At 46.8% G+C, this 144179-nt stretch overlaps 2 protein-coding genes across 2 annotated transcripts; one reads left to right on the forward strand and one right to left on the reverse strand.

Annotated features, from left to right (window-relative positions):
• Positions 1 to 47035: 47035 nt before the first annotated feature.
• Positions 47036 to 80219, reverse strand: TRAPPC11 (trafficking protein particle complex subunit 11; the record flags this gene model as incomplete). Its single annotated transcript, XM_084231851.1, has 29 exons — positions 47036 to 47080; positions 48859 to 49026; positions 50428 to 50561; positions 52199 to 52290; positions 55147 to 55258; positions 57617 to 57773; positions 57880 to 57945; positions 59004 to 59123; positions 59623 to 59744; positions 59889 to 60037; positions 60143 to 60330; positions 61747 to 61902; positions 64545 to 64675; positions 65476 to 65608; positions 65731 to 65792; positions 66200 to 66345; positions 66676 to 66730; positions 66812 to 66890; positions 66983 to 67062; positions 67760 to 67853; positions 69606 to 69753; positions 70406 to 70539; positions 72029 to 72125; positions 73853 to 73926; positions 74570 to 74669; positions 76165 to 76279; positions 77017 to 77087; positions 77760 to 77929; positions 80016 to 80219. The coding sequence occupies 29 exons, from the start codon at positions 80217 to 80219 to the stop codon at positions 47036 to 47038; spliced, it is 3402 nt and encodes a 1133-aa protein (XP_084087977.1).
• A 3184-nt stretch (positions 80220 to 83403) lies between these two features.
• RWDD4 (RWD domain containing 4) lies at positions 83404 to 94724 on the forward strand (the record flags this gene model as incomplete). The annotated part of the gene is made up of 7 exons (XM_084232441.1): positions 83404 to 83427; positions 86135 to 86215; positions 88770 to 88879; positions 88960 to 89107; positions 90111 to 90228; positions 92078 to 92127; positions 94692 to 94724. The coding sequence occupies 7 exons, from the start codon at positions 83404 to 83406 to the stop codon at positions 94722 to 94724; spliced, it is 564 nt and encodes a 187-aa protein (XP_084088567.1).
• Between the last annotated feature and the right edge of the window lie 49455 nt (positions 94725 to 144179).

Here is a 144179-nt window from a genome sequence, read left to right on the forward strand (position 1 = left end):
AAAGGACTAAATATTTTAACATAAGGGGGATGGAAAACAGGCCTCTCCCACTTTTTCTTTTTCTCTTCGCTACTTCAGCAACTCTCAATCTCATGGTTGTCTTAAACCATGCTGAATATAGAGATTAATATTTTTAATATTTCAAAGATGAAAATCTGTAGGCCTGAAGTTTAAGTTCAAAGCACAGCAGATTAACTAGATGTTTCACCAAAAAAAATCCAGCACTTTTCTGATACAATTTTGAAAATAACTTTTAATGAGTATAAAAAATTAGTCAGGGCCTCCCCTGGTGGCACAGCGGTTGAGCGCTGGGCTGTGAAGCTGCCCGCAGCCTCTGCAGCGCCGGCTCAATCCCCGGCCACCGGCGAGGGTCCCACATGGCGCGCAGACCTCTCCTGCCGCCCGCTGCTCCCCTCAGCAGTGTCCTTCGGTCCTTCTGCCTGCTCTGCTCCCCGCTCTGGCTCTGGTGAATTCTCTCACCCTCCCGCGCTTCTGACTGTACCCAGTGCATGTATAAATAAATAAATAAATCTTTAAAAAAAAAAAAGGGGAAGAAAAATTAGTCATACATAAATCAAACAGGATTTCTCTAACCGAAGAAAATTAAGGATTAAAAAATAAACTGATTACCACCCCAACTCTCTGAAAAGGAAAAGAGTGAAAGTTTATTTCTAAAATCTCATTTCTTAATGCTAGTTGGCAAACTGACTGTGGAGGACATTAGTCAACTTTATAAATGCTGCTCTGAAACAGCTGAAATAAGCAAATTGCTGTTCTAATCTCCTGGTTGGCACCAAAGTCAAATTGCTTTCTTCCTTCTGCCTGTTACAACTTAAATCTGCTTGATGAAACACCTATGTCTGCAGCAGCAGTTCTCAGCAGTAGATTTTTACTATTTTCCATCTAGTTTTAAAGTGTGGTCTTAGGTAAATATAGAAAAAATTCCAGGCAACTCAAGGTAAATCACAACCATCTTCCTTTGAAGTTAACAAGATCCCCAAAACAAAGAGGTGGATCATTTCAAAGCAGACAGAATTCACAGAATTTCATTTTTCCAGTCCTCTGAATGCTTGCTTGTAGACAAGATATTTCCCAGGGCACGAGAGCCAGGCTGAGTAATAAAAGCTTATGTGAAAACTGAAATCTGTCACCATAGGGATAATGTCACTGAAAGGCATGGATTTACCCCAATACTTTACTCAAAGACCCTGTCATCATGAAGCACACCCCACCCCAATTTATCTCAGTGTTCTAAAGGGCAACACAAAGACTTTGCAGTTGCTACTGAAGGAGAATTGAGTCAAAGGGGAGAGATGAAGGAGGGAATATACACGGAGACAGGATGTGATTTCAGCTTTAGATTCCAAACCACCCTCCTGTCTCTGTCAAGGGTTCTCAACTCATCACTCACCCAACTCATAACCTCAGAGGTGACGTGACCCAGTGCCCTCCGCCATTTTCTCAATCCATGGGCCACTGACAGCTTCTTGGAAAAAACTCATCTTCCTCAGGCTGTGCCTTGCAAAACACAGACACACTATAAATATTTGCCGGATTAAGCTCAATAACTACACATGTTCAGATACTCTGCTGAAAAATCATTATGAAAAATGGGCTGTCTTTTATTTGTTTGGCTTCTGATCTGAACCAATGAACTGTAAAAATCATTTATGTAACCATCAGAGAAATTAAAACACAAAGTGGGTCATTAACATGGAGGAATGATGAGGAATATTTTTAAGTGTGATGGTGGCATTGTGATTCTGCTTTTTTTTAAAGACAAATCATCATTTGGAGGTATATACTTGAGTATATACTGTGGAATTATATGACAGCTGGGATTTGCTTTTATGATCCTAAGTGGAGTGAAGGAGTAGGGGATGGTTACACAGGAGACCAGATGGGCCACGTATCAGGCACCGCTGAAGCTGTGTAAAGGATCCATCCACCAGTCTCTCCGTTTCTGGATAGGATGACATTTCTCACGATAATAAAATGGGCCTTTTCTTACTTAAGTGCTGGAACAGCACAGAGGCGGAGGCCAGACTAGGAGCTCAAATACTGACTCTGCTCCGTAGCAGCAAGGGGACCTTGGCCGAGTTGCTTAGTCACTCCAAGCCTCAGTTTCCTCACTGTCTCTTCTGTCTCACACTAATTGTATTAAAGTTCCTTTCCATTGAAGCTCTTATGCTCTCGAGTATGTTTTGTCTTTCTGCGGTGGATGGCAGAACCCATTTAGTGCCTGCAAGCCTGGGGTCGCAAGATGCCCCTCACCTTGCCCGATAACAATTCTATGATGATCTTAATCACACATCATTTTCAGATTGGTGGCAGCTTATGGGATAAAGTTCAACACAACCATTAAATAAAACTGTCAAATTACTTTAACACTCCAAGCTTCTCAAGTTCGCCAGAACACAGCAAGATGTACCTCGTTAAAACCGCGTTCCCGGGTAAGTGTGGTAGCCAGTGTTATGGGTTGCATGGCCATACATGCCTGCATATCTGAGAAAACGATCAGGACCCAAGGCAGCATCTGAAGGACAAGGTTGTATTGTTGTTAAACCGTTTTTCATGTACGGTGTACACACCACCCTTTACAACAGTTAAGATGAATCAAAGAACAAAGTCTTTGCCCTTGAGTATTTACAGTCTAGAGGCACTGGAGAGGAGCCAAGGAAATCTCTGAGAAAGAGGAGACATCACTGGAACTGAAAGGCCCACTCATCAGAGAAGCTTCCAGACCTGATGAGTCTGTCCACCACTGGGGCTCACCGATACCTCAGGTATGATCCTCTCCTTGGTTCAAAAACCACAAACGCAGGCTTTGTTGCAAGCTCCTCTGGGTCAAAGGGCTGCAGACTCTTAGGAACCCCTCTGACTAGGAAGAAAGACCCGAGCAGCAAATCCCACACTTGCCCATTTTCCAGGCCTGCACTCGCCAGGTCATAGAGGGGGAGCAGTGACTGCCTCTGATTAGGAAACAGGGCAAAGGACAAAAAACTCCCAGGCCTTCACTGCTCCCAACTTAAAATAACCAGCATTTAAAATAATCAGCATCTTTTAAGAATTGGTAGCAGGGGCCTCCCTGGTGGCGCAAGGAGTTAAGCGTCAGCTCTGTGAAGAAGGCCACAGCTACTGCAGCACGAGCTCAATCCTCCAGCCAGGGAGCTACCCACATGGCACAGCAGCCCTCTGCTGTCTCCCCGCTGCTCCCCTCAGCAGTGTATTTCAGCCAATGTGCCTGTTCTGCTCCCCGTTCTGTCTCTGCTGAATCCTCTCACCCCCCACACCTCTGGTCTGTACCCCAGTTCTTGTATGCATAAATAAAAAAAGAATTGGCAGCAGATTCCCAAGGCTCCCAGGCTCCCAACCAACCTTCAGTTGTTACCAGGGTGACACTGGACCTGGCCTACTCTGGGCAGACTGAGAAAAGCCCATCTGACCATTTCAGGGAGACAAACCCCAAAACTACCAGCACATGAGCAGCAAAGATGCTACAGCCCAGGGGCTGACAGGCTGACAGGACAGTCTGAGGAGCTTCTTGCCCGGAGGGCAGAGCTGGAGTCCCAGCCCAGCTCACCCCGGGCTGCCAGACCCCACGCAAATCACATCACTTTTTACACCTCGGTGTCCGGTTGAGTCCTAATGCCCTGTCAGGAATCTCTTAAACCCCCAGTCTGGGTCCTAGGCCCCCGGGCTGCTCGCTCACAGACCCCCGAGGCAAGAGCAGAGTCAGGCCTAACAGAGACAGGAGGTGGTGTTAGGCCTGAGATGTAGCCACCCCCCCCACCCCCCCCAGATTTCCAGGGCCTGGCCAGGAGTCTGGAGTAGAGCAGGGGTCTTGCAGCTGTGAGCAGGAGGAGGCTCTGCCAAGCCCCACCTTTGGGAACCAGCTGCCAACCAAGAGGAGGCCGCAGGCCCCACACCTGTGACATCCAAGCACAGGAAGGTGAGAGCTATGACCCTGACCTTGACGGAGAGTCTGGCTCACCCTCCACTGTCTTCAGAGTCAGCAGTGAAAACACCCAGGAGGTGGCAGGGAGGGAATTACAACGTTCTAAACCGATTAACAGGCTGCTGTGCTCCGGCATGAGTAACGCTGGGGTAATGCTTTCGGGGCTCCTTTAGAGAAAGCGCCTCGACCTGCCGGCACAGGTCCCCACCTATGAGGGCGGAGAGGAAAACGAAGCTATTATCTGCATTCCATGGAGCGCCCCATGGTCACATGTGGGCACCCAGCCAAGGGAGGGTCCTGGCCCAGCCTCAGCACAATTCAAAAGCAAAATAAAGTGGTTCCGCTAGATGGGATCAGCCCAGGAAGGAGGGCCGGAAGTCACGGGGCGGAATAGAAAACTCCAGCTTCATTTTTTTTTTTTTTTTTTTTGTTAATCTTCAGCCTTCGGGGTTACTTGGAGCATCTCAAAAACCACAAGTGGAATCAGCCAAACTGCACTCTGCCAGCAGCCTGTACACAGTCAGCAGCTTCTGAAACCAGGGATGAGAAAGTCAGTCCCTTGCAAGAGACGTGACCTAGCGCCAGCTGTGATGCACACGGAGCAGGAGATCAGACAGAGAGATACGAGCAAGTGGAGACATTCGTGTTTTTGGCTCCCTGAGTCCGCCCGTCGAACCGCTGCTTGTCCAAACCCCCCCGAGCAGGAAACGTCAGAGCCGGTGAGAACCCACGTCCATCCAGAGTTCCGGGCACCACACCCACACTTGCCCTCTGACCAGGACTTAGTTCAACCCTTAGAGCAACGTTTATCAGCTCAGGGCAGAGGCAGAAAGTGGCGCCGTGATGGGGACGGTGACGTGCCCCTGCTAGATGACACCCTAAGAAGCAAAGTGAGAGACAGAAGCAAGTCACCAGCCTCAGGGCCACAGGACGACATTCAGCAACAAAATTGAAATCATCTACAGTTTTCTGATGGTACTGCCTGGGCAACTGGACTAGACCTCAATCAAAGTAATAGCGGAACAAGACAAAGTCACTTCAAACCGTTAACGTGATTGGGATTTTAGTTGAATTCTGATACTTCTGCCATAACATGCAATCTTTTATCCTTCCAGATCTCGTCTCACTGTGACACTGTTTGCGAGAACATTCGCCTGCCCTATTTAGGGACATGCCCCTGCCTTGCCACCGTCTCCTCCAGGGCAACTTGCATAGGGGCAAAAATGAACAACCCACAGCCCTAAAGCTGAGACATCACATGGAGGGAAAATTTTATTTTTCTACCCGTGATGGACACACAGGATTTATCAAATTTTCTCACACCCTGCCTCCTTTTGGTAAACATCAAAACCTCATGCTTTCCTATAATTTTACTTGAAGTCTCAAAAGTAAATACATCCAGGCCTCCCTAGTGGCACAGGAGTTAAAGTCTCAGCATTATCAAGCGATTGCCAGCTACTGTGGCCTGAGTTCGATCCCTGGCCAGGATGCTGACCCACATGGCACAGCAGACCACTCCTCTCTCCCCGCTGCTCCCCTCAGCAGTGTATTTCAGTAGATCTACCTGTTCTGCTCCCCACTCTGTTTCTGGTGAATCCTCTCACCCCAGCATCTCTGGCCTACCCCCCAGTTCTCATATGCATAAATAAATAAATCTTTTTTTAAAAAAAGTAAATGCATCCATGAAAAATATCTAAGTTCGATGATGCTTTGCTAGAAAAACACTGATAGTAACTTTGAAATAGACATTTTATCCTCGTCACACAATGTCTTCAGAGGCTGCTGGGGCGGCCTGCTCACCCTCACCCCACATGTCTGCTGTTGCGTTCAGGGGGTGAAGGGGGGAGCAGTCAGTCTCATCTGTGTAAATGAAAGAAACAATCCCCAGGAAAGCGTGCTTGCTTGTTTGGATGCAAACCCAAGATTACCATCTCCTGGCACCTGAATCTGGTCCCTTTTCCAAAAATCCTCTCCGAGTTCTCTCTTTCAGAGCATGGCTGAGAAAAGACCTTTCACCAACTTGCAAATGGGACTTCCCCCAATGTCAAGAACTGAGAGCCTGGTTCACCCAACAGACAGACTGGGTGGGCTGTAACTGCTCACAAATCACAGGAAGCCTTAAGAATGTCATCAAATTAAAAAATTGAGTGGTGGTCTTGATTTTTTTTTAATTAGCTATAACTTTGTAAACTACAGTACTAATCTTTATGCCATGATGTATGGATTTCCCTGTATTCAACTTCCCTGTTCCAATTTTTTTCAATTTTGTCTACCAATGATGAAACCTTCCAATTGGAAAGCTGTTGACACATGCAAAGCTGTTGCTCTTTTCCCTGGAGTTTCCAAAATAGGCCTCTGTGGTCTTTTTATTCATAAATCTGGCAAGCGAGTGTCCCTCTGATAACCCATCCAAAGGAGGCCACTCTAATCGGCCCTCAAAGGTCTACAAAGCAAGACCCACCTTTTGGAGTTCAGCAGACTCTTCTGGATGAAATGAACCGCCTCGTTAGGAAGGACTGAAGTTTTCTCCTCAATTACTAAGCAGTTTAGAAGCCAATGTTTACGAATTCGGCTCCAAAGTAGTGACAGGGTTTTTTCCCCTTTGATTCAGTTCACTAGCTCCCAAGAATGCGGATGCCATTCCTAACTCTCACGGTGGTCCCCTACCGTGAAGAAGGGTACACAGGCCTTTTTCTTGTACCAAGACTTCAATCTCTACAGCACCCAGACCAGGGACCCCAACAAGCACAGTTGTCAGCACAAGTGATGTTTCATCCGGGGCCACCCTACAAATTTAATGACAGCTTCATCTACGTCATCCATTCAGCCAATTCTTGCCTGTAGCTTTGGACATGGAAATCATCTAGAATTTCTCAGTTCATCTGCAAAGAAGATTGAACCAATACAAAAATGCTCATTATCATGAGAAACATTTTTTTTTAAAGATTTATTTATTTGTTTGTTTGTTTATTTATGCAAGCACTGGGTACAGTCAGAAGCGAGGGAGGGTGAGAGGATTCACCAGAGCCAGAGCGGGGAGCAGAGCAGGCAGAAGGACCGAAGTACACTGCTGAGGGGAGCAGCGGGCGGCAGGAGAGGTCTGCGAGCCATGTGGGACCTTCCACCGGTGGCCGGGGAGCAGCCGGGGATTGAACCAGCGCTGCAGAGGCTGCGGGCAGCTTCGCAACCCAGCGCTCAACCGCTGCGCCACCGGGGAGGCCCCATGAGAAACATTTTTAATGAAGGTATTTTTCCTTTCAAGAAAGGGATTATTTAATATGATAAAACTGCTACAGCTTCTATGACTTTCTGGCAAAATGTTCCATCTGATCTCACGTGTAAAAAGCAAAGAGAAAACAGTTTTCCAGAGGAGGGAAAATACACCATTTTTTAAACAAGGTTTTCATGAGCAAAGTTAAATGGCCTCCCCAGTCAGCTCTGGAAATTGCGCACAGCAGATACTTTATGCTTTACAATACACACTCACGAATTGTGGGTGACGTGACTTCTCTCTTGCGAATTCACCCAGGAATTCTAGATTGTCTGGCCAGTCCTGCAAAACGAGGACGATGCTGATGGTGGATGCTGGAGGCCAAAGCCACTCCAGGTACCAGTCGTGTGAGCAAACTTTTCGGGCATGTCACGCGTCTGAATACACACAAAACGAAGGTCTTGACCATTTTCTTTTTTGGAGATGTACGTGCAGCTCGTCGATGTCTTACTTGTGTTCTATTTTTATTGAGGCATACAGCACTGCATGGGACTTAGGGGCACAGGGTCACCCCTCTTCAGATCTATGTTACCTCACCACACCCCCCACCCAAGCACCCACTCCACAGTCTTCCACCTCAGCCCATTGGGCCCGTCCCCTTTCGCTCCCCACAACTTGTCTAATTTTTCTATCTTCCTCTGCCCTCCTCAAAAAGTGAAACTCCCCCAGCACCCCTATTATTTGATGCCAGCTTCCACACTGTCTCTGCTCCCTCGGGGTGACCTTGCCTAGCAACTTGAGGGACAACAGCCACTTGATCCAAAAGGCCTGGTGGCGACCCCCCACACACACCCTGGGGTCACGTGGCTGAAATGTAATAAAGCCCGCAATTTCCTGTAATTATGATCTCGCTTCACACCCTTTCCTCTCAACTACAAGGACAAGGAAAATTTTCCCCTTCTTTTTTGTTTAAAAAGATTTATTTTTATTTATTTATTCAGACAAGAACTGGGGTGTAGGCCAGAGGTGGGGGGTGAGAGGATTCACCAGAGACAGAGTGGGGAGCTGAACAGGCGGATCTTCTGAAATACACTGCTGAGGGGAGCAGTGCTCCATGTGGGTCAGCTCCCTGGCTCGAGATCGAACTCAGGCCACAGCGCCTGGCAATTGCTTGATGGTGCTGAGACTTTAACTCCTGCACCACCAGCAAGGCCCCACTTTCCCCATCCTTGACGATGAAAATATTCCGTGATCATAGCTCTCTCTCGCTCAGCAAGGAACTACAAGACCAGTCTGTCCATGCCTTTTCCTAAATAGCCAATTGGTTTTCTTTTTAATTGAAATATAATTAACATATCATCTTTTAAAAAAAAAATCAGAGCTCAAGTCTTACTTTCTAAGCAGTATTGTTCAGATACACTTACATATGCTCGTCGCGCTACTCATCATTACACTGGCATCTTTTGCAGTATTTTGCTAAGATTATCCCTCTTTTACATATAATCCCCTTCCCCCCATTGCCATACCCTCAGAACAGACCCATGGAAGAAGCCACATACATCAACTTCCCAAAATTCTTTAAAGAAAATATTTAACTTTAAAACTTTCTCTTTGTTATATTTTTATATTTAAATACCATTTCTCAACCAAAAAAAAAAAAATCTGAGAAATGGAGAGGGCAAAATTACTCTTAATCCTACATACCACCCAAACTTGACCGCTATTAATATCCACAGTGCTAATATTTGTACAACAAATGGAATTTTCAGAGGTTTCAAATGCTGATCACAGCCTGGTCACAGAACCCACTTGATGGGTTAAAAATACAGCCATGGCTGTCTCAGCTGTGATTCTGATTCCGGATGTCTGGGGTAAGGCATCCAGCATTTACACCTTTATGAATTCCTTTCCATATTTAAAGTTCTGATGCACAAACTCTGGATCCCACAGAGATGGGTCCAGACACAGTTTTCATCTGGATACCACGCTGAGCAAGGTATCCAGCTCTCCAAGCTCTCATAATGTGCACACCAGAGTCATTTACAAGAATTAAGTGAGAAACTATTTTTGGAATAGTCACCAAATCATAGCACTTACTCAGGACCTAGAATTGTAATTATTTTTTTCCATCTTTCCCTGTGCATCTGATAAGGCTTGTCTTCCTGATTTGTATTGCTATGAAGTATCACGAATGTTTTTTGGTAACATTATGGACCATAAGCATTTTTTCTATGTTGCTTCATAACCTTCATAGACATTTTAATGGCTACATAATAGTTCATCCAGTAAACAGAACATAATTGACCTAATTATGTTCTACTTGTGGTACTTAGCATACCTACAATCATTCTTTCTTTAAAGCATGATGCCTAGCTTCCTATCTATACACTTTAGATCTAGTCCTAAAGACAGAATTGCTACATCAAACTATGTGCTACATAGATGATGTTCTGATACATACTGTCAACCTCTTGTAAGCAATTTTTTTAAAGATTTATTTATTTATACAAGAACCCAGGTACAGGCCAGATGTGTGGGAGGATGAGAGGATTCACAGAGACAGAGTGGGGAACAGAACAGGCAGACTGATGAAATACACTGCTGAAGGGAGCAGCAGGCGAGACAGGAGAGGTCTGCTTCGCCATGTGGGATTCTCGCCAGCTGGCTGGGATCGAACCCGCGCTGCAGAGGCTGTGGACAGCCTCACAGTGTGGCGCAGCGGTTGAGCGCTGGGTTGCGAAACTGCGCGCGGCCTCTGCGGCGCCGGTTCAATCCCCGGCTGCTCCCCGGCCAACGGAGGAGGGTCCCACATGGCGCGCAGACCTCTCCTGCCGCCCGCTGCTCCCCTCAGCAGTGTACTTCGGTCCTTCTGCCTGCTCTGCTCCCCGCTCTGGCTCTGGTGAATTCTCTCACCCTCCCGCGCTTCTGACTGTACCCAGTGCATGTATAAACAAAACAAGCAAACAAACCAGCAAACAAATAAATAAAGCATGCCTCTATTTAAAAAAAAAAATTAAAATTATAAATAGATTGATGTGTTATTTATAAAGCCACATTACCTAGACAGCTGGACTAGACCATATGCACTGAAGTTCATAGAGAGTCATTTCTTCACCCTCTAAGAAATTATAATCTGATGGGAAAAACACACTCAGATAAGCAAGTGGAATATAAATGCCAATTACTTCCAAATAAAAGATGATATAAATGGTAGTCATTTTCAACATTAGTGACTTGGGAAGGCAGTTAGCGTCATTGAAATGCCTGGACAGTCATGCTGGCATGAGGACAGAGGCACAATGACCAACCTACTTGGAAAATGAAATATGTTCACAATATCACAAAAGGCTACATTCATTCATTCAAGTCCAAATGCTTCAGTCATCAGCACTGTTGCGCACATCCAAGCAAGGCCTCGAGAAAATCACTTACATTTTCTCTCTTTGCACAATTGCACATACTGTAAATCCCTCTCCTCTCAAGGAAAGCATGTTTTGAATGTCACCCTTTTGACCCTGAAACTGGCCCACCCAGACACCCTAACAGAGACCGCAGTCTCCAGCAGCCGCCGGCAGTGTGAGAACTCGCCAACTCACATCGACCTGCTTTTTAGAAATACTTCAGTTTCCATCTTGTCGGCATGTGACAGATCCCACCTCCTCTAATGAGTTTCCAGAAATTTGAATGGGAGAGGAGAAAAATAATCTTTTTAAAAAAGTGAAATACTTATTTCAGCACAGCATTTTTTCCCCCTGAATCTAAAGTCACTGAAATAGCGAACGCACATGAAAAGGCATTTGGCACCATGTGCCTTTATCAACTGATCATCAGTTTGAGCACATAAGTTCAAAGAAGGAGAACAGGGGACTGAGGTGATGGTGCACGGGTGCATTGGAGAAGGAAATTCTATGGGGACTACACCTGAGGGGGTAAGAGGAAAAAATATTGTTTAAAAGTGAACAATGATGTAAAAAAAAATTAAATTTTTAAAAATAAAAAATTAAATAAATTTTAAAAATAAATTCAAACTAGGGTTTACATTTAAATTTAAAGTCAGGGCCTCCCTGGTGGTGCAGGCGGTTGAGCGCAGTGCTGTGAAGCTCTCCGCAGCCTCCGCAGCTCAGGTTCGATCCCAGCCAGCCAGCAAGATACCCACATGGTGCAGCAGACCTCTCCTGCCTCACCCGCTGCTCCCCTTAGCAGTGTATTTCAGTCAGTCTGCCTGTTCTACGCCCCACTCTGTCTCTGGTGAATCCTCTCACCCTCCCGCACATCTGGCCTGTACCCCAGCTCTTGTATAAATAAAATAAATCTTTAAAAATAAATAAATTTAAAGTCAATTTACTGGCATTTTACATACATTTGCATGTTCACTCTGAAGACCACCCACACTGCTAGCCATGTCTCACTGCACTTGCAGGATCCCAGCTGTCTAACTGTTAGCCCTTTCATGAAAAGTAGACCTATATTTGGAAACAAAAGAAACTGCTATTATTTTAAGAAAACAAAGAAATATGGGGGTTTCTGAGCCTCGTTTCTTCCAGGGGACCAACAAGATATGTAAAGTGTTTTAAAAGGAGAAAGATCAGGGCCTCCCTGGTGGAGCAAAGGGTTGAGCACAGAACCATGAGGATGTCTACAGTTTCTGCAGCATAAGCTTGATCCCAGCCAGCCAGGGAGCTACCCACATGGCGGAGCAGACCTCTCCTGTCTCGCCCTCTGCTCCTCTCAGCAGTGTATTTTAGTTAGTCTGCTTGTTCTTCACACTTTGTCTCTGGTGAATCCTCTCACCCCCCTGCAGCACCTCTGGCCTGTACCCCAGTTCTTGTATACATAAAAGAATGGATCGTGAAAAAAAGGAGAAAAGTTCATCCAATTTTTGACAATTAGTCATTTCGCTGGGTTACGCCATCAGCAATTTTGTCTTCACGTACATTTTCCAACAGAGGCTCACCTCTGCCACAAGGAGCTTCTCTTCTCTCTCATCTTTATTCATTCCCTGGTTTGACCTACGTAGTTTCAAACATAAATCAATCTGCTCCACATGAAGAGGATGAAAGATTTAAGACAGGAGAGGACAGTGACCCCGAGGGAGCTGTACTCCAGCGGCAGGAGACACAGCGCCCTTTAGGCCTCAACCAAATGCCTGGTGTTATCAGATCTGAACATCTCTTTCTGGAATCGCCTGTGAGTACTGCCTGCCTGTGAGTCATTTAACTCAGGGATGAAGCCAACACCTCGCCTTGCTGCTTGGGAGCCCTGGATGGAAGAACGGAGCAGAAACTGACGAAAAGCAGGAGGGAACAGGAAGTCCAGGAAGATGATGATGACGACGCCGTCTCCTTGCAGTAAGTGCCCCTGCCCCAGTGCCCTCCACCACCCTCCTGTCTTTTGAGGCTGGGTCAGAGCATCCACAGAGGCCTCTAGTCCAAATCAACCTGTCCAGAGGATTTCTAGGCAAGGAAATGAAGACATTACCACCTCCCATGTGCTCCTCTCTCCACTTCACTTCCTTAGGGCAGAGGGTAGAGAATTCGGGGTTTACTTAGCTGTGGAATAGTCGGGTTTGCAACCCACTGCTCCAGTTTCAGGGTCAAAAGCAAAGCACCAAAGAGAATCCTTGATTCTTCATTTTATAAAAATGGCCATGACCTCCACTTGAGGCTTTTACTAGGTTGCTTTACTTCAGCTCAGCATAAATGATTTACAAAGAACTGATCATACTAGGATCTTCCAGACCAAAAAAAAAAAAATTATCTTTATGGAGAATAAAAGATGTACATAATTCAGTTCTTAAAAGTATTTCAGAAGGAAAGGTTAGCAGAAAATATTTCATCAAAACAGCTAATGCTACGTAAATATTCTACAGGAAAAAAATATCACCATCCTCCTTTTGTTTTCTAGAAAGTCAAACACATAAGCAAGCGACGGATCTCTGAATTTCTGCAAAAGTGGCTTACTTCAAATAAATAAAAATCACTTCTAAGCTGTATTGGCTTCCAACTCTAGTATCTGTGTTTGGGTTGATCAAAACTTAGATGTCAGAGTTGGTGCCAAGGAATCTGTGTTTTTCATAAACGCACCCTCCTGCGTGCAAAATTAAACAGCACCCCAATCTTTACCTTCTGGGGTGTTCAGCAACCTCTACAACCACAAGAAGGCCCCACACAACATGAAGTGCATTCCAAGCCATCAGTTCAAGGTGAGCCTGAATTTGAGTACGCAAGTGTCTAAGTGCTCAGTCTTCTGGTCACTTCTATGTAAATTCATTTTTTTTATATTTTGATTTTACAAGTAAAACTGACCACCTAAATACTCAAGACTAGGGAACTGGGACAGTATCCACTGTCCTACATGCATATGCAGGTCCAGGAAGCAGGTAAAAACAGAGATTAAAAAAAAAAGTCAAACAAGGGGAACTGTCCAGACAAAACTGTTCTTTTCCATGGTAGGGAATTAAACTCTCCTCAGTCAGTCGGGTCACTTGATTCTCCCCGGCCTTGGCCAGTTCAGCAGGGAGAATGCAGAGGACAGCTCTGACCACAGCGCCCTCAGATAAAGAGAAAACTTCCTAGCAGAAGATCTATTCACAGCAAGACGACTTCCAGCCCAGGCTGGGACTACCGGTGACGTGTCTCCTATGATGGGACTTCCAGAGCTCAGCCTTCCTGTGACGTGTCCCCGACACTGGTGCTTCCCGTGACCATGCTGATGCCGCAGCCAATCCGCTTAGAAACCACTCAGGTTACCCACCAGCTCAGGGCAACCGTCAACTACCTATAGCAATTTGGAGCCTTTAAAATTGCTTGTATATTTCTCTTTGGGTAACATGAACGTACAAATTCTGCTGGAATGACCAAAAAATAGGAACTTGCTAGAATATTTACAAATCAAATGCCACTGATAGCACATCTGAGATTTCAAAATGTTACAGCGGCCGGCCCAAGGGTACATTTGAAAAAAGATTGGCCACGTGCTGATAGATTTTGAAGTTGGATTTTTGGGTACCTGGGGCGCAATGCTAGATTTTGGTGTCATACTACTTTTGTAAATGGTTGCGATTTCCCCACAGTAAAAATGAGGAATAACTCGAAGTCGAATTGAAAAGGAAACTATTCAAATGCTGCAGAGCAGGCCACCCCGCCGTGCAGAAGGCCCTGTGCTTTTCCCTTCTGGTGAGTGGCGGCCCTGAGGACCCAGAGCAAGCCGAGTCTCAGGCACTCATCTTGGCCCCATGACCAAGCAGTTTAATTACAGGGACTCCACTGAGGTTTTTGCTGAAGTCAAAAAAATTAAGACACTTGTTGAAATTCGGCACGGGTTACAAAACACAAGTTACAAACCTGAATCGCTTTTGGTCTCCTCCATTGAAAGCAAGCTTTGTGAAGATTTGTGCTGCGCAAAAACAGACACAACACAACCAACCTAAAATCCCCACCCATGCACAACATGCCAGAAACTGCCAAACGCTCCCCACATGACTGGACGACACCATCAGCAGGTGAAACTAATCCCTTCAGCGGGAGCAGAGCAGCAAAGAGGAAAGAAAAAGGTGGCATTAAGTCTTTCACCGTTTGAACTTTTGACCTCCCCCCAAAATTCACCAAAGAATCCCTAAACCCGGGCCGAGGCAGCACAGAGCACCTTGCACAGAAGTCGTTGCACAGAACACGAGTGTTTGCTCGCACGCTGTTCGCCGCTGGACCCAAACGGCACAACTAAACATCACATTCTCAAGGAGCTGCAGACGGGTCTTAAAATAACAATAAAGCAGCGCAATAAACCCAGCAAGTCCAGGCAGCCCGGCCAGCGCGCGGCCAGCACCGCCCGGCGACCGCTCCCCCCCGCGCGCCCCGCCGGGGCTGGGGTCCCGCCCCGCGCGCCCCCCGCTGCTGTCCTGCCCGGGCGCTGACCCCGCGCGGAGCCCCGCAGCTCACCTGGGCGCGATCGCGCGCGCTCGGCGGTCCGGCGGCCCCGCCGCGGGCCGGGGGTCCCCCAAGCTCGGGAGGCGCGAGGCCACAGGGGCACCCCTGGCCCTCGCCCGCGCCGGGACAGGGTCGCGCGCACCTGGGGAGCCCTGGAGCCCGCGCCGCTGCCCGCGTCCTGCCCGGCTCCTCCCGCGGGCCGCGCTCCCCGCCCCCGCGGCACCGAGGCCGGGCGCGCCGGCCCCCCCAGCGCCGCCGCCTACCTGGCCGGCCCCCGGCACCGCCCCGCCCGGGCGCACCGCCCGCGCCGCCAGGGAGGCTCCCGCGGGCCGGCGGGGAGAGCCGCGCGCCCGGCTCGGGGGCCGGCCAGGGCGCGCGGGGGCCAGGGCGCGCGCGGCGGGGCCTGCGCCCCGACTCCCGGCCCGCGCCCCGGGACCGGGACGGGGTCCCGCGGCCCGACTCACCCAGGCAGCGGATGTGGAAGCCCGAGGGCGGCCGCAGCGCCCGGCGCGTCCAGCCCTCGCGCAGCGCCTCCAGGTGCTCCTCCCGGCCCTGGATCAGCAGGACCTGCTCGTCGATCCAGCCCAGGAAGAAGGTCTCGGCCACCGCGGCCGTGACCTTCTTGTTCCAGAAGTGCTGCATGTTCTCGGCCTTGAAGTCGGCGAAGATCTCGTAGCCGATGTGGTGCCGGGCGAGCTGCCGGGGCGGGGCCGGGGCCGGGGGCGCGGGCCGCGCGGCCCCCGGCCTCTCCCGCGCCGTCCCGTCGGCCGGGCCCAGGACGATGGCCAGCGAGTGCGGCGCGATCTGTAGAAACTTCTCCATCTTCCGGGCACCCCGCGCCCGCCGCGCGCGCCCCGCTCACCGCCGCCTCGCGCCGCTCCGGGGATCGGCCGCCGGGGCGTCTCTGCACGACAGGGGCGCGTCGGTCTCCCACCTCCGGCCGCGGCTGACCGCGCCCCCCGGCGCCCCGACAGCCCCCCCGGGGGCAGCCCGTGGGCGGGCGCGGCGGGGCCCGGAGGGCGCGCGGGGTTCGGGGGCGCGTAACCAGCGCGCCCTACCTGCAGCTCCCGGGCCCCCTCCGGGCACCGCTCATTTTCCAGCCGCGGCCGCCTCGCTCCCCGGCGCCCGGCGGCCCCGGCGGGGGGCGGAGACGGGGAGGAGGCGGGCAGTTGGCGCCGAGGCCGGGGAACCCCCTTGGCCGGACGCGGCGGGCGGAATCCCCCGGCGCCGACGCGGGAGGTGGTCGCGGGGGCGCGCGCCGCTCGGGGCCGTGCGCGCAGGTGGCGGGGCTCGGGGCGCCCCGGAGGCCGGAGACGCGCGGCGACACTTGCCAGGCTCGGTTCCCCGGCAGCGGGAGTCGCTCCTCCCCGGGCCCCTCCCCAGCCCGCCCCCTCCTGCTGGAGCGAGTGGCTTTGCCGACGGGCGCATGTGCCCTCGGAGCGCTTGAGAAAACTTAGTCAACCGTGAAAAAGTGTCATCCGCCAGCCCCTCCTCCCACTCTCTTGGGGACGCCTCTGTGTGTCCATCCTGCGCGGTGCGCCCCACCCAGGGGTGCCGACGCTGCGCCCCGGTTTAGGACAGGAAAGGGAATGATTCAACCTTTTTTAAGCCTCCGAGAAGCTCGCTGCCCCAGGAAACTCTTCCCGGAGGAGGGCAGGTTGTGGCACCAGGCCGGCCTGGCGTGAAGGGCTCCCCGCTGCAGGCGCCTGGGGTGTCCATCAAGCCCCAGGGTCCATCAGAGTCACCGCGGCGTCTGCCCAAACGCAGCTGTCCGGTCTCCCCCCGATGCCGACCCCGTGGGCCTGCTGTCCAGTCTGACGTTTATTTTCTACAAACCCCCAGATGCGGCTGCTGCCGCTTGTCTGGACCCCCCAGGAAAGCCCTGGAAGGGAGAACCTGCGGCCTGGAGGGTTTGGAGGTGGGGGGTGGCCCGAGGGGCTGCCCCTGGCCTGCGGGATTCTGTTATCTTGAAACAGCCGCTGCTACCCCCAAGTCTGGGTTTCAGTCCCACTGAAGTCTCCAAACCCCAGTTTCCCCATTAGCAAAATGGGAGTTGGAGGTTTGCAATAAAGCGACAAATGAAAAGAGCAACTTGTCTAAGTATTTGTGGCACGTGGACAGAGCCAAGTCTTGGCCCCACCATCAAGCCCACGAATGTCAGAAAAACTCTGGATCCTGTGAAGAGGCAGGGCCAGCTGACAGGGGGCGCGTGGACACACTGGATGGACGAGGGGTCCCCTTATCCCTCCTTAACTGTTGTCACTATCCCGTTATGAGCCTCATTAGAACCCTCCTTGCCGTGGCATGACCGGCCCCCACGGGCCAGGCGAGTGCTGAGACGCTCCCATGGGGAAGATTCTTGTGGGTTCCTCCCAGAAGGGAGAAGGTGGCTGTATTTTTGAGCTCAGGAACCCAGCCCAGACCCCTCCCTCCACGGACCCAGTCTTTCTGGCCCCTGTCTGTTCACCAACATGTGCCTGGGGGTGCAGCTTCCTTTTCTCCCTCATCTTGCCCTCTCTTTGTCCCCCCTCAACCCCCGAATCTTCTTGGGCTCCCCATTTCCAGTTGTGGCAGCAGCCACGGGCGCCCAGATAGACTGGGTGAGCTTCCAAGGCTCGGAGGAAGACAAAATAAGTAACAGTCACGGAAAAGTAAGTCCCTAGAGGGGCAGGCTTGACCGGGTCACACCCCTGAGTCTGATTCCAGCGTAGCACAGGAAGCTCCCCCGCCACCCCCTTGAAAGAGCAGCTGTTACTGCCCCCCAAAGGAAGGAAAGGAGCCGGACTCAGCAAGGCTGCAAGGGGTCACGTGTGGGCATCACCAAAGGCGCTGTACGTGTGGGGTGTCGGCGACGCGGCACCCCGCCTGGGGAGCACTGTGCGCGTCAGCACGGAGGAAGGCGAGCAGAGCCTCACTTTGCTGAGTCGTCATCATCATCCCGCCTGTTGACCCAAGTGGTCGTGAGGGCTCCTGGTTGTTTCCCAAGCAAAAGGACTTTTAACCTTCACCGAAAGCCTCGTTCTTTAACACCAAGGAGGAACAATCCTTTTTTTTTTTTTTTCCAAAGAGAAAACTGAAGTTCCCAGAGGTTAAGTGATTCTGTCTAAGGTCACACAACTCATAGTTGATAAAGCCAAGGCTAGAACCAGATCTGTGACACTAGCACCCCAGCCTCTGCAGCAGACCCTGCGGTTTCCAAAAGAACCCCGAACCACAAGATCAACTAATGTGAGTCCATGTGGAAGAAAATCTGGCATCAATGGACTTGAAAACATTCAAGAAAAGCAGGGACCTGCCTGACTAGCAAATCAACAGAGAAACCTTCAAACCCAGCCTCAAATACCCTGGGAGAACATTTGCCTGGTTCCCTCAGTCCTGGGAGGTGAGTTCAAGACAGAGCGGGCTGCCGTGCGGGGTGAAGGAGGTGGTGAAGAGAGGTCTCTGCCAGCGTCGCCCCCACCGCCTGCCACTCCTGCCGGGAAGAGGGCTTTGCGTAACTCCTCTTGCCCAAGCCCATCAATTGCTGCTTGTCCGCCGGGATAGAGCAGGCGTTCAGAGAGGTGATTCCAGCCCAAGGCCCTCCAGCTTGGGGCTCCTCCTTCTGGCAGGTAATATTTTCTAAAGCGGCTTCTCCCATGTCCCACTGCGTGCATTTTAATGACATGACCTTGTACCTCCCCCACCCAGGGCCAGAGTCTCTGCAACCCCTTGACCCAGGCCAGGCTCTGTGATGGCTTCGATGGGTAAAGGAGAGGCTTGGGCCCATTCTGGGTGTGGCCCTGACTGGCCTGTAGCTCGAACTCCTGCCCCCTGGAGGTCAGCCACCATACAGCTGGGAAGTTGTGGGGAAGCTCAAGCCAACACCTGGAGAAGGGGTGAGGGCCTTGTGGGCCATTTGGGGGTCCTTCTGCCATCCCAGCCTGGCACCAGACTCCTGAGTGAAGGAGATCGTGTGGCCCCTACAGACACCAAATATAGAAAACCCCCTTCAAGAAGAACGCAGTGATGAGTGACCCCAACTGAGACATCCCTGGGCATTCACATCAGCTGAGGCTTCCAACCACCCTGGCAGGATGAGCCATCCCCCATGCCCAGCCGGAAATCCTGACCACGAACCTGTGGCCATGATAGAGTGAGGCCACTTTATCTCATCAGCGGGTTTGAGGTGACCGGTGACAAAGCGATGATTTGGAAAACTGTTCTTGCAATACACACAGGTAGACCTCTTGTGGCGGTCTCACATGGAAGACTCCAGGCAGGCAGTAATATTTCAATGACATCCTGATCATGGCATCTATGGAAGTCAACTTTTATAAAGAAAAAAGGAATTCCTGCTGTGTGACCTTTACATCCCAAGCTGCCGTAGGTGGAGTGTGACTTATAAGTGCGTAAATCAAGGCACCAGCTGGTCACCATGTTGGTCACAATGGCGTCTGCACAAACTGCTCCATGCAACCTTGCTGCTCTCCGATCCAGAATTTCCACAGCGCTTCTAGAACTATGTGGTTACCACTTCCGCTGATGCATTCTTTCCAGGGCTGCCCACACAGACCCTTAATTAGATCATAAACCTGGTGATTTTGTTTGGTGCCTGTACCTACTAGCTGGCTGTGCTCTGCAGTCTCCTGCAAGGCGCCCTCCCCTTGTCTTCAGAGAGCTCGTGACCGGCAGTCCAGAGCCACACGTGTGAATCGCTAAATGCAGGATCTCACTGTGTCTTGTGGTTACGAATTAATTTGATATTGAAAAAACTGCAGAAGGACTTCACTTACTTCACTAGTCCTGACAACCTAACAAGGACAGCTACCTTGCCAGCATCTGGACCGGTGTTCCTTCGGAGGAGGATGTTCTGACTGCCGCAGACACCTTCTCAAAATGGCTGACAGGGCCCCAGATGCCACTCAGCTCCTCACTCATTTTTCCCTGAAGAATATATCTTTTCTGGGCCTCCCTGGTGGCGCAAGGGTTAAGACACAACCTATGAAGCTATCCGCAGCCTCTGCAGCACACGAGTTTGATTCCCGGCCATGGAGCAACGCACATGGAGCAGCAGACCTCTCCTGACTCACCCTGCTGCTCCCCTCAGCAGTGTATTTCAGTCAGTCTGCCTGTTCTGTTCCCCACTCTGTCTCTGGTGAATCCTCTCACCCCCCAACAGCTCTGGCCTGAACCCCAGCTCTTGTGTGCATAAATAAATAAACCTTCAAAAAAAAAGAATAAATCTTTCCTAGTTGAACATTCCCACCATATCTGAGAGCCCCATTCAGCTCGAAGTGAACTCCAGATAGTTCTTGAGATGCTTCTGGATGATGCCTCAGTGGACCATCACCAGCCATGGACCCACCGTACACTGGCCCCGGCACCTCAGTGACGACAACAGAGGCCCATTGTCGTCCAAAATCAATTTCTAAAGACCTGAGTGCCAAATATTTTCTTCTTAATGTTACATTTTGATTAGGGGTTCGTTAACCCCCACAGATGCATGTGGCAGCAATGGAGACTGACTTCTAATCACACTCATATTTCTGCCCATTGAAATATTTTTTTTTCCTGTCTGTTACCATGATCCCAACTCAACACACCCCAAACTTCAGGCTAATGTTCATGTTCATTTTTATTTGAACAAAAATCCCATCAGCGACACCATCTTGTGGTCTGTTATTCCTGAAGAGTGTACAGCACTGCAAAGCTACCACATTGGCACGCACGCCTCATGTAAAACAACTTAGCTATCTAATTCATGGTGTATTTGTTAAAAAGTAGAAATTTGAAATTATCTATGGTGGACATTCAATTATAAATGGAACTATTAGGCTATTTTAGACTTAAGCGCTGACCAAGGGGTGTAGAAAAATGTTCTATGCAGTTGGTTGTTCTTGGTAAATTAAGATTAAAGTCATTAACTCCTGGCCCTTCATCCTGTTTATTCAAGACGAAGTTTCCAGTCAGAAGGTACTGAGTCTTGCTCACATTCATAGCCAATCCTCTACCAAACCACTGTTGCACCCGAGGCGTTGTGCTGAGTTGCTGTGTATGAGATACAGAGAAATAGACATGATGTTGTAATTTGGGGGAGTTACAGGTTTTGGAAGAGGAATAGTTCTCTGAAGTGAACGATGCCTTCGTGTGCAATGGCGGGGGGTGTGTGCCGACGGCCAGGAGCAGCGAAGACAAGGAGACAAAAGGTAACAGTTCACTGAGTGGGTGGCGCTGGCGGTGAGATGAACTTCCCACATGGGTGCTACTGAAAGATGAGGAGTTGGGCTTCCCCAGTGGAGCAGCGGTTGAGCGCTGGGTTGCGAAGCTGCCCGCAGCCTCTGCAGCGCCAGTTCGATCCCCGGCTGCTCCCCGGCCACCGGAGGAGGGTCCCCCATGGCGCGCAGACCTCTCCTGCCGCCCGCTGCTCCCCTCAGCAGTGTCCTTCGGTCCTTCTGCCTGCTCTGCTCCCTGCTCTGGCTCTGGTGAATCCTCTCACCCTCCTGCGCTTCTGACTGTACCCAGTGCTTGTATAAACAAAACAAACAAACAAACAAATAAATAAATAAATAAAAACATGCCTCTATTAAAAAAAAAAAGAAAGATGAGGAGATACTGTAGGATACTGATGCGTCACATGAAGCTCTTTCCCAGGTAGGGGAGAGGAACCCAGGTCTCTCTCCCTGGGACGCATGTCCCCAAAACTGGTGTTAACAATAGAGCAACCAGTGCTCACTTCGGCAGCACCTGTACTACAACTGGAACGATACAGAGAAGATGAGCATGGCCCCTGCGCAAGGACAACAAGCAAATTCATGAAGTGTTCCATATTTTTGCCCCGGCAATTCCACTAGTAAGGATCTATCCAAAGGACACAAAGACTTTCATTCAAAAGAACTCCTGTACCACTATGTTTATGGCAGCACTATTTACAATAGGCAAAACCTCGAAACAACCCAAATGCCCAAAAATAGATGACTGGATCAAGAAGATGTGGTCCATATACATCATGGAATATTACTCAGCAATCAAAAAGATAAACACATGCCATGCACAGCAACGTGGATGGAGCTAGAAGGAATTATGCTCAGTGAAATAAGCCAGAAGGAAAAAAGAAAAATATCAGATGGTTTTACTTATAGCAGGAATATAGGGGAACAATAAGACATCAGTGTAAAAAAATAGCAACAGTACAAAACATAACAAAGCAAAAAATGAACAATTATAAACCAGAGACATCCTGCAGGGGAGGAGGGAGAGGGATCAGAGGGAGGGAGGGAGGAGCCCAGGGGCCTGAGGTGATGGTGCACAGGTGCCTTGGGGAAGGAAACTCTATGGGGACGCCCCCTGAGGGGGTGGGGGGGAAGCAAATATTGTTTAAAAATGATTAATGATAGAAAAAGAAAATAGCATTAAAAATAAATTTAAAAAAACAATGGAGTAACCATTTGGGATTGAATCCTTTTTATCATTAAATTATAATAGATGGAGAGCGCATCCCCTCGTTTCAGTCTCATTCCTTGGTTAGGAATTTCTTGGCCGGGCAAGAAGAGGGCGGCACTACAACTACCTGCCAAGATTTGTACATTTCACTCGTATTCCCTTGGGGTCGAGGCTACCGTGTGACTGGCATCCCCTGTGCGGCCGTGGGAGGAGGCTGCTGTGATCCATCTTAGACGTTACGTCTTTCCTGAGTTGACAGAGGAGCATGTGGAACACCTTGCGGCAACTTCATGTACAATAACCATGTCCGATATTAATAACAAAGCAACATAGAAAACCAAACCTAACTTATGCATATTTTCTCCTACTCACTGTTGACTTTTTTTAAATATCTAATTGCCAAGTTCTAGCCTTGATTATGTCTTTTCCAAATATGGAAGTGAAAGCTCGGAGACCTCCAGCAGAGGAAATTACACGCTGCCGGGCCGCTGCCGTCTCGTCCGTCCGGAGTGAGCATTCTCTGGTACACAGCCCCCTCTCCTGCGAATCTGCACATGGCAGCTCTCCAGCGCCAGAGAAGGGCCAGCTAAAAATAGGCCACTTTAGGAAAATGCTCTCCTTAATCAGATAACTGCCAGATAATAAACAGATATCAAAACATTTTCAAAGACAGAAACAGTCATTCACAAGAAAAACTAACGATCTAATTCAAGGTTTTATGTGTTAAAAAGCGGAAATTTGAAATCATCCATGGCGGGCACACAATTATAAATGGAAGAGCACAGAAATATGTGGGATTATAGAAATAGGGAGGTCAGGGGTCAGAAGTTAGGGGTGGAGAGCAGGTGGGGTGAGGAGTGAGGGATGGAGAGCAGGTGGGGTGAGGAGTGAGGGATGGAGAGCAGGACAGGGGTCAGGAAGGGCGGGGGAGGTAAGAGAATACGGTTATTAAAGGCAACTCAAGGGGTCCTCCTGGGGATGAGCCTGTTTTGAATCTTGCCTGTGGTGATGGGTGGACAAACCCGCAAAGGTGATAAAAATGCACAGAACTAAGTCCCCACGCACACGCACACACACACACATGCACAAAGTGCGCAAATGAAAGCCCCGACCCTGGGCGAATCAGTGCCGGTGTCCGGCTGCACATCGCACAAGTCACCACGGGGCCACGGGCCGATGCACAGGGGCCCTCTCTGATTCTTTCTCACCCTTCACAGGCACCTCAATAATAGTTCAGTTCATGAAATGGGTAAAGGATGGTCACAGGCATCTTTCCAAAGGAGAGCAGGCCAGCAGGCGCGTAACAGACGCCGGGACCATCAGTCCTCGGGAACAGGGTGGCTGTCAACGCCAGCCCACAACGAGGGCGTGTTTTGCTCCTACTAGGGGGTTGTCCTTTGAAAGGCGAACAGTAACAAGTGCTGCCGCAGACGTGGGCATGGAGCCCTCCTGCGGTGCCGGCAGGAGTACAAACGGCACCCCCACTTGACGGTTTCTCCAAAAGTGGAGCACAGAATCCCCTGGCACGGCCCCTCGATACCCACCCCAGAGAAAGGCAGTGAAAGCACTGGCCACACCAGACAAGCCCACAGTCATCTCAGCCGCGTGGATCACCATGGCCAGAAGGTGCCCCCTGCAGTCACCTCAGCTGGTGGAGGGAGGGCAAACGGGTCTGTCCCTGCCCTGAGCACCGCCCGCAGCTCCAAGCCCCGCCGCCACGGGGAAGGCCTCAAAGCTGCGGTGCTGGTGGAGCCAGCAGACACCAACGCCCACAGGTTTTTATTTATATGAAATAGCCAGAAAAGGCAAACTGATAGCAAGGCAAAGTAAACATGTGGTTGTCGCCCTGACCCGGGGTGGAACGGGGGTGACCGCTGACGGCAAGGTGTCGGGTGGTGGAAATGTCTGAAAATCCGATGGCTCTGGAAGTCTGCTACAGTCCTTCGAATCGTGTGCCTGAAAGAGGCGGATGTATGAGTGTAGATCACATCTCAATGAAGCAGTTAAAATAGAGATAAGACAAAATAATCAGTGTGTTCTTCTGATGAAAACATATTTTAATCGTCTAACAGGGCGCGATGTCTAACAAGGAGCGTGGGTCTCCCCACGGCGGCCCGTCACTGTGGTCCTGGGATCCCAGGCCAAGTGCCACGTTCCCAGAGGGCCCGGCTGAGGGCGATGCGGCAGGACAGAAGACAGCAAGCACTGGGATGCTGGGGGGTCTCTACCTGGCTGCTGCCAAGGGCTCGGGCTGTCTTCTACCCAGGGGTGTGGGTGCCATGCACAGACTCCCGGCTGGGACTCCTCACACGGCTTGATCTCCCCCATTCCTCCAGAACGTGCCCATGGCTTTCTCGAATCCCCTCCTAGCCCAGGCTGGACCACAGACAGGCATGACGTTCGTCACAGCTGGAATCAGTGCTTCCTATTATAATTTGCTCCCTGCTCTCCTCCTAAGCCCCGGAACTCAACCCTAGAGCTTTGTGGCCCATTTTCTAAATCACGAGCCCATGGCTGTCTTTCCTCATTAGCTCCATAGGTGCAATTAAAGAATTCTATTAAAAATAAAAATGAACATACTTGGTGGTAATTTTGGTATAAGTTAACCTCGACGCACAGCTGCCTAGTTCCCGGACTCATTGTGCAGCGTGGTGTGAGCTGGAGAAGGTTTGACAGCCGAGCCAGAGCCACAGCGCTCCGTCAGCCTGGGATCTCAGAAGGGCGAGTGCTTCTGCGCTCGCTCAGGACTCTCTGCTCCGTGGCCCAGGGAGCAAAGTGATTACCACCTGGGTCTGATGAGTCAGACGCGCAACAGTAAAACATCGCTGCAGGCAGCATCTGTTGCTCAGATCTGCCCTTTTGTGGCTGGAGACGCGAGTCATCTGGGAGGCTCTTATTCACCCTGCCGGTTTCTGGCATGATCTTTCAGGGATCCTCCTGCACAGAGGTGGCCTCCGCTCAGAGAGGAAACTCAGGAATCTGCAAACGCATGTGATGCGGAGACACTGGGGACAGGCTGGGGTGTTTGCACCCCCTCCGGACAGGGGTCTCCCCCAGCCTCCTCCACTCTCCTGCCCGCCTAGGAGCCCACAGCCATAAACTCCTCCCTCATCCTCTTACTTCTGGTTAGATCTGGCCGATGGCTCCGAGGCTACGAGGAGAGAGTGGATGAGTTACCCTAGCTCTTCCTGGTGAGGCCCAGGGTTGGCAGGAGGGTGCTCGACCAGCCAATCCTGGCTCCTCCACCACCCAGGGATTCTGGGGTAGGTGCTTCAATGTCTTCTAACTTTTGGAGAGTCCGGGACAGCAGACACACTCCTGCATTCCAGAGGAAATGACATCATCCATCTAGATTTCCACATGTGATAAGTAAACACTAAAGGCTGGGAGACCTGGTTCTGTTCTCTTGGGGAAGGCTGTGCCGTCCTGGGGAGGATACGGTGCCAGGAGTCAGAAGATCTGAGATTTTTTTTTTTTTTAATAGAGGCATGTTTTTATTTATTTATTTATTTGTTTGTTTCATTTATACATGCACTGGGTACAGTCAGAAGCGCGGGAGGGTGAGAGGATTCACCAGAGCCAGAGCGGGCAGCAGAGCAGGCAGAGGGACCGAAGTACACTGCTGAGGGGAGCAGCGGGCGGCAGGAGAGGTCTGCGCACCATGTGGGACCCTCCTCCAGTGGCCGGGGAGCAGCCGGGGATCGAACCGGCGCCGCAGAGGCCGCAGGCAGCTTCGCAACCCAGCGCTCAACCACTGCGCCACCGGGGATGCCCCAGAAGATCTGAGATTAACGCTGGTGGCACAACTTAAAAGCTGGTGATGTTGGAAAGTTGCCTCGTTGAGGGACCAAGATGGCTGACTGGCCGCATGGCCCCTCCTAATGCAGTGAAGAGAAAGATCAAATGGTTCTTTAACAGGCCCCAGTGTGGACCTAAAACCTCAGAGAGTACCAAAGCCTAACTATGCTGTTTGCTCCTATACACCCACACCTGTGACAATACACAATTCTAACTTATAAATTAGGCACAGGAAAAGTTGAACAACAATAACCAATAACAGAACAGAACAATTGTAACTGCACACGGTAATAAAAGCCACATGAATGTGGTCTTTCTCTCTCTCTCCCAAAATATCTTATTGTCTGTAACATTTTCAGACCTAAGTTGACTGCTGGTGACGGAAACTGAAAAAACGAAACGTCAAATAAGGGGAAATGATGGTTTTCAATGAAGATATCCATTACTCTTTTTTCCTGGAAACCGCCCTCTCTTCCTTTGGAACCTGGAAAAGAACGACCAGGCCGCGCATAGAGTTTTGGCTTCTTTTGCACAAATCCTCTGCCCTTCGCTCGAAGCCAGCAAGCCAGCGCCCTGCGGCGGAGCCACGGCCAGGCTGCGCTCCCCTCACGCTGCACCTTTCCTCCACCTGCTCCCCTCCAAACTCCCCCATGCTGACCACAGCACAGAGCTCAATAACTCTTTGTTTGAAAATTTTCATATTTTCTACCCCCAAGACTGGCTCATTAACTCTGCAAACATTCCCTTGGGCTACCTTCCAACCTGCTCAGGCTCAAGTTTTAACTGCCTTAGAGTCTGTGCCCTCTTTCTCGGTCACTTGCCAAATTCTCACTGGCCTCTCACTCTCTTAAGCCCTTAAACATAGCAAGTTTGGGGTCAGATCCTTAAGTGTGCGTGGTTCCGGCAGCTCATCCAGCAAACGCCGGCTGCGTGGCTGGCGCGCGCTCAGCACGGAGACTCTCCAGGCCACGAGAACACAACTTCAGCCGCTGGAGGCTGTGGTCTGCCGGGGAGCAAATAAGCAGGAAATGACAACCCAGAGTGAAAAATCAACGACAGCAATAAGCACTGGGTTGGGGGCACCCAGTCCAGCTGAAAAGTTGGGAAGAAGGATATTCCAGCAAAAGGAAACAGCAAGCGGGAAGCCCAGAGCAGCCCAGAATTCTCCAGACCTGAGCACAAACCCTACTGCCCCTCAGACCCCAGCCTGGCACCTGCTGGAGGCTCCCTTGTGCCCAGAGAGGAGCCGGTGGGACTCAGAGCAGCACCTTGCTTGTTCCCTGGAAAGTACCAGCTCTTTCTTAGGGCCTGATAACCCCGAGGTAACTTTTTAGTTCTTCCTGTGCAAACTTCAAAAGAACTTAAAGTTCAGCTGAGAAAAACAAAGACTCATCTTTTGAGCCCGAGCTCCCCTTGGAAAGTCTCTGCTTTCAAGACATCCCATGCCACTGTCAAGTTTTCCCTGTAATTTTCCTGTTCTTTACACTGGGCAGAGTGACACTGAAAATAATATGCATGACGTGAAAGCAACTCAAGCCTCCGGTGCACGATCAAAGTGCTGGGCGTGAATCACCAGCGTTAATAACAGGCTGTGGGCGGGCGGGCAGAGCAGAGGCTGAGCGCCCAGAGGCCTGGGGCTGGCTCCTCTCTGACTCAGTGACCCCTCTGCGGGGTGTCATTGTTACCTGTCTTGCACCCGCATCCTTAGAGAAATGCTTATCAGCCACACATACCGCAGAGCTACACGCGGACAGAGATGGTGAACATGGGGGCAGGTGGGAATAGCGCCTGGGCAGCCAGACTGCCACTCTTTGCACTTACTCAAATATTTGCAAACTTTCATTTAAAAAGTCATTCAAAGACAAAGTTCTTCTCCAGCCAGACTTTGATCTGTGAGCTGTGACATTCCCTCCATTCAGGGCAGCCTTTGGGTCCAGAGCCATTTCATGTCACGATCAAAATCTGCTCAGAAATGGGTAGTCACTGCTGTCGCATCCCCCGACCTTTCGGCATATTTACGCCATGTCCTCCCTTACTGCGAAGCATCCGTGGCTCTCTCCTGCTGCAACATAAAGGGTGAGTGTCCTCTTAACAGGCTCAGGGTGAACAAGTAAGAGGGTATGGAGGGACAAGAGGGGTGTTCCCCGAGCCCCACGAAGCCTATCACGGGGGCTCTGCCTGTCCCTCATCTGGACACATCGTGTCTCTTTCTAAGTCAGACCACCCAAGTGGATTCTGCTTTATTTATTTATTTTTTTTATTTTTTGGATCAACTGACAATTTTCATTTTAATTCTTCCTGTTCTGTTTCCCAACACTGTAGAATCCAAGCAAACAGATTTAGGGGTGTTAATATACAACGCCAATCGATACACTAATATCCAAATTTCGTTCTTGATTACAGATTCTGCTTAAAGCCGGTCGCTGCTCTGAGCGCGTGACCTCTCCAGCTCAGCGACAGCTCGGCTGACATAAGGCTGCTGTGCCGGCTGGTTATTGGACCAGCTCACCGGGGCGCACCTGAGCACATAGGACCCTGGGCCCCGTCCCCTGGGGATGACCCACAGTGTGTCAGACCCCGGCCCCAGGGCTCCCTAGCTCTGATACTCCCTGAGTTTAGGACCAAACAGTGCAGCTGTGCCAGCCCGAGAGAGCCTGGGCCACCTCACCGCCCACCAGCCCTCCCCCAGCCCATTGTCACAGCAGAAGCCGGACTCTCTCGGCCCAAAGGGAATCATTTCTGTGGACTCTGCTGAGCTTAAAGCAAGAAAACCAAAATTCCGCCTCTGGGGATGGGGTGGCAGGCCCAGGTCCCAACTCCAGGTGGCAAGAAGCAGCCCGAGCAGCCAAGAGGCGGCGAGGGAGACAGACAATGGAGCTGCTTCTGTTCACCAGAAACGGCAAGAGGAGCAGAAGCTCCAGGACATGAGCAAAGGCCTTGGTGAGACTGACTCGGGACACCCGTGGAAAGAAGAAATCAGGCAACAGGCAGCTGGCTGCCCTCGCGCCGGAGGGGGGGGTGAGCCTTCCCGTCACTCCTGCTTAAGCATCGGGCGTCACCCGTGACCTCTGGCGTCGCCCACAGCCAAATGGGGCTCTGAGCGTGTTGGACATTGAGGAGTAAACTCGCGTAAAGCAGAAAGGTCACAGAGCAGCTGGTCCCCGCTTCAGCTCTTCTCGCTCCGCCCTTCCTTAGCCATGAGGTCCGAGGATCCAGCCCAGGGTCCTCCGACGGGTGGCCTTGCCCAGTCTTTGCTCGACACCTAATTCCGTGCCACCCACAATCACAGCAGCCCCTGGGAGAGGGGACGGAGACAGACAAAGACCGAAGGTGAATTCAGAAGAAAGTAAGTCGAGGCAGAGCTTCTGAGACCCAGAAGCACATCTTCCTGGGGTCTGGGCGCCCATTGAAGGAAAACAAAATGGCTCATCTGGTTCCCATGATCTCACAACACATCTTACCAGCGCACCCTGCCTTCGCGGCGGCTGAGGAAGCATTTTCCATTGTTCAGAACTCGCCTGTCTCTACTTTTTGAGAAAAGCTTTGCGACAGCATATTCCAGGCTAAAAATACACAGACTTTCCTTCAGGAAGTCACCGCTCCCTTCCCCTCACATATCTGAGGAAATACAGCCGATCTAACTGTGATGCTGTTTAAAAAAAAGGAAACCCGGCCACAGAGCAGGTCCCCTTCCGGTGCTCCCGGCCAGCACAGCGCCCGCCGGGCCCAGCAGGGACCCATCCTCCGCGACTCTCCCGCCTTCGCTCCCGTGGGGAAGGCTCAGCAAATCCAGATGAAAGTCCACAGAGGTTCTTTTCTTTCAGAGGACAGACAGCAAACACAGGTCTGCAGACCGGACTTGGAAGTCTGCTATACCTTCCACCCACCGGCCGAATGGCCTAGAGGAATTCATGTCACAGCCCCGGGAGCGAGGCGTCCAGGGGCCCGTGGAGACAGACGTCCCTCCGGCCAGCCCTGGCCTTCTGCCTGGGCTTGTCCGGATTAGTGGTGATCAGGAGACCGGCTCACGGGGAAGCTCTGCAAGAGTCAGGGCTGCCTTCCCTTTTCTCTAGCACATTCCAAAAGTGGCCAAAGCAACTGAAAACAAGATTTCCTTGGGATTGAGAGCTGCGCAGGCCCCAGGTACACACACCTGGCGCCGACGGCGGAGGGCACAAGGTCCCCACAACGAAAAGTGCCTGGACACGCAGCACCGTGAGCTGCTGAGGCCAGCGCGAAACAATGGTGTCCGTGCTCAGAATTTTATATTTAGAGGAGAGAACGATCAATAAGTGCAGCAGAGTTAAAGGACAAAATGCGCGGACGCCATAAACTATGAAAACCGTGACGGCCCCTGAAGGCGGGTCCATCTGAGTGGAGTGCTTGGGGCCAAGACTTTGTGCAGAATAAACAACTTAGAGCAGCAGTTAATGCTTCAGGCGCTGACTGACTGGGCACACTGTCTCGTCCAGAGCTTGGTCCGGGCTCTTAGTAGTTGTGGCACTAAGTCGACATATTTAGCCTATGGCAGCCTTGATTTCCCCATCTGTAAAATGGAGATTGAAAGGTCCATGCAGGAAGCCAGAATGCAGGAGCCAACCAGGAAGCCCACCTGGGGGGCAGGAATGCGGATACCTGCTTGGAGGACTCAGACAATGAGCCTCCCCCCTCCCCCTAGGAGTCTCATCTCAGACAAAGAACCTCTACCTGCCCTACGAACTTTTCCCGCCGTATGAGCCCAACTACCCACCTGACCTCTCCTCGCCCTATAAAACCCTGCTTCCCCCTAACAACGTGCGCGACTCCACTGACCCCCGCCTTGGGTCTGTGAGGTCCGCCCGGGGTGCAATAAACTTTCCCTCCCTTTGAGAAATGTAGCCTGGCTCTCCTTGTCTTTACCGCGCCGAACCTTTCAGAGATAACACAAGTACTTATTTCTGTAATAAGGAATATGTATATAGGAGTAGGTAGGTAGGTAGGTAGGTAGGTAGGTAGATAGATAGGTAGGTAGGTAGATAGATAGATAGATAGATAGATAGATAGATAGATAGATAGATAGATAGATAGATAGATAGATAGATACACACACACATAGCATCACCTATAATCAGGAATGTATGTACACACATATAATACCATTATTAGTAAGGACTGTGCATCCACACATACATGCATATATCTATATACAATCTACTTGTATATCGTTTAATTGTCATTTATCCCCTCACTGGAACGCAACCTCCATGACAACAGGAACTATTGATTGCTTGTTGCTATGGGGACTCAGCCAAGCAGAGCTGCATTCCTAGCATTCCCTCCCCTGCAGGGTCCTGGGTTGGGGCTGACCATCAGAGGAATTTGCACGATGCTCAGAAAACCCAAAGTGAAGCCTGGCATATTGGGGTGATCTCCCGCGGCACCAGCCCCTGTATGGCCCCTGCGCACTGCCCTGTGTCACGGGATCCCGGCCGGGCTCTGCTCCTCCAGCAACCACCCGTCTCTCCCGCATCTGACTCCTCTCCCGGCAGGAGCACAGCTCCACGGTGACAGCCACCAGCTGCTGCTCCCTGTGTTTTCGGGGCTGGAGGCAATGAGAGAGACACGGATCTGGTTTGCCCTCATGGGTCCTGGTTACCTGTTTAGATTCTGAGTTGTTTTCGGGGGGTCACAAACTGTCCTCACTGATCCCACTTCATGTCTAGCTTCCCTTCCCCTCTTGGGCTAGGGGACCCGCAAGGACTTCAGGCTGACCCCAGGATGCCAGCCAAAGGCCGGCCCCTCCTCCAGCTGCTCCTACACTCACATAAGGTCACATAAGATTCCTAAAATAAATGCATTATTCAGCTTCGCTGACAGTGCTTCTGCTTCTCTGAGCCTGGACTTAGGTGGAAAGTGTTGCCAGCGGTGGGCGCAGAGGCTGTCGTAGCTCCTGGAAATCGGTACTCTTATCTGATTTGACTTACAGGTTTTTTGATCCTGTTCCCACTGGTAAAGACAACAAGGGCACCCGGTAGGTGAGTTACCCACATGATCACCTGCTATCACGCTTCTGTAGAAAGCAGCACGCTGGGTAACTAAGTCGCTTCTGCCACAGGAAACCCTCTGTGGAGTGGGCTGCTTGGCTGCATTCAGGAGAAAATGACGAGCTCTAGGGTTTAAATTCCCAGCTCAAGGTCTGGTTTCTACAAAAGTAGAAATCTTGTATAAACATCCTGCATCCAAGATTTCGGAAAATCAAACTCACAATCAAATCCAATTAACTTCCCGACGTTCCAGAATATCTTGTGCTAAAGTTCAGGCAGCGACGGGCAAGGAGTGGGGCCCTACTAGCTGGGGAGGAGACAGACAGGCCTGGTGAGTGCAGCTGGGGACGAGGCCACCCCACCCACTTTCTGCTCAGTAGTCTTTGCTGGCAGAAGCCCTCTCTCTTGTGTCCACGGAGGTGACCCTCACGATGCCTGCAGATCCTGAAACGGTCTCTGCTAAGCCAGCAAGCCCCAACAGGTACAAATGTTACCTAGAAGGTTCTAACAGGCACCAGAAGAACTGCATGAGCGTCCACAAAAATGTGGGTTCCATGTGCGGGAATCCAACAAAGGCGTTGTGTGGTAGAGGAGGGAACACAACTGGACTGAATTTATTAATATAAATAATAAGATGTGTTACGTATTAAAAGTTGAAGCAGAGTCTGTGTGTTGATTTCTGTGTAATTCTCTCAAGGCTGGTGGGAGGGGCCTTAAGAGTTTTCTTACTTGGTTGCCTGAAACCTGAAACCTCAGGAAGCAGCACTAACCCTTTAAGAGGCAGCTGCAGGTACATGTGAACAGGGGAGCAAAAAGATCCTATCTGGATGGAACACTGTCCATCTTGAAGAATGAACGAAATCAAGGCTTTCTCTTCCTCCCACGTCCAGGAGAGGCAGCCTGGCGATGCTGAGCTCTGCCTTTCACTCTCATTCTGTGCACGGGGCACAAGGTCATTCCCCCGTCTTGTGTGTATCTGCAGTTTGCAAATCGCCTCACCTGCTCCATCTGTGACATGTACTTAACCGGAACAAGAGACTCTAATGGAGTCATTTAGCCATTCGAGGCCCCTTGATCTCTCTGGAACAAGCCCCTTGTTCTGGGGAGAGCCCACCAGTGTAATTTTCATTGTGGCCCCAAATTTCCGATCTCTTTGTGTTAAGAGATCTCTTTGTGTGAACTTCTTCATCTGTGTTCCGTCTTCATTAGAAACCCTGGGGCCAGAAGGGGGATGAGATGGGAGTTGTGAAGGCAGCAAAGTCAGACATGGCTGTGACTCTCCAGGCCAGACCTGTGCCTGCAGAGCCAGGTCGAGTGCACAGTGTCTAAAATATGCCAGAGTCAGGAGTCGCTACCTCCTCTCAGCAGAAATGACGGTGGACACTGGAGGTGGGGGGCGGGGAGGTCCTCGTGCAGCCTTCCTTTTAATGCCCACAAGAACCCGAACTTGGGCCTCCCCGGTGGCGCAGCGGTTGAGCGCTGGGTTGCGAAGCTGCCCGCAGCCTCTGAAGTGCCGGTTCCATCCCCGGCTGCTCCCCGGCCACCGGAGGAGGGGCCCACATGGCCCGCAGACCTCTCCTGCCGCCCGCTGCTCCCCTCAGCAGTGTACTTTGGTCCCTCTGCCTGCTCTGCTCCCTGCTCTGGCTCTGGTAAATTCTCTCACCCTCCTGCGCTGCTGACTGTGCCCAGTGCTTGTATAAATAAATAAATACATTTAAAAAAAAAAAAAAAAAAAGAACCCGAACTTACACAGTCCGTTTCCTTCTGCTCCAGGGCTCAACTTTGACTCTCCCTGGTTGAATCCTGGCAGGAAGGGGCCAGAGGCGAATGCACTTGAGAATTCAAGGCTCAGAAACACAAGAGCTGCGCTTTCCATGACCACGGAGTCCACCCCGTCCTCGGACCAAGTGAAGCAGCCGTCACACCTCCGTACCTCACATCCAGTATACAGATAATGCTTAAATGGGAATCAGGAAAGCAGGAAAGGGGCCTCATCGTGGGATGGAGACCACAGGCGTCAGGCGAGAGACAGAAGGACAGAGCGCGGCAGATCTGCAACAGGCAGAGCCTCTGGACCAACACCCAGACGGCAGGAGTCGCTTTGTGTCCCCCTGTAAGGCACAAAGCCGTCTAAAGAAATCATTCAGTGAAGCTTGGATCCCTCAAGACATGGCTCTGAACAAGTGCATAGAACTGTGCTGGAGAGACAGGGCTAGAGAGCCTTGGAGGAAAAGGAAGCGCTGAAGGCAGAAAAGAAGAGTCCGTGCGTGGGGGGCATTGCAGAGAAGCCCTTGGGAAGGCGGGGGACGGCATCAGCACCCTGAGCTTCTAGGCTGCAGTGGCATCAGCTGACCCTCAGGAGCAGGAATAGCAGCTCAGCATCAGCACCTGGAATTATCTGCGTCCCTGTTTGCGCAGTAACATTAACTCCTGAGGTCAAACTTCCTCAACAGGTGCCAACTGGTGAAGCAGTGGCCAGAAAGACTCTATCCTGGGTCCAAACCAAACCTTTGTTATTATTTATTTTTTAATTTATTTGTAAATATTTTCTATCTTGTAAGTTGCCTCTTTATTCTGTTAATTTTTTTTTTTCCTGGACAGAAGCTTTTTGGTATGATGGATAAAATTCTGTCTTTAAATTTTTTAATATAGTACTTTTTTGCTACATCATTATTAATTCCTGGACAATATACGATTTCTGCCCTCAGGTGTGATCACCGTGGTTCTCCCACCACCTAAACAAACACAGCCCATCACCACAGTCCCCTGTTTCAGCGAAAACTAAAAATCCCTTCCCGGATGCCTCGTGTCTGTGGTCAGCTTTCAAGGCCCAACCTTTATAATTTATGAGAATTCAAGATGTACAAAATATGTTGTTGGATTTCCAGAATTAAACTGGAAATCAACAACAAAAGCTATCTGGAAAATTCCCAGGTAGTTGGAAATTAACAACTACCTTCATCCTTAAATAACCATGGGCAGCGGGTATTACTACTACTGTCATTTACACATGAACACACGAGTTATGGAGACATGAAGGAGCTTGGCCAGGTTCACTCAACTAGTCAGTTTTGGACTCAGGAATTGCTCTCAGACCATCTGGATCCAGAATCACTCACCACTGGCCACAGGACTTACTTTGAGGCTGCCTGAATCACCCCTACCACTTTCCATGCATCCAATGACCCAGATAATTCATTTGGATTCGTTTTAGATAATTCAGGATATTTTTACCGGATGTGAAATTCTAAGTGCTATCAGCGCCTTAGAGATTTTTCCCATCAGTTCTGGCCATTGTTCGCTCATCTGGAATGTGCCTCTTTGCTTTGACTGCTTATCTCTGCATTTTAGCAGCTTGCCCATGAGCTGACTAATGGCGATTTTCCTGAATGTTTCCTTCCTGGGATTTGCTGAGCTTCTTAGATCTCCAGGTTGAAGTACTTCTTTTTCATCAAATTTGGACATTTGGGGGGTCATTATTACTTTAATAAATGTTCGGCCTCATCCACCTCTCTCTCCTCTTCTTCCAGAATTCTATGTGAATGTCTCACGATGGTGGAAACTGTTTTTCTTTTTCCCCCAAATCTTTTTACTTTGTTTCTTCTTAATGATTTCAATCCATCTGTCTTCAAATTCACTGATCTTATCTTCTTCATTGAAACACACCCAAGAATTTGTTTTTTCAGATATGTGGTTTTCAATTCTAGGAGATCCATTTGGTTCTTTTACAAAGTCCCCTGGCATCACAGAATAGAGCCTCCATGAGAGCAGGACATGCTTTCCCTCCTCCTCAGAACTGGCATGGTATTTATTTGTTCCTGGACAAATAGCTAACTCTCCCTGCCTGGCTGTGGCTGAGGGAGAAGGAACAAGCAACTGGGTAAGAGGAGAGATAGGCCTGGCAAAATCTCCTTCTGTCCCTCCTGTGCTGATGAGCTCAGCATTGACCGATTCTTCATCTTCTGGAAATCTGTATTTAGGATGGTTGCTGGTGGTCTTAGTTGGTTTCCAAAAGAGCAGGCTCTGAAAACCCCGAGACAGGAATTCCAAAGAGACAACTTATTTTGGGAAGCATCGGAGGAAACCTCGATAGATAAGCTGGGGTCTAAGACAGGGAAGGGCTGGCAGCCAGAAAATGGCGCTGGATCCCAGGGGAGAATTCTGGGAGCTGATGTAGGGTTATCCCACCGAAGGAGCAAGCTAGCTGAGGCCTTCATATGCCATTCCTATCGGTCATTGTTGGAGGGTTGCTGGAGTTGGGGTGAGGTTGTTAAGTCTCCTGTACTTTCAGTCTATGATGTCAGCACTCCTTCTAGCAGGAGCCGAAGCCAAGGGTGTCCGCAGTCCTGCAGGGGGCGCTACATCTACCCAGTCTAAGGCCATAGGGATGGGGCACCTTCCCCGAGCTCCACTGATAGACTTGGTTTCTCTGACAAGAAACAGATACTAATACAGGTCCAGACCCACAGAAATATTAGCCCGGATAATTTAGTAGATAAATCAGACTTAGAAGTCAACCCAAGTTGGGTTCGATGATCATAGCTTCTATTTACTTGCTTGAACTCCTCTGAGCTTCAATCCCTCCATTATAAAAAGGTGTAATACCTAAGATGGATGAGAGAATTAAAAAAGATTGAACCTGGCATCCATATAATGAGCCCTAGAAAAGAAGACGTTTAAGACTTTTCCCTTTTCCTGGCTTTACACCAAAGCAATAAATTACGAATTTTGGGTATCAATAAATCAGGAGGAATTTGTATGGAGGACATGAGAAAAGGAAAGACATCATTTTGGCATTCCGGATGGGCCATGTGGGTGGGGCAGCCCTGCTTCCTGGGGTTCAGCTCGTGTACCCGGGAGAGAGCAGTACAATTTATGGAGATGGGAAAATGAGAGGAAGAAGTTGGTTCAGGGCAACAATGACTAAGCAATTCAGCCAAATACTGGGCCATTTGATCCAGAAGTCAAAGACTGAATAGCGCACACAGTTGTTAGTAATATATTAGATCAACAGAAGCATTTTAGCAAATGTGTTCACAATTGAATACAGATCACTAGAGTCGACTCAGACAACCCAATTCAAACCCCAGCCCAGCCACATCCCACCCACAACCTGGAATTAGACTTGCTCTGTCTCTCTCATCAGGTGGTTCCATGCACACCAGGTAAGCTACTACTATAAAGGGAGGAAAATCTTATTTCTACAGTATGAAGACACGAACATTGATGTCATTAGAGGCATTAAAATGCACTTCTGGAGACTTTCAGTCAGGGCAAGATTATTATTTCTAAATTAGTCTGGATTATTCCTAAATCCCTGCATCATTAGGAAGCAACATTTACACACACACCCCAGGAGATATTTTCAAGAAAGTAAGGGGATGGGTTTGCTCAGGAACCCGAATAAGTGTGGGTAAGACCAAACCACCCACCTGCCCACCAGCCTGGAAGGGAGCAGCTAGGTGAAGCATTGAAGCCAAGAGGAAGGAGAAGCTGATTTGCAGGAGCCAGGGGTGTGCTGCGTGATAGCTCCCCCAAAATAACGAATCACTCCTCAGCACAAAAATAACAGCCCCTTAGAAACTGAGCAGTCTCCAGGGTATAAATCCTCCCAGCATAGTTGATATCAGACCCAAGACCTGGGGGTTGCTTTCAAATCAGCATCTCAGAGACCTTGCTGGGGGTCTTCAGCATGGACTCTCTGGCAACAGCTCTGCTCCCCAAGGGGACTCCTTACCTCGTTGTTTAATGCTCCCCCTGTGTCTGCACACCACTAGGTAGTGACTTCTAGAAGCAAGATGCAAATCAGGCTCAAGTTCTGGGCAAAATCTCTTCACAGGAGTGGGGTTTCCTGCAGGAGGCTTCCAGGGGCAGCTGCCTGTGGGGTGTGGCAGCCACAGGGCTCCTGCCCAGTCCTGACTAGCTGGGGCACCGCCTCCTACAAAAGAAAAACGACATGATCACCGCCTGGTGCCCTCAAGGACCCTCATTCAGCACAGGCAGAATGGATGCCTGACTCCTCCCTGATTCCAAAGAATGGCGGGGCTGCCCTGCGTCTCCCCACATGGCAGCGGGGCCATAATCCACTCTGGTGGACCGGCTGCTGGGCGGAGACGGTGTGAGCAGTGGGCAGAGCATGGGCGGGTGGGTGGCCATGAGCCTCGCCCGCTGGGAGAAGACCTGGCTCACCCCCCTGGGGCCCCGCCTCGGTCTCCAGGGAGCGAACTGGCACTCAGGACACACCGCCTCTATTTAGAAAAAACCTTTATTCTTGTTGGGGGAACAAACAAGCACATTGATTGCAGAAAACACTTAAGAGCAAATAAATAAAATGAAGAAAATTGAAATCACCTATCACCAATAATCCCAAAATACAATTTGCTCTTTTCCCTTCAGGAGGTGTTGGGGTGTGTTTGTTTTGTTTTTAAGATTCACTTATTTATGCATACAAGAGCTGGGGTACAGGCCAGAGGTGTGGGGGGTGAGAGGATTCAGCAGAGACAGAGTGGGGAGCAGAACAGGCAGACTGACAGAAATCCACTGCCGAGGGAGCAGCGGGGAGACAGGAGAGGTCTGCTGCGCCATGTGGGTAGCTCCCTGGCGGGGGATCAAACTTTGCTGCAGTGGCTGTGGATAGCTTCACAGTGCTGAGGGTCAACCCCTTGGGCCACCAGCGTGTTTGTTTTGTCTGACAAGCTCACGGAGTCAGCTTTGCACCTGCTGCAGCTTCTCCGCTCCAGCAATACAGAGCGGCCAGTTCTCTAGTTGTGGGTTACTTTTCCAGACACCCGGAACAAGGCAGATTCCACCCGGGAGGAGACTTGTCTGTCAAGGGTCAGGGCCCCCCGGGTGGGTGCTGGGCCCCAGCTCTGCACAGCTCTGCCACCCCAAGATCAGGGAAGGACCAGGGCGGGAGTCTGGCCTCAGGTGCCCACGCTCTCCCGGCTGGAGGGGAAGTTCCAGGGGCACCTGCGTTTGCCCAGGGGCCACGGGAACAGCTCTGCGCCCTGGCTCCCGCTGGGACACTTGTGCCATCTCCTGCAGCGCATTTCCCTCCACTTTTCTCCCCTCGGGCAGCTGGGGCGGGCAGCTGGGGCGGGCACTGCCGGGGGCGCGGGGCTGGAGAGGGCTCCCCGCGGCGCCCAGCGTGGGCTCGCTCAGCCTGCGCGGGCTCAGGCAGGTTTTTCTGCAGAAAACCTTCCCGTTCGTCACAGCTGGGTTCCTGTCTTAACACAGAAGGGCTCATTGTCCTGAAGTCACCCAGCCTGTCCGACCGCTTTGCGGGTTTTTCTGGTCGCAGAACTTGAGTCAGTCCTCAGGTGGGATCAGCGCGGGGTACCTGTGCTGGGAGCAACCCCGACCTTCTAAAGGGACCACCCCGCTGGCTCATTTCCAGACGCGGCAGGCGGGGAAGGCTGGACCCGCGGGGCTCAAACTTCCCTTGAGGCGCCCTGCCTGATGGGGCGGGGTGAACGATTAACCTGCACCAGGCAGCCTGCTCTGAACTGGCTCCCCAAACTCTCCCCCCAAGCTCTCCCCTTCCACCTGCCTTGCATCAGCTGCTGGGCCTCTGCTGACCTGCTGATCTTGGGCCTCCCCTGCTGTCCCCGGAGATGCCTGTTTGAGCAAGAATCCTGCTAATTCAGTCAAGGGAATCCCCACCCTGGGGTCTCACCGCCACTTGAGCTGCCTTCAGCAGAGGGGGGCTAGCAGGCATCGCCAGCCTCCTGCCTGCCCCTGGGCATCAACCCCACTTGGAATCACTGTTGAGTCTCATCTGTCTCCGGGGGGAAGCCCCACAGCATGCGGCTCCTTGATACAATCTACCTTCCCGTCTTTTACGAGACTCCAGAATAACTGCTGACTACCCGCTGCGTAGGTGTGTTGCGAGACCCCTCTCAGGATCACCAGCTCTCCAAGAATTAATATCCAAACAACCGAATCTTTCCTCCAGGCCAGGCTCTGCCCCTCACTCCCCAGGGTAGTCACTGGGAACACGGCTGGCGTGGATTACGAGTGCACGGTCCATGGAGGTTTGCAGGGGTCAATGTCTCCCACAGTCTGCAGTTGGTGTCCATGTTGCCCTTCGGCTGTGAACCGAAGTTTTCACAGCAGAAGCTTGAAGCTGGGGGACACTAACCTCTGGCCATTTAGATGAAGCCAGAGACGGGGCCCTGGGTCCCCTTCAGAGAAGGTAAGAGCAGCTACCGGATATCAGAAAGCCTCCCTGGTGGCGCAGACAGTTGAGCGCCGCGCTGTGAAGCTGTCTGCAGCCTCTGCAGCACCGGTTCGATCCCAGCCGGCCCGTGAGGGTCCCACATAGTGCGGCAGACCTCTCCTGTCTAGCCCGCTGCTCCCCTCAGCAGTGTGTTTCGTCAGTCTGCCTGTTCTGCTCCCTGCTCTGTCTCTGGTGAGTCCTTTCACCCTCCCGCGCATCTGGCCTGTACCCGGGTTCTTGTATAAAAATAAAAAAACTTAAGAAAAAAAAGAAAGTCATCCCACCACCAGGGAAGCCAGCTGAGTGACAGCCCAGGAAGCTGCCAGCCTGCACAAGGACGGGAACTACTTGGCAAAAGCGGATCCCATTTCTTCACCACGTCAGTGGTAAGACAAGCAGGAGGAAGGGACTGTGATACATTAAATGAGGCTTTAAAATGACTTAGGAGACATTAAATATAATGAGGGACCTTGTTTGGATGCAGCATGACAGCCAACCATAAAGAGACAGCGCGGTCCGTCAGGGGAAGCGGAAGACGTGCTCGTGTTAGACCATTTTGGGGCGTGATTGTTGATTTATGAGCTGTGAGGGCGCACTGTTACCTGCTTGCAGTCCTCTTATTTCTGAGTGACATTACACAAAGGGAAGGAGCTGGCAGCCCGTCAAGTATTCACGGCCGTTGAAGCTGAGCACACGAATGAAGCGTTACTGCTTCTCCTTCTGTGTGTGTCAGAGAATTTTCATCGTGGGGCAAAGGAAAGGGTGGCAGTCACGATGGAGAAACAGCGTCGGTGGAGTCTGACCTGGTGCGGGTCACTCGCTCCTTGACGGAAGACGCACGCGCAGGGGCCCGCGCCAAGTTTACACACCGCGGCGTTTCCTCCCGTCTTGAAAGGCTCCTCGTTGTCTCCTCTTAAAATTGGCTTTTGGGGTTCAGTCCTTGGCTGACACGATGGTCGTTGATGATCACGAAAGAACGGCCATCTCTCACGCTACGCTTCTTCCACAGATGAGCACTCCAAGACGAGCGGCAGTCCCAAACCTTGAATCCCGACAGAATTCTCCAGAAGCAGCAGTGAGGAGCACATAAGCACGCTTTCAGTTTAGAGTTTCAACACTCCTCCCAACCCACCCCCACACACTCTGGGGCAGGGAGAACACCCCCAGCTCTCTCTACTCACGAGGGACGAGGCTGCCTGCGCGGAGAGCACAGAACGAAACCAGAATAATCCTAGCACAGCTCCCACCTCCCTGGCCCCCGGTGGGAGCTCCACCTCACTCCCACCCCACTCACCCCCACGCTAGGGCCTTCCTGTCTCCTTTTATTATGGAAATTTTCTGACACATCGCAAAGTAGAGCAACTGATAGAATGACACCCCCCACCTTTAACAATCACAAACATCTCCACATCTTGTTGCATCTGTGTCTCCCCGACCTCCCTGCTGGACTTGCCTTTGTTTTCTGCAGCATTTTAAATCCCAGACCATCTAACGCCGCTCACACACATTTTGCACACTGCAGTGGAGTGGGTTTGTGTGGAGCTTCTCCTGCGGCCCCTGGCCTGCAGCCCTAGGGATTCCTTTCTGGTTTTAGCCACAAGCTCAGGCGCTGGCCCACCGTCAGCATCCATAAAGACTTGGAATTTGATGTGTAATTAAGGACAACAGATTTACTGCCATAAACTTAAGGTCTTTACAACACAGCTAACAAACACCTCAGTCATCAAATCCACCTTCAGCTAAAGACTCACTCAGGCCCGAGGCTGTGGCCATGGGATGGGGCTTGCAGCAGAGTCTGGACTTGCTTCCTGGCCCTGCGCTGGGCTAGGCCTGTCGATGGTGAGGCCCATCGTGCTTCCCAAAGATGACCGCAGCATGCCTCCTGCCCACACCGGCTTCCAGCAGGAGACCAACTCCCCATCAACAGTTTATGTTCCTTTCCCTGGCAGCTGGGAGGGCTTCCGGCCACAGTGAATGAGGTGGCACAGGACACCAGGGGAGGTACGCAGCTTCTGGCTTGTCAGGAACTCACACTGGACTCTGGGTGCCTGGGGGGCAGCAGCCGGCCGCCTTGGGGCTGCCATGCTGTGAGGAGCCCAAAGCCCACAAGGAAAGGTCCTAGGACTTACTCACCAGGGGGACATGGCAGAGAGCCCACCCGCCTCAGTCGCCCCAAATCTCATGGTCCCTACCATTCTGACTCTAACTACTTCTGAATTCTGAGTTCACGAGTGACCCCAAGCCAGAAGTGCCCGGCCAAGGTCTTCCTGAATTCTCGATCCACTAATGCCGTGAAAGATCATGTTATTTTAAGCCTTTAAGTACCGAGGGGACGGGTCTTGTAGCGACAGGCAACCAGAACACGGGCAGCCACTCAGCCTCTGTGCCACACCCACCACGTCCCTAAAATGGGAGTGAAGATGGTAGCCACACGGCACCGGGCTGTCACGGTGTCATGACCTTTGGGCGCTTCATGGCTCAGTAAATTGAGGGGGAGGGATCTCACGGGGGCCACGCAATACAATCCCGACTAACCCAGCAGAAACATCTGCAAGTCCCCGTTGGCCACGCAAGCCGATGCATCCACTGGAGTTTTCCACAGAAGAAAAATCAGCTTGGGGTTGCTGTGAGTTTTACATTCTCTCAGCAATGGGAGAAACAATAGAATTTTACAAATCGCTTGGGCTCTAATTGCCTGGCAAACACACCCAGAGCTGCAGGCGCACTTGGCAGGTTTGACCCGGGCTCTGCTCCCCTCTCAGGTTAAACAGGCTCTGGGAGCAGCAGAAAGGCCACCAGCTCGCTTCTGTTCTCAGGCGTAGTTAAGTGGGAGGGAAAGTTGCCCACGGATTTGATTTTGACAACCTGGAAATAATTGAGCTATGCGTCTCCTCTCTCTCAAGAGAACTTGGTTTTTGACACTCATTTTGTGAATTTTAAATTTTTTTTTTTTTTTTTTTTGATGCCTGACCATTGTTGTACGTCCTTGTTTGTTCTCAGGTGTGGGCACCATCCCTTCCCGGGGTGGGGGGATGGAAGCCCAAGGGGTGCGCTTCACTCATTGCTTGGTGAATTGGATGCAGCTCTTGGGTCTGAAAATGTCAGTTTTTGACATAAAGGAACTCAGAAAGGCTGGCAAGGGAACCACTGGGTAGAACTGCCCAGAACAGCCCCTCAGCAGGCCGGGCACATTTCCCGTGGCCCGCGCATGGTTTGTGAGCACTCTCCGATCCCTGAGAGCGCCCCTGAAGACTTCTTGAGACGAGTTGCACTTGCTCACGCTGCCGTTACACAACGCACCCACCAATAAGGCGTCTTTACTCTGGGAGTTGGGGCCCTTTTGGTGCCTTTTCTGGGGTTTTAAGTCACGAGGGGCGCCTCCCTTAGGTATTTGCTGGGGCTGCAGGGATCCTCCCTATTAAAAGGCCCTTTAGCCAGAACCGCCACCTTCCCATAAATCACCAAAATGGCCATCACTCAGGGAAAGAGCAGAGGCAGCTGCTGTATGTTCTCTAAACCTTCTAGAAAACACAGAGGTGTTCTTCTGGCCGCACACATGCGAATCTGCCGTTGATACTGTAGACATCAAGGGTGCGGGCACTGTTCAAAGAGGGACACCCCACAAGTTACCACGGCAACACTGAGAGCGCCTACAACGTCACCCAGCGTGCAGCTGGCCCTGCTGTAAACAACAAAGGCAAGAACCTTACCAAGAGAATTCACATGGTGTTGAGCATTAAGCACTGCAAGAGTCGAGGTGGGTTTCTGGAACGTGTGAAAGAAAGTGATGGGGGAGGGCGTGGAAAGGCTTCCATGTGCTGCGTTTCCCCTCTGGCCGCAGCCCACAGGCAGCGTGGATGCTGAACAGCTGTCTCAGAGGCAGCAGCGACTGAAGCCTTCCAGTAATCTAGGCGGCCAGATACCTGGGGCCATGGGAGACACTATCCTTCACACCAGGCGAAAGGCATGTCACGAAATTCAGCGGAAGAGGCCGTGGTCCACAAAACTCTCATGGAAGCACTCAAGGTCAAGGCACCCAGGTTTTATGCCGAAAGCTGCGTTAAAACTGCAAGCTGAACTTTTGGAATCCTAAGTATGTAAGATGATGCAAATTAGCATAGATTTTCTTCCAAAGACATGATCCTCACCCTTTTGGTGACAGTTGACACCCGACTGTCCACTGATGCTAACCCTCCCCATCCAGGAGGCAAACCATCCGATGGGGACTTGCCCCAAACTCAAAACGCCTTATTTAACGCATTTATTTCCCCAGGGCGGTGTGAGCCTCAGAGAGCACCAGTGAGCCCCGAGGGCGCGCAGGGCAGAGGAGCCGGGCAGTCTCCCGAGGGTAGAGCACTGGATGGGCATGGGGCGGGAGAGCCGGGGAGTCCCACCTAGCCCCTGTGACCTCAGCGGGTCAACAGCTCTTGCAACACCACGGCAGCTCTGACTTCTTCAGACCCAAGGAAGAGCACAGTGTCATGTATTTTTTAATTAAAATCCTCAGCTTAAAGCTAATACACTAGATTGCGACAAAACTGACGTGAGAGAAATCCGGGTGGGAAAGTGTTACTCTTTTGCCGACTCTGAAGTTCGGGAGAAAGCATCTGCTTACGTGGCGGGTCCCAGTGGCCACAGTCCTGCCGATGGCAGTGCCACCCACGTCAGTCACCGTGGGATGTGTGCTGGATGGCAGCGGCGTCGCCGCGAGCTCTATTATGCCAGCACGGCATCCACAGCTGGAATGCCAGGGACCTTTGTGGGTCACATGCCATGAGGGGTCATGAAATCTGCTTAGCAGCTTATCTGGGGGAGTGGGGAGGTTTAGCAACAATAGAGCAGGATATAAAATACAAAAATTACGTTTGGTAATGATGTGTGGCGACGGGTTCTTACAGCCGTAACTGTGATGATGTCACAATGCAGACAGCGAGCTGTCGCGCTGTACACTGGAAACTGATACGTATGTCAATTAGAGAGCACACGTTATTCCATAGCCCAGGTTTCTAACGGACAGATTTACTTATATACACGTGTGGCTTCATGTAAAAGGGATGGACCAATTCCGGCACCTCCGACCTACATCAGGGGCACAGCAGGGGCACGTAGCTCCCCCCGCAGGCCCCCAGACAAAGCAGTGACGCGATGTCGGTGGCTGAGCATTGCCATGGGAGGGCGCTGTCCCGACGGGTGATATTCACTTGTATCACCCTTGCGACAAGCCTGTGAGGCAGCCTCCATCTTCACCTACACCTCACAGATACGACAGACACACAGCCAGGAAGTGGCTTGAGCGAGCTGCCGGAGCAGCCAGCAGCAGCACCTCTGGAGTGTGATGCAGAGACGAGCTTTGCATCTCCACCAAAAGTCTGTGTCCTCCCAAAACAGCCCCTCCCTCTGCCCCTGCTTCCCCAAAGGTGAGCAGAGAATGTTCCAGATCACAGGTTTCTGACGCCCCATCCTCGGCTTTCCACTGTAACTCACGCTATAGTGTTCTTAGAAAAAGCTGACTCACCAAGCTGGAATCAAACAAGAACTAAGTAAAAGAATAAAACACGCACATTTGAAAGAGAACATATTTATTTACATCACTATTTCCTTTTTACAACTACTATACTTTTAAATAATAAAATTCTCCAGGAAATCAGGTACTTTTAAATTAAGATATTTTAACAAAGAAAATTTCCACAATATTTTTATTTACATGAATTTTCAAGAGTTTTAAATAGTTCTTTTGAGACGACACAGCCTAACGAAAGTTCTTATTTAGATCTTTCAAAAAAAACTTTCCAAAGTTTTCGTGTAGGAAATTATGCTTAGACTAGGTCCTCGCAGCTCACACCCCCTCGACCCGAGCTCCTGGTAACACCTGCACACCTGCTCCAGAGACCAGCCCCGCGGTGGCCGTGAGCTGAACTGACCTGGCATGTGCTAATGGTGAGATACTCTCTGGACAATTGAAATTGCTTTGATGAAAACTTTCTGGGAGTTCTCTGTATCCCTCATACACTGCTATAAGCCGCATGCGTGCGTCGTCTGAGCACTGAATTTACAAGAATAATGGCTGTGCTTCAGCTTAGCCGACACCGACAGGCTCACGGGAGCCAGAACTCCACAGAGCGGGTACTGGGGCACTGCCCTCTCCTTGCCCAGTCACACTTGGGATGCTCACTTTCCTGGATATTGCACATGCAGATCACTTGTTTTTAAAGAATTTACTATTCCCAAAATGACTATCAAGAGTAACCACGATTCGACATCCTTTTATGTCACACTGACAGATTTCAAATATTTATTAGTGAAACTATAAGAGGACAGATTTTTCCTAATTATTTTAAGCATGAGTTCCTCTGAATAGTTGGTATAACATCCTTTAAAAAATAGAAAAATTAACTTTTACCATGACCCAAGCTACAGTTCACAATGGAAACGCATACGGCTCTGTCCACTTCTCCGTCAGACAGCAGAGGGTCAGCCCGAGTGTCAGGCCGCGGCAATGGAGGCGTCATCCACGAGTCGACCCTGCGGCTTTAAAGCACAGAAACAGAAGGGTTTACACAATAATGACGACACAAAAGCTCTGGTAACTGAAAAGATCTCGAAGTTCGTGGAGGTGTCTCATAGACACAGAGGAAACTTGTGCAAGTCTCAAAACAAGAAGTTCTCTTCTCACCCCATACCTTCTTTCTCCAGGTGAACCCGGGGACGGCCACCGCCCTGCTCCCTCTGACCCTGGGCTAACACCCCAGCCATCTCTCAGCTTCCCCTCAGTCGTGGCTTTCTCAAGCCAGCGTGCAAGCAGCCTGGGCCATCTGCCCTGGGGGGTATAGGCTGTGTCCCGGCCCTGCCTAGGGGTAGGAGCTGCGTCCTCTCCCTCTGGCTCAGGCTCCCGAATCTACAGCTGAAGCAGCCTGAGCCTACAGACAAGGTGTCGGAAGAGCCAAGGACTCCCAGTTTCCTGTTTGAGAAAAAGCAATTCAGCGCGAACCCTCGGGCGTCACACAGCGACCACTGCGCCAGGACAGAGCAACAGGTTACAATAAAATTTTCCCTCCACAGTCTCTGACTGAAAAAACTTAAGACATCACGTCAGAAGAGAAAAGGCTAAGAAATGAAAGGTATCGTAACTGCCCGCAGGTGTAATATCTCCGACAGAGAGACAACCCAGAAAACCCTTGCCAACGTTCTCTCTTACACAGAGGCCCTGTGGAGAAGCGTGAGAGCTGGTGCCGGGGAAAGAAACAGAAGACCGTGCCTTCACGCAGCCTTCACGCTGCAGGACGCGCCCAGCATCGGGAGAGGCCTATCCCAAGGAGGCGGCCTGCACTGTCCGCCTGCCGCATGCCCCAGTGAGGGCTCTGACAGCGCAGGCGTGACCGGGATGCCTGCGAGAAAAGGGCCCGGCCACCCAGGTGTCCTGCAGCGTTCAGCCCCAATGGAGGAAGTTCCTAAACTACTCTTGAAAAAGTCTTTTTTAAAAAGCCACTGTTTAAACACAGAATATCAAAGCTGCGAGATTTTTTCTTTTACAACTTCAAAGTACAGTGTATGCTAGGAGCTCGGAAGCGTTAATAAAATGATTATTTTTATTATTTTATTATTTTGCAGATGCAGCAAGAAGTCTGGAGAGATAAAAGCTCAGGGAAGATTATGAAGGATATCTGAACAGAGACTAATCCATTACCTACGAAGTCCCAGGGTACAGCAAGCCACAGGTCCCCAAAACTTGAAAAGACAGATATAAAAGGAAAACAGTAAGTAGTGTAACCTGCCTTCCAAAAGGGTTTAAATTCTTGGAGGTAAATGAACCTCTAGTGCAGCCAGTTCACTCTCTCACACAGCCTGTACTTTTTTTTTTTTAATTACAAGAGCGGAAATCCTATCACTGTGGAAAATCAAAATATTAATCAAGAGTAGAGTTTCCAACTGATGAGCACTTTCAGCAACGACAACACCCAGAGCTGCAAAGAGAAGTAGGAGCGTTCGGGGCTCACATTTAGAAAGCTAATCCTGTACAAACTAACTGCAATTTTACAATGGCCTTTACTAAGTCAAAGAAAAAACATGTTTAAAGATACTCTAAGGATAAACTACTTACTTAAGGCAAACAAAAATCTTTGAAACTAGATTCTATACAATAATAGCAACTTTTAGAAATGAACAGCAAAGTTGCCAAATTCAGATAATGGAAGTCAAAGCTACCCGTTAGTCTTAATATTCTTTAGTGAGGTTTACATGAAAAAACACCTCCTTTAGTTTGTTTTCAAGACAGTAAATTTAAATAGCAAGAAATGCCCAAGCCTCACCTTCACGAAGATGCTGGTCGGTATAAACCGCCGGAGGAGCTGATGGGTGAAGTTGGGAAACCGCAGCAGGTTGATATGGAGAGATGGTAGCTGCTGGTATCCCGCCATCAGAGGGTAGAAATTGTACAACATCTCCTGTTCGGTGCCAGGCAGGATACGGAGTCGGATCTAAATCATAAAAAGTCAGAGAGAATGAAAACCAAATAGAGACATTAGCAACTTTGACACGCTGTCACCCCTGGATTTTTCACGAGCTGTCTGGTGAGACTGTCTCTCCCCACCATTCCATCTTCCAGAGATTCGAAATGCAGGCTGAATGGGTATGAGGCTAGGAGAACACAGACAATGTCTAAAAAATACATACATGATTCTCAGCTGCTGTAAAGGCCTGGAAGGTGACATGTACCTGCTTGAACATGAGACCACCAGGCGCATGGCTGCTTCCTGGTCTTAGTCAGGGTAGGTATGATGGTTACAACAGGCCCACTTGAGGGAAAGTATCTTGAAAACATCATGCTGACATAAGACAAAACGAGCTGTTTTTGGTGTTTTCTTTTAGGGATTTTTACCTTTTGTGTTATGGTAACTTTGGGGGAAAAAAGATGTTTGGAAATTTTTAACAATACTTTATTGAGAAAAGAACACAAACTGATATGATTTTGTTATCTTCATCTTTCCAATTATTTATAAATCAAGATCAAACTAGGAGAAGTAATCTGTTACTTCTGTGTGTAAGTAGTATATATATGTACATGGTGTGACAGACTGGACAACAGGTATGGACCAGGATGTTACAGCTGGCTTTATACTGAAATGGATTACAGATTCAAAGTATGGGAGGACAGCACACTTCCTCTATCATTCTATTTTGCATTTAACAACAAACACACAGCACACTGATTCCAGATGCTAAGACACATCTGTTCCTGCAATTAACATCCTTATTCATGGAGAGTATTTACTGCCTTCTGCGGGTGTCTCTGTTACCCCGATTTCTCACTGAAACATGGTTTGACTGAGAGACTGTTCACTCACTTAAAAATCTGATGAACTTTCCACCTTTAATTTGAAGGGATGAATAAAAACTCTGGGCAATTTATTTTTACATGTAAATGCAAAACTGTGTCTAAAAGATAAATTTGTGACAAAAGATAAGTAAATTCTATTCAAGATCAAAGTCTCTGAAAAAAATTGAGTTCAGAAGAGAGTTAGGCCATTAATACTGGAAGCTCCATCTCTAGGGCTCAAATTCAAAGGCCCACATCCATGAAGTCACTAGTAATACAAAGGATTCTAAGGTGCTCAGAAATCTTATGTAGTTCAAGGACTTGTGGACCCTTGTAAGAAAGAACCTGTGTCTGTTCTCAAGGTTGTGAACTGTGTTGCCTATTAAACCTACCTCTATAGCAAGTGGTATTTTATCTTAAAAGTGACTTAAAAATCATTTCTATCAAAACTGGGACCACAGTCAGCCAGAACCCATTCATTTTAAACACTAAATGTGCAAAGCTCCCTTTCCTGACCACATCTTTGTGGCCACAGAAGCAACCCAGCGAGACATGGCCTCACCTGTTTGAGGCCCGAGAACATGAAGGCATCGCTGGGCTCCACGGAAATCTCCACGTCTTGAACCAAGTTCGTCTTATTCTGCAGGTGATACCTGACTGGCAGCGATTCTCTGACTCGCCCAAATGACGGCAGATCTGCAAGGGAGAAGGACACGTGTCTCTTGGTTTAAAAAAATAAATCAATGTTTATGGCTTCTTTTTTGTAAATCACATCTCATTCTAGAGACATGGGATTATTTAAATTAATGGCATTACTATACTCCTGCTAAGTAAGAAAATTCCTTGGGCAAAAGCCATGGGATAGGCTAAAACAGGCTAAGAAAACCAAAGTTTCCTCTAAATTTTTTATCCAAGAGTGTTGACCATCAGGACTTGAATTATATTCTGAGAATATTTTTTTTTATCTTACTTTTTTTTTTAGATTTATTTATGCACACAAGAGCTGGGGTACAGGCCAGAGGTGTGGGGGGGTGAGAGGATTCACCAGATACAGAGTGGGGAACAGAACAGGCAAATCGACCGAAATACAGTGCTGAGGGAGCAGTGGGCAAGACAGGAGAGGTCTGCTGCGCCATGTGGGTAGCTCCCTGGCTGGCCAGGTATCAAACTCGTGCTGCAGAGGCTGTGGATCACTTCATAGTGCAGTGCTTAACCCCATGCGCCACCAGGGAGGCCCAAGAATAACTTTAAAAACATACTAAGAATTTTGCTAGAGATCATCATGACTCAAGAAGGAATGATGGATACTATATGCCTTCTCCTGATGGGGGCAGAGATATCAGTAACTATGAAACATTCTTGCCAAAAACTTGAACCTGAGTGTGACCAAGCCTACAGCTCTAACTACCAATTTTTAAACTGGAGACGCACTTAGAAATGACAACGTGCTATCAGCAAAATCCAGACTGCAGGAGCTCTGCGGGACAGATGACTTGTTCTCTCAGCGAATGTGAGGGACAGGGGAAAGGGAAGGGGGGGGAGAGAAGGGAGGTGGTGTGAAGAGGGAGGTGGGACAGCGGAGGTGGGGCGGGGAATCTGCCATCAACAGAACTGAAAATTATGAAACATCCATCAATTGCAACACAGAGGCCTTAAGACAAACTGAAAAATAGTCAAACTGAGAAATTTCAAGCAGTTCCGTGAAGAGCTTTTAGAATCCCATTTTTGTTTTGCGTATTTCCAACAAATGTAATACTCTTAAGAAATAAGTGCTAATTTTTAAAGTCAGGATAATAATATCATGATGTTTATAAAAACAACCGCCAACATTAACGAGGCATACTGAAAAGTTACAGGTGAAATAACTCCTGGGATTTGCTTCAAAACACTGTGGGCAGGAGGTGTATGTGAACGTACAGAGGAAACAAGACTGGTCATAATCTACTTTTGCAAAAATGTTGGACATTTTTCATAACAAGTTAAAAAAATAAAATCTCTGACACTAAAATACATACTCTGGAGCCTCCCCCATGGGCAACGGGGGAGAGCCAGCTGTGAAGCTGTCCGTAGTCTGCAGCGCGAGTTCAATTCCTGGCCGGCCGGGGAAGATACCCACATGGCGCAGCAGACCTCTCCTGTCGCACCCACTGCTCTCCTCAGCAATGTATTTCGTCAGTCTGCCTGTTCTGTTCCTTGCTCTGTCTCTGGTGAATTCTCTCACCCTCCCGCGCCTCTTATCTGTACCCCAATTCTTGTATAAATAAATAAAAAATCTTAAAATAAAATACAATACACTCTTGATTACATTCTTAAGCGAAGCCGGGGGGTGGTACCTGCGTTCACGTGGAGGGGGATGTTCTCAGCCAGCACGTGGGGCAGGGTGATGACGGTGCTGATGGCGGGGATGTCATCCGCGGCCGAGGCCCTACGGAGGAGGGCGCAGCGAGAGAGACACGTGTGAGAGAGACGGGAATCCATCAAACACAGGGATCAATTCTACTCACAGCTTCAGAGGAAATGGAATTATCCCTTGACTGAAACTTTACTATAGGAAGCCGTGCTGTGAAGACGAGCCCTCAGAACCCCGCTTCTGTCCGGCAGATTCCCAACAAGCAAACATGGCAGGACCAGGCCACAGTCTAGCCCCGCGGGTGGGAGGTGGAGTTGTGCCTGAATGTAAATCATCGACACCGCCGAGCACACCCTCTGACACGTTTCGGTAGCAACATGTTTTCCGTGTAGGAAGCAGCAGCGTGACGTGCTCTGGCACAATCCTCCTCTCACTTGGGACCCCACACAGAGGCGCCCAGACCACTTCTGAGGGCACCCCAGAGCCCCGCTGTCCACATACATGGCCCCGAAGAACTACAGGTAAGTCACTATCCACCAGCAGGGAGACGCCGCCGTGACTGAGACGAGGGGAGACACGACAACCCCGCTGTCTCCCCTGCATTACAGTGAGGGCGGGCAGCAGCTGCACCACAAAGAAAGTTCTTTGGAGCCCACAGCTGGAGGTGAAACTGTGTGTGACAGTGTGTGTGAACCACAACAGAGCAGAAGCAACAGGCAAAAACATCCATCTCTTCCACAGAAAATGTCTGTCTGGCATCACAGGAGCGGAAGGAACAACAGACACCACCTCCCACATGCTGCTGTCGCCCTACGGCTACATCAACTAAACAGCGATACCAGAGATTCAGAAGTGGAGAAAAGACAAGTTGGTTTTAAATAAAATCATGTATTTCTCCTTTCTTATTTTCAATAATCCTGTCTTAAATTGTATGCGATCACTGACATACACTCGGAAAATGACCCCCGAAATACCATGACCTGGCTCCCAGCCTAAGACAGAAAACAAGATAGATGTTGTCTTCTTGTCTCCCCTTCCCTGCTGGTCTCCTCCCTCCCCCAGGAAGTCACGACGCCAGATTTGGTACCTGCCGGCCAAGAACCCCCTCCCCACTTTCCTAAGTTACGCACGTGGTCCCGAGAGACAGCCACAGTGGTCTCCGGCTGTCCAGGCCCTATGTCTGCAGGTACCGAAGGCCTTAGTGGGCTGACAGGTTTGGCTCGAGCTCATTGTCACTGATGATTTTATATTTTGAACATGCTACAATTTCTCCATTTTCCTGCTGATGGACATTCCACTTGTTTCTAGTTTTTTATTATTATAATTATGTTGTGTGGATGTGGATGTGCTTACGCAGGGGCCTGCGTGCACACAGTGGAGACGCTTCCCGGGGCTGCAGGAGGTGCCCGGTGCTGCTGAACAGCTTTCGAGAGCAGTTGTTCTAACACACACTCCAACTTCAGACTGCCTGACCAGTTTTATATTGGGAAGCCTTTCTGTTTTTCCAAACTAGTGACGTGCATGTGAATCTCGGAACTAGTAACCTTGACTTTCTCGCCCTGTTTTACTGGCCACCTGGCTGCTTCTGTGGCCCTTACACTGACTGCCTCAAGTATCTCGCTCAACTAGGAAACTTGCCTTTTTTTTTAATAATCTATAGACATTCTTGATGTGAACTGTAATCTAACATGTAAATTGTAATTTACATGTTGCAAACAGCTTTCCCAGTTTGTATTATCTTTTCACTTTCTTTATCGTATTTTTAACGAGCTGGGAAACTTCATTTTAAGAAATCAAGTTAATCCATTTTAGTGACTTACATTTTTGTATGTTAAAAGAAATTCGCCCCTCCTCCAAAGGCATAGAGTGATTATCTTATTTTCCTACTGAAAGTAATGGTTTTGCTTTTTACAAGTAGAACTTTATATGCCTGGAATTAATTTTTATTATACAGCATATAGGAGAGATCCAATTTTTTACCAAGTGGATGGAGCCAACACTCTAAGACCAATTATAAGGAGCTTCCTCACTGATCCCGTGCCACTTCTGGGAAGGGTCATTTCCAAGTGTGAGGAGGATCTGGAGACCAACTTCAAGAGACTTCTGTTTTATTGGCTTAATCATACATGCCCACACCGGTACCCTTGCCATGACTACTACAGCTTTATAACTAGTCCTGCAGTTTTAAAGGGCAAGCACCCTCACCCAGTTGTTGTTCTGGAACATTCTGACTATTCTGACTTAATGCCTTTCCATATAAATTTAAGAATCAAGAGTGTCAAGTTCCACAAAAACAAAACCAACTTGAGGTTGTAAAGGAAATGGCACCAAATCTACAGAATAATTTATAATATTAAATATCATCCAAATCCTACCCAGACCATCTTGTTTCTCTCCCATTTTGGTCTTCCTTCAGTGTTTCAAAGCTTCATAGTTTTCTCCATAAAAGCAATGCACTTAATATTCTATTGCAGGTATTTCCACTTGGCTTATTTTTGCCACGTACTTATTTTAAAGGCACAGTGCCTAGAGGTTTATCACTGATACACAGAAATCCAATGGAACTTGCATGTTCTGATGTTTTATCCCGCAACCTCGCTGAAACTCTTATAATTCTAATAAAGTGGACTCCTTTGGGTTTTCTCTACAGACAATCCTAGTGACTGCCATCAGGGCAGCTTCTTCTCTCACCAGAATTAGTTTGGCTAAAATTTCATCAGTCTATAGGTCACCAAGTGTGATAAACAAATGAAAGTTTCACCACGCTTTCTAAGCTCTGTGTCTTTGACAAATGGTCAGTGACAGCCCACAACTTCTACTCTAATCCACAGAACTGGCAGAAGCCCTCCGGTCTTCAAGGACAATGACTAGCAATACAGGTGTGAGAAGGGCGCAGGTGTGGAAGCAAAGACAGCGCTCGTCTAATTTTACCTCTTCCAGGAGACAATATAATGCCCAGTTGCTACTCCGCCTTCAATGTTCCCAGCAGACGGGCACCGGAGACAGAAGCATTCGCTCGCACTCTCTCCAGTCTGCAAGACAACTGTAAGACAGAGGCATCACCCCCATGCGCTGACAGTTCCCAGGCAGGGGTCTGCGTGCAGGTGACACAGCAGAGAGAACACTTCATCGAGGGCACATCATCAGAGACCTGTGCGGGCGATGGCACAGGGATGTTCAATGATTTTTCCAAAGGTCCCAAATTCACACCCAGTATCTTTTCCAATCTGTCAGTACTCCACTATAATTAAAATTGGACGCATCTGTGCGCCTGTGACAAGTTTCTGTGGAATTAACGAAAGGGAGACGTCCGAGGTCAGAACAATACCCGCTGGCAATTATTTTTCTTTGTCTAAATTATTTCCTATCTTTGAGGGAAACATCTCAGGTTAGGGAAAAGAAAAAAATTTAATTACTCTTTAAGGTTTCAGAATGATGTTCCAGAAAACTCTGGCTTTCCCTGAACAAACACATATTACTGATACCCCCACCCCCGCCAGGTAGAAACACAGCACAGATGCCTCGTGCAGCCTGGTGCTGCCTACCTCCTGCGCGAGGCTGCTTTCCTCTGCTCAACCACAGAGCAAACTTCTTATGACAAGATAACACTCACCTAGCCTGGGCCTTCCCCACCTGTCAGCACCTCACAGACCATGACGTCACTCCTTCAAATGCATGTGGCCAAGAATGCCTGTCCAGTGCCAATCTTAGCAAATGTGTGAGTGAAACTTCCAAGTAATAACAACAAAGTCCCTAAACATTAAGTCACTATTTTTATGGTTTTCCAATGAAGGAGGCTGTGGGATAGAGTAATGGTTGTGGTTGTGGGTAGATACGAAGTGAAAGGGAAAGAAACTGGGGCAATCTTTACTTAAATGTTTAAAATGAATTTTAAGGACTAAAGAATGATACTGCAGCCCCGTAAGTAAAAAACGCATCATTCAAACCCATTAAGGTAGCTTTTAAAAAAACCTTTTATATTAAACTCTCCCAAAGTCCTCCCTAATCTTAAGAAGTTAATCAAAATGGTCATATTTATTAACAATTAACAGCAGGGTCAAATTTACAACCTAAAAAAGTTATTTTCAATGTACTGAACACAAATGCTATAATGCATGGTGCTGGAGTTCTGGGAATGGAAGACAGACTAATGCACCCCAAAGATATCCACACCCTGATCTCAGGATCTTTGAATACTACCTTATATGGTAAAACTGACTTCAAAGATGTGATCGAAGAGATGATCTTAAAATAGAGAGATTGGCACAATTAGCACAGTGAGGAAAAAAGGTGAGGGCAGAGAAACAAAGTAGAACGAGACTAATTTCCAAGACCACAAGAGGAAAAGGAATTTCAAGTGAGAAAACAAAGCATATGATGGAATTCTGAAACCAAACTGCTTTTTATTACTTTCTAGAACTGGGACATCTTTCTAGCACTTAAGTAGAGAACCTGACTTCTTTCTATCTTTTGATCTTATATAAAGATGTGATGCCACAGTCTTATGCAAAACCCTATTGTTTCAGGGAAAATGGCTCCACCTTTGTGAGGGATTGTCTCAAACATACAGAAGTGAGCCTGGAGACCGCGTGCCCCTCATCCTTGAGAGGCCAGCATGGTACCTCCCAGGAAACCCTCAATAAATACTCATATTTATTGGATTATTGATATTGATACTCATTTACAGGTCAGATGTGAAAATATACTGAGATTTTGGTTACTGCTCATCCAATTCTAATGTGTATTGGAAATCAAGCATGACTTATCCCAGACAAGTAGCAGAGTAAATGAAGAAACTCGTACTTGGTTTGAAGGATCCATCATGATTTTTTTTTTCCTCACAATACGGAGCCTTATAATATACTGAATACAAACTTGCTTGAGTTAACATTCAAAGCAATTTTTATTCCCTCAACAGCTTAAGAAACAGACAAGCCCCAAAATACTGAACCAGAAAGGTATCTTGGGCTTGAATCTCTTTTACGTACTGTTTAAGGGGTGATTTAGAAAACAACTACTTATTTCATACTTTCTCAAGTTTCTTTAGGAAACATCTTTTCCCATTTCAAACTATAAACAACAGTAAACAGCAATTAAAAACTACTAAGAAAATCTATAAAAGAATCTAAATATGAAAAAACGTAATGTTCAAGTGTATTCTTCAAAGAGTCACTTCTTTTGGAAGATCACAAAAGTGTGACCTTTCAAAACAGGGAACACACAAGTCAACTGTAATTGATGCCAATTCCGTCTTAATTATGTCTTCTGTGAGTATAATAAGTATTTGCTTTCGTGAGACTGTCTCAAGCTCCCTCATGTACTTTAAAGCTCTCGCGCAGCCAGCCTCCGCCCCTGCCAACACCGTCTTCCACTGAGGAGGAGGGCCGGGTCGCGCACTCACCTCTGTCCAGCTGGGACTCCAGGTGGTCCACTGCGGTCATGGAGGGAGCGAGCTGCAGCTCACTGGAGACCACCGTGAGGGCCCAGGGCGAGGCGCTCAAGAGGTCCGTCATCAGCAGGAAGGGGATGTCGACATAGGCTCTTTCCAGGTGTTCAAACTGCCACAATGAGGAGGAAAGCTCTGTCAGGACGGATGGGGATCACTGCATTTTCTCCATCAGTTTCTAGAACCCAGTGATTTCCAGTGTGCTCCCAGGAACGTACCTTTGTAGAAACAAATCTAACTGCCACATCAAATGGAAAGACCGTTTCTATCGTTACCGTTTCATCCTGCGAGAAAATTTAAAGGACACTCTCAATGGCTTTTTGAAATCTGAACAATCAGGTTTTAAACTCAGAGGCCCTATAAAATATACTTGCAATCCCAATTTGTCCCCGTAGGTAAGGCCTGTGTGTATCTCCGTAAGGCGCCAGACACCGATCCACCAGACGCCCCTGAGCAGTGCCGCCCACACGGCGCTCCTCACTGAGGCTAGGGACCCTGGGCAGAGCGGCACTGTCACCACTGGACAGAAGAGGAAGCAGAGGTCAAGGAAGGCTCAGCGATCTTACTGCTTGTGAGAAGCACTCCTGTCTTTGAATGATTTGCCCTCCCAGTGACTTGTGAAACACCACGGCCCAGGCGGCCCAGGCTGTGAAAGAGGCCAAACCTCACCCCCACAGTGGCGAGGTTTCTGCTCTGCTCGGGGTGGGGGGGGGGGGCCTGACTCTTGAGCAGAGGCTGAGACAACTGCCAAGCTGAGGAGGTCCTGAGATCACGGCTCCCCGTTAATAAAAGAGGACACAGCACCATACACAATCTGGGTAAGCCTACACAAAACCCTACTGCCTCTACTCTAAACCAGCCGGGAGCCCAGTCAAGAAGCCCATCCAGGTGAGGGGCAGGTGGTGGGACCATCTCTAGCAACTTCCTGTTCTCAAGGTTTCTATGCGCACTTGCCCCAAACAGTTTTGATGAGGATCTTTTCAAATAGAAAAAAAAATTTCATAAAGGGAAACTTCCCTTTCTCCAAAACCTTCTGCACATAAGCCAAGGACTGATTATATCTGACATGTGATTTCATAAAAATGCAGACCAGATCAGTCTCAAGCATGAGATCGCAACCTGTTGCTTCTCCACAGGAAAGCTATGTAGGTCATTTTCTAATGCCTGAGCAATTAATGCTATGTCATCTATAATAACTGCAAATGATTAAAAAAAAAAAAAAACCAGGAGATATTTAAAACCTGTAACAGACTGTAAGCATCCAAGCTGCCTATCTCCTGGTAAAATAATCAAAACAGGGACACTGCCGTGAGGCTATGAGCAGCAGCTGTGGAAACAGTACCTTGTGACACTTGCAAACAATTTCTTTTTCTTCAACAGTTGTGTTGATCAGGTAAGAAACATACACGAGAAACATTCTTGAACCCACTGTTCCACAGCGAACATACAACATTTTCTCCAGCTGTAACAAATTAAAATTTTAATCAAATTACTATTACTAAAGACCCCCCCCCGCCAATCTACATTCCAGGTTAATGCACCCCTCTTTTAGAGCTGACCGCCCCGACAGGCTTAACTCTGGGACACCTTTTCCAAGCTGTTCTTGCCACAGCCTACGAATGGACTCCTTACTCCCCATCTTTGTTTTTCCCATCATCATTATCAACTTCCCAAGAACTCTGTTTGGTTTAGAAATAAAAGTTTGCTTAATGGTTACTTCACTGAGTTACAAACAACCGTTATTTTGTCAGCAACGAATTCTCAGAATTTGGGTCACTTGTTCTGAAACACACTAAAAAACTACGTCACTTTACATATTTAGTATGTAAAATGTGTGTAAAATGTCACTAGTTCAATCACTTTGAAGTCCCAGTAGAGGCTGGGCAAATGCTCTGAAGCTAAAACTCATATTCAAAATGACCACGGCATCGCGGTCTCCCCAGACACAGCTGGCAAGGTACCTGCTCCCCGGGGCGCAGGTCCCCCACGGGAATGTCGGTGAGCAAGGCGGGGTAGGACTCGTCGCACAGCTCTGCCCCATGGAGAGTCACGTGAGTTTTCTGAGTTAGGTTGGCATCCTGTCCTGCAAGAGTCAAGAGGCGTGTCGTGAGGAGAGTAGCCCGACACATGCGACCCGGCACGCCGTGGGGGCGCTACCTGGACGCTGACTCACGCTGATGCCGACTCTGTGCTGGACCAGGGCTGTTCACATGCAGAGACCACTCACCCGGCTTCAGACCTGCTGTGAGCTTCACGTCTCTGATCGTGGCCATTTCATGGGACTGCACAGTCACCACCAGGCAGTACATTTCATTAGTCAGCGCAGGAGGCTCGTGCCGCAGGAGGACAGAAATGTTTGGAACTCTGGAGATGATCCTGTGGGGGGAAACTCAGCTAAGTTACTGACTTAAAACTTATTCAAACAAAGCACGTGTGCGGGGAAACAGAGGCGGCCACGGCTGCCAAGCACGGGTGACTCACATGGTGCTGGCCTGGATGACGATGCTGTCCCAGTGAACCTCACTGTCAGGGAGTTTGGGGCGTCTTTTGAATGAGCGCGAGGCCTGCAGGGCTTCTTGGGAGGAAGCGGCATCGCCTCCTCCTCCCTGCCAATTTAAAACCACGCATCTTCCGGTCTCGTTGCCCAGAACCAGATCCACTGACGTAATCTAAGAGGAGGAGGTGGGTCGGAAATTCCATCTCTTTGTGTCTGAACACCCCCTCCCAACAAACCTCACTGCAGACTGCTGGCCGCAGAGGGACCCAGGGGCCCTCGGGATAAGGCAGTCAGAATCCCGATGTCAGTCCTGTCCTGGCCACTGGTGAGCTGGGGCACCAGCTACCTGCACACTGGGCTTCAACTTCACCTTTACACAGACAGCTACCTGCCTTCCTAGCACTTCAATGATTTCAGCACCTGGCACAGGCCAGACCCGAGAGGTGCTGCATAAGTGGCTGCTGAGTGAAAGAGAGGAATGTTCTGATAACCATGGACACACTCATAGCCCAATTCCTGATTCCACGTGTATTTTCCCTGTAGACATCTACAGTATTGGCAACAGAATTCCTTACTAAGTCAGTAATGTTCCTTTCAACTAAACCCACTAGCACATGTACTCAAACTAATATTAATTATGATTTAAAGTGCAGTAAATTTCCTTAGGTACCTTGTAAAAAACATGTAATTAGGGATTTAATAAAAAAATCTTTTTAAAGGAATAAGCAAAAAACTCTGAACACCAGTTAATAATAAAATCAATCAGTCCCAGAAACTGTTTTGGAAATACTGGTAGTAGAGTCTCATGTACCTTGGACATGGTTAGATTAACCCCAAGGTTAGATTAACCACGCCCTTCAAGACATGTACTTAATGAATACTTACTTAGCACTATTTCAAGCAATTTGCATTAACTGATTTAATCTTCATGAACCACTAAGAGGTTGGTACTAGTATTATCCACATTTTTCAGATGAATAAACTGAGACACAAAAGAGGCTCAGAAACTTCCCAGGGTCACAAGCTAGCTAGAAAATTGGAATTTAAATCCATGTACTTTGGCTCCAGAGTTTATGCTCAATAAGTACATTACTTTCATCACGTATTTCTGAAGGACACTTTTAATTATCTATAGTAAATGAATCTTCTAAAATAATCTTCATTTTTTTCCTTTAAAAATATGCAATCGATGCTTAAGCACAATGATAGAGCTCTTTGGTCAGAATTATGTCATATCATATAAAATATAATTGCTAGATTATACATAAATACATATCTTTTGTTTAAAAAAGTCACTGATTATACAGCCGTTAAAAATGACATTGGTCTTTTGAAGTACAGGAAATGTCTAACAAGTCATGTTACACTATTGAGGGAAAAAGTCAACTACAGAATATTATGTTCATTTCCCCAATGAAAGGAAAACTACCCAACCATTACCAAGTTTCCTGTGGGGAGTCCAAGTGGAAGATTTTCATTTTTCCTTAATAAAATTCTATATTAATTGAGATGTTTTGATGTACACATATTACTTTTATCATTTAAAATATTTTAAAACAATATTTCAACTAAGAATTTCACAACTAACCTCAATTTTCTTCCCCACATCTTCAGTTTTTGCAACAAACTTAAATAAATACTTCCTTGTTTTACCAGGAACTAAGCACATCTTTCCCTGAGTCAGATTTTCTAAAACTTCACTTGCTTTGGATGCTTCTTCGATGACACAGAACTGGTTGTATTCCTGAAAGAGATTAGCAAGGCTCACAGTTTATAAAACATCAAACACTGTGTGTTTTGCTAACATCAAATGACCCAGAGCTTATTAAGGTCAATTCCACTGAAAGCGAAGCACGATGAAGAGTGATTAATAAGAAGTAAATGGAGGGCCACCCTGGTGGCACAAGGGGTTAAGCACAGCACAGTGAAGCTGTCCACAGCCTCTGCAGCACGAGTTCGATCCCCAGTCGGCCAGGGCACAGCAGACCTCTCCTGTCTCGCCTTCTGTTCCCCTCATCAGTGTATTTCAGGGATCTGCCTGTTCTGTTCCTCACTTTGTCTCTGGTGAATCCTCTCACTCTCCCCACACACCTCTGGCCTGTACCCCAGTTCTTGTGTGCATAAATAAATCTTACCAAAAAAAAGAAGTAAATGGAGATGCTTATTCATTCACTGCTGCCACAGTAAAGACCAGTCACTATAAGCAGGCAAAAAAAAAACTATCTGTCCTCATGGAGTTGACATTCTAGTAAGGAAAACAAGTAATTTACCAAATCATCACAAAGAGCAAGCATGGCTGTGACACAGAGTGACTAGTACAACAGGCATGAGCACCTGGCCAGGTCACTGGTCATGTCAGAGGAGGCACCTGGGAGGAAGCGAGGCTTTCACGGTGATAAAAGACAGGAGGAAGCAAGCAGATGCAAGAGGCTAGAAGCAGCAGCACAAACAAATACATCTTATTAATATGGCACAATCTCTTTTGTATGTGGCGCCTGAAAGAGCAGAACTCACAGAGACTCCGACAGAATGGCAGCTGCCAGGGGGCGCAGAAGAGGGGAGGTGCTGGTGGAAAGACAGAAACCTCCAGCTCTGAGACAACAAGTTCCAGGGATCTAACGGACAGCAAGCTGACAACACCTCACAATAATACATCACATGCTTGAAAGCTGCTGAGAGCAGATCCCAAGTGCTCTCAGAACAGGCGCCAAAAAAAAAAGTGAATATGTGAGGTGACAGATGTTAACTGCCCTTACTGCAGTAATCATTTCACAGCCTGTATGTGCATCAAATCACTTCATCGTCTACCTTCAGGTTACACATTATATTGATTGTATCTAGTAACGGTAAAAAAAATTGTTGGCTTGGGGGAAAAAAGCTCCTGTCCTTTATTTATCCTCTCCCTTTTCTTTATTCTCAAAAGTACTTAGTCTCTGTAAGTACCCAATTACCCAAACTGATCTACTTTTAAATGGCTCTTGATCCCTTTATCTCCATTCCCAGCACTAGCACACCTACCCAAATCCTCCCCATGGTTTCACATACAGAGCTTCTGCAACAGTTGGGTTTCCAGTGTCATTTCTTTCCTTCTATTTTGCTACTGGAAAAAATTTCTTAATAAATTTCCTATTCTTGCTTTAAAATTCTCAAACTGCTTAGAAGGAATGTTTGGGTAATGGGTGAAGTTAAATAAAACACACTAATCTTCAGGAGACCCAGGTTCATCTAACCAATTACAGGGACAATTCTTGGTTCTTATGAGCCCGAAAAGGGTAAGACTCTTTCTCTGCCCTTTCTTTGTTATCATCCAGCCGAGAGACACAAGAAAGAAGGAAGGAAGGAAGGAGACAGGAAGAAAGAACGTAAGTGAGGGAATCTTAAAAGACTTCTCTTAACTAGCCCGTCTGCTGAATTGTCAAGCTCCTGTATGTCCCCCAGCCCTACCCCAGCCCACCCAGTGGCCGCTGCCCCATGAGCCACTGCCTTCACTTGCCCATAAGCAGAAAATGTGCATTCCTGCTTCCATTCAGCGCTGTCTTGTTGCCAAACATGTTCTCCCCCTCCCATCTTTTTACTCCTATCTTAATTTCATCTTCATTCTTGAAACTTCCTCCCTTTTCTTTGGCCTGTCTACGGTAGCTGGATTTCTGGCCCGCACACATCACTCAGCCTTCATCCCTACCTGGACAATCTCTGAGTCAGTTCCGGCCGCGGCCCCACAGGCTTTTATTTTAATGGAGTTCACATGTGCTAACTTTTTTCTGGCTCAAGATGTTGTAACTCTCAATATAAGCTGGCTGGTTAAAGATTGAGAATACTTCTGAGGTGACTTGCTGATAATGATCGATTAAGTGAGCTTATAACTTAAAGAGTTAAAATATAATCAAGTACTTGACTATTCTGTTATCACATTTCAAAAGTGTTCCAATGCAGGAAATGTAGTATGATTCCAAAACATCTAGACTATTCCAGAACTTAGTAGTGATGTTGTCTAGGGAATGGCATTGGAGGAAAAACACTTTTCACCAAATCTATCTTTTCCTTTCCTGCTTGATATCAAGTGTCCATCTTATAATAATACACTACTACCAATGATAAAACAATAAAAACAAAAGCTTTTGAAAACTGGAGTATATTCATACGGAATATCTTTCTTATTTGAAATTCAAGTTATATATTACCAAAAATAGAGTTCTCAGATTTCATAAGCATGGAGTAAAAACATAAAATAAAGTAGAAACATTTATTTTGAAACACGCCATACCAAGGTCCATTTCTTTTTATAAAACCACAAAGGCCTCAGGTTCACCAATCTTGTTTTATCTAATTTAACGGCAGCCAATAGATACATACATAGTCAAAATGCATGAAAAGGCATACCATTACCTGATTATTAAAGCTGACACAGAGTTTCGAAAACCTAATGGGATGTGGACAATCAGCCTTCAGATAAATGTCAAACTGCACAGGAACATCAACATGAAAACTTGGAGCGTGGAACTTGGCTTTGCATTGTACTAGAAATAAAACAGAAAGGACAGAATCACATAACAGTGGACACTCCAGACCCACAATTATTTCTGATCCACATTAACTTTTCAGAAAAGAGGCATCTACACTGGACATTCTTAGTGATTTTGGCACATAAAGTGCTTCGACAGACATGAATATAGCTCCAAACCCACATCTAACTTGGAAAAGATAGTTGCTCCTGAAATGTAACTCACACAGGATTTCAAAGAAGGGAGAAAAAGATTTTGCTATTTTTAACTTATTTCAAAATACCATTAAAGCATAGGGGCCTCCCCGGTGGCGCAGCGGTTGAGCGCTGGGCTGCGAAGCTGCCTACAGCCTCTGCAGCACCAGTTCGTTCCCCGGTTGCAGGGCGAGGGTCCCACATGGCGCGCAGACCTCTCCTGCTGCCCGCTGCTCCCCTCAGCAGTGTACTTCTTCACTCTGCCTGTTCTACTCTCTGCTCTGGCTCTGGTGAATTCTCTCACCCTCCCACGCCTCTGACTGTACCCAGTGCTTGTATAAATAAATAAATCTTAAAAAAAAAAAAAAAACCATTAAAGCATAAACCATGAAATAACTATTTTCAAATGCATTTCAAATAAATGAACTGCACACAAAGTACATTTTACATATGCTAAGCTTTTAAAATTGTGATCTTCATAAGCCAGTGGGGAGAAAGAAATCACAGCTTATGATGATAGCACTTTTGAAAAGTCTCTAACTTGTCTTATTTCTTATTGTGCATCTTCATTTTGTAGAAACAACAACTTCTGTGAAATACCACAACGTGTGGGCTACCCACCGAAGGGCACGAAGTCCTGCACGCCTATGGTGAAGACGTTGCTGCCGGCCAGGGAAACGCGGTCCGCCCACAGCTTCTGAGCAGCTTTCACAGCTGCGACATCACAGTCAGGTTCAGGCTCAGGACTTTCATTCTGCACCAAGACAGAGTTAAACATTCCCTCAACTAGATATAAAAAATACAACACAGACACACAGACACAGATCTGGGTGTACAATTCTTGAGATACAGTTTATATCCACAAATCCAACCTACCATCAAAACATTTATGAGGTTCTTTTCAATCCGAGATTTCTGATCATCTTTCAGAGTTGAAGCTAACATGAAGGAGGAAAAAAAAATTAGAATTTGTAAGACAAGACAGTGAGCTCACTCCCCCCACTGGAGAGATTAAAATAGTATAAAATGAGTATTTCTGCTAAGATGGTTAAGCACAATTCCAGCAAGTTCTCAGCTAGCATGTTTCTAAATGTTAGCCTGACACTTTATTCTTGCATGTGACCTCTATGCGAAAACCTGTTCTATGCCACACCTGAAGAGGGCAGAGGAAGTTCAGCCTTCAACTCTAGTTGATCCATGAAAGTATTCACTTAGCAAAGTGACGTGCACTTGGTAAAAGTACCACCAAATACTTGCAAACAAATTATTCCTCCAATTTTGAGAGGCTTATTGATGCTAAGTAATTTTAAAGATTCAGAATTGAACTGAAAGAGTATCAAGCTACCTCTTCCGAGGAGTTCCAGGGAGTAAGTGATGTAATCTTTCAGCTGGGCCATGAGGTAGGAGCACTGCAGAGCTGTGGTCAGTATGGACGTGAGCAGCGTCCACCAGCCTTCGCTGCGATAATCACACATCACATAGTCCAGCAACCTAAGGGCGGGCAGGACGTAAGTGAATTCCCAGGGAGGGTCTGGCCAACTCTCAGAAAATAAAGTGCTTTCCCCAGTTAATATAAACTTCAGAAAATCTTAATGTGCGAGTTTAACAGGGATCTCCACAGTTAGCTATACACGTGGTTGCCCTAAGACTTAGAAAGTAACAGTACTAGGAGGTGGGACTAGAAAAAACAACACAGAAATGGAATTTAATAGAAGCAGAAGTAACTATGGGGAACAATCAATCCTTCTGTACAAATGTTACTTATAATTTTGCTGCAAGGTAATCAGAATACTTGTAAAAAAAATAGTGAACAGGACTCACTTCAAAGCTTTGGTATAATCCTTTGCATAATAATACTCCTCGCCCATCTGAACCACTATAAAAGAAAAAGCATGTTATGCACATAATCTAAAATTATTCGAGGTGCAGGAGACTGCAGCATGGCGTGGGTACCTACTTAGGTGACTTTTCATTCTTGGACACTTATACTTCTTAAATTGTGCAACAGCATTGCTCAGAAGAGTTATTATTATTTCCTGTGAGGAGAAAGTGTGAAATAAAAATCACTTCATGTATTCCTCAAATCCACAAAAACAGCTTATATATAGCAAAAAAGAAAAAAACTTACAGAGTGAACAACACTTCTCTCTTTCAGCTGGATGGCGAGAATCCCTACCTTCTCCTTCTCAGGATCGGAAAGATCGAAACCTGTATACGACAAGACACAGCCCATCTCAGACAGCTCATTGAGCACAAGTGCTCACAGGACATTGGGTGGGTACACTCCTTGAGTCCTTTACTTTCATGTAACGTATTCAAGACTCGTAAACATTCTAGAATTTTAAAGGTTCTAAGAGACAGCTTTATTAGCAGGGAAGCTTTTCTGTGATCTCTACTCTGAAGAGAACAGTACTAAGCTCAAAATTCTTTTGCCAAGTGGCATCAACCACCTGAAGACAACCGTCAATGCCAGCCCTGACATTAAGAAGTCGTTCAAATAATTTAAGTGAACGATAAACACAAAAAGGATGCAGAGAAATTATTTTCAAGGTGACTCAGGTTAATGCTATTTGAAAATGTCAAACATCATAAATGGTCCAAGCTAACTGGAATTAAAATACGTTAGCAGACCAGAGTAGTTCATAGTTGTGTTAAGACAACAGATGTCCAATTGTTTTCATCACATACACATCTTTAATTATATGTCCACGACTTATTCTAAGATTTATGAAATACACCAAACATTCTAAAAATTAAAGAAATAAAATCTTTAAAACACAATGCTTAAAAGGCACAGACTTTTATCTCAACATAACTTTTTATGCCTAATGCAACCAATGGAAAAATTATGATACAATCTTTGCCTTTTGAAGTTGAGAGAAAAGGAGGAGGGAAAATTATTTACTTAGTATTCCTTGCCGCCATGACCTTTGTCCATAAAAGTCAAGAACGCCTGTTTGTGTTTCTAAGGGATCAGGACTGGGATACGTTACAGACGCCTGTAAATTAAAACACAACCCTAAATAAGAGTTTACATGCCCATCACAAACCAACTCTCCCTCCATCTTTGACAGAATAAAAAGGTTTTCACAATTATAAATATCAAACGCATTCAAATATCAAAGTTGTAAACATTTTAAGAAATTACATTTTCACAAAAATTAAAGTAAAAATGTCTTATTCACTATTTAGACAGCCTTGCAGACACTAAACTGAGCAAACCCATCTGATTCTGACAAGTGACTTCACAGTACTTCTTTATTTGTTACCTTTGCTATAAAAACCAATAGAAACGTACTACAAAATATGCTTCATGTTTATTTCACATGTGAAAGAGTTTTTAGTGTAAATGAAAATAACGCTATGAGAGTCTTAAAGAGAAGACACATTTTCTTCTTAATCACTTATATAGTAAGTCCTGGTACTGGTAAGGGGAGGGATATTTTTAGCACCAGAATTTACAAACTTACACTGCCTTTTCTTTCTTATAATTTTTCCCTTCTGAAACCAATATGCAATGCCATTACATTGTTTAAAAATGCAGAAAACACCCAAAAGGAAAAGGGTGAAACTTTTAATTACCTATAAACCTACCAACACTATTAATAAATGTTATTCTTGCAGACTTTGTATGCAAACGTGTCACCTGATACTCTTCTACAGCATTATTTCCCACAGTGTCTGCTGCTGCTCCACATTTTAACACACTCCTTAGAGTTGTTCATCTTGTTATTTCTACTTTACACTACAATTAATAAAGCTAAAAAATGACTTCATAAATAAATTCTCTACTTATCTCTTGGGCTCTCTTATCTGCTTTAGGTTTCCTGAAAATGAAATTCTGGGTCAAAATATATGTAGGCATCTAAGTTATTATTTGACTGAAATTTTATTTTAATTCCAACAAGTAATATTTATTAATGTCTCTTTCCTCATACTTATAAAAACTAGTTTTAATCACATTAAAATACTATGTTCAAACTACAAAATGACAACCTTTTAAAATATAAAACATGCACTATAGTTATAAATTACATATAAATAACATAGTAGAAAATAGTCTAATTATATCATGATGTAAGGGGGAAAAAATCCATATATTTAAAGCACTAATATGCACATGATAATACTCACCTATCTTCACAGAAGAGTGCCAATCTTAAGTGAAACATGATGTAATCATACGAATATAAATAGGTATATATGTGCTTAAGGAGAAAGTGGTGTCTATAATCATCCAAGAAAGAGGGAAAATGAACTGTTAAGTTTTAGAAACTATGCATTAATGTCATGCCTCAGGCAACTTGGTGAGAGTTGTTCCCAGAGGACAAGGGCAGGGAGAGATAGGGGCCTACAGTTCTCTCTGGCCGGACCACACAAGGCCTCCCTCCAGAGAGTCCTTCAAGCTCTCCGGCTGTGATCACAGAACCAAAACAATGGATTTACAGCTTAGCAAAGACTGAACTGTGGCTTTTATGTGAAAGTACTTTGCTCTTGTCTAAGTCACTAATGTATTGAATTACCAATCACAAATCGGTTCTTCAAAGAAAAACTTCTGCTTAATTCACAGCGACAGTGGAGGACTCAGGCTACAGCTGAAAATAACCATAATTCCCCAAAACATAAAAGAGAAAAACTGGTTGTATTCAAAGGTTCAGAAAACAGTACCGACATCAATCAGCCTTCTTTTCTTCCAAGAGAAGGTTAATAAGCTTCCTAAAGAGTAGATAAGACAAGAGTCGAGAACTTACTTCATGGCTACAGAGGGTCTTCGCGAGCTGTTTCCGCTCCTGGGCGTAGTATGCTGCCTGCTGGTAATAGAAACCAGGGTTCTGAGTCTGTATAGCTGTCAACCCTAACTTAATAGCTTCGTCAAACAAATCGCCAAAGGCCTGGAATCTTAAAGAAAAAAAAAAAAAAATCAAGAACCAAAAAAGGATGAAGAAAGAGGAAAGAAAATGTAGCCCTCTAATAATTTATGATGCTGGAGTCATAAACTCAATGGACTATATTAAGATAATGCTACTGATTAGTCAACTGCTACTTGGGATTGGTCTGTGAACACGAACACATAGCTAACTGTAGGTTACAGATAAATTCTGAATTTAACTCAACTCTCCTGTAGCTGCAAGTCTTTACAAATGTACCACAAGCTAGATATCCATCTAGTTCCCACCACTTAAGTACACCCACATTTCTGTAGACAGTTTCATCTTAGCCATTTTCAAACACCAGTCGCAAACAGCAAGGTCTCCGAGAGCAGATAGTCTGTTTTGCTCCCTACCACATACTCAGCACCTAGACGAGGTGGAAATCTAATACGCACATGCTGAACAACCGAGATGGTGCCATAAATTAACTGACTCGCATTCAAAAACTGTATAAAGCAGTATCTCCTATTATTGAAAACACAGGTAACCTAGATCATTAAAAAACTACTCACTGACAAAAATCTTTGTGCAGTTTAGAACCAAAGTCCTTGCTAATTCCATTCCTGCAAATCCCAAGGATTTTTAAAAGCGACATGCTAAAAGTATAATTTATAACCTACTGTTTAGACATCCATGCAGCATGCTCGAAAGCCAGCTCTGCACTTCCAATTTTTTTCTTACATAGGTCGATGTGTTTTCGAAACTGAGCAATTGCATCCAGTGGGGTATTGTGCTGAAAACACAGCCGACAGATCTGCAAAATGTACAATTAGCCCAAATGAAGGAAATCAAAATCAACAGGCACACTCAATGAAAACTGTAAAACTTGAGAATAATTTTAGAGTTCTTTGCATTTTCTCCAACAGAATGGTAAGGGTTATGCTAAAAACAGGCCCCTCTAATAAGTGAAACATTCAGGATTTGTACTGAATCTCTTCTATACATTAGGAAAGCTACATAAAAATATAGAATAAAAAATATTACACTCAGTGAATGTAAAAATGTGCTAATATAAAATATCTCCTCCAACAGGTTAACTGACAAAGGGGAGATTAACTTTCAGTTTTAGAACTGTCAGAAGCTAAAGATTTTCTGTCAACAATTAGAGAACAGGCAGTAGTCTCCATATCAAACAAGGACTACAGACACTCTTGAAAACTTCTTGTTTGGATGATATTTCAACACAGTAACAACCAGACGTACGCAGGGCAAAAGTAGAATCAAAGTTTAAATTTATTTCCATCTGTTAACTCCATTTTAATTGTATTTTTTTAGTTACAAAGGCATCCACGGAAAGTCAAATCTCTCCTCCATCCTAGCCTTCAGCCATCCAATTTCTCGTCCCAGAAGCAACCAACTCCTGCTGAATGTTTCCAAATACAGACTAAGCAAGCTAGTGGTGTGTGAATTTATATGTATGCCATTGTTTTCGAATAAATAGTATGCTTTACTTTTTTCACCTAACAGTATATCTTGAGGAACACTCCATATCAACATATGGAGTTACTTCATACTTAGTAGCCATGTAATAGCCTATCGTCTGACATATTTCTATTAGCCAATCACTTATATCTGGGTTGTTTCCAATCTCTTCCTATCACAAGCTGAAATGAACACCCTTACACAGGAGATGTACAAGTCTCAGCATATATGCCAGATAAATTTCCTGAAACAGAATTGCTAAGTCAAAGGGAAGATTCACTTTACATCTGTATAGTCCCTGCAAAAATAATCTCTATAGCAGCGGCCCCAACGCATGCCAACACTAACTCAAAGTGTCTATCTGCCCTCAAGTCACCAATCCAACGTCAGGCATCTTTAAGAGATGAGTGTGGAAAGATTGAAAGCAAAATAAACAGCTTTCCCCTGTCTTCTGAGATATTCACTTCTACCATAAGTAATCTTATAATGCTTAAGCAGTAGGGATGAAAGGTTCCTCTTAAGTGAAAACACATACACCTTTCTAGAGTGTGCCAACAATGTGGGCACTTTCTTCTCATCATCCCTGTGCCCACTAAAAAACAAACAAAAAGCAAAAGACCCTCTGAAACAAACTTTATATAAATACACCTGCTCTAAATGAGAACTCTGGGACCCATAAATCGAAGAACCAGGGCACTCCTTGACAGAGGAAGCAAAATTAACCAAAAACTCATTTTGCAGAGTAATTTTGATTTTCAAAATTTAGGAGATAATCTAATATTGAAAGACAAATTCTCATTATTTAGAAGTAGAACTATTACCTTGTAGTTTATAAATCCTGCCATAGTCTTGATTTCCAGAATATTTGTTTCATGGGCTCTTAATTCATGTACAAGAGTGTAAGCGACCCTATAATTCCTAATATAAACATGGAAAGTTGGTTAATTATAATATAAATTTTAAAAAGATTCCTAAGAGCAGAATTATTAGAAATGAGAGACAATATTAATTCGACATTTCTTAACACTCAATAGCTCAACTTATCTCTACTTTCCTAAAAATTTATATATAATAACACGTGCACAAGGAATCACTAACTTTTCACTGAGAACCATCACATATACATTGTTCCCTCGGTCATTTAACATCTGCCAAAAATTGATGAAAATAAGTTGAGGACTTCCCTGGTGGCACAGGGGTTAAAGTCTCAGTGCTATCAAGCTATCACCAGCCACTGAGGCATGAGTTTGATCCCAGCGAGGGAGCTGACCCACATGGCGCAGCAGACCTCTCCTGTCTCCCCACTGCTTCCCTCAGCAGTGAATTTCGGCAGATCCACCTGTTCTGCTTCCCACTCTGTCTCTGGTGAATCCTCTCACCCCACACACCTCTGGTTTAGACTCCAGTTCTTGAATGCATAAATAAATAAAAAATAAATCTTTAAAAAAAAAGTTGAAAAATGAAAGTAGACATTTGTCCAAAATTATGCTGAAAAATAACATTCTGTTACAAAAATAAGTGTTTTTCTAAAAGCACCACTGGCAACTTCTTGAACTAAGAGAAACTGTATTAGCCATGATGGTGCTATCAAGACGGAGCATAGGTCGACAGCTTTCACGCCCAAGCACATCACAGATTAAGTGGCTCTCGCTGGTGCACTGAATGGGGGGGTCGGGCTGTTCTGGGGCGGGCGGCTAGTGCACAGACAGATGTGTCAGGAGAGCCCAGACAGAGTCCTCCACAGGGAGGGAAGGTGATGGAAGCGTCTCAATCGTCTCCAAAGAAAAGTGCTTGTTCTTAACTTCACCAGGTAAGGTTTCTTTCTACAAGTCATTTTACGTAGAAGTGGAACTTAAGGTGTTTCGTTAATACCAGCAATAAAAATGAACTACACTCAAGTCAGCCATACTTAAGTCAGTCATTCATGAAACCGCTGAGATTTAGAGAACACAATTTGATGCTCTGCACTTCCCTAAAAACCAAAAGGGTTTCTGTAATACTTGTCTGAACAACAGAACTATTTTATTTCTTTTTCTCCCTTAGCCTCTCCTTATTTGGAGTATCAGCTGTTATTACCACTTCGTTACACTACCACTGCCGATCTTCAAAAAGAGTTATTTTGCTAAATTGTGTTTAGTAAATGCAAAGGAATAAAATGTTTAATTGCTACCAACACATCTGGAACTACTCTTCAAAGCTCTAAGCAGAGCACATGAATGAATGCCACTGACAGACATTATAAACTAAAAAAATATTAAATAAGTGCACTGTATACCTTTAAAAATTCTGAGTTTGGTTTAGGTAATGTTTAATGGAAAGCTCTGGAAATGTCTCCCCACCAGGATTTTATGAAATATTTCAAGTAAGAAAATTGATTATTAGATGGAAAAATTTATATAATATTCTATTCCTTTAGATGATGAAGTTTAATTAAATTAGACCAGAAACCTTTATGACGCTACAAAATTTAATTCCAGTGAAAGACTTTTTTTAAAATCTCAAAATATTCAAATAACCTCTAGACAAACTAAAGTATACACTACATGCCTGAATATAACCAACACAGACATTTTATAAGGAAATAAAGTTTGGCTGAGATTGTTAACATGAAGAAAAATTCAGCAGCACAGCTGTTAGAAACTTACTTCAGAGCATTTTGTGTATCTTGTTTCAACTCACTAAAGAAAGCTATTTTGAACTGATGTCTAACAAATAAAAGCTGAAAAAAGAAGAGGAAAAACATACCATCATTACACACATTATCTTAAAAATGTGAAATTTATGTTTACTTAAAGGTGACATAAAAGAAGGAAAACACTCAAAATTAAAGTCCAAGAATTACTTCCAAAGAAGTTTATAGTTAGGAAGTCTATAAAAATCTAACTTTAAAAACCTTAAGGGCAAGACCTCCCTGGTGGCTCAAGGGGTTAAGCACAGCTCTGTGAAGCTATCTGCAGCCTCTGCAGCACAAGTTCTATCCCTGGCTGGCCAGGGAGCTACCCACATGGCACAGCAGACCTCTCCTGACTCACCCTCTATTCCCCTCAGCAGTGTATTTCAGTCAGTCTGCCTGTTCTGTTCCCTACTCTGTCTCTGGTGAATCCTCTCACCCTCCCACCTCTGGCCTGTACCCCAGCTCTTGTATGTATAAATAAATAAATCTGTTAAAAAAAAAAAAAAAGAAAAGAAAACCTTAAGAGCAAATGTATAGATTCACTTTTAAAGCTTTTTAAAATGCTATGAAAACTATTAACATCACTGAGAAACATCAAAGTGTGACCAACGGTTAATCACCCTGACCCCTCAGTGACAACGAGCGTCTCTAGAATGTACCATTGCTTCCTATTCAGGGAATCACATACCTGGTGTGTTGTTTTGTTCAAAAATTCTTTATGAGATTTCACTCTTCTGATCTCATTGTAGTAATAAGTCTGTGCATGCTCATAAAAGGCATTTTCTAATCTGTTTTAAAAAAACACATTCAAATACTAAAGCTATCTTAAACTGAATGGTTTTCAAGACTCACATTTGTAAGACTTGAGAATAAAATCCTAACAGAGACAATGTCTAGTTTACAGTATGATTAAAATTAAAAAATTAAGTGACATATAACCTGGGTTTCTAGGTAAAATATCTAAAAATAATATTCCCCCCAACCACCTAAAATTATTTACATTACAAGATATAAGTGATAACTTTTTTGTCATTTAAAAAATCTACCTAATCTCTAAAATACTTCTATCTCCATTATTTTATAATTTCAAAAAACATCTGAAAGAGCCAGATGATACAGAGATATGGCTATGTTTTTGTGATTTTAATACTAAAGTTTAAAGAACACGAAAATCAACAGGAAAGGACCAAAAACATCACTTGGCAAATGAGGTAAAAATATCTGTCTGATTTAAACCCTGCTTCACCCTTAACCATGAGAGATGAGTAACTGACTCAAAGCTCGTTCTATGGAGAGAAGTCCATGTCAGGTCTGCCCTGGCAAGGCATCAGTGCCAACACGGGTGGGTAAAAGCTGACCATCAAGGTGTTTTTTCCTCAGAATAAAAAGAATTTTGAAACTGTATTTGAAGGGTTTAAAAACACCTAAGGAATTAATGTAAAGGAAAAAAAATAAAACAACTGAGTCAAGACTTTATAAAAATCAGATATATTTGAAAACTAGTTTTTTAAATGTGACAGTATTAAAATTTGTTCTAGCTTTGAGCCATGTAGATGTAAAGAACACAGACTCCCTTCAGCATCCCCAGCTCTGAGGTCACAAACACCTCACGATGTCACCCCTCACCTTCAAAGAGCCGCCTCGGCCCCCTGGGGCGCTCATCTGCTTTTATTGATATACCAGTCACTTGGACACTGCACTTTTAAGAAAGGATTTATAAAGATATTCAAAATATGGTGGGGCTCAGAGCCTTCTTAAAAATTATATCTTAAACATATATAGCAGTGCATCAAAACACGAGGCAAAGCAGGCCAGACATGGAGACACCACTCTATGAAAGGGCAAATGCGTCATAAAATGACAGTAATGCCACAGGACATGAGGCTAATTACTGGGAAGTACTTCAGAAACCAGTGAAACATTAAAAGGAGAAAGAAGTAGACCGAAATACAAGGACGGGAAGGTGACAAGGAGTTCATGACAAGTGGCTGAGCACCGCACCCTGCACGGCACGTTGAATAAAGATACACAAACACAGAGAGGCAGGTTTTGGAAGGAAACTTAATTTGTTGGAAGGGGTAGCCAAGAAATGAGAGAATGCTAAGAAGCTGTCAAAGGAGCTTTTATTTTTATCTTATAGCCTCTGGACCATTAGAATTTTTCTCTATAACCATGTGGGGTTTTTTTTTTGTTGTTTTTTTTTTTATAACCAAATGAGATTGAGCTACCAATTTCTCAATCTTAATGAAAAATCAAGGAAAAAATGTCAAAGACCTTACTGACCTTATAATATAACCCACCAGGTGGTCGGTGTGGGGCAGCACGAACAGGGACTTCCCCGAGAGTTCACAGGCGTTACACAGAGCGGCAGCCCTCTCGGAAGCAATGACATCCTCCCCTGAGGGTACGGGCCACAGAGATAAGAGAGAAAGAAAATAATTCATGTGCCTTCCTAGAGGAAAATTTCCCCACTCAAGTGGTAAAATTAAGATAAAGACCCAAACCACTTTTCACCATGGCAGCAGGTCCCAGGGATCCTTGAGAGTTCTGGGGTTCTTGGAAGTTACACCGTACATATATTAGGAAAATGCTGGAATTTTCCACTGAGCCAAGATAGAAAAAGCACATAATGCCAACAGATCCACCACATAACTATTTGAAAAACCACAACTAAAAATGGAAGCAATAATGCAGGAAAGAACCTTCTAAAACTGTTTAAGATGTTACACGTTCCAACACAGAAATAAAAAATATTTTGGTCTGCGAAAATCTAAGAAGGTAGAAGAAATAAGCACTTGAAAACTAAAACTGCTTATAGGAAATTAGAAATTCATTAGAACTTTTCTTTGCCCTACTGTAAATTAGGGAAGTCAATAATTTCAAACAGATCTAAGATAAGCTGAGTAATAACTTTTGTCAACTGACACAAGCCAACATGTTGAGGTAGGTACATGGGGAAGAGACTTAAGATTTGCCCGAATATTTTTAATTTTTTACAATAAAACATTTAATCATGCATTATCGGCACTTTTTAAAGTGAACACACCACCTTTCCCATAATTGAATGCACATAACATTTTAAAAATTATGCCTCCTGGTAATAAGAATTGGTGGTATAAAACAATCTTTTGATACCTGGGGGCAGAGGGGTTTTCTTCTGAATCAAAACCACTGCAACTTTTGTGTTTCTCCCCTGCAAACTTTGCCTACAATGAGAAAATAAAGTTAATTAAATAACTGTTTCAACTTTAAACAATGAACTCGAGGCTTGAATTTAATTACAAGCTTGATATTTCAACTGAAGAAGATAAATTCCAATTAAAAGCCCCCCGAGATTACAAGTTATCTTTTCTGCAGACAAAGAATCATCTCTACCAAAATGATTGAAATTTTAAAAGTATAATCTCACATCATCCATGACTGACATGTGGAAAGTACAATCTCACCTCAAGCTTCTCCTCTTTACAAAAATCTACGTTAAGAGCAAAAGCTTAATACAGACTTTGAGCAAAAGTTGTAACATGTCTTATTTCTTTATAGAACTACATTACAGTCATCCAAAAGAATGACTTGTTCTGAGACTGAAATGGTGATAATGTGTGTGTTATCACCAGCAACTAACATACCCCAAAAAACCACCATAAATGCATGAAAAAGCAACTGGAAATTCAGACCAACTCGTCTCCAACATTTCTTCTCCCACCTGAGTGTGATGCAAATCAAGATCAAGGCTGCCGATTGGGAGCAGGACAAGTTCCACGGGAGGTCGGCTACCCCCAAGGCCCCCTCTAGCCTGAACGGCACGGGGCCTACCCGCAAGCCCATCTGCAAACCACGTGTGCCCCGGGAGCCGTGGGCGGTGGATGGGGAGCCCAGACCTGACGATCTCCACTCTGGTCGCGCACTCGGACTGCTTCTCCTTCCACTGAGGCTCATCCCAGTCGAGTTCATAGAACACAACCACCAAGGCCGGCACCAGGTTCAGGTGCTTATTCATCCAGCCGGTCTTCAGGATGCCTTTAGGGATGTACCACTCATACGACGCTCGCTGCAAACAAGGGCCAGAGGAGAAGAGGATCGTGTGATGATGACAGCAGCAGGAACTGCTAATGCGTGCAGGGCACGCTAAGTGCCTTTCCCTCATCATACACCCGCCTCCCACTTTGGAGAAGAGGAAGTTCAGGCTCACAGAAACCAGAGAGAGCCGGCCCATGCTACAGGGAGACTCTCAACCCCAGAGTCCCGCGGCTTCCACAAAAAGCACTGCCAGAGTCCAAACATCTCTAAGGACGCCAGGGCTCTCGAATCCCCTAGAAGCCAACAGCTCCTCTTCACGTGGATTCTATGTCTATTCCCTGCCGTTCTAGTTTCTGTTCCTGTAAAAGCTGGTCAAAGAAAACACCACCTAAAGGCCAACACGGCTTCATGTGCTTCCGAGCCATGTCACAGGACAGCACTGCCCCTTCCCTGTGGCTGGAGGAAAAGCACAAGAGTCACGTGGGGTCAGCACTGCGTGCCCCGCTGTGGAGGATGGGGCAGGGGTGCAGGACTGAAGAAGCCAGAGGAGACCGTAGGTAGCCCTGAAGCGCCTCACTGACTCGGGCTGCTGCGGCTCGTGCTGGTCCACCGTCTACTGCATGCAAGGACAGCAGGCCAGGGGGGAGACCTGACACGTGAAGTGTGGGGACTCAAGGACGAACAGGGAAATGCAAGCTCTCCAGCTGTGGAGTAAGAGACGAGCAAAGGGGGCTCAGGTCCCTGGGCCACAGGCATTCCTTCCCATAAAACCTCATTAAAAACCATGTGCAGGGCCTCCCCGGTGGCGCAGCGGTTGAGCGCTGGGTTGCGAAGCTGCCCGCAGCCTCTGCAGCGCCGGTTCGATCCCCGGCTGCTCCCCGGCCACTGGAGGAGGGTCCCGCATGGTGCGCAGACCTCTCCTGCCGCCCGCTGCTCCCCTCAGCAGTGTACTTCGGTCCTTCTGCCTGCTCTGCTCCCCGCTCTGGCTCTGGTGAATCCTCTCACCCTCCCGCGCTTCTGACTGTGCCCAGTGCTTGTATAAATAAATAAAAATAAATCTTTAAAAAAAAAAAAATGTGCAGGGCAGGAGGGGATGGCGCAGTCTTCACAGAGACACATTATTGTCATACAAAAGAATGACTTGGTTTGAAACTGACATGGTGGTTAACACAAGTGTTTTATAGCAGCAACTCGCTGTATCCAAAAAAAAAAACAAAACAAAAAAAAAAAAAACCCTATAAATGCAAGAAAAAGCAACTGGAAATTTAGATCAAATCATCTCCAACATTCTTCTCTGACCATCTCTCAGAAGCAATGCTCGAGGGCAAAGAAACCGTGGGTGATTTATTCTGATCGCCATCTCTTATCAAATGACTCTCAGAGCAACCTGGTAAGATTATAACAAGGACTACATCACCCTACGCAACCTTCTTAAGGAAGCAAAGTTACAGAGTAAGCACTACATTTGTATTAGCTGCTATTATGAATTATTATTTTTATTATTTCATTATTATTACTTAATAATAATAAAAAAAATTATTATTTTTCCAGGTAAATCAGTCTTCACTATGATTTTCATCCTGAAAATTAGTTTTGAACTTTGTGAAACCTCTCATCCCACACTGAACAAATTGTTTTGGTTCATGTATAAAACTCCCCACAGAGAATGTGTCTGACTTGAATTTCCACCAGCAGCCTGCGGCTCAGCTCCAGGCCCCCAGCACAGAGCAAGTGCTCCAAGCGGCTGTGACACTGGACAGAGCTGCGGGAGGCTGTGCCGTGACGCTGGGGAGGAAGAACGGGAAGGCAGGGCTGCCAGGGGTCCTCGCAGAGGCTGAGGCTTTTTTTTTTTAAATGAGAACAGGAAAACCTGGGCCCAAGAGATATAGAATACCTCACATTTATAAAGTACTCATTCCTCCAGGGGTAAAACAGAACCATTATTAAAGATGTCCGCAGCGTATCACCCCCTGGAAGCACCCGGGCACTTCTTCCTGTGTGACCTTCCCTCGGTGACCCCAGGGCCTTCCCAGCTCGGGCAACGGGACCGGAAGTAGAGACACGCATAATGGGAGACAGGGCGTGCAGGAGAGCCCAGGTGGTCACGGCGCCATTACCTTGGATCTACATTTCGGATACTCATGGTCACCAGGGAGCACCTTGAAAGAAATTGGCACCCGATCAGCCCTCCGATTGGCACAGAAGGCATCCCAGACAGCCCGATGGACAGCGTTGTAAACCACATCCAGGCCCGTGAGGGTGACGAACGCCATTGGCCGGCAACATAGTTCCACAGGGAAGTCCCACTGTGTGGGGCTCATGTTCAAGGCCTCTCGCAAGTTCTGAAACACAAACATGAATACATTCATAATTGAGTTTTTAAAAGGCCACTTCCATATCTAATGTATGAACCTCCACCATTTAAAAAATATAACAAAAAAGGCCAAAAACTTTTGAGTGTCTGCAAGCTGTTGAAGAAATGCAGAAGAGAGCAAAAGAGAAAACTTTAAATTCTGAAATGGACCTATTAAAATGTAACAAGCTTTGGAATTTTTATTTTAAATCTTCCCTATTACAAAGGTTGTAGTCAACTTTAAGACAAACCTGTACTTTTAATAACACCACAAAATGCACACAGAACTTTGGAACAAGCAGACCAAGAAAGCAGGAAGGTGATAAAATTAAAAGAGATCTCATGATCTATATCATCAGTAAGAGAAATAATTATTGCCTTACATATACCATAAAGTACAACCACCTCTACTTTCTCTATAATTACTGACATCTAATTTCCCAATTCTTGGAACACTGGTAAGCAAACATACCAAATATGTTTTCTCAATTCACCACAATTAATATGAAAGGTACTGCTTAAAGGACAACCTAGAGGAAAACACTAATAATGAACAGACACAGCCACGAGGACATATTCCCTGTGTAGCCAGGACTCAGCCTGTGGTAAAGCCAAGCCTGCATTAAGTTTAGGAGAGCAATTACATAAATGTGTATTTGCTTCAAAGAAAATTCTATTTTCTAAAACATTCTTATTTCCAAAAACATGTACAGTATAATGAGCGCCCTCCCTTGAAGGCGCTCTCTACCAGCACATAGTCATGCATCACTTAAATCATTTTGGTCAACGAGGGACCACAAAGAAAGCAGCAGTGCCCATGGGTTACATGATACACCGAGGTGTGCAGGGGCTACACCGCCTCGGCCTATGTAAGGCGCTCCATGGTGCTGACACAACCATGAAGTCTCCTGCTTCCTTAGAAAGCATTCTGTCCGGAAGTCTCACGAGACTGACAGACATTCGAGTCTATTTCTATCAGGACTCGAAAACAATTTTGGTGGAAGATAAGGAACACTTACGCCACCACTTAATACCCCGAATGTTTGTAACTGAAAAATTAATGTAGAAAAGGCCATTAGGCTGTTCAAATTTAAATACCAACAGATTTGAATAAATAATGTGGAAAGCTGACCAGATGGGACTAGTGTCTATTACAGAAGTTTTAGAACTGGTTAAACAGACATTTGGGGGGGCAGGGTTAAGCTGTGATGGCACAGGAATTCATATTCAGAGAAAGAAATGTTCTAGTTCGAGGGAGTTTTGGGGGGTGAAAATAGAAAAAGCATAGTCTAAATGCAATGTGGGTATCTGCCTGCCACTAAGAAATCTAGGTTAGAGTCCCTCTTCCTTTAATAACCCAGCAGTTGCAAAGAAACGACTGGGGTCTTTGATGATGGAGTCAAAATGAGAGGAACTGTCAACAGAAAAGCTTCTTGGAGGGTCCAAATCATAGTGCTGTCCAAGAGAGCTACACTAGTCACCTCAGTAACTGGAAACTTTGCAGAAACCACATTAAAAAGTAAAAAGAAATGGGTAGAGTTAATTTTAATAATGCATGGAATAATTTTCATATTATAGCTTCTAAATGTCCAAAATATTATATTTCACATATTTCAGATAAACAGTCATACATTACACTTCATAATACAAACGTTATTCACAAGATATTTTGCTTTTACTGTGCAAGTCCTCAAAATCTGGTGTGTATTGTACACTCACAGCACATCTCAATTCCGGCCAACCTATTTCAATTGCGCCATAGCCACATACAGTTACTGGCTACTTTAATGATCAAGACAGCTCTAAAATGCTGTAAATCTGTCCCCAAAATTACTGTATAAAAATTGCTACCAGCCACATTCCACCTTAAAAGCTTTGGCACACGGTGGTGCTTGTTCTGAAGCTAAGGGATGAAACAAGATGAACACCCACAAAGCAAAAGTGCAGAGATGACATGGCGCTCAACGACAGCCTGTAGGAAAAACTTCCAGATCTCCGGACGAAGTCAATAAAACCGATGCCACAGAAGGAGACCCAGGGAAGGAGACGCAGGGCAGCATGTGAACTGGGAGATCACAGTAGTGCAAGCGAAGGAACCTGAAAGCTGGCATGGAAGGCAATAAGGACAATTCTTGGAAAGGATGAAATACTGCACAGAAGGTGACCTAATAACCTAAGCGGCGGGCAAAATAGCGTGGGCACTCTGCTTCAGTCCACGCAGGTTCAGGGCCCAGGACGCAATACAGCTGAGGATGAGATTCAGAGGCGCCCACCTGCAATATGATCGGGAGGACGGGCAGCCTGGGCCGGGCGGGGGAGGGACCTCGGCCTGGTGCTGAGGACGGGCAGCAACGACCCCACCTGGCAAAGCCCCTGCCCCGGGGTCGCAGATTCCCGCGCTGGCAGTTCCAAGGCAGAGCTGCGGAGAAACAGCGCTACCGCCCTCAAGGAGAACGCCACCTTCCTCCTCCCCCCCACGCCTCCCCAGTACCTGGGAGGCCCCGGAGCAGGTGCGTCCTCTCTCCCGGGGCCAGCAGGCGCAGGCCGGCCCGCGGCCGCCGACGCCGAGGGACGCGCAGGCCCGCCCGGGCAGCGGAGGGAGCGGCCGGCCTTCCGGGCGGCCCGCACGCCCCGGCCGCACGCCCCGGGCCGCTGCAGCGGTGTCCGGCCGCGCGCGCCGGCCGAGGCCGAGGGGAGGCGGCCCAGGTGTCACCCGCCGGGGCCCGCGCCCGCCGCCACCCGCCCACCCGCGCCAGCCAGCCCGACTTCCCGGTCCCACCTGCCCACGCACAGGAAGCACTTCCCGGGCCTGAGTGACGGCGCTGTGCTCCAATCGCCGCCCCGGAACCCTCCGCGGCTCCACCCCACGTCAGGAAGACGCGCCGTCGCCTAGAGGAGAAGGCGCCGGGGGCGGGGAGAGCAGGAGCCAATAGGAGAGGCGGGAGGAGGGGGAGGCGGGGCCTGCGCCGACCGCCCGGCCGTCGCTCCCCTGACGCCCCGGCGCGCCACCTGCCCCGGCCCGGGCTCCTGCCCTCTGCCCCCGCCGGCCGCCGAGGGCGCGGAAGGGGGTCGCCCCAGCTCGGGGCCCTGCCCTCGCCTTCTCGTGGTCGTGCGAGCGCCGCCCGCCCGCCGGGCGCCCCGCCACCCGCGCGATGGGCGCCAACGAGGACCAGGAGGTGAGTCCCCGAGCCTGGACGCTTTTCCGCGCAGGCGCCGCGCCCGCGCCCCGGGACTGGGGCTGCCCCCCGAGGCCTGCGGGCGCCCCGCGTGTGCCCTCGCGCTGCCGCCGACAGCCTGGCCGGGACCCCGCCAAGTTCGCAGGTGTCCGGTGTGCGTGGGGAGGAGCCCGTCTCTGCCTCCCAATCCCGCATTTTTTTCCTTCTTGCACACCCCGGGGGCGCCCCAGCACCCCGACTTGGGAAGAGTAAGTGTGCAAGTGTCCCTGGCAGCACCCTGGGGTGCACTGGGCTCGCCCTACGTCTCAGTGTGTTGTCAGCGCTTGTTTAATTAGCACTGAGGCTGGAGTTTTTTAAATTTCTGGTGGGAGAATCTAGAGACCCCAGTGTCCCCAGTTTCTCTCCACAGTGTTTTGGTGGCATCGTGGGCAGGACGAACTGTATGGGGTGCCCGGCATGTCTGCAGAGTGCCGCTTTGACATTGAGTCCTGGGGCAGGAGAGTTGGGTGGCAAGGCTGTAGGTCAACTGGAGGGGCACCTTCTGATGGTTTGATGTGTGCAGATGAGGAGATAGGGTCTCCCAAGGTAAATGATTGCCCTGGGGCTGCACGGGGAGAATGGGGCTAGAATGGGAGTCTCCTAGATAGGTGCTTAGTAGCCCACCGCTCGCGTGGAATACAGTGCTTGAAAGGGAGCACTTTGCCGGGACAGGCGGGGACAGGCGTCATGGAACCTCTGTCTTGGGAGTTACCTTTAAAGATCCCAAAGTCCAGTGGGCTATTGTAGTTGTACTTGACTCCCTTCTGAAACATCCTCGACTGGGGATTTTCCAAGCCAAGGCAGGACCTGTTCTTACTGTGCAGCCTGGAGCTCATAGTGCAGTGGACCTGGAGTTTTACCCATGGACGACCACCTCAGAACCCTTTGGATTGTTGTCAGAAAACTGGGTTTCTGCATACACCCTCAGATTTACAGAGTCAGAATTTCCACGGTGTCACCGCAGACTGTCCATTTTAACAATAAAATTCCTTTTTTTCCCTAAGATTTATTTATGTATACAAGAACTGGGGTATAGGGGTGGGGGGGGGGGTGAGAGGACTCACCATAGACAGAGCCGGGGAACAGAACAGGCAGATTGACTGAAATACCCTGCTGAGGGGAGCGGAGGGCAAGTCAGGAGAGGTCTGCTGCGCCATGTGGGTAGCTCCCTGCCTGGGGATCGAACTTGTGCTGCAGTGGCTGTGGATAGCTTCATAGGTGTGTCTTCACTCCTTGCACCACCAGGAAGGCCCTCCATTCTTCTTTCACATGATCAGGTCTCAGATCTATGATGACAGTTTTCCTGCCTTTTTGTCCAGACCTCCTCTTGTCACGCTAAGAGATTTCCTTTTTGCTTTTCTGCACCTGCCTATCCCTTTTAGTACCTACCTTTCCTGGGATCATGTGTCTTTGGACAGATTATGACTATCTCCTGTTTTCAAATGGGGGCTTCATTGTGACCACAGTTAGATACACTGTCCACTAGGACCCTCTAAGTGCCTCATACAAAACCACTTGGCTTTCACCCCCAACTTGTATTTAGACATCAAAGCACAAGTTCATATACTTACCTTGTTAAATTTCATCTGGTGAGATTCTTTTTCGAGGACTTTTCGAATACTTTGTCTGCCACTGGCACAAATTGGTGTCATCCAGTTGGCATGCACAGATTTGATAAGCCTGCCTTCAGTCTGTGTTCCTGTCCAGGTCATTAACTTAAAAGTGGGGAAGGATTAAGGACGCCAGGAGTAGCATCATACTTGAGTGAGGTTGTTTCGTACAGTCTCATCTCAGTTTGAAGTCCTCGTTTTTGTGTTTGTGTTTGTTTTCTGTAAAAAAAGTGAACGAATTCTGGTCCTGGAGGTGGAGGATGGCACACGGATCTTGTTTTTCATGTGCTTCTCGGGGCTATGCCCGTCTCCCAGATCCTCACACGTGACTTCTTTAATCTGCTCTAAACATTGGTCCAGGTAGACCAGACTCACCACCTTTAGTGTGAAGAATTCATAACATGCATCTTTTGAAAACTAAAATTTGTAACCACAAGAGTCTTTGCTTCTCTTCTCAGGTGCAGTGATTGCGTCCTCTTTGTAAGCTGCAGTGCTCTGAGAAATAGTTCCAGGCAAGGGTTACGAGTTACATTTTCGCTTGCTGTCCTTTTCCTCATCTTGAGTAGATCCTGTCAGTCTTTTCTCTAAAAGTTCTTTTTATTATCCTTATGTGTTTTTTCCAGTTTTGTATCATTCTGTGGGAAGGTGCAGAAATATAAATAATATATGTAGATAATGAGGAATTACTGTTCTTCACATTTCTCATCTCCACCTTTTTGTGTTCTTGAGGTTAGAATCTGTGGTATTGCTGAGCCAGCTACCTTTTAGCACAATGTTAGACTGAACCTCATTTTCCTCCCTGGTAGGAGAAAATAATAGTATCTTGTCACAGGAGTCATGTGAGAATTACATGGTACCCTGTAAAATACTTAGCGCATAGTTGTAAAGCTGGTGTTGTTGCGATGTGTTGCTACATGCACTTGAAGTATGGACATCAAAGACCATATAAGTTAACTAAGTTTTACATAGTTGTGTGACTTGAATTAGATGTTAAAGGCCCTCTATCCCTTTACATTTATACTACTAAACAATTTATATCTTTGACTCATTTCTTTCAGATGGAACTAGAAGCATTACGATCAATTTATGAAGGAGATGAAAGTTTCCGGGAATTAAGTCCAGTTTCATTTCAATATAGGGTAAGACCTGGCATGAGTAGAAGTACTTACAACTTTGCTAGAAAGAAACAACAGAAGACTACTAAAAATCCTGATTTTGTTTTTTAAATGTAGTAGTTTCACAGTATGTTACGTCTTTGAATTTTTCTGAAGCATTTAAAGGAAAACTCGATCACTATGATATCAGTTGTTTTTAACAGTTGAAAATTTAATGACTTTTTATAAGAACAAGATGAACTTGTTCTTATTGTAATAAAATGTCGGAAATGGAGGAAACCTTAGAAAGTGTAAGACTTTATGTTCTAAATCACATCTCCCAGTCATAACTTCCTAACCGTTTTTAAAATCTATAACTGATATTGATAAATAATGGGATTAAAATTCAAGTGTCTGGGCCTCCCCGGTGGCGCAGCGGTTGAGCGCTGGGTTGCGAAGCTGCCCACAGCCTCTGTAGAGCCGGTTCGATCCCCGGCTGCTCCCCAGCCACCGGAGGAGGGTCCCGCATGGCGCGCAGACCTCTCCTGCCGCCCGCTGCTCCCCTCAGCAGTGTACTTCGGTCCTTCTGCCTGCTCTGCTCCCCGCTCTGGCTCTGGTGAATTCTCTTGCCCTCCCGCGCTTCTGACTGTACCCAGTGCTTGTATGAATAAATAAATCTTTAAAAAAAAAATAAAAAAAAAATTTTAGTCTCCATTCCACGTCTAATATTCCTTTTACTGCCTTCTGACATAATTAAGAGAAGTTCATATTTTCTTAATGCTGTTAGCTGTTTGAGTGATTATTCTATACACGTGTGAAATGGTTTTTCTTTAAGTGAGAATTGCTCATAACTCTTCAACATAAAACAGTGCCTGCATTTGATTTCATAGGTACATATTAGACACCATTTATCTAAATGATCACAACTAGTAATGATATGGAAAAGTCTTTTGTAAGAGGCAGTTATAGTTATTAGCAGCATCTCCATTTAAAACAAGTTCTATGACAAATGATCCTTATCTATGATAGGCATAGGCTGTCCCGGAAAGCAAATGCTGGATGGTTACTTCTACAGCTTCCACCCTGCTCAGCTCTTCTCAGCTCCCTTACACACCATGTATCTGGCAAGCTGGAGACTTTTAATGGCCAAGCTAATGATGGTGTTAAGTGTAGACGCTTCTCTTTGATGCTACTGCCTCCCTAGACTGCCCTACCCACTGCCACCCCCATCCAGACCCATGTCTGCCCTGCAGGAGGGGGCCCAAGGGTAGATATAAGGGAATGGACTGTTAGGTCTGAGGACAGTGTGTACAGCACAAAGGACTTGGGGCCCAGCGCTGTCTGTGTCCTGTCAGACCCCCTTCAGTTCCGGCTCAGACCAGTTGAGTAGCCCCCTAAGGGAGGCCCTGCTTTCTGTTGTCCCTCCAGCTGTCCCCTTACACTTTACCTTTCGTCCTCCAGCAGCCCGCTAGCCTTGGAAACACATACTCACCCCACTCCTCTGTTGGAAGGGGTTTCTCCACAGGTTTCTTATGCTGTGGAACAGACCTGGCCTGGGTGGCGCCCTGACCAAAGCCTCTTACCCTGCACCTGACAAGAGGAGCCAGTCCCAGTCTGGGGACATTAGAGAAGAAAACTGGCCCTAATTCTTTTTGTCATAAAGACATTTAAATTTAAATATTATAAAAGATCTTTAAAGGGCAGGGGAAAGGGATAGGGACTGTTCCGAATTAAAACAGAATAAAGAAATTTTCATAAGAGAATAGAAAATAAAGTTAAATTTTTTCCTTTTCTTTTTGCCTTTTCCTTTTTTTTTCTTAATTTTACATGTTCTGGTCTCTTGGGGTCGTGCTACTGCGTGCTCATTTTCCTTGTTCTTAATATCTCACAGTTTCACATTTGGAAAACGTCAAAAATGAGGTATTTTGAATTAAATGGGTTTTTTTTTTTAATAGAGGCATGTTTTTATTCATTTGTTTATTTGTTTTGTTTATACAAGCACTGGGTACAGTCAGAAGCGCGGGAGGGTGAGAGAATTCACCAGAGCCAGAGCGGGGAGCAGAGCAGGCAGAAGGACCGAAGTACACTGCTGAGGGGAGCAGCAGGAGGCAGGAGAGGTCTGCGCGCCATGTGGGACCTTCCTCCGGTGGCCAGGGAGCAGCCGGGGATCGAACCTGCGCCGCAGAGGCTGCGGGCAGCTTCGCAACCCAGCGCTCAACCGCTGCGCCACCGGGGAGGCCCTAAATGGAGTTTTTTTGCCCATTTTTTTTCCTGTTCCCCACAGTTCAAATCCTGTCTGTGCTCAGAAGTCTGGGCACTGTCTTAGATAGTGTCCTCATGCTGCAAAAGCGGAAGGGCCGGTGGGAGAGAGGCCACAGACTTAAACTAAAGCTGTTAAAACGGACTAGAGCAAGTTAAAATTTATTCTTTATGCAGCCCTCACCCCCTGCTGAGTCTTAGCCTGTGCCCTAAACTTTTCAAAATATTCCAATGCTAATCTGAGCGTGAGGATTGGGAGGAATTCATTCATTCCTAGTGATAATTTAATGTTCTGCCTCTGAATCACTTTTTACAAGCCTAAGATTTCCCTTTTCTTCAGATAGGTGAAAACGGCGATCCCAAGGCCTTCCTCATAGAGGTATCCTGGACAGAGACGTACCCCCAGACCCCTCCGATCATATCTATGAATGCCTTTTTTAACAACACCATGTGAGTAGTGTTTCACTGCCATTGTTGTTGTTTATTTAACACTATTACTTGTGTCTTAGTCAATTTCTTGTGTGCTATAGATCATCAGCTGTAAAGCAGAGCATATTAGCCAAGTTACAGGAAGCTGTGGAAGTTAATCTGGGAACGGCTATGACCTACACATTATTTGAATATGCCAAGGACAACAAAGAGCAGTTCATGGAGAATCACCATCCTATCAATTCTACCGTGAGTATGTGATTAGTTTTTACCAGGTTTTCTTTTCTTTTTTTTTTTTTTTTTTTTTTTTTCTTTTTTTCTGGATGGGAGTTGGGGGAAGGTTTACTCTGCTAGTAATTAATTTCTATTAGTAAATATTCATAACTAGGAGATTATGTGTTAGATTAAAATAAAAGTTACATGTAAAAGAATTTGGAATTTTAGATCGTTTAGTTTTGATTTATCTTAAAAAACCAAATTTCCTACATGCTGGCCTTGTGCCTCTCTTCTGTCTGCTGTCCATACGCTTACAGTGTGACTATCGCCAAGGTCTAAACCTCCTTCTGCTCAGTGTACTCGTCTACAAAACGGGGGTTAATGGTAGCATCTACTTATGAGATGGCATTAAGGACCCGAGCAAATAGCAGACATACAGCATTGGCAGAATGCATGGCACCTGGCAAGCATTTCACACTTGTCTCTCAGATTCTCCCTGAACCCAAATGTCTTAAAGATTTTCTTCATTTCTTCAGGGAACCAGAACATTCTATGTAGGTACATGTGATTTTTCTAAAGAAATGTTTCAATTTCCAAATAATAGCAGATGAGCTGAACTGTAAGACAACCTTGGCACTTCAGGGCTTCAGCGTAAGGCAGGTGTCAGGTCTTCTTTGCAGGGCCCTGCTTATGGCAGTTGCACAGACGCCAGGCCCTTTAGGTACACAGTTCAGGCACAGGTTCACAAATTCAGTCGGGCAGGTGAAGAGACAGCTCCGTAAATAGTGGCCTCCACTTGGATGGGCGTGGGGACTGGACTGGGCTCTGCTTCCTGGGCCATCCAGTCCCCTTGAACTTTCAGAAGCATGAAACCAATGATGCGCTGGTTCCATAAATTATTATTAATAATAATAATACAGGATTCTTTTAGTTAACACATGCAAAAGTTACCAGATCTTTTCAGAACATAGCTGCATTTAGTGTAGTTCAGTAAGTTTTGAGGCATGAGTCTAACAATTACTTCTTTTTTTTCTAGACATCCATAAGCAATATCATCTCAGTTGAAACTCCTACCACAGCCCCATCGAGTAAGAAAAAAGACAAAAAAGAACAACTTTCAAAAGCCCAGAAACGGAAGCTAGCAGATAAAACAGGTTGGTGTTTTTTCCCTTTATAACATAGATAGGTTGCTTTTCAGTGTGATGTGGGTGCTTGATCAGTAGATTTAGATTTAGAAGATTAGTTCTTTATGCTTGAAACATTTGGATTAGAGATTATCTTGGGTCCCGGATGTCTATTGAAAATATTTTCTACTTGCTCGCGAGAGATAACCATTTGAGGAGAAGGTGACCCAATGACAAAGTGACGTCTCCTGATGGAGAAGTGTTAGGTCAGCAACAAAAGTGTGTGCTACCTGCACCCCCCACACATCAGGGTTTCCATCATTATCTTTATGGCGGATATGCCTTATAGAAGACGTTTTTGAACGACACCTTTCATTTGAAGTGAAATCTGTGTGCCATTGCATCTTGGTATAATAAGTAATTTAACATTGTTGTCTGTATTTGACTTATTTATACAACAGTAAGATTGAAGAGTGGAACTCCTGTGTGTCCTAAATCAGTCGGTTGGTATCACCTTTAGAGCAGCTTTAAACTCCAGCTCACGTCAGTTCTGTCTGGTATTCTGTCTGACAGTAAACAAATGGCAATCCTGTGTTGGCAGTAAAGATACATTTTTTTCAAATTGTGATGATTCGTGACATTAAAAATCTGGTAACCCATTATGCCTATTGTCAAAGCAGCTGTGAGGTGTAAACAGCTGGACCAGTAAGCTGATAGCCATTACAGTCTGTTTTCTAGAATCTTGGTTGATCTGTTTTTGGGGCATTGGAGCGTCTATTTCAGTTAGCTTTTTACCTATTGTTTTCATATGTAATACCCTATGATCACCCCCTTTCATTAATATTCCCCTCCCTTTACCTCCTGGACAGTACCACCCTAAGTCTCATTATCTCTCTATAATTATGGTGCAGGAGCTCATTCATGATATGGAATTTGCATTCAAAATAAAACTGCAGTGGGACAGTTGTAGCACTGTGGGGGTAGGCCCTTCATAACCAATAGCCAGATTCTTGTTGGTACACAGAAGAAAAGGACAATTAGCATCTAAAGTTGAGCTCTAGGAATAACGCTTCTCTCCTGGGAGAGTCATGGGGTTAGTTCTGTTTTCTCTTGCTGTGAAATTAATAGACTTGTTTACAGTGCAGGTTGTGAAGGTTTCATGAAATGAATGTACATAACATACATCAAACTTAAAGGAAATCAAGCCCTTTAAGTTGAAAACTTTTTATATTTGTTGTTAATCTGTACTCTCAACCTGAATATTCTGTTACATGGATAAAAGCACTTTATAAAGTCTTCTGTAAGACTGAGCTTATTTCCAAGCATCCCCAACAGATTAAAGCCCTTTTTAAAGAATGTCATATCAGAAAATGAGTGTTTTATCAGAGCACAGTAATAATAAATAAGTTAACCACCTAGTCTTAAGGCCCAACATGTGTTTGAGGCCTCCGGCCTTGAGCCATGCCACTCTTCCTAGCAGAACGCCACCTCATGAATGGCAGCTAACACGACACTTTCTTAAAAATCAGTGACCTTGTGGAAAGCAGTGTCATTGTGCAGGTGCATGAAACAGATGCAACTGGTTGGCTCGGCTTCTGCATCCCCACCTTGCCACCACGTTTGCCCCTCGATACCAGGTTTTGTCTTGAATTTAGGGTACATGTGAAGGGGGCAGGGGCCACCTGAAATACTTCTCAAGTACCCCCAGGGGAATAATGCTTTCACTTCACAAGGACAATAAACTTTTTCCAACTTAAAAATATGCAATTTATATTTTTAATCTTTGTTGTGTAGAATAGTACATAAAAATTGTATTTAATACAATATTAATTTTTAAATGACTGGTCTTAGAAATAAAGTTACTATCTTTCTCCTCTAGATCACAAAGGAGAGCTTCCTAGAGGATGGAACTGGGTTGATGTGGTGAAGGTACATAATATTTATGTTCTGGTCTTCAAAATTGTTACAGTTATTGCTGTCAAATAATGACATCTCTGTCTTTTTTTCTCCCCATCAATCTTTGGATTTCCTGGGATGTCTCTTTCCTTTTTGACATCCAGCATGTGAGTATTTTTGACATATCCCTTGTATTCTTCTTTTCCCAATGCCCTCAGTTTTAGATTTGCCTTTGGTAAATAATGGAAAGTCTGCAGAAATAGCTATAACTCAAGTAAAGGATGGCTGTTTCTGTAAGCACATCTTGAAAATGGACATGCTTGAATAGACTGAGTTAGCAAGAGTAGGGGAACTGGAAGGCACAGGTCATGGGAAGGAAAACTTGACTTGATTTCTCAGTTGAAATTACTTTGTTTTTTAGGGCAGACCACAGGTGTAGTTTCCCAGCGTCAAGAATAATTTCCTAGTTTTGTTGTTTTAACTTGTTTACTTTCCATTTTGAAGGGTTTTTTTGTTTGTTTTTTGGCTTTTCGGGCCTACTTCTTTTCCTCACATTATTTGTAGTTTCAGCTATAGGAAACTGATACTTAACAAAATGAGTTAACTCTCCTGGTAGGACTTCAGGAGATGCATTTTACTTGCCAATTAGTGTCACGGCTGCTGGGAGAAGTAGTTAATACGGCCCAAGGACACCAATGAGGGCGTGCAGACATAGTCTCTCACTGGCAGTATGTTCTTTAAGTTTATTTTACTGTAACTATTTAAAATAATCTTGTCCTTCTAGGATCTAGTAAAAAAAAAAAAAAAAAAATAGTACTTAGGAACAGGGAGCCGTGAGCTGCAATTGGAACAAAGAACTCACCTTCCTGGGCAAGCATTGACCCTGTCCGAGATCTCTGTGTAGAGGAAGCTTCTCTGGTGTTCACATTCAGGGCCGGGCCTGAGGTCTGATGGTGCCTTGGATTCTCCTGGGCTGCTCGTGCGGGTCTCACCTGCAAATTCTGTTCTTAAAACACTCCGTGCTCCAGGAGGGGTAGTGCTTCTCTTTCTGTAGGTCCAGAGCCGTTTTCTCTTTAAGATAGTCCCTGCTAATATAAGATTTCAAGATATTAAAGAAAGTAAAATTTAAATAATCCAGTTAATCTTGGGAGCTGGAGGGGGATATTTTTAAGAAGGCAGCTCCACAGAGGCATTAGCCCTAAGCTGAGGTACTTGAAGACCCAAAGTCACTGAACCCAAATTCTAAGAACCCCAGTATGTGGGAAGCTGTGAAAAGTAAAACTGCTAAGGAAAGCTGTTTCCAGATGTGGGGTGTGGGGCCCAGCGACCCAGACACCCTCTCAGTGGATCTGCACCGTCAGAACCTCTGCATCCTCCAAAAATCAACGATGTAAGAAAAAGGAAAAAAAAAAACCCACAGAACTCTTTGCAGCCTCATAGTAAGGCCTCCTTTGCTCTGGACTCACTTTCTCCTGAGTGTACGTGGCTATTACCACAGGGAAGGCGTGACGTGTGAGGCGCCGTCACTGACGGTCTCTGTCACTGGTAGAATGTGCTTTCCAGAATTTTCTAAGGTATTGAGTAGGCTTAGGACTTGAGCATGTGCACATTTACATGACCCAGTTTGCTCTGAATAGTGTGCAGTGTCCTTCACGCTCTTCATCACACCTGCCTTACCAAGGGAGCAGATTTGCAGGGACCCGCTGTCTTCTGTCGAGCTAGATAATAAAAGAGATTTGCAAAAATATATAAATGAATACTACTATTTGCATTAGATTTCTGTTTCTTTTAGAAAATGTAGCCATCTTTCCTTAAACATGTTAATTGGATTATCGTGTGGTAGGTTACTGTTATTTTTACGTGCGTTACAGTTCTCAGTTTGAATTTCAAATGTGTAGGTATAACTTCAATTTTTAAGAAAGGTACTTAGGATCTTCAGTGTATAAGAGTAGGAAAGAGGCCCCAGAAGCAAAATGTTTGAGAACAGCTTTCCTTAGCAGCTTTTGCTTTTCATAGCTTCCCACATTCTGGGTTTCTTGGAATTTGGGTTCAAGGACTCTGGGTCTTTTTCCTGGTCAGAATTACCTTTGTGTTCTTTGGGGATTTTTATCTGCCCTCTGCACCACACATTTGCCAACTCCTACTATAAAAACTCTTACCTAAAAAATTTGCAATTTGAGATTTTTATATTTTCAAAACTTTTAAAAATTGTCTAGTTAAGAATAAATCTTAAATTTTTTAACCACTTTAAAAAAATTATTGTTTGTAATAGAAAGTAAAAATAGAAGCACATCATTCTTTTTATAAATGGTACCTTTTGCTAGTTCTTGGGACCAGTTTATTTCTTGGAAAGCTTCAAGGGAATTTGCCCACTCAACAGCCCCACCCCTGTCCTGTTGAAGTTAAAGACCCTGTTTGAATTAGCTGAGCCTGAAGTTAAAAAGTATTTACCTAGAGAAAAGCCATAGGTGGTATAAGTTTACTTGAATCTTGATGCCTGTTATTTTATTAACTATGTTTACTTTTGATAATAAGTAGAAAAAAGAACTCAAGTAATACAATAACTTCAATTTGAATATTTTTTTTTCTCTTTATAGTTGAGCAAAACTGGCTCTAAAGATGATGAATAACACTTGGCATTTGAGACAAGGGACTCGCATCCTTTTAAAAGTAACCTGGGTTCAAAATCTTTCACTACTCTTTCTGGTATCAAGGTGACTTTTTATAAAACAACTTTTTGTATGTTTCTTATGTAAAACCTGTTGTAAGCTGTCAGTTCATGAAGAGATCTGGTGTATTAAATCATTTTCACAAATTTGCCTTAATAAAAGGTGAAACTGTTGATGTTTAGCATACTTTATGAACCTGTTGGGCTTTGTAAATGTACAAATGCAGGGGATGATAAATATTAATTTATATGATCTTATTCAGGTAGGTGTGATTTTTTTTTTTAAGGTATGAAGCCCTTTTCAAACTCTCAGCCCCGTGGAGCAGAGTGCTGAGTGAGCGCCACTCCCCACGCCCACCTAGCACGCTTCTGTCTTCGTGAAGTCTTTCTCTTCATTGCTGAAGCGTAAATTGCTTCAGAGAGATTGAAGTAGAAGTACTGGGTTTGAACCTCATAGATAGGACTCCTTGTAGCTCCTTTTTATTTTTCAAAGGTGAACCGCTTCTCTTTGATGAATCAACATGTGTTTATGCTTTTGGTTTGGGTCATGATGTTTGGGCACGAGAGCTTTCGGTGTTACCAGGGAGAGGAGAATGTGAAAATGTATCTGCCAGATATCTTAGGAAGCATTCGAATAGAGATGCTGGTTCTTATTTAAAAATTTCTCTTTGCTGCAAATACCAGGATGGGAGTAAAAGATGCCTTAATAATTAGTTTTTGTAGTGTGGAGACAATAGCTTCAATAAATTCCTATGTCTATGCTATTGTTGCAATTTTTAATTGTTTGGTAACTGAGATCTTCTAAATGATTTAAAACCACATTTCAACTCTTGTTTTTGTTTTGTTTTGTTTTTAGCGTCTTTTCAAGTATCCATATGTATTTCTCAGCCTGACCATCTTTGTAATAACAACTGTAAAGTCAGATGCTGAAGTACATGATTGATATTTTTGTTATCATTAATAGTAGAAGCTATTAGTGTAGCTTTACCAGGAAGTTACTGATGCTTGTGTGTGACTTGCAGTGATTCTGTAGATGCTCCCCAACAATAAAGACACTTACAACTACTGCTGTGGTATCCGGAAGGGCAAGTGGTTGGTTCCTCAAATTAGACCTGTGCATCTTGGGTCTGAGTTTTTGAAGAATAATTCACTTTTAAAGAAGTTTCCTTAGCACAAGGGTGTTTGAGATGTATCCCTGGTGTTTGCTGAGTTAACACTGACTTGAGTCTTTAAAGTGTCATTACAATGAAAAAGTGTAATGACATTTTCAAAAGCTGTATTACTTTTTATTTCTTGAGTTAATATGATAGAGAAAAAACATTAAAATTCAGGACCATTGGAATGTGCCAACTTTGGGGTTGTGTGTGGTTTTGTTGTGTTGACTTGTTTGCTTGTTTTGTAAAGAAGCTGAAACTGCTGCATCTGTTGGAAGAAAATACTGCTGAAGATTTTGAAGTTATTCAGGCTTATCATGGTTCATAGATTACAAAGATTGATGCTAGTTCAATGCCAATGACTATTTCTACTCTTTTTATATGAAATGTGCACACTTTGGGGGTGCTGGTGGCAGCGGTGCCTCCTACTATCTCATGTAGTGAGGTAGTAGGTCATGGAAAACACTTGAACATTCTCATCAGTCTGCCATCATCTGTTTAACCTCCTGGCATATTTTATAAAAGTCTGTTTACTTCAACTTGTATGGAAATGACAATTAATAAGCAATAAAAGCTGAACGCATATATACACAATGATTTTTCTACATGTTTTATTTCAAATCACTTGAGTTTTTTATTTTACAAATCTGAATAGACTTAGTATACAAAGTACACCTTCCTACCAGAAACTTACTCAAAATGTTGGATTAAAAATTACTTAAGTGAGGGCCTCCCCGGGGTGCAGCGGGTTGAGCGCAGCGCTGTGAAGCTGTCCGCAGCCTCTGCAGCGTGGGTTCAATTCCCAGCTAGCCAGGGAGATTCCCACATAGTGCAGCAGACCTCTCCTGTCTCGCCCACTGCTGCCCTCAGCAGTGTGTGTTTCAGTCCTTCTGCCTGTTCTGCTCCCTGCTCTGTCTCTGATGAATTCTCTCACCCGTGCATCTGGCCTGTACCCCAGTTCTTGTATAAAAATAAGTAAATCTTTAAAAAAAAATTAAGTGAGACCTGAAACCATAAAATATATAGAAGGAAATATAGGTGAAACACTACATGACATATATACCTCAGTAACATCTTTAAAGACACATCACCCAAAGCAGTGATAGTGAAGGCAAAGATAAACAGCTGGGACTACATCAAATTAAAGAGCTTCTGCACAGCAAGACAATAACAAAAACAAAGAGAAACCCCACCGACTGGGAGAAAATTTTTGCACCCAACACGAATGATAAAGGACTGATCACAAAAATCTACAAAGAGCTGATGAGACTCAACAACAACAAAGAAAATAATCCAGTCAAAAAATGGACAGAGGAGCTAAAAAGAAACTTCTCTGAAGAGGAAATGCAAATGGCCAACAGGCATATGAAAAAAATGTTCAAATCACTTGTAATCAGGGAAATGCAAATCAAAACTACAATGAGATACCATCTCACACCAGTGAGAATGGCACATATTAAAAAACCAGCAACAATAAATGTTGGCGAGGGTGTGGAGAGAAATGAACTCTCCTGCACTGTTGGTGGGAGCGCAAACTGGTCCAACCACTATGGAGAGCTGTGTGGAGATTCCTCAACCTGCTAAAGATGGAGCTTCCATATAATCCAGCAATTCCACTCCTAGGTATTTACCCAAAGGACATAAACATTAATTCCAAAGGGCACCTGCACCCCTATGTTTATAGCAGCACTGTTTATAATAGCTAAACTATGGAAACAACCCAAATGCCCAAAAATAGATGACTGGATCAAGAAGATGTGGTACATATACACAATGGAATATTACTCAGCATTCAAAAAGATAAACTCATGCCATTTGCAGCAACCTGGATGGAGCTGGAAGGGATCATGCTCAGCAAAATAAGCCAGAAAGAAAAAGAAAAATACCAGATGGTCTCACTCATAGCAGGAATTTAGAAAACCTAAATAAGGGACCAGGAAAAAGACTAATTATAATAAAGTAAAAATCAGAATCAACAAGCAAATTTATAAACCAGAGACACACTATGGGGATGGTGGGGCTGGAGTAGGATCAAAACAAGGAGGGCAGGAATTGTATGGGGACTATAACCAAGATGAAAATGCATACATTGTGCAAAAATGAAAAATGATGTAAAAATATATATATATAAAAAAAGTTTTGCTCAAAATTACTTAAGTGAGCAGGCAGGAAGGAAAGGAATTAATTACACAGAATTAAAAGGAAGTTGGAACCTAGAGGCGAAGCACAGCAGGCGTCATACCATCAGGGGCCAGAGGCAGGGGATGAAGTCCAAGATCAATCCAAGGTTAGAAGTCTCTCTCTCTCTCACACAGACACTCAGACACACACACGTATCCCATAGTGCATGCCTGAGGAGGAAAACGTCCTGTCTTGAGCCCTGGTTCTGGATGGAGGTAGAACGTGAGTGTGAGTGCACACATGTATACATTCAACCCTCCGCACAGTCTGTAGCAGGTCACCTACACTTGGATTTCAGACACAAGTCTCTCCCCCTGTGAGCGATCTAAAAATAAAAAAAAAAAATACTTCAAGCCAGGATTTTAGTTTAAAATGGTACCAGGTGGACACCCGGTAGACATGATCACAGTGAGGCTCTGGAAGCACGGCCAGCAAGCCTGCCCTCCAGGGGCGCCCACCCGGGACACAGACCCCGCCCCCTGGCCCGAAGCAGGGCACTTCCAGAGCCAGCGGGAAGGAGAGGTGAGAGCCTGTCAAAATACTGCCCGGGAATGAAACGGTACTTCATTTTTAAAAAATAAGTGAAACTCTGAGACCTATCAAAAAAGAAAACCAAGAGACGGGCTCAGCCTCGCTGCTGTCACCCTGGGGTGGACGGGGAGTCAGACGGCAGCCTGGACGGCTCACTTTAAAGCCTACAGGGGGCAGGCGGCCCCAAGTGTAAACACACCAGGGCGCGCTTAGGAAGAACAACGACGTGCAGAGGGCACTTTATGAAGCCTCCAAGCTCGCCGCCAGCAGGAGTGACAGGCTAGGGACCTGCGGAGCCCCAAGTTGGCATCGCAGCTTCACTCCCACCAGTGTTGTCCGAAAGCAGCGCAGTGACTTAGTACCAGGTAGTAAGGACAAGTCAAAATTTCTATGTGGGCTTTCCTGAATTGTAACATTGGCAATTGCAATACTTTTAACAACAGGCCAATGGACTCAGTGAGGCCCGTGGGCTGCGAGTGTGTGACCCGGCAGAGCAGCGCGCCTGGCGCCAGGACTCAGGCTAAACCTGGAACCACCTGACCGCTGAGTGTGGTGCCCACACCTGACACTGCCTCAGTGGGGAAGAAGGAAACCCTAGCCCAGCTGATCTGCCAAAAGGAGGGCTGGCCTCTCCCTAATTTGCACCAAGGGGCCAGGAGCTACCAGCAGGGATCCTACAACAAAGATAAACAACACTGGGGGAAGCTACTGGCCCATTTCCCAGGACCCCAGACAATCAGGGATCAACCTGGATTATTCAGGAGTCTGTTACCCTCGCTGGGGCTGCACCAGGCCTGAGCTCACAGTGTGATTTCTTTGCTTCTCAGCAGAGCCTTTGTTTCATCTGTACACGCTTTGACAATGAGTTAGATAGGCGTGGATTTGCTTATAATTACAAACCATGGTAAATCTTACAAAGGTGCAAACAAGGTTTTAGGAAATCAATAGATAGGAAAATCCTACTCTGCCTTGGCGGTGATGAGGTGGGGTGAAGGTGTGGTCCAGGAAGAGATAACCACATGCCTTCAACCCTCGGTGTTAGTGCACAACCTAGGGGTACCCAGGAACCCCAAAGTATTAAGGAGTGCACTCTTTAAAGAGGTCTAGCCACCCACGTTTACAAAGGCAATGGAAAGAGAATCTTAGTGTGAAAGGTCTTTAATTGGCATGACCGAGAGAGAGAGAAGGAAGGATATTTCTAAGAAACTCTGAAAAGGACCCAACCCTGCAAGGCGTGTGCCTCGCCCAAGGGGAGGCCGCTGAGGACACGAGTCTAAGGCACCGTCTGCGAGGAACAGCAGGGCAGGTCTGGGACAGAAGGAGAGATGCACAGACACAGATCAAGTTAGCAGCTGCCATTGTCTCTGCCAAGAACCATGTCCCCACGTCTCTCTCAACATTGTGACCTTTCCAAGGCTCCTACGTGTCTCTCCTCCAGATGTCTCTCCAAGTCTCCCCCGCATTCCCAGGGTGCAAGTCAGGCTGCAGAAGCAAGATCCCGCTGTCCCACCTGCACTCACGTTACACAGGTCCGCTGGCCGCTCAACTCCGCCTGGCACCCGTAGCTCCCCCACCTGGGAAGCTGGCTCAGGGCTGTAGGGCCAGCAAGCACAGGGCAGGTGCACTATGGCTCTGGCAGACAGAGAGTCCTGGAACCCTCAGTGGATTTTTCAGGCTTTAATGCTCTCTCGTGACGCCAGGCGCACAGGCACAGGGGCAGGGAGCCTGGGAGACAGGCAGGACAGCAACTGAGCCTCCCAGCCCCCATGAAGCTTTACGCTCTTTCTCTGGGCTCTCTGTGATGTCCTCTCTCCTCTCCCCTCCATTCATCTACTGGTCTCACCTGTTCTGTAGTCCTCCGCTTGCCCTCGTGGAACTGCCATCAGTCTGCGAGTGACGCTGCCCCTATAGCCCTGGCCTTCCACTCATGTGTGCACATGCGCACAGGCCCATGCTCCAGGTGTCCACAATCAGACAGGCGCGCCCCACACCCACGCTCACAGGCACCTTCTGCATTAACACCATCAAGGCCGCAGGTGGTAGTCATGGGGGTGAGAATCATGGGGGTGATCAACTCACCCCCAGTAGTGCACTGGGACTTTTAGTCCAAGGTGGCTGCCTGTAAGCAGGGGCAGGGAAAACGGCACCAATTCTGCACAGCAGTGCTCCTCCCCCTTTTAAGGGGATGCACTCTTTATCTTGGGTACCCCAGCCCTGGGGCTCCAGACAGCCAGGCCCATCTCAGCCAGAGCTGATACACCTGACTTGATGATTGTCATCAGTTGCTACTAATGGCCCAAAGACCACATTTCTTTCCTCAGTCTCTTGCCTTAGAGGTGGATAGTCTTAGTTTGCAGTTTATATCAGTCTTAGCCTCCAAATAATGACATGGAGAAAGACACCACCATGCCCCACCCCCCACTTTAACATCTGTGACTATATCCGTGATTCCCCAGCAACTTTTCCTGCCCTAGTCCAGCCCCTCGCTGCGGCATCTGTCAATGTATCATTCATGAATGTAACTGATTTGAGGTGTTTGTGTAAAAATTTCAGGGAAAATATTCAATTTTGCTAGATTCCTCCCTTATGATATAGTTCCATGTGTTAATTAAAAATTCTAACAGTATAATGCAAACTTACATTTATTTTCAAGACAAATGCTTGCCTGAGAGCAACCGTGCACAGGAGATCTTACTGCACAGGTAAATGACCTTCTCCACTCGCTCTGACTCTTGCCTTCCCAGAAGCAGGACAGGTCATCCTTGCCAACCACTCTGGCTGTGGGGACAGGCGGGCTAGACTCAACTCCAGGCTCTAAACTGTGTCTCTGTGTTGTTGGCCCATCTGTAAAGTGGGGAGGGCAGCACGGCCGCCTCCTGGTGGGGTCTCACATACATTACACACGGTAGAGGGTGTAAAGGATGGAGAACAGAGTCCAGAAGACAGAGATGCCTGTGTTAAAGATGCAATTAGGCCATGGAGGATCTGTGGCAGGTGAAGTGTAAACAAACAACAAACAAAGGCGCAACAGAACTTGGAAATATAGAAGCATAGAACCAGAAATATAGAACACAGAATCTTCTATTAGGTCCTATATAGTTGCTATAGTTAAGCCAAATATAGTCGGGGAAAGAGAGGTATCAAAACCTCTAACAGCTTTTAGCTCTACAAGAATTTTAATATATTAACTTTCAAAACAGGGACATAGAGATGTTTAAACCTCCCACAACAAATACAGTCATGGAATCATAAAATGATTTATTAATTTCCATCTTGAAGTCATTTCAGGTCTACAGAAAATCTGTAAAAATAGTACAAAGAAGTTCCTTAGACTTGGCACCCACATTCTGCAAATGTTGCATTTGGTATATTTCACAGTACACACTTTGTCAATCTCTCTTCTCTCTCCTGCCACCCAGTATCTTTCTTTATATATACACACACATGAACACACGATCACACACACATACACCCTTGCACACTTACACATACTTACACACACACACATACACATTTCTGAACTGTTGGAAATATTATGCCCTTGACTCCTAAATCCTTCAGTAAATACTTTCAAAGACCAGAACATTCTGTAATGTAACCACAGTGCAACGATCAAAATCAGGAAATGAACGTTGAAACAATACTATCATCCAATTAGAAGGTCTTTTCAGGTTTCACCATTAATCTCAAATGTTCTTTACAACAAAAGAAAAAAAACCTCTGTCCAGCGTCCAATCTAGGATCACCTGGCACTTGTTATCATGTCTCTCTGCTCTCTAATCCGGAACACTGCCTTCATCTTGCTTTGTCTTGCAAAACTTTGACATTTTTAACAGTGGGTCGGATATTTGTAGAATGTCCCTCAATTTTGGCTTGGCCAGTGTTTCCTGATGATTAGATTCGGCTCATGGGTCTTGGCAGGAATATCTCAGAGGCAGTGCCGTGTTCTCAGCACCAGGTCCACATGACAACTACCCTTCCTTTTCCTGGTGATGTCAGCTCTGAGGGTCTCCCCCGTGAGGTCACCGTTGTTTACTTTATAATTAATAAATACCTCGTGGGGGGTGGCAGGTGTCTGGGGGGTCTCAGCCTGAGATATCAGGGGGTTCTCTTCTCCAAGGGAGACCAGGTGCTCTGACCTGATTCAGGCTACCGCTGTTCTGTATTGTGAGCCTCAGATTCCAGCCAGTAATTGTGGCTCCTTGCTTTCACCTCTGTTCCTCTCCCACCATGCACCCTCCATCCTGGGTGCCTGCTCGTGCACCCCCTTATCCAGTGCAGTGATAGGCTTCAAAGCCCTGATGTTGGTCATTGTTATTACTTTAAACAAATTTCACCTGGAGTTTTCCTGCCCTTTCCAGTGGGGCTGATACGCCCATTGCAGACACTGATACTTTTTCCCTTGGGGGTCTCTGGCTTTGTAGTGATCAGTTTTGTTGTTTTTCTGCGGAGGCCAACCAGGTATCTTCACTCTGCCACCATCTTGCTGGACTCCTTCTAATAAATATTTTGTAGGGAGATAATTTGATATAATACACATATCTCATTCCATATCCAACTTTTACCCTCCAGTTTCCAGTGCTTGTTCTCACTGGAAACCACCGTGACTATGGAGATAGTCACAAGGGATTGTTCTAGTTCATCAGTCCTTGGCACTCTACGCTCTGGACACAACCTTCCATTCTCTTCCACATGCTGACTCAAAACAGTGTGGACTTGTTTCAGGATGCTGGGTGGATTCTATAATCCATTTTATCATTTATTTTGCTGCTCAATTTCCTCCAGATTTGGCTAGTACATGCCCCATCAAACTAACACCTATGTCTGTTGACAGTTCCCATCACACTTGAGTGATTCTTCACTTTCTGGAACAGCAATATCCATGAGATTATTTCTTAATGAGTTCTTGGACAAAATCCCCAAAAGTGGCTCAATGAAAGCAGTTCTGTAGTGAGCCAAGATGCTGGGATCCAAAAACCTTGTTGACAGTTTGCTTGTTTCAAGGCTCAAAGAGACTACAGGGATGAGCACCTCCCACCAACCTCCTTGTAAATATGGCTTCTCTAAACAGACTTTTGGACATTAGATCATCCAATATTTTGTTTCCTGGTAAAGGTCAGCTTCTTGTCTAAAATACCTTTCCACAATGATGGAAATATTCTATATCTGCATTATCCAAAGGGAAACCAATAGCCACATGCAGTGACGAGTGCATGTGGCTAATGTGTGATTGTAATTCTTATATTACTACCCGTGACTACTATCTACCATTATTAGACACACAGGTCCAGAGGAGAAGTTTCCTACAGCACTTATGGACCATGGATTTAAAAGCATGACTGGTGAAATGATGAAACATAGGCCTAAATAATTGAGCAATTAGAGAATTTTGTGGCACTGTTGAATGTAAACCCCATAAGCAGTTGTGTTTATGTATTATTTAAAGAGTGAATTGTAAGACCCCATGCCCCACTGAGGCTACTCCTGTAACAGGCTGAAGCCAAAGACTTATAGGGGTGCCCCCTATAAGGGGGGGAGGTATTGGTAAGGTTGAATAGCCCCAGGTAAAATACAAAGAAAGTACCAGTGGTGGTGGAGACTCCAATAAGAAATATAAAGGAGTGCAGAAGCAAACCCCAGGGTTCAGCGTTCGGTATTTCAGAGTTTTCAGATCTTCTGCACCCACCATGCTGATCTTCTGGAAGGCTGGTGTGGGCCTTGGAAGGATGTGGAGAGAACTCCAGCAACCAACCTCAGAGAAGAAAATTTCAGAGGCTTTGCAAGTAGCTGAGCAACTGGCGAAACTTTCTGGTTTTGCTGCCGTTACAGCCTGGCCGAGAAGGCAAAGACCCGGAGCCGGGCCTCTTGCTGAGCTGTTTGTCGGGTCGTTCAGCCACTGCAGCTGCCGTTTTGAGCATCACTTGTGCTGGGGCATCTCGGCAGGTCCGGGAGCACCTCCTGTTGTGTCTTCTGCTGTCTTTGTGAATTGGATCCCAGCCACGCGCTCAGGCACTCAGTGGTACAAAGACACCATCTTGGGAGCGTTTGTGTTTAGGATTTTAAAACATTGGATGCTGCTTTGGGTGAGGTAAAAGTCCATTTGTGGCCTCATAATGCTTTATTTTCCCTGGTTTGTTAAATAAATCCCATTACTGTTGTTCTCTGAGCCTGAGTCGTCCTGCAATCATGCTCAGTGACTGGTAAACTATTTGGGCAGTGTCCTTGGACAGTTTTAGTGCCCCTTGCCGCCCTGTATCACTCTCAAGTTGTGCCAACATCACTCCAGCATCAGTTAAGGGATAATTATTCTTGTGTGTCTTTCATGCAGGAGCCATGCCTGCAGATCATCTCAAAGTTGCTGAAGGGTAGGTAGGCAAAATGAAAAACAAACCCACAAATCTTGTTTTATCTTCACTCAACAATCTGAAATTTACTTGAGAAAGCTTTCTGCATGAATTGTCTATATTCTTGATGGAAAGACAAACAGAATTGTCTGACCCTGAAGACTTACGTTGCCTGGCAACAATCTAAATGAGGCCAGAGCGTCCCCTCCCCCTGCAGGAGGGGCTAGGTTCAAAAGGAGCTTCCAGCAAGGTCAACAGGTGCTGGCAACAGGCGCTGCAGACAGCCAGCTCCCGGAACAGCTGCCATCCAATCTCGCACACTCTGATGCCCAAGCAGACATTTCGCCCCAGATGGCAAGGCTCTCTCGGGCTTGCTCTCCAAAAAAGGGAAAGCAACTGAGTGGGGGTGGGGGCTAAGCCCTTCTCTTGGAGCTCACATCCATTTAGTAAACTTGCCCCAACCCAACTGTCCCTCCACAGCAGGCTGAGGACCGAGCCCAAGGTCTGCTCATAAGTTTCAGCCTTCACCAAAGACTCATTACTATTTGCTCAAATCCTTTGAAAGGCGTATCTTTTATGATCTATTTATAATTTGCCCCAAGAATGAACATCAAATAAAATCATCATTGAAAACTCAATATGTGATCATAGAGAAAAGAATGCACACACTGGGCCTCCCTGGTGGCGCAAGGGGTTAAGCACCGCACTGTGAAGCAATCCGCAGCATCTGCAGCATGAGTTCAATCCCCAGCCAGCCAGGAGCAACCCACATGGCACGGCAGACCTCTCCTGTCTCGCCCACTGCTCCCCTCAGCTGTGCATTTCAGTCAGTCTGCCTGTTCTGATCCCCACTCTGTCTCTGGTGAGTCCTCTCACACACACATACCACCCCCCCGCATCTCTGGTCTGTACCCCAGTTCTTGTATGCACAAATAAATAAATCTTTTTTTAAAATATTTTTGAAAAATGCACAAATTAAGACTGATCCAAAATATTGCAGTATGTTTTCTAATATATCCGGATCAACTTTCTTTTAAAGATATTTTTATTCACCTCCCAGGAACAGGGGTGACCCTGTGCCACCAGGAACAGGAATGCCCCCACATCCTCCAGAAACGGGGGTGCCCCCATCCCTCATGGAACGGGGGTGCCCCCACACCCCCCAGGGAACAGGGGTGCTGACTCAGCACTGCAGGGGTTCCCCCGGGGGGCCAGGCGGGGGCGGGCGGTGGCCAGAGCTCTGGCATCGCCGTGGTCAGCTCCCGGGGCGTGGCTGACAATAAGGAGCCATGGAGGACGCCGAGAAAAAAAAAAAAAAAGATATTTTTATTGCAGTATGTTGACTTATAATGTTATATAAATTCAGTGTTCAGTGCTGTCCAGTGTAGCAATTATTCCTCTGTCTCCACTACATTATGATCACCACCGAGTCCAGTTTCCACCCAGCAGCATGCAGCTGATCCCCTTTGCCTGTTTGACCTGCCTTCTTGCACCCTTTCCTCTGGTAACCACCAATCCGTTTTCTGTATATAAGAGTTTTTGTTTTGTTCGTTTGCTTTGTCTCTTTCTATTCCACATAGTGAGGCCCCAGGGTACTTGCCTTCCTGCTTCTGATTTATTTCACTTAGCATCATGCTGTCAAGGTCCATCCATGTTGCTGCAAACGGCAAATTTTCACTTGTAATGGCTGAGTAGTATTCTCTTGTTTTTATGAGTAAAATAATTTTGAGATTGGGACACTAAGGTTTAGGTCCTTTATCTGATTATTTTTACCTTTTATTAATAGATAGTAGGAGCCCAGTAACTAACGCTTGCTGAGTCTCTAGAAAGAGAGTATTTGGGTACCAACTTGCTAGACTGTAAGTTTTACTGTTATGAACTGTCAAAACGGTGATTGAGGGGCCTCCCTGGTGGTACAAGGGGCTTAAGTCTCAGCACTATGAAGCTGTCCGCAGCCAGTGCAGCACGAGCTCCATCCCCGGCCAGGGAGCTACCCACATGGTGCAGCAGACCTCTCCTGCCCCGCCCACTGCTCCCCTCAGCAGTGTGTTTCAGTAGATCTGCCTGTTCTGCTCCCCACTCTGTCTGTGGTGAGTCCTCTCACCCCTGCACCTCTGGCCTTTACCCCATTTCTTGTGTGCATAAATAAATAAATCTTTAAAAAAAAAAAAACGTGGTGATTTAAGTGTTGATTGTTTCTTTATATTCAGAACCAGGGTGAGCTGCAGAGAAGGCCAGGGGGTCACAGAGCAGCTGCACCACCAACCCAGCATTGATCCCCCTGGGACACTTCCTCTCCCCCACACTTCCAGAGGACTCTACTGTCAATCACATGAGCCTCTTTCCCAGCTCAGGCCACTGTGGGAGGTGGAGGGGCTGGCCAATCCCAAGGCCACCTCCTGTGGTGCAGCAGTTGGTCCAGGCTGGCCACACACCCTAAACTGCTCCTGAGCGCTTCCCGGGACTGATATCCATGCTGAAGAGAGGTGCCCTCTCTCCTTTAGGCCTGGGACATACTACCCTTGGTGTCTTCCCACTTAAGCAAATGCCTGAGCAGTGAGTTGTATAATGTCCCCTCAAATTGTCTACCTGCAACCTCAGAACGTGACCTCATTTAAAAAGAGGGTCTTTGCAGGTGTGACTGGTTAAGAATCATGAGGTGGCTTCTTCCTGGATGTGGAGTGGCCCTCTGTGACCCCTGTCCACTGAGTCCTGTCCTAGGAACGAGAGCAGAGGACATGGAGACAAAGGGGCAAAGTGGAAACCATGCCCGGGCTGGCCCAACAGCTCCCCTCCAAGCCACCAGCAAAATCAGACTCCTGGTGTCCTCCCTCAGAGCCCCCAGGGAACAGAGCCAGGGCCACTTTGACGTCAGTCTTGCAGCTCCGGGACTGTGAGAGGATAAGTGTGTTGTTTTAAGCCACCGGGTAGCAGCTCTAGGGAGGAGAGCAGAAAAGAGCTTTCTGGAATCCAAGGGGAATGCAAGGGGCTTCGGGAGAAGGGTCACGGTGGCCTAGGGGCCTGGCAGCCAGCTTGTGTCCCTCAGGGTCCTGCCCCTCTGGGTCCTGCAAGGGCAGCTCTTTCGGTGTCTCTAAATTTAGATAAAATAAGCAAAACTCTGGCCCTATTGATGCCAGATGCCTTCCCTGGGTCAGATCCCCATGGCCCAGGAGACAGTGGGCAGGGCTAGCTTGTCCAGACCCACCCCTGGTGAATAGGGGGAAAGTTCTCAGTATAAAAATTGGGGTCTCAGGGATGCTAAATATCCCAAAGCTAGGGATACACTTCCGTGAAGGACCCATCACTGAGATGGGCCTGTGGCATCCAACCCGAATCCCTCGGGAACCTCTAGGGGCCCCTCCCTTGGCTCACCTAAGGGGAATCTCGACCAGGAAGGCCTGGGATTTTTTCCCCCAAAAAAATGCATTAGATAATTATGATGATGAGGTTAGGACTAATTCAAGTTGTTGGAGAAGATTCATGATAGGTGTTACTTGAACTGAACCTCAGAGGAAGCCTGGAATTTGCTGGCATGAAGGAACAGATTCCAACCACATCCTTAAAAAGGTTCTCTGAGTCCTCATAAATTAAGCTGCAGCACGCACCCAAAAATAGCTGCAAAGGAGAGACAAGTGGGCGGTTAGAGGAACTAGGTTCTGCACCCTAACTTTCCCGTATGGGTTTGTCTTTGAATTTATCCCATGCTGTCCTCCTGGGGTCCGTGGAATGAATCAACTAGTTTATCTGCTGCGGTAACTATTGTGCGGTGGATGGGGCCTGCGCCCCGGAATTCAGAGGCCTCACTGCCACACGGTGGCCTCCAGCCCCTGTCCTCGGGCGTGGAGTCAGCTTTTATCATGGAAATACTGACGTTCTGCCAGCAACACGAATATATGTGTTTTCAATATCTTGGCAAAAGATGTCTCAGTCATTTCTGATTTAGAAAGTTTCTTTGTTCTTCATTCTTAGGGAAAGAACAAAGGTTTGGAACTTATCTGTACCATTACTAAACTGATAAGACTAACTGATGTCCTCTTTCTAAATATTTGCATTTCTCAGGGTGGGGTTCTCTAAATGTCACTCATGCCCATGCTTAAATGTGTACATGCACACACACATACACACACACACGCACAGCAGTCACTCCCCAAGGTCCCATTTACAATAAAGCACCATGACAAACTCACCTCTGTCTACTACTTATGAAGTCTAATATGTCCAATATTTAGACATATTGGCTTAGAATTGAGACTTCTGCAAAAGAGGTAGCCTGGAATGCCCTTTGGAATTTCACCTGCAGGCAACAGAAGCATTAGAATTTTATCTTCCAGGGCCGCCTTGGTGGCGCAAGGGGTTAAGCACAGCCCCATGAAGCTACCCGCAGCCTCTGCAGAGTCCCTGGCCAGGGAGCTACCCACAGGGCTCCCCGTAGACAGGCAGCCCCCAGCAACTCTCCAGGTCACTTCCTCCCACCCCATCACCAGTCTCTCCAGGCCCCGCTTTGGGCTAACTAAAGTGTATGCCTGTATCATTGTCACGGCAATTCATATCGTGGGCCCATGAATTTGGCTGAGTCACAAGTGAGGCCTTCCCAGCCTGCAGGAATTAGCACTTGAGAGATCCGAACCTGACAAAACAGAAAAAGATGGGAGAAGCACACTTGTGACAGAGGAGCCCCGGGAACTGCACATGGCAGGGGTCAGATGCCTCCACGTCTCCAAGGAGAAGCTCCATGGAAACTTTTTAAAAAAGATTTATTTTATTTATTTATGCATACAAGTGCCGGGGTCTACGCCAGAGGTACGGAGGTGAGAGGATTCACCAGCGACAGAGTAGGGAGCAGAACAGGCAGAGTGACTGAAATATACTGCTGAGGGGAGCAGCGGATGAGACAGGAGAGGTCTGCTGTGCCACGTGGGTCAGCTCCCTGGCCAGGGATTGAACTCAGGCCTCAGTGGCTGGCAATAGTTTGATAGGGCTGATACTTTAACCCCTGCACCACCAGGGAGGCCCAATTTCTTAGTGGACTTGCAGGATATTTCAGAAACACAGAAAGGACCAGAGAAAGGATCCATGACTCAGAGGAATGAGGATTCTCCACCAGTTCTCAAAACCCTCAGCCTGGCCTTCCCTCCAGATGCCTGTCTGCACAGCCCCTCCACTCTCGCACCCACAGAACTGAGTTTAAGATAAGTTAAAGTGAGGTTCAAAGCCATTCATTTTAGCCAACAGTTAACTATATGGTCTGCTTGTAAAGATCTCCTTCCAATTTGATAGTTAACATTTCAGAGCTTCCAGAAACAAGCTTCAGATTATTGGAAAACTCTGCCTAACACCTCGTTCCTTGAAGATGCTGAACATGTGCCTGTTCCTCTCTGCTGCTTAGTCCATCTCGTCCCCTACTTGGTCCGAGACCCTGTCTCACCAAAGTCAGCCCCTCATGGACCCGAGGCTCGGCGGAAGAGCCTCGGGGTTTCTTGTTCTTTCCCATTTTACTGATCCAGGTGCTAAGCCAGTTGCTAGTGTGTGGCCTTTTCCCTGTTGTGTCTGAGACCGTTCCCAGCGCCCAGCAGTGCCTTGCCTGCTAATACGGCATGGGCCAGTGTTTTGCTCTTATTAATATGCTGAAAATATTTGCTTCCTGACATCTGTCATTTTGCATAACTATGAATATAAACCATAGACACCATCTGGGATGTCAGAGCAAAGGGGAATGTGATGGTTTGAAATTCCCTTCTAATTTAATTTCACAGTTTTTAAAGGCCTTGTTTTTTCTTCCATGCTGATCATAGGGGAAAATAATTAACCATTATCCTCTGAGTGATAAAATTGCAACAGATTAAGAAACAGTTATGAATATAATTTACAAATAATTATGTGACAGGAACATGGAAAGTGCAGAACTAATGTAACCCAATTAATTAATGCTATGGAGCGATCTTTTTGCTTTTTATTTATAGGCTTTGGTTCCTGCAGGACAGATGGTCCCAAGTAGCTTCAATATATCTAGAATGACGACTCAAAAGGAAATCTGAAAAGCTTGCATACAAATGCATCTGATGGATGGGCTGGGTGACAAAACAGACTGCAGGCTGAACATAAGACCCGAAACTACACGCTACATAGAAGGAAACGTAGGTGACAAGCTCTTTGTCTTCAGCCTGAGTGATATCTTTGTGGATTCCTCTCCAGTGGTTAGAGAAACAAAAGCAAAAGTAAACCATGGGACTGCATTGAATTAAGAAGCTGCGCAGCAAAAGAAGCCATCTTTAAGATGAAAAGACAATGGGGGAAGGTATTGTAAATCATATACCAAACAAGGGATTAATATGCAAAATTTATAAAGAACTCATACAACTCAACGACAAAAAGACAAACAATGCAATTGAAAAGTGGCGAAAGGCACTAAATAAACACATCTCCAAAGAAGACATACAGATGGCCAACAGCCATATGAAAAAATATTCAGCATCTCTTACTATTAGAAAAATGCAAATGAGGTATCATCTCACACCTGTTGGAATGGCTATTATCCAAAAAGACAAGGGAGGGTTGCTAAGGATACAGAGAAAAGGGAGCCTTTGTACATTGTTAGTACAAGCACACTCACAGGAATATAAATTGGTGCAGCCATTATGGAAAACATACAGAAATTCCTCAAAAAATTAAAAATAAAAGTTCCATATGTTCCAGTTATCCCATTGCTGGGTAAGAATGTGAAAACACTAAATCGATGTGATATATGCCGCACGTTCAGCACAGCAGTAGTCAAGGTAATGAAGAGTTGGAAGTGACCTACGTGTCCATTGACAAGTGATTGAATAAAGAAGATGCAGCAGCAGTGGAATACTACTCAGCTATTAAAAAGGTGCAATCCTGCCATTTGCAAAAACATGGATGAAATGAGGGTATTCTGCTTAGTGAAGAGAATCAGACAAGAAAGACAGAGCCATATGATTTCATATGCGGTAGATAAAAAAAAAACAAATGACTACAACAAAAATTACTTTGTAGACTAAACAAAATTCACTGGGTGAATTGGGTCAAAGGAGCCAGTTTTATGGTAATGGATGAAAACTAGACTCTTGGTGATGAGTACTGCGTGGCATATACAGATACTGATATATGCTTCTGTGCAGATGAGACCTGTATGATGATATAAACCAAAACACTTCAATAAATAAATGAAATTCTGGAAAATGTGTTGATTTTGCATTGCTAGTGGCACAGGCATATAAGTCTCATCAGAGCCTTTAGAAAAATAGAACTATCTTAATGCTAAATGTGGAAATTGCTGACACGGGGCCTCCCTGGTGGCGTAAGGGGTTAAGCACAGCACTATGAAGCTATCCACAGCCTCTGCAGCACCAGTTCCATCCCCAGCCAGGGAACTGACCCACATGGTGCATCAGACCTCTCCTGTCTCCCCGCTGCTCCCCTCAGCAGTAGCTTTTAGTAGATCCGCCTGTTTTGCTCCCCACTCTGTCTCTGGTGAATCCTCTCACCCCCTGCACCTCACACCTCAGTTCTTGTATGCATAAATAAATAATTCTTTTTTTAAAAAAAGAAAATTACTGGCATGAACATGAAGTCCACAGTGAATATGATGGTAAAGCTACACTAGAGCTTTTTATCAGGAACTGATGTCAGTGAAAAAAAAAAAAAAGAAAAGCACAAAGAACTATGAAAAGTATTCCTTCTATGAAAACAATGAGAAAAAAAAATTATTAGAATAAGTTCTTTTCAACAAATGACACTGGAAAGACTGGATATCACATTCAAAAATAAAAATCTGGATGCAGACCTTATGTTCTTCATGAAAAACTTTGTTAGGGGACTCCCTGGTGGCGCAAAGGGTTAAGACTGCTCCCCTCAGCAGTATATTTCAGTAGATCTGCCTGTTCTGTTCCCCGCTCTGTCTCTGGTGAATCCTCTCACCACCCCCCACACCTCTGGCCTGTACCCCAGCTCTTGTATGCATAAATACATAAATCATTTTTTTAAAAAACTTTGTCAGGATGGATCCTCTACCTAAATGTAATATTATCAAACTTCTAGAAGATAGCATGAGAGAAAACCCAGATGACCTTGGGTATGGGAGACATTTTTAGATAAAAGGCACCGTTTGTGAGAGAAATAATTGGCAAGTTAGACTCCATTAACATCAAAAACTTCTGCTCTGTGAAAGGCAGGATCAGGAGAATAAGAAAATAAGTCACTTACTAGGAGAAAATATACACAGAAGATTTATTGAATAAAGGACCATCATCCAGATATGCAAAGCACTCTGTACTTGATCTCAGGCCAAGAGGCCAAGAGGCAATGTAAACAAGACACTCTTTTTTTTTTTTTTTAATATTTATACATACAGGAGCTGGGGTGCAGGCCAGAGGTATGGGGGGAGGACGGGTGAGAGGATTCACCAGAGACAGAGTAGGGAGCAGAATAGGCAGATCTACTGAAATACACTGCTGAGGGGAGCAGCGGGAAATCAGGAGAGGTCTGCTGCGCCCTGTGGGTAGCTCCCTGGCCAGGGATTGAACTCGCGCTGCAGTGGCTGGTGATAGCATGATAGTGTAGCATCTTAACTCCTGTGCCACCAAGGAGGACCCCAACAAAGCACTCTTAAAGCTCAAGAAGAAAACAAGAGGCTCTATTAAAAATGGGCCAAAGACTTGGGGAAAAAAAAGGAGAGGGCTCACCGAAGAAGACACGCACAGCCTGTAAGCACCTGAGGAGATCGTCTACCTCACGGCATCACAAAATGCAAATTTGAGCAATTTACCGCACACACCCACAGAATAACTAAGACCCAGGGCACTTGGCAGCGCAAAATCCTTTCAAGGACACACCCTGAAAGATCACTAAGCCGACAGTTCTGTAACCAGCAAAACCATCCTTCGAAACAGTAGAAAAATAAAACATTCCCAGATTTCATCACTAGCAAATCTTCCCTACGAAGGGAAGTACTTCACATTGAGATGAGAGGACAGGACACAGTAACTCAGATCTACATGAGAAAGCTAAGCGCGCTATTCAAAGTCAATGTAAAGACAGTATATTTTTGTCTGCAGCTCTTTTTTATCTCGTTTCAAAGGCAACCGCAATAAGGCAATAATTGTAAATCAGTGCTGATGGGTGTGCTGTGGATGAATGTTATCTCTAGGGTAGTAATAGCACAAAGAGGGAAACAAATGGAGCGATATGGGAGCCAAGTTTTCCTAGACTATTGTAACAGGAAGACCAGAGTTTGGGCCACCTGTCAGCACCGAATGCCAATAGAGACAGGAATGGAGTCTTTAAGGTGCACTTTTTTTTTTTTTAGAAAGAAGTCTCTTTTTTTTTTTAATCTTTTTTTTTAATAGAGGCATATTTTATTTATTTATTTGTTTGTTTGTTTGTTTATACATGCACTGGGTACAGTCAGAAGCATGGGAGGGTGAGAGACTTCACCAGAGCCAGAGCGGGGAGCAGAGCAGGCAGAAGGACCGAAGGACACTGCTGAGGGGAGCAGCGGGCGGCAGGAGAGGTCTGCGCACCATGTGGGACCCTCCTCCGGTGGCCGGGGAGCAGCCGGGGACCGAACCGGCGCCACAGAGGCTGCGGGCAGCTTCGCAACCCAGCGCTCAACCGCTGCGCCACCGGGGAGGCCCAGAAGTCTCTTCTTTTTTAAGATTTATTTTTATTTATACAAGAACTGGGGTACAGGCCAGAGACGCAGGAGGGTGGGAGAATTCACCAGAGACAGAGTGGGGAGCAGAACAGGCAGAACGACTGAAACACTGCTGAGGGGAGCAGCAGGCGAGACAGGAGAGGTCTGCCACACCATGTGGGTAGCTCCCTGGCCAGCCGGGAATCTAACCCACGCTGTAGAGGCTGTGGACAGCTTCACAGCGCTGCGTTCAACCTCCTCCGCCACCAGGGAGGCCCTTTAAGGTGCACTTTAATTAGATAGCTGACAATCTGGGAGATTGGGGCTGGGGTGGGGGGCAGTTAACATTTCCTTTCCAGCTACTTTTTATGGTGAGTGGAACAAGGACAGTTCAGCAGTAAGTGGGCCTTCGCCACTGCCAGGAGCTTGAGATGTCCGGCCCCAGAGCTCCTGGACAGCTGGCCTCGTGCTCATTCCCCTGTGCTGAGGCTGGTTCACAGATAGCACTGCTCGCCACAGCCTCCAGACGTGTCCTTGGGCTGGAACATTAACTCAGAGCCAACAGGCCATAAACAATATGTGTGTGCAGATTTCCTGCTGTACCATGCGGCGTGTCTTACGATCTCTTCCTTCTCCCTAGTCCCTGTCATTATTGCCATTCAGTTGTGCAATCCGAACTGGATTCTTACAAATCACGATATTAACTGCAATGTTCAGGGCCTCTGTGATTGAGAAAATAACTCAATATAGTGAAAGAAATAACAAGTAGAATGATAGGCAGCAGTGGTAAAAAGAAATGAAAGAGAGAAGACACACAGAAAATAAACAGCAAATGCTCTTTACCTCTCATTGTATGGAAATGCAAATCCAAACCATAATGAGGAATCACCTCACACCTGCTAGGATGGCTGTCAGCACAAGGACAAGCCATAGTGCCAATAGTGCCAGAGACCAGGGAAGGGGGAACTTGCTCTCTGCAGGAATGTAACGCTTTGTGGCCACTTCGGGAAAAATATGGAGCTTCCTCAAAGAGATAAAAAATAGAACTGCCATAGGATCCAGCAATTCTACTTCTGGGAAAAGATGCAAAGGAAATGAGACAGTGGCTGAAAAAGGGATATGCAGACTTATTTCCTCCCACTGCAGACTTATTTGCAGTAGCCAAGACATGGAAACCACCCAAGGGCCACAGGTGGATGAAGATGTGGCATCAAGATGTGGCATGGAATATTACTCAGCCCTAGAAAAGGAGAGCTTGTCATTTGTAGCAACATAAGCGGATCTCTAAGACATTATACTAAGTGAAATAAATCAGGGAAAGGTAAATACCATATGACCTCATTTATATCCGGAATCGAAAAACAAAAATAAAACCCAAATTCATAGATGCAGGAATTCTTCCTCTCTAATATCATGCTGTTTAGTTTATAGAGTTTCCATTTTGCTCTTTTTTATGGTTTCTATTGTACTGCTTCCTAAACCTTCCTTCTTTTAATGGACTAATCCCAGTTATTTTAAAGACCCTGTTTGAGAGCCAATATCTGGGTCATTTCTGGTTCTTATAACTTTATTTCTTAACAAACTGCTTTTTTCTCATTTTTTTATATGCCTTATAGTTTGGGGTTTTTTTCTAACCTGCTTTTTAGAAAATAGATTCTTTTCTAAAGAGAAGTTTCAGGTTCACAGATGAACTGAACAGAAAGTAAAGAAAGTTCCCGTAGACATTCCTGCTCTGCAAAGCCTCTCCCCAAACAGCATCCTCCCGTCAGATGGCACATTTGGTACAACTCATGAGCCGACACGGACACACACAATCTCCCAAAGACCAAGGCTCACACTAGGGTTCACTCTATTTGGGGTCCACTCCGTGGGTTTTACCAGATGTATGATGATGCAGCCGCCATTGTAGTATCACGCAGGTGGTTTCACCACCTAAACATCCTCTGTGCTCAGCCTGCTCTCCCTCCCTCCCTTCCCCACCTAATCCCACTGATCCTTTTGCTGCTTTATGTGGACCTTTTATGGTTTTGCATGTCATCTAGCTGGAGTCACACAGAATGTGGCCTTTTCAGATTGGTTCTTTTATAGCTCGGTGGTTCCCAGGAAAAGAGGAGGCTCCAGGTTCCCTGCACCACCCAAGGGAGGGTAGGACTGAGCAGAGAGGAGGAGATGCCAGAGAGGAGCCTGGGGGAGAAAGGAAAGAGGATGGAGCCAAAAGGAGACCTGGAGGAGGCACATGGAGCAGAGAGACGTGAAGAAACTGCGCTTGCTCCTTGGTCCCAGACTGGTTGAAACAGAGGCGGGCAAGAGACCGTGGGGAGGTGACAATGGCAGCTTCTACCTTGATTCTGATTTTGCTCTTTTCCTTCTAGACTTGTCTGGCTGTTTCTGACCCTTTTCTGTGGGTCCCCACCAGAAGGTGCCTGAGACTTGGGGCAGCTTTCAGAACCAGAGGCCCAGCTTTGGGCCAACCCTGTTTGTCTGGGCATTACCCACGAGGGGATGGGAACTTTGGGTGCTTGATTTGGAAACTATATTCTTCCCCTTTTCTGTATTGCAGCCTGGTTGTATTAAAGTTCCTTTCCATCGAAGGTCTTACGGACTAGAGTATATTTTGTCTTGATGTGGCGGATGGCAGAAACTATTTAGAGTGGGCAAGTTTGGGGATTTTGGGGAGCCTCCCTCCCTGTCCTTACACACTTTCACTGTGTAATAAGCATGTTGGGTTTTCGTGGCTTGAGACTGATGTGGCACTGAATAATATGCCATTGACTGGATGTACCACCGTTTATTTATCCACTCACCTACTTGAAGCACATCTTGGTTGCTTCTACTTTTAGGCAATTATGAATCAAGCTGTTATAACAACAGTGAGCAGATTTGTGTGTGAACAAAAGTTGTTTCCAAATCCTTTCAGTAAATAACAAGGAGCGGGCCTCCCCAGTGGCACAGTGGTCGAGCGCTGGGCTGTGAAGCTGCCTGCAGCCTCTGCAGCACCGGTTCGATGCCCGGCCACCGAGCGAGGGTCCCACATGGTGCAGCAGACCTCTCCTGCCGCCCGCTGCTCCCCTCAGCAGTGTACTTCGGTCCTTCTGCCTGCTCTGCTCCCCGCTCTGGCTCTGGTGAATCCTCTCACCCTCCCGAGCTTCTGACTGTACCCAGTGCTTGTATAAATAAATAAATAAATCTAAAAATAAATAAATAAATCTAAAAATAAATAAATAAATAAATAAATAAATAAATAGCAAGGAGCATGAATGCTAAGAGTTAAGAGTATGTTTTGCTTTGTAGGAAATTGCCAAGGTATCTTCCAAAGTAGCAGTGAGTGAGCTGCTGTAGCCCCACATCTGCACCAGCTCTCACGGAGGGAGGTCACCTTTCCAGCTGGTGTGTCCTGTGTCTCGTTGCTGCTTTAACTTGCAACTCCGTGACGATGGATCTTGTTGACTTTCTTTCCATATGCTGACTTGCTGTCTGTATATTTTCTGATGAGGTCAGATCTTTCACTCATTCCCCCCTCTTTTCAATAGACCTTTTTTCAAGCAGTTGTAAGTTCACAGCATGTAAGTAGCCTTTTCAGGTTGACTTTCATGAATCACTGAAGTTTCCGCCATGTTTCTCACGTCTTGATAACTCATTTCTTTTCACAGCTGGATAATATTCAATTGTCTGTCAAAACTTTATATGCTAGGGCTTCCCTGCCGGTGCAGGCGGTTGAGCACAGCGCTGTGAAGCTGTCCACAGCCTCTGAAGCACAGGTTCGATCCCGGCTGGCAGTGGAGATGCCCACATGGCGCCACAGACCTCTCCTGTCTTGCACGCTGCTCCCCTCAGCAGTGTATTTTGGTTCTTCTGCCTGTTCTGCTGCCCGCTCTGACTCTGATGAATCCTCTCACCCTCCCAAACATCTGGCCTGTACCCCGGTTCTTGCATAAATAAATAAATCTTTAAAAAAAAAAGAAATTTATAACTTTATATGATAAGTACTGACAAAAAATATTGATACACCTGAGGGGGTGGGGAAAGCAAATATTGTTTAAAAATGAACAATGATGTAAAAATTTTTAAAAAGTTTAAAAAAAGATACTGATAAAAAAAATCTTCACATGTGAGATTTTCCCAGTGTGCTTTTCTGTGAATTCACTTATTAGATCATAAAAAATTTAGACTTTTGGCAATTTTATTTTCAAATGATACAATTGAAAGCAACATTGGTCACTCTTGGGAAATACATGGTCACAGGTAATTTTTGATAATTTTTAATTTTGAAAAGAATAAAACTATTTCTAGAGCTGTTAGAAGTATTTATGGTCTGTGACAACACTGGGATATAGTTTTGATAAATTACCTTGAAATAAAAAGTCTAGCCCATCTAGAAATGATGATTGTCAGAATATTTTTTCTAAAAAATATTTAACACTTCATACAAATCAATCTAGCATAAATCTGATCTTAATTCTAAACGTAAATTTACACCCAAGCATTTAAGGGTTTTTTCTGGCTTTTCATCTAATGTGTAGAAGTTTTTTGATACTGGCTTCATGATTTTTATATGATTTAAAACACTTGTTTATGCCTTCTGTAATTGTATCCTCAATTACAAGGGAAATTTAATTTTAAGATCGTCTTCCTCATTAGTATTTGGTTTATTTGAAGTGTCTGGTGAAAGCAGTGTTCTTTTCCTCTGAGTGCAGTGACCTTTAAATTTAATTTTCAAGCATGTGGATATTTGCTTTGCTTTGCCACATTCCAGCTGTTTTCAAAAGTAGAAAGAATTCCTAAACTCTGTAAGAATTCTAATAGATTTCTCTTAGGCTTCATTGCAACACCCATGTGTGCGCCTTTATCTTATGAGTTCCTGAAAAACTTGGACACTGAGCACCTGATTCCTGTCCTGACACTCGGGCCAGAGTTAACACTTGTGTAGGAAGAGCAGGGATGGGCTCCGGAGGCAGCAGGCAAGCCTCCCACTCGATCCTGGCACCGTACCCACACCTGTCCCTTGGCCACAGCTCTGCCATAGTCATTGCCACCAATCAAGACCTGTGGCTGTTCACTATGGGGCCCCTGGTGTCAGGACTGTCCCCAGGCCTGTGTGTCCGTGTAGAGGCAGGAATGGCCACAGTGCAGGATCTCTATGATCAGAGCAGGTGGGGTGAAGGAGAAGAGAGTCCTGGAGCCCTCAGTGGCTTTTGCAGGCTTTTATTGAGATTTACCAGGTACACAGCAGGCCTCCCAGCCCCCAGCAAGTCTTCACTCTTTCTGGGCTCTCCGGCCTTCTCTTGCGTTCTCTCTGCTTCTCTGCTCTTCTCGTGATTCTGCTCTTCCATTCATTCTCATTCTGCTTCTCTGTTCTTGTGGTTCTGCTGGCGTCCCCGTGACGCTGCCCTTAAAAGCCCAATCTTAGCCCAGGTGAATCCCATCTACCTATGCCCACCCCCTACTCCAGGCGCCGCCATCAGGCATGCGTTCAGGACCGCAGGGTTCCCTCATCTATCCTGATGGCGGGAGGGCAGAAAAGCCTGATACTTTTTACCTTACCCTGCAGTCAGCCACCAGGCCAGTGCCTGGGTCCCTGCTCATCTCTCTGCTCACCTGTATGGTTCACTACCCCACAGGCGTTGATTGACAGACACAACTCCAGCGACAACTTACTGGGAACTTCAAAATGGCGACCGAGGAGCATTAAGCCAAGCAGTATGCCCACAGAGCACATGATTCTCTTTGCATGAAAACAAGCCACAAGCCCAGAATCAAGCCCTGACTTTCATGGATGGACTTTCTGTCCATCTCCCGGGGCAGGCACGCTCTGCCCTGGATGCCCTCCTCCCTGCTGTCACCAGGGCAGCCACCACACCCCTCGGCAGCCCTCCAGTTGTGGCTGTGCCTATTCCTCCTCCCTGGACTTGACAGATTCCACAAGCCAGTGACCCTGCCAGTCCCATGCCCCCCTCTGACCAGTGCCCCCTTGTGTTTCCAATCAATGTGCTACCTGATGTGCCAGATGAAGGAATGGCATTCCTTGCACCAATGGGACCACTCTTCTCTCTCTGCCCGTGACCTCTCACCCTCTCTGTCCGCCGCAGTGTCTGGAGGGTAGGGGTGCAGACAGCATCCAAAGAGATCACAGTCTAACAATCCAGGGAGCACAGTCTAAGGATGATGTTTGGATGATGTGTTGTTCTGGGTTTAAGCTACAACATTCCAGACAGCAAGTCTAAACTGACCAGGAAAAAAATATCATTGTACACATCTTCCTGCACATCCTGGGGAAGACTCGCATCTGTGGTCATTGTCAGTGAAGCACAGTGAGAACCCTGAAGGAATCATTGGAAGCCAAGTTTCACAGGCAGCCTTCGGATGGCACAGGGTCACGAGCAGAGATGCACGGCAGTGGGAAACTGTGCAGGGAGCCGCAGAGACAGGAAAGCCAGGCTGTTTCAGTACACATAGCTTCTGAAGAGCCGCAGGGTTGTTGTAACAGTGCTGCTACCTCTTTCTCAAGATGGGAGAGGTGGAAATAGTCAGGAACAGGGCATTTGACAATAATGCACCTGAAAAAAAAGAGATGATACCGGGATAGTATGACAAATTTTTACGTGCTTTGATTGGACAAGAAACAAACACTTCATATCTTTTCTCTAGCCATTATTCTAAATCTTCATTAAGAAATCACTCTACAGGGCCTCCCTGGTGGTGCAGGGGTTAAAGTCTCAGATCTATCAAGCTATCTGCAGCCACTGCAACATGAGTTCAATCCCCGCCCAGGGAGCTACCCACATGTCACAGCAGACCTCTCCTGTCTCCCCGCTGCTCCCCTCAGCAGTGTATTTCAGTAGATCCACCTGTTCTGCTCCCCACTCTCTCTGGTGAATCCTCTTACACACACCCCAACCTGGCACCTCTGGCCTCTACCCCAGTTCTTGTATGCATAAATAAATAAATCTTTAAAAAAATCATTGTACATATTCATGGTTCCATGAACTTTATACTACTTTAAAAAGATAAATTGTTTATGTAGACAAGGGACCTACAAAAACTGCCCATAATTTGCACACGGTAGGGGTCACCTTGACCTCTCACAAGTCTGTAACCTTCTTGAAAACAGGAGTTGTTTCTGTTTTGTTTATAGTGCAGCCCCGGCACCATATTGGATGGAACTGGCTCTTCCATACATACGAACTGCTAGTGAAATTCGTGGGTCTCTCTCTGACTGTTGTGCAGAAGTCACTTAGATCCAGGAATTTAGAAATTATTTAGTAAAATAGAGACAGCTCTATTGCTGTTTGACATAAGCCAATTTGGATCATGTAGCTCTTTTGGGATTCAGTTAGTGGCTTCTAGGGTGCCAGATTTCAGGCCCTTGCAGATACATGATTTCAGTTCACCCTTCTGACAATCATTACACCGCCTGCACTTGCAGTGGCATAAACAGACACGACAGTTTGGTGTCACCGTGTCATTAGCAGAGCAAACATGAGAACATAATGCTTGAGTTTCTGGGGCGCTTGTCACCTGCGTCTGGGAGCAGCTGCTCCACCCTCCCCTTGCCTGTGCATCCCAAGCTCTCATGTTTTATTCATTTACCCTCCGAATCAGTCCAAGCAGTCGCTGACTTCTCAGACGGTGCCGTTTCCTTCCACTGAGCTGATACCCTTCAGCTGGGGATTAGAACGGCTGCTCTTGATCCGCTCCTGTAGCTGTTGCAGCCTGTGTTTTAAATACTAATCTTCAGGCAATAAAATAGCATCATTTATGAAAAATAAGTATTGGCAGATAAACTACAAGTCTCTGCAAGAACTGGTAGAGGTTCTGTTTGCAGATGCGCCCCAGAGTCCGTTATAGACATCAGTGGTCGCCGCTGGCGGACCCGGTCGACCCTGCAGCCCTCTGCAGTCTGAGCACCCTGCAAAGCTCTCCTTCCCCGAGTCAGAGCTGAGCAGCCATGGGCAGGCCTGGACTCCAGAGAATGGATTTACTTTGGAAGGGTCTGGAAGTTCCTGGCTATTCAGGACATTTCGTTGAAGCATCACCAGGCAAATAGTGCAGAGACTTAGCTGAAGCAACATTTACTCATTTATCCTCCAAGTAAGCCCAAGCAGTCGCTAACTTCTCTGAAGGTGCCATTTCCTTCTCTCTGCGCTGATACCCTTCAGCTGGGGATTAGACGTGGCTTAGAAACCACGTCACTGGGCCTGAGAACAGGATGCTCATGCTGCCGCGCGCAGGGGGAAGGTTGTGGGAAGCGCCGTGCACAGGTGTCAGAGGAAGAGCTCTCCCAGGCCTAAAACACCTAAATCAAATTTGTTCTATAATTCGTTGTCAGCATAATTCATTCCCAGACCACCAGGTAGAGAGGGCACTGCATCTAGGATTTAGAAACTTCCAGAACGCATGCAACAGAAAACCAAGATAAATCCCATGACTTCCATGAGTCACTGTCTTCTTATGTGGACTGTTTGGACCAGGGCTCTACCAGCTGATGAACAGGGAGTCACCATTTGAGTGGCGCTGGCCTGGCATGATTGTTAGGCTGGGTTGAGTGCCACACTCTCACTGACCATAGTGTACTGCTGAGACAGAAGGCGCCAGCCCCTCCTTTCATTTCCCCTGGCAGGAAATCTTGCCAAATACAAGGATTTTCTGCATCTCACTCTCTCAGTTCCCCAGGCAAATATAGGGCCCGCTTGGTCACGACAGAGGCTGCAGCCCTCCCTCAGACCAACCTGCGTTGTCTTTACCTGGGAGAATTTTCACCTTCCTAAACCCAAGCCTTGTCATTGAAAACCAATCCCATGGGAGCCTCCCTGGTGGCCTAGGGGCTAAGTCTCAGCACTATCACCACTGCAGCATGAGTTTATCTCCAGCCAGGGAGCTACCCACAGGGTGCAGCAGACCTCTCCTGTTTCCCCGCAGCTCCCCTCAGCAGTGTGTATCAGTCAGTCCTCCTGTTCTGCTCTGGTAAATCCTCTCACCAGAGAGCCTGCACCCCAGTTCTTTATGCATAAATAAATTATTAAAAAAAAAAACAAACACCCATCCCAACCTAAGGGAATGAGGCTAAATGAAATAAGTCAGAGAAAGATAAACACACACCTTAGGATTTCACTCCTATGTGGAAGATAAACAAACAAACAAGCAAAACAAAACAAAAACACTCTTAGATCCTCCGAACAAATAGTGGCCCCCAGAGGGGAGGGGGCTGGGGGGGAGCAGGGCCCAAGGGGTCAGACAGGAAGGAGGATGGAAAGAAGACTTTTGGCAGCAAACAGAACGTCATCTGTTCAGAAGTTGACTTGTGACGCCTGAGACCTAGGTAACATCGAAACCAAGGTGACATCAATGCGATTTTTAAAAAATGAACAACCACCCGCCCCCCCCTCGGCAAGCTCTCCAGCCAGGTCCTCACTGCAAAAGGCCAGGATGCAGGGGGCAGGAGGAAGCCCCGCGGTGCCGGGGCAGCAAGCTTGGGCTCCAGATCCTGACGGGCTGAGGAGAGGAAGGGATGGCAGGGAATTTCCTGGAAATTGCAGTTAGTGGAAGCGAGGCGTTCTCCAGAGAGAGGTTCGTCAGTGCAAAATCCTGGACAGGAGCGAACGCAGGAGGACGCGCGTCCTGAGCTGGAGGGGGCGGACAGTGTAGAGGGGAGAGGAGAGGGACAGGCTTTCACACACACCCCCTTAGGTGCTTGGACATTCTCCTGTGAGCCAGGGCGTGCCCTTGAGGGGCTTGAGCGGGAGAGAGTTGTGTTTTTTAGAGGTGCTTTAGGATGTTGACTCTGGCAAAAGCAAGTAACAACCATCTTCCCGGAGCAACGAATAAGAGCAGCAGATGAGGCGTGCAGAGCAAAGCAGCCTGTTTCAGAAAGAAAATATTAGATCAATGTTTCTAAAAAAAAAAAAAGAAGGGTAATAAGTTTTGCTAGATGTGTCATTTCAGCATATGATTGTATGTGTGACATAAATATGCTCTGGGGACATGTGCTCGAGAATGTTCACTAACGGGGATTTGCAAGCAAACCCGATTAGAGACCTCGGAGAAGACAGCTGGGAAGGGAGCCAGAGAGTCTTCCTCTTTGGCTCCTGGAAGGTTCGATGCAGCTCTGGCAGGAAGGGCTGCTCCCAGGCCTGTTCGCAGCTGAACCTCAGCCAGGAGCTGCCAGGCTGGGTGACACGGGGACAAAGGAAAAGGGCCTCATGGCTGCCACTCTGTCCCTGCGGTGCATCCAGGAAAGGACAAAATAGGATGTCCCCTGGGGACCCACAGGAGGGAGCTGGCCGGGCCTTTTGGCTGACGCCCTCAAGCCTCAAAAATTGGCTGCTGGCCAATGACAAGCTTATGCGAGGGGACAGGATCAGGCCTCTTCACACATGTGTATTTGACCTTGAACTATGTCCGTGTCTAAGGCACACCACTGGCGTGGCAGAGGCTATTGTCATAGTTACCCAAGCTTGTCTTTGTTGGGACGGTGATGAGCTTTGGCTGCTCAGGCTGTGCTGCTAGGGGAGTTTTCATGCCAAAACTACCAGGTGCTGGTGACCCCTCCTCTAGACGGCTCTGTGGGCGCTGAGAGACTGCTTCAGCATTCCTGCTACTTGTGTTTTATGGCAAGGTTGCCTGATGAGACCCTGTGAAAAAACAAATTTAATGCAAATCAAAACCACAGTCAGATCCCACCTCCTTCCCATGAAGTAACAAATGTTGGCCAGGATGTGGAGCACAGGGGCCTAGGAACCAGCCAGGGCCGGCCCAGGGAAAAGAGTGGAGGTTTCTCACAAAATCAAAAATAGATCTACCGTGGGCCTCCCCGGTGGCGCAGCGGTTGAGCACTGGGTTGCGAAGCTGCCCGCAGCCTCTGCAGCGCCGGTTCGGTCCCCGGCTGCTCCCCGGCCACCGGAGAAGGGTCCCACATGGCGCGCAGACCTCTCCTGCCGCCCGCTGCTCCCCTCAGCAGTGTACTTCGGTCCTTCTGCCTGCTCTGCTCCCCGCTCTGGCTCTGGTGAATTCTCTCACCCTCCCGCGTGTCTGACTATACCCAGTGCTTGCATAAATAAATAAATAAATAAATCTCTAAAAAAAAAAAAAATAGATCTACCGTATGGTCCAGCAGTTGCACTGTAGCAAGAGAAGGGATCGATACACCTGTGCTCACTGCAGCACCAGTCATGGTGGCCACGTTGTGGGAACAACCTAAGGGCCCCACGCAGAGGAGTGGATGCGGGAGATGTGGTCTTCAGGACAGAGAAGATACGGCGCAGGAACAACTCAGCCCGGACTGAAGAAGTCCCGCACCTGCTCCTGGGCTGAGCCTGTGTTTGCTCTCAGGTGAGAGGGTGTTTCCTTACGGGTGCCCCTGGGGGCAAGCAGCAGTGTGGGAATAACACTAACCCACATCGGGCTGCAAACAGCACAGCAGCATTTGAGAATTTTTTCTTTATGTTAACAAAAGTCACACCGGGGGCCTCCCTGGTGGCTCAAGGGGTTAAGTCTCAGCACTATGAAGCTATCAGCAGCCACTGCAGCACCAGTTCGATCCCTAGCAAGGGAGCTACCCACATGGCACAGCAGACCTCTCCTGTCTCCCTGCTGCTCCCCTCAGCAGTGTGTTTCAGTAGATCCGCCTGTTCTGCTCCCCACTCTGTCTCTGGTGAATCCTCTCACCCCCCACACCTCTGCCCTACACCCCAGCTCTTGTATGCATAAATAAAATAAATCTTTAAAAAAAGTCACATAAATTATTTACTTTTTCATCCACAAATAAGCCAAACTAGAACAAAGGAAAAGAAACTGAAAAAGCAGTCAGATCAGGAATGGTTTTCCTACCTTGACTTCCTGAAACTCAGTTTTGAGTCACTCTTTCATTTTCAGCTTTTTAAAAAACAAAGAGAGATGACCGGCATCCGTCCTCTTAACGTCCTTCTCTTTATATCAGAAGGTTCTACAGATTAAATCACTGGGCTCCCTGTCAAAAATTTTTTTTTAAGATTTATTTACCCATACAAGAGCTGGGGTACAGGCCAGAGGTATAGGGGTGAGAGGATTCACCAGAGACAGAGTGGGGAGCAGAACAGGCAGATTGACTGAAATACACTGCTGAGGGGAGCAGCTGGCAAGACAGGTGAGGTCTGCTGCGCCGTGTGGGTCACCTCCCTGGCCGGGGATAGAACTGGTGCTGCAGTGGCTGCAGATAGCTTGATAGCGCTGTCTTTAATCCCTGCGCTACCAGGAAGGCCGTCTTTAGGTAGCTTTGGTTGCAATTTCTAGGAAACTTCTTGAGTAAACTAGCTTATAAAAGTGCATGGGTTTTAACATATATTAATTAAGCAAAGCTTTATCCACAGCCTGGAGTTGGAATCTTCTGGCGTTCAGGAAGTGTGTGTGCTGGTCAGTTCCACGGTCTGCAGGTCCTAGTGTCTGATTTCTCTCCATGTTCAATTCTTGCTGTTCCTCCAAGTCTGATTAGGCTCAGAGATGGAGAGAAACATTGAAGGGATAGAACACAAAGGAAGCGCAGGATTGAGATGACGAGAAGCAGAAAGGTGTCCCTTTCTGGGCAGAGGAAGAGCATAAGCGAAGCTTACAAAAGGAAATCGGTCGTGAGATGTGGTGCATGGACGCCCAGATGTGGCTGGATGGAGACCGCAGGAGGACAGTCAGAAGGGAAGGTGTGGAGAGGGGACTGACTGGGGGCTGGGGAGGCAGGAGTTAACCTCTCAATCTGATACCCACCCAGGAGCTACTGCAAGTGAGATAAGGGAAAGGCCTTCAGAAAGAATCCAGTTGTGCAGATAAGAGGTTTTTTAATTACAAGAAAGGAAAAGGATACAGAGGTTTCAGCAGCAGTGAGAGTTATCTGAGCTACAGAAAATCTCTAGCATTCATAGAAAACCAGGGCTTAGATAGAACAGCAGAGGGGGAAGGAAAATCTTAAATGATCATTTTGATTTGATCATCTCTGTTCACAGAGCAGAGTTCACAAAATCCTACTGTTTTCAATGCAGCACGAGTGACATGGCTGGGCTTTCCTATGTTATCCTCATGTGAGATGCTTGTGCATTCTGTGTTAATAGAAAGAGAAAATAAGATAATTTTACATTTATTGTATATCTGCTAGGTTAGAAACATCTTTCATTTTTTGATCTTTGTTTAAAAAATGAGACATAATCGACATATAATATTTTTAGTTTCAGTTGGACAACATGCTAATAGATACTTGTATACATTTTAAAATCATCGCCACAATAAGTCTAATTAACATTTATCACCATATACAGTTAACGCTTTTTTTTCTCATGATAATAGTTTTTAAGATCTGCTCTACTGGGGCTTCCCTGGTGGCGCAAGGGGTTAAGTCTCAGCACTCTGAAGCTATCCCCAGCTACTGCAGCATGAGTTGGATCCCCGGCCAGGGAGCTACCCACATGGCGCGGCAGACCTCTCCTGTCTCCCGGCTGCTCCCCTCAGCAGTGAATTTCAGTAGATCCACCTGTTCTGCTCCCCACTCTGTCTCTGGTGAATCCTCTCACCAACCCCCCACCGTACCTCTAGTCTATACCCCAGCTCTTGTATGCATTAAAAATAAATCTTTTTTTAAAAATCTGCTCTATCGACAACTTTCAAATACACAATCTGAGCACCCAGGGAGAGGATGCTCCATCCTGGGCCCCTGGGTACAGAGCATCCCAGCCTCTGCCCATATGGGCCCACGTGCCCACCCACTGCGGTGGCCCAAGAAGGAGGAGCTCCTCCTCCCCAGCAGAGCCCCCTGCTCACCAGCAATCTGAAGGCGACCTCACGCCTGGCATTCAGTGTCTCTAGATATGGTCCCAGGAGCTGGGCGAGGCCAAAGTGGCCAAAGAGCATAAAGACGTGACCTTCCCCTCACTGGTCACTGAGGACAGAACCCTTCAGGAAACAAGCCTTATCCCACCACATCCTGCATCCAGGCCCGGTGCCTCCCCGAGTTCCTGGAGGAAGCCCCCAGCCATGGCAGTGGCCCCTGCCTTGGGGTTCCTCTGCTTTCCTGCTCCCCCACATCTGGGCCTCCAGTGACGACGGCCATGGCCTGGGAGTGACTCATGGAACCGGGAAGTGATGGTCTTTTCATCCCTGTTACCCAGCAGGGCTTATGATATGATTTCTGTGCATAGTGGAGTCGCTCCTCCTCTGTGCATTAACTCTAAAGTAGCTCTTACTTGATTATTGTATTCATGGTCCTGTCATCTGACTCCTTTAAGGAAATGCAGAAAAACTGAGGTAAGAGAGGTGAGCAGTGGCTGGAAACACAGTCTGCACGAATGGACAAAAGGAGGAGAACTAGAAGAGAAATATGAAGTAGAAACATGAAGTTTCAAAACACGAGGCAGCCTGGAGTCCACAGCACGAGACTCGCCGGCCCTGCTGCCCTCCTGCTCCCGGGACTGCCTTGGCTGACAGCATCTGTTCAGTCCCTGAAGTTCCAGTGGTGAACTTACTACATGTCAATCAAATGTTCATTTCAGTTTAGCATGGCCTCTCCAAACAACAGGGAAATCTGTGCTCCACAGTAGAAAGGCCTCCAAAAAAATCTCTTTCAATCTCCAACTTGTCCTCTTCTTTTTTTTTTTTTCCCGAAGAACAAGTTGTTTTTTTATTTTATTTATTTATGCATACAAGAGCCGGGGTACAGGCCAGAGGTACGAGGGGTGAGAGGATTCACCAGAGACAGAGTGGGGAGCAGAACAGGCAGACTGACCGAAATGCACTGCTGAGGGGAGCAGCGGGCGAGACAGGAGAGGTCTGCTGTGCCATGTGGGTAGCTCCCTGGCCGGGGATGGAACTTGTGCTGCAGAGGCTGCGGACAGCTTCACAGGTTGCGTCTTAACCCCTTGCACCACCAGGGAGGCCCTTGTCCCCTTCCTAAGGGATGAGAGGGGTGTTTTTTTCCCTATGTAAATTTTATGCCATATTTTTATGGCTGTAGAACCCAACCCAAGAGCAATTTAGGGAGAGACTTGTCCTTTTCTTTAAGACCTAATAGAGTTTCACCTGGGCAAGGTCAATAAAAAAGTAAAATGTGGGGCCTCCCCGGTGGCGCAGCGGTTGAGCGCTGGGTTGGGAAGCTTCCCGCAGCCTCTGCAACGCCGGTTCAATCCCTGGCTGCTCCCCGGCCACCGGAGGAGGATCCCACATGGTGCGCAGACCTCTCCTGCCGCCCGCTGCTCCCCTCAGCAGTGTCCTTCGGTCCTTCTGCCTGCTCTGCTCCCCGCTCTGGCTCTGGTGAATTCTCTCACCCTCCCGTGCTTCTGACTGTACCCAGTGCATGTATAAACAAAAACAAAACAAACAAACAAATATAATAAATAAATAAATAAAACATGCCTCTATTAAAAAAAAAAAAAAAGTAAAATGTGGGCCTCCCCGGTGGCGCAGCAGTTGAGCACTGGGTTGTGAAGCTGCCCGCAGCCTCTGCAGCGCTGGTTCAATCCCCGGCTGCTCCCCGGCCACCGGAGGAGGGTCCCTCATGGCGCGCAGACCTCTCCTGCCGCCCGCTGCTCCCCTCAGCAGTGTACTTCGGTCCTTCTGCCTGCTCTGCTCCCCGCTCTGGCTCTGGTGAATTCTCTCACCCTCCTGCGCTTCTGACTGTACCCAGTGCATGTATAAACAAAACAAACAAACAAACAAATAAATAAATAAAAACATGCCTTTATAAAAAAAAAAAAAAAAGTAAAACGTTAGAATCCAGCACAGGGGAGTCGTTACGACTTAGCAGTTTAGAATGCTGTGTCTCCATTTCCTGAAAACCTTTTCTGCTCAAATTCTCCTCATCAGTGTTTCTGCTGACAAGGGCCAGCTGGCAAGTCCCTTCATACTTCCAGGCCGGGGAGCCCGTGACCACACCCGATGTCAGGACTGTGCAGGAGTATAATCTTTCACCGGCAGGACAACAAATAATTAGGATCCCAGCCATGTGTCACTTAACGATGGGGACTCATGCTGACACAGGGCAGCAAGGGGCACTAAAGCTGGCCAAGGACAGCCCCCAAATGGTTTCCCGGTTACTGTCTGAGTTCTTTACCCGTGCACACAAGTGCCAGGCTACTCGGGCTCAAAGAACAATAACAATGGGGTTTATCTAACACACCAGGGGAAAACAGAGTGACTGAGGCCAAAAATGGCCATTTACCTCACCCAAAGCAGTGTCCAGTGTTTTCAAGTCCTAAATAAAAAGCAGCTAAGATGGTCTTCCTGCCACTGAGGCCTGGAGCATGCAGCAGCCAGGCTCTAGGCCACGTTCCAATTCACGAAGACAACAGAAGACACAAGAGGACACGCCCCAGCACAGCACCAACCAGGCGGCAACACTCAAAACAGCAGCTGCAGCAGCCGAGTGACCCGACAAGCAGCTTCACTCGCAGCTCAGTGAGGCGCCTGCCCCAGGTCTTGGCCTTCCCTGCCAGGCTGTAACTGCAGCAAAACTGGGAACAGCTTCAGCCACTCAGCTGCTTGCACAGCCACTAAACTTTTCCTCTCTGAGGTTGGCTGCTAGAGGCCTCGCCACGTTCGGAGGCCTGCAACAGCTTTCTGAAAGATCAACAACCGCTTACGCACGTGTGTAACTGAGGGCTCTACTCCCACCGACAGTCACGTAGAATTGTTCTCTCTCATCGGTTCATTCCCTGTTACTTCTTTTAATATTTGGCCTGATGGCCCACAGGAAAGTGTTTTGTTCACTGTTTTCACTTGACAATTTTATTTGGCTTCTGTGTGTAGGCAACTAAGCTGCAGTAACAAATAACTCCAGAAACCTCAGTTTCTTACGTAAAGAATATTTTTCTATCTGGCACAGGTTACCTGCAGGTCTGCATGGGTGAGTTTCAGGCTCTGGCTCTGCCCCCAGGCTGCAGGTTGGGGGCAAGTTCACTTTCCACGTCTTCTCCACCTGGGACCTCAGCCGCAAAGCAGCCCCCCTGGGCGGGAACGTGCTGCCCCAGAGCAGAGGACCGAGGTGAGGACACTCCCCACAAAGCAGCCACATTTAAAGCTGCTGCTGGCACGTTGTAATGGTGTCGGCTCCTGTTCCATTGGCCCAGCCTGATGTCAGGGTGAGGAGCACACCCTGACCCAGATTATGGGGCGCTTGCGGGACATCCTGGGCAATGGACAAGGATGTCTGGTTCTCTTGTACAGACAAAAGGGAACAAGAAAACAACCTGCCACAAAAATCTACCAGGGGCCTTCTGCTGGGCTTTGTCTGGAATTTGAAGGGACGCTGTCACACGCCTGAACACACCACCTCCGTCTTTGCACCTTTGGGTGGCTCCCCAAGCTCCTTTCCTAACACCAGTATTACCTGTAACCTCAATTTCAATGATACTGTGTTTCAGACGCGAAAGACAAACCATACGCCCCTGGTCATATTATCTCCCAAAGACCAGAACATGTGCGATAAATGTGAAATGGGATTGTTGTGTTGACTTGGTTAAGCACACATCACATTTCAAAATTGACTTGAGGGACCTCCCTGGTGGTGCAGGGGTTAAGTCTCAGTGTTTATCAAGCTATCACCAGCCACTACCTCCACCCCACACCTCTGGCCTACATTTCTTGTATGCATAAATAAATAAAATTTTAAAAACAAAAACAAAATTGACTTAAGAGCTGGACATTTAAGGTGATTTTGCATTTTTTCCTCCTTCCATTCCCCTTTGAGTTCTTCCCCTTTTTTTTCTCCCCCTTTCCAGAAACAAGGGAATAACACAAAAGACTAAACACTAAGTATTCAGCAAATAGTTATTAATAGTTATTGAACACCTGTTGCCAGTGCACGACGGTGCTACGGATATAATAGTATATGAGAAACTGCCTCTACCCATCCCAGTAAGCGCCTCTGGTGGGGAAGCCAGTGTGGACACATGCAGTGAATATGATAAACATCTTAGGAGCGTTTACATAAATAGAAGCGTGTTTATGCTACAAAGTGCTCTGAGCGCATTCAAGAAGAAAAAACAAATTCTCCCTTTCTTCCTTCCCAGGAAGTTTCATGGAGACTGAAGAAGAAAGCAGAAGAAAAAGTAAGTCATTGACCTTAGCCAAATAGTTTAATCAGATTTGTTTTACAAGGATAACGCTGCCGACATCAGAGTGGACAAGATGAGGAAGAAAAGGCAGCCAGTTGGTGACTGCAAGTGGCCAGATGACACGGGACTAAATCCCTAACTAGGGGGTGACGAAAGAAAGAAAGAAAGAAAGAAAGAAAGAAGAGAGAGAGAGAGAGAGAGAGAGAGAGAGAGAGAGAGAGAGAGAAGAAGAAAGAAAGAAAGAAAGAAAGAAAGAAAGAAAGAAAGAAAGAAAGAAAGAAAGAAAGAAAGAAAGAAAGAAAGAAAGAAAGAAAGAAAGAAAGAAAGAAAGAAAGAAAGAAAGAAAGAAAGAAAGAAAGAAAGAAAGAACAGGGCAGAAAGAAAAGGTGGTATTGACAAGACATTTAAGGAGCAGGATTGACAAGACTTGGAATGACTTACATGTGGGAGGACAAAGGAGAGAGAGCACCGAATATTTGCGCCATAACATCCTTCTAGACAAGACAAAGCCAGCTGACCTTGGAAACACGCAAGAAGCTACCTGATGTTCTTCTTGCTACGTCTGTGTCACTGTATGCAGAGGAACGGAAAGAACGACCTTGGACCCTCACCACCCAGGGGATGTTGAACAACTTGGGGTCCATGCCATGGATTGGGGTCTGGTCTGCTCCCTCCTCCGGCAGCTGGCTGGTTCCTGCCACAGGACAGGGCATCTGGACAATCACACACTGCAGCAATCAGATTACAATATGCACGACTAGAAGTCAGCGCGTGTACACCCGAATCTCACCCCATGTATACACCAACTACACCTCAAATAAAAAACACTTTCACCGCCGCCCCACTGCCTACAAGATCAATCCAAAGACCTCACAAACGAGTCCCAACTTTCTAGTCTTATTCTTCTATCTCCTCAAAAGACCTCATCCATTAGCCTTCAGAGCAACGATGGGCTTCCCAGAGAAAACACTTTCGCTGCCCTCTGAACTTGCTCTCATTGCTCCCTTTGCCCAGGCTGTCCTCACATTTTTCCCCTGGCAAATGCTTAGTCTTCCTTCAAAATCCTTCAAGGGTTTCTGTGGTTTTTTAATATGAGGTTTCCCTCACTTCACTGCACAATTAGCAGCTCTTTTTTTTTTTTTAATCCCAAAAGCACTCTGAATGGAATTCTAATAGCATCCTTCCTATTTTATAGTAATCACGTCCAATTCTGCCTCTGCTTCTCTCTCCTCGACTGTAAGCCCGGAGGAGGGAGATGGCCGTTCGTCTTTGTATCATCATCACTTAGCACGCGACCTGGACACAAGAAATTCACATGACCACATTAAAAATGGTCAGTCCTGCTGCTTGCTAGACTCTGGGCGAGGCACTGGGGGTGCAGATAAAAGCACACGCCACCCTGCGCTCCAGGGACCTGAATGATGACCAAGCTCGGAAAATGTCCTTCAAACTCTTTCTGAGCTCTAGTTACACCTTTGCCCACCGGTTCTCAAAGATCTGAATCAGTTGATACTTATGCCAGCCTCTCGTAAAACACCTGCCAGGACCCGTGTTAACGAGGTCGGAGAACTATCGCTGCGGTAGGAATTCAAGGAACGTGAAGCCCTGACCTCTGTCATCCAGAGGCCCTCGGCTGATGATGGATCAAAACCCAACATATGGAGCAATTAGGAGACAAGATAAAAACGTAATTAAGTGCTAATTGGTTGGGACACACTGCATATTTTCAGAAGGGGGGATAATGAAGTCAGTCACCTAACTGGTAAATAATTTAAAACGCATGCTGCGGACTCTGCCGGTGAAGTGAGCGCAGCAGCAAAATAACTCTGGGGACAGAAAACAAGGCAGTGTGTGCTCTCTACGTGTGGAAAGAGGAGATCCTCTTCACCTCCTTTTGGTGACCACGGTTTTGTTCTCATAGTCAGAGCGTAACAAGGATTCTGTCTTAAAAGGCCCCTGGGGAGGGCCTCCCGCCAAGAACTATCCCTCAAGTGCATTCCACTTACTGATGTAAGCAACAGCACAACAGCAGTGAAGAGCTTCCGGGAGGCCATATGGAGGGGAGATGAAGACCAAGAGGACAGACGCTCAGGGCCACCCAGCCCAGGGTCAGGATTGCAACTAACGTCTTAAATGTTTTATACGGTTCAGTAGCAAGGACCCAGCATTGAGCTCGGCTATGGGATCTTCTCAGTCTTAAGCCTCTGCAGGGATGTTCCGACCCGTGGGCCCCCCGCTGGGATGCCCCTGGGTTTGCTTCCAGGACAGACTCTTGACTGGTTGGGACTCATGACTTGTAGAGTCCAGGGAAGGAGTTCCCCTTACAGAAACATTTTTCACTTCATGCTGGTAATATAACTCTGTGGATAGGACTTTTCTTTCCTCTTGTACTGCAGTAACTAGAGTCTTCTTTAAAACACCTTTTATTTCCAGGGCTTCCCTGGTGGTGCAAAGGTTAAAGCCACAGCGCTATCAAGCTATCACCAGCCACTGCAGCACGAGTTTGATCCCCAGCCAAGGAGCAAACCCACGTGGCACAGCAGACCCCTCCCCTCAGCAGTGTATTTTGGTAGATCTGCCTGTTCTGCTCCCCACTCTGTCTCTTGTGAATCCTCTCACCCCCCACACCTCTGGCCTGTACCCCAGTTCAGTTCTTCTACATAAAAATAAATAAAATCTTTTAAAAAATAAAATAAAATGGATTTTTAAAATGATTTATTTATTTATGCATACAAGAACTGGGGTACAGTCCAGAAGTGGGGGGGGGGGCGAGAGAATGCACCAGAGACAGAGTGGGGTACAGAACAAGCAGACTGACTGAAATACAATGCTGAGGGGAGCAGTAGACGAATCAGGAGAGATCTGCTGGGCCATGTGGATATCACCCTGGCCAGGGATTGAACTCATGATGCAGTGGCTGGGGACAGCTTCATAGCTTGTGTCTTAACCCCTTGCGCCACCAGGGAAGCCCTAAAACGGATTTTTGTTACTTACTCCTTGGAATCAGAAATTGCCCTATGGACAATCTATGAGGATTGGAAGCCGGATGGAGAGTTAGATAGGCATCTGACTGCTGTCTTCTCTCAATATTTTCTCTCCCACATCTACATTTTCCTCCTAAAGTGTTTGTGTCCACTTCTGCAGACAAGTGAGCACACAGAATTGACAACCACGCCTGACTCTTCACAATGTGTGGCTTTCCTAAGCCACCGCCTAGATTTGGATGTGTTCGCAGAAATCCAGCTCCTTTTGGGCTGAGATGAAAATTCACAACCTAGCCTTTCCAGATCCATCTTCATGCTCTGTGAACTAAGTCAAGAGCCTTCATGAACTAAGTGAAGGCAGAAGTCAAGGACAAACCCTGTTGCAACTTTTTCTGAAATGTCTTTTTTTTTTTTTAAAGATTGAATGTCTTTCCTATTTGCACCTCTGCACACGGTCCCCTCCCCTGAGCCCAGCCCAGAGCTCCAGGTTAAGCCCTCTCTTGCCAAACTGTTAAAAGAGACTCCTTTTGTTATCCTGTACTGCAGCGCCTGCGCTGAATCCTAGTGGGTGAGCAGGAGAGGATTAGAAAGTGGAGTCAAAGGTACCGGATTATGACGGTGTTGCTTTAGAGGATGTAGGTTCGGATGTCACTGCCCTGGCCCTGCCGTGAGACGCCTTCGCAAGAGTTGAAGCCGAGGATGTAAAGGAAAACACACACAGATACAGCCACGCGCACCCACGGGCACACATGTGTTACACATATATGGAAATCATCCAGGTTTCCTTTGCAGTGATTTTGTTAGCATGCAGACCGAGAGGCACCCAGGGGCCCCCAAATGCGTACTCACTAAAGGGGTCTGGCCATCCAAGCAAAGACAAAGCATTCTCTCAGTGTGAAAGGATTTTAATAGGATTACTGTGGAGAGACAGAGCCAGAGAGAGAGAGAGAGAGGATATTAGTTTTCCAATAAAACACCCAAAGTTGCTCATCCACTCGTGGGTAAATACCCACTCAAAGGGGTTGGCCCAAAACGGGGCTGCTGAGCCCCCAAAGCCTGCTACAAGCCTAAGGTGGGAAAACAGTAAGGGAGTGAAAGGGGCCAGACAAGGGTGGGACAGAAGTTGCAAAATCAAAGCACAAAACAAGATAAAGGCTGCGCACCTGTCCCCCCAGCTCTCTCCTCCACGCAGCGTCTCTGAAGTCCCCGGGGAAGTCCAAACTGAGAAGCAAGCCCCCTCGCCTCCCCAGTCCCTCCCAAGCCACCTCCCTGCATTTTCTTCCTGAAAAGGGTGACGTTCAATGACTTCACCTGGTGGCTGAGCTCCGCCCCTCGCTCTCAGTTGGGAGTCCTGGGGGCTGCGGGTAACTGGGGGCTGGGAACATGGGGCCTCCCCCTTTTATGGAAATGCCTCTGTGACACTTTAGCCAAGAGCTGCTGGAGACGGGTGTGTCGGTGTGTCGGGAGGTAGAGATGCAACTAACCGAGGGATTCAGAGCAGGCGCTGGAAGCAAAGGAGCCAGAAGTGGGTTTTGCACTAAATATGGGTGGGGGCGAAAGAAAAAGAAATGAAAGCCAATTCCTAGATATTCTGTAGTCTGTTCCTGGACGGACGCAGCTGAATTCTGCCTCTGAGAGGAGTGGATGCAGGACTGGGAGTTTGCCCTGGGCCATCTTAAGCCTTCCATACTTAAGCTCTGAAAAGACTGAGTTCCTCTAATCCAGCTCCCTGCCCACCTCAGGGTGTGTGTGATGCGAACACATGGAATACTGGGTTAAGTCTCAGCACAATCAAGCTATCCACAGCCACTGTGAGTTCGCTCCCCCGGCCAGGAGCTACCCACCTGGCGCAGCAGACTCTCCTATCTCCCCGCTGCTCCCCTCAGCAGTGGATTTCAGTAGATCCGTCTGTTCTGCTCCCCGCTCTGTCTCTGGTGAATCCTCTCACCACCCCCAACCCACACCTCTGGTCTACACCACCCCAGTTCTTTTGGGTATAAAAATAAATAAAAATAAAAATAAAAAAATATAAGTAAGTAAAAAAAAATCTTAAAAAAAAAAGCACATGGAAGACTGATGTGCTGGGGGTTTCTCTAACTGAATGGAGATACTACTAGAAGGTGGCAGAGTAGGTCACTCCAAAATATGTCACTTTGACAGTGACATATTTTGAAAGCTGTAGATGCAAGCAGGATGTGGTGATTTTCCATTTTCTTCCTGAAAGCAGGAGATGAAACCCCCGTGGGAAAGGTGTCCTCCCTCCACCTGGAGGCAAAGAACATTCTTGTCACCAGAGATGAGCCAAGGCCAAGGGGAGTCGATACCAACCAACCTTGTTGCATCTCCATCTCCGTGATAAACCGCCCAGGCCCAGGCCCCACGTGTTGTCACACTGTCACAACTCACTGCTTTTTGCCCAACATGCAGATTAAGCATTTGGCCCTAACTACTTCTCTGGGTCTTCCTTCTCCTGTGGGAGCTCCCAGCACATGTGGAAATCTGTCTGTCTTCCTCTTGTCACTCTGTCTTATATTGGTTGAATTCTCAGGCCCTGCCAGAGAGGTTTAGACAGAACGGTTAGAGTTTTGCTTCTCCGACATCACTTTCTTCCAGGAATGTTCCATATGGCAGCTATTTTTGAGGTGTTCATGTCAGTTATCACACATTCTGGGTTTTTCGATTGTTTCCTTATGCTACAATTTAATTTGTTCTATTCCCTCTAGATGTTACATCTTTAGAGGTTTGGCTTGACTGAGGTTCAACCTTTTGACAAAAATCCTCCAAGCCGGTGTTGGGTGTTAAGATTGCACCCGTCACAAGGTTAACAGTGAACGATCTCATTTTTTTAGAGTCTGGCTTGATTAAGTTGCCAGTAACCAGATCTAACCACTGACCTGGTACATCCCCCCTTTGAAGTCAGTCAACCTCATAGACTATTGTTTGGTGCCACGTCAGTATTGTTTTGGGGAGGTCCTTTTCATATGTGGGTGAGCACCCCAAACCCTTTCAAATGGACACATTGTGCGATCCCTGAGCAGTGGATTTCCCTGTCGATATTTCTGCAAAGACCAAGTGGTGACCCCCAAATTCTGTCCTGAGAATTTAAATCACCGGGGAACTGAGAATCCAAGAAAAAGAACTATCACCTATTGGACGCAGTGAGTTGATTACCCCAAAGTTAGGAAGAAAGCACAGGCAGGAGTGATGTGGGAAATACATCATGCTCTAAGCTGAGGACCAGGATGGAAGTTCCACCCTGGTCTATGAGTTCAGAGACACATGAAATCAGTTCTTCCTACTGAGGGTCCTCCAGTGTGGACTTGAGATAGTGAGCAGCATTTTCGAGATAAAGGTGGGTCAAGTCATCCTCCTGTTCCTGGGTGGAAAGAAGGGATTTTAGATCAACTAGGATGTTATTGATATATAGCTGGGGCTTGCTAGAGGTTTGGTTCTGGAAACTTCAGCTTATGTGGATGCACATCTTTTAAATCCTTCTCCATCTCTCCTTCCTCCCCTGGATGGTTTCAGCTATTTGGACTCCTTGGGAAAAGAAAACTGAAGAAAACGATAACTAGAAAATGAGCTGAAATGGAAAATGGAAAAATTTCAATCACTGATCAACAAGATTAGGGATGTTCTATCCCAAATGAAGTGGCGTTCTGGAAGAGAAGAGGTTATCACGGGATTTCCTGCGGGACGGGTCACATATGCCCATTGGACACAAGAGGTGTGGTCCTCAAGGAAAGATCCATCCTGACTTCACCTCCCCTTCGCTAGCGATCCTGAGGATCGGGCATATGAGCAATCTGGGGACCAGCACTAGCGTCTTCTCCCCACCAGGGGAGCTACACCAGTCTTGGGCTGACTTTTTTTTTTTTTCCCACTTGGAAAGAGGTTTGTTTATTCCACTTATCTGCAGTCAAAGCTAACAATCTTAATGGTTTTATTTTTTTTAAATAAATTTTATTGTTATATTCCCCATACAATTGCAACCCCCCCTATTCTGACCCCAATCCCTCCCCTCCCGCCCCCCGCCCCCCAAAAAGTGTCTCTGGTTCATAGTTTTTGTTGATTTTGATTTTCACTTTCTTATAGTTATTCATTTTCCTGGTCCCTTATTTAAGTTTTCTAGATTCCTGCTATGAGTGAGACCATCCGGTATTTTTCTTTTTCTTTCTGGCTTATTTCGCTGAGCATGACCCCTTCCAGCGCCATCCATGTTGCTGCAAATGGCATGTGTTTATCTTTTTTGAATGCTGAGTAATATTCCATGCTGTATATGGACCACATCTTCTTGATCCAGTCTTGGGCTGACTGTTGAGACCTGCCCCAACCCAATCACATGGAGCGGCTGAGGAGGATTTGTATGATGAAACCCTTTAATCACTCAACAACTATTTGCTGAGGACTAATTATTAACTAAGTGTGGAACTTTGAGGAGGTGAATAAAGAACACTTGTTTTCCTACTCAGGCTTGAAGGAATAGAGGAATAAAAAGCAGGAGACGGGCAAATGCAAACCAAATGCCAGGTTTATTATTAATTAACTGATGGAGAGTGTGGTTCTATCTGTAGCTAAGTGATCTTCTGAATTGGGTTGAATGATCACCTACCCAGGCCGGGATGTCCCACAGTCAGGCCCCATCACATGCCAGGAGCAGAGACGACAATGCAAGCATCCTGCAAGCAGAGGGAGCAACAGACTAGCTAGAACTTGCTGGGCCACACCCACCCAGTTCCTTTTTCTCAATTCCCACCTCTTCAACCATTTTTCATCTCCTAACATCTTTCCGGGCTGTGCTAAGGTGCTACCACTATTATATAGCTCTCCTGCAGAGTCTGCAAGGTTAGTATGTTCCAGACGGTCCTAAGTTCCTCTGGCCCTGTCACAATTCTTCCTTTGATGTCCTGCCACGCACCTGAAGCTTGAACAGTATCATAAACAGCGTTATCTCTTAGACAAACAGACCCTTCTTTTCATGCCCACTAGGTTAGATTAATATCATGGGATATTAATTCAAATAAAGCTCACATTAAAAAAAAAAACAACCAAACCTTAGCACATTATGAAATGCAGATTTGGTGGGGCAAGTTGGCCATCACCGAGTCTCACGGGTCTGCTTCGGAACTTGTTGAGGGGACAGTCTTGTGCGTCATCCATGCTTCTCTCCTTCATTCAGTAGAGAATCCACGGAATCTCTGGAACTTCAAACTCATGATTGCTTTCCTTTTTTGGGCCCCATGGCATTGGGGTAGGTGGGTGAAGATGATGCAGGGGCATCATTAGGGGACATGGAAATGAGCCAGTCTGTGAGAATATGCGTTGGTGTGAGCTGGTTCTGGGCCAAAAGGAACCACCTAGTGCCAACTGCGCTGGGAAAACCAGCTACCAGACGAAGGACCGGCGATGCGGATGTGTGAGGTGACCATTGAGGACATAAGGACTGAACTCTCAGAAGAGCACGGAGTGTGACAGAACAAGTCGCCGTGCAACAGTCCCAGAAGAGAGAAAGAAGCGAGAAAGAGCATGACTAATAGAAATAAGAAAGGGTCAGAGAAATCAAAAAGCAAAAGCAGTGCAGCTTTCGTGACAACAAAATCAGATGAGTTGGGCAAATGACAACCTGTCAAGTACCACAGAGGTCAAGGAAAATGTGGAGTCTTTGAGAAGGAAGCCGAACAGAGGCCAACTTAGCGAGAACCAACGCTGCGGCTTCAGAGCGCTGACTCGATGAGGGCAGGCGGGAGCCCGGAGCGGAGCCGGGCGCGGCGCTCCCTTAGCAATTTGCTGCTCTGAGCCCACGGTATAGGCTTCACCAGGGATCTAATCTCGAGGCACTGGCCTCTGCTTTCCCAGCCCAGGGCAGCTCGAAATTTTCCATTCACTCCATTCCATACGAAGAAAGAAGGAAAACGAGATCAAAACCAAGGTTGGAATCCAGCAAATGGAAAGGGACGTTCTCTTTGTGGACCCTGTTTCACCCAGTCTGTGATAATTGGCCGATAATAACTTGCTTTGCTCGTTTGCAAAATTAACTGCAAAGAATTCTAATCGGGAAGCAGAATGGCCGGCTGGGAGAAGCTTGGAAGTGCTGCTTGGATGGTATCAGCAAAAGGCCTGGCCTCCAGTCCTCGCGCCAGTCAGTTGATGGTGGCGTCTTAAAATTGTGCCCTAGGGAGATGTTTCAGTCATTGAAGCGCAGCAAAACGAACTCTATCAGGCCTGGCTACTTAGAGCGGCCCTCTTGCTAGATATTTGCTGTTTCTACATCTCCCTTTCTCCAAATCCCCCGAGATGGTGGCCAATTGGTAGCTTCATGGGATGTAGCATTTTAAAAACCTCTTCTCACCTGCCTGCAACTTGCTGTGTTGTCTTCAGCTCCTTGATGTGGAGAATACCCCGGAAAAGAAAGCAGCTGTACCCCGAGAGTCCCTGAGAAAGGGTCTTCCTGATTAAAGGAATGTGGGTTTGAGATCTGGATGGCAGGGGCTGCTTTTCTACATTTTGACACAGGGAACAAAGGTAATAAGTTGACCCTTCGTCTTTGCCAGCAGGTGAGAGGCACAGCCCGCGTCGATCACTTGATTAGTACAGAATCTGGCAAATGCGTTTCTGAAGTCAGAGTATTTCAAGGAAAACTTCAGAGTCCTCTTTGCCTTTATTCTGACCAAACTGCCCATTATTAGGATTTTGTGACAATGACCTTCCATCCAATGCCTCTATAACAAGCCATGCCACGGACTAGTCTTTGAAGAACTAAGCATCTTTTATTTCTCCTTTTCTCCACTAAATATCAAATTCTGCTTCTTGCTTTTTTTTTTTTTTTTTTTTTTTTTTTTTATACAAGCACTGGGTACAGTCAGAAGCGCGGGAGGGTGAGAGAATTCACCAGAGCCAGAGCGGGGAGCAGAGCAGGCAGAAGGACCGAGGTACACTGCTGAGGGGAGCAGTGGGCGGCAGGAGAGGTCTGCGCGCCATGCGGGACCCTCCTCCGGTGGCCGGGGAGCAGCCGGGGATCGAACCGGCGCTGCAGAGGCTGCGGGCAGCTTCGCAACCCAGCGCTCAACCGCTGCGCCACTGGGGAGGCCCCGCTTCTTGCTTTTGTGCCCGAAGCATTTTTGTGTTTTTCTCTCCAAACATAAACTAAATGCATGGGTTTTTTTAATTTAGAGTGAGCACAATAGCGAGGTGCTCCCTCCCTCCCTGAGAAGCAGATGTCCTTCCAGAATATTTCAGGATTACTCAGCAATACTCAAACATGTGGCCACTCAGTGTCTTCACTCAAAGAGGAAAGGCCTGCTGAGGAGGGATGACAGCTCCAAGGCCAAGACCAAGACCCGAGACTAGATTGACAAGAGTTTCATGACATTCATTCGAAAAATACGTGTGAAGGGTGTGCTGTGTGTCAGCAGTGTCCTGGGCACGGGAAAGACAGGTGTGAACAAAACACAGTCCCCACTCCCAGGGAGACTCTGTGAGTGGGAGGAGACGGTCAAATAACCAGGAGCTACAAAGAAACGTTAAAGGTAAAGGGGGAGGGGCCTCCCTGGTGGCACAAGGGGTTAAGACGCAACCTATGAAGCTGTGCACAGCCACTGCAGCATGAGCTCAATACCCCAGCCGGCCAGGGAGCTACCCACATGGTGCGGCAGACCTCTCCTGTCGCGCCCACTGCTCCCCTCAGCAGTGTATTTCGTCAGTCTACCTGTTCTGTTCCCCGCTCTGGCTCTGGTGAATCCTCTCACCCCCCACCGCCCCCTGCACCTCTGGCCTGTACCCCAGCTCTTGTATGCATAAATAAATCTTTAAAAATTAAAATAAAGGTAAAGGGGGGAATGTCCCTGGAATGTTTTTCATGACTTTCTTTCTTTTCAATGGGAATCCTCTTTACATACTGTCTCAAATGTCCACAGTTTCAAGAGTTCCTTGGGTTCACACCCTATTGGCAGGACTGATGACATTGAAATCCTCCAAGCAGACTGGGGTCAGACGCCCAACTGCTAGTGGTTTCATAGGCTCTGGCCTTCCTCTCCACCGAGGTAGAGTTGGATGATTTTTGGTGGCTCAGAAGGACATGTGGCCTGGCAGAGGATAACAGGCATCTGTGGCGTCACTGCAGAGTAGAGGGAGCAAGTGAAACGGGATCTGAGGGGCACGGAGGCAGAGGCCTGAGCAGACGCAAAAGCCTATGGTCGGGGAGCCCTGGCAACCTCAGGACCCGACAGGCAGGTGTGGCTGGCATGGGGTGAGCAGGAGAACACCACAAGCCAGCGCTGGGGTAAGTGGGGCCTTCTCGGTCGTGAAGCCTGGATTTCACAAAAAGATGGGATTTCACAAAAAGATGGGAAGCCACGGAAGGGCTTTTAGTGAGGAGAGACTGATTCGATTGAATCTCTTTCACGGCTTTGTGGAAAACAAACATCAGGGCAGAGGTGGGAGCAGGGAGCTGGACTAGGAGGCTGCTGCAATCATTCCCAGGGTCGACAGTCCTCCAGCTGAGGTGAGGAGCAGC

Source organism: Talpa europaea, assembly GCF_964194135.1.
Source record: "Talpa europaea genome assembly, chromosome: 4".
In the NCBI taxonomy this organism is placed as follows: domain Eukaryota; kingdom Metazoa; phylum Chordata; class Mammalia; order Eulipotyphla; family Talpidae; genus Talpa; species Talpa europaea.